General features: G+C 33.7%; 1 non-coding gene across 1 annotated transcript; it reads left to right on the top strand.

Moving 5' to 3' along the window:
• The first annotated feature begins 121,317 nt into the window (after positions 1–121,317).
• LOC117706402 (small nucleolar RNA SNORA17) lies at positions 121,318–121,449 on the top strand. The gene has a single exon (XR_004606510.1). It is a non-coding gene; the product is annotated as a small nucleolar RNA SNORA17 (small nucleolar RNA).
• Positions 121,450–144,179: the final 22,730 nt, after the last annotated feature.

Here is a 144,179-nt window from a genome sequence, read left to right as displayed (position 1 = left end):
AGACCCTGGAGCTCAGGTTGGTTGGTATTGTTGCTCTCCCCATGGTGCTGTCAGCTCCTTCAGCTCTTTCAGTCTTTTCTCTAACTCTTCCATTGGAAACCCCATGATCAGTTCAATGGTTAGCTGCAAGTATCTCCTCATTATATGTACGCCTCGGGTAAAGCCTCTCTGGAAACAGCTATACCAGGTTCCTATCAACATGTACTTCCTGGCATCCACAACAGCATATGCATTTGGTGATTGCACATGGGATATATTCCCCAGGTGGGGCAGTCTCCTAATGGTCCCTCCTTCAGTCTCTGCTCCACAATGTGTCTCCATATTCCTCCTGTGAGTTTTTTTAATTAATTTTTTATTGGAAATGTTATTTACATTTCAGATGTTATCCCCTTTGCGTATTTCCTTCCCAGCAAGAAACACCCTATCCTCTCCCTCCTCCTCCTCTTTCTATGAGGATGTTCCCCACACACCCACCCACCCTCACCTCCCAGGCCTCGAATTCCCCCACAATGGGGCATCCAGCATTCACAGGACCAAGGATCTCCTTTTCCACCTATGCCCAACAAGGCCATCCTCCCCAAAATCTAGAGAAGGATCCCTGGGTCCCTCACTATGTGCTGGTGGTTTAAACCTTGGGATCTCTGGTTGGTTGGTATCATTGCTCTCCCCATGGGGCCGCAAAAACCTTCAGCTCCTTCAGTCTTCTCTCTAACTTCTCCATTATTACTCCTTCTAAGGACTGAAGCACCCACGCTTTGATCTTCCTTCTTGAGCTTCATGTGATCTGTTTGTTGTATCTTGGGTATTGCAAGTTTTGGGGTAATATCCACTTATCAATGAGTGCATATCATATATGTTCTTTTGTTATTCGGTTATCTCACTCAGGATGATATTTTCTAGTTCCATCCATTTGCCTAAGAATTTATGAAGTCATTGATTTTAATAGCTGAGTAGTATACCATTGTGTAAATGCATCAAATTTTTGTATCCATTCCCCTTTTGAGGGACATCTGGGTTCTTTCCAGATCCTGGCTATTATAAATAAGACTGTTATGAACATAGAGGAGCATGTGTCCTTGTTATATATCGGAGGTTTTTTTGGGTATATGCCCAGGAGTGGTATAGCTGGGTCCTCAGATAATGCTATGTCAAATCTTCTGAGGAACCACCAGACTGATTTTCAGAGTGGTAGCACCATCTTTCAGTCCCACCAACAATGGAGTAATGTTCCTCTTTCTCCACATACTCACCAGCATCTACTATCACCTAAGTTTTTGATCTTAGCCATTTTGACTGGTGTGAGGTGATATCTCAGGGTTGTTTTGATTTGCATTTCCCTGATGACTTAGTCTGTTAAACATTTCTTTAGGTGCTGTTTGATCATTCTAGTTTCCACAGTTGAGAATCTTTGTTTACTCTCTACCCCATTTTTAATAAGGTTATTTGTCTTCCTAGAGTTTAATTTCTAGATTTCATTGTATATATTGGATATTGTCCTCTATATGATGTAGGATTGATAAAGATCTTTTCCCAATCTGTTGTGATCTTCTATTTTGTCCTATTGACAGTGTCCTTTGCCTTATAGAAGCTTTGCAATTTTATGAGGTTCCATTTGTAGATTCTTAATCTTAGAGCAAAGGCCATTGGTGTTCTGTTCAGGGACTTTTCCCTTGTGCCCATGTGTTGGAAGCTCTTTCCCACTTTCCCTTCTATTAGTTTCAGTGTATCTGGTTTTATGTGAAGGTTCTAGATCCACATGGACTTGCACTTTATACAAGGAGAAAAAGTAGATTGATTTGCATTGTTCTACATGATGACCTTCAGTTGAGCCAGGACCATTTGTTGAAAATGCTGTCTTGTTTCCACTGGATGGTTTTAGTTCTTTTGTCAAAGATTAAGTGACCATAGGTATGTCGGTTCATTTGTGGGTCTTCAATTCTATTCCACTGATTTTCCTGCCTGTCTCTGTACAAATACCATGAAGTATTTATAACTATTGCTCTGTGGTAAAGGTCTTTCAGGAATGGTGATTCCCACAGAAGATCATTTATTATTGAGAAGAGTTTTCGAGATCCTGTGTTTTTTGTCAATCCAAATAAATTTGCAAATTGTTCTAACTCTATAAAGAATTGAATTGCTTTCTGCAAGATGGACCTTTTTACTATATTAATCCTTTCAATCCATGGGAGATCTTTCCAATTTCTGAGGTATTCTTCAATTTCTTTCTTCAGAGACTTGAAGTTCTTGTCGTAGAGATCTGTAGCTTGCTTGGTTACAGTCACACCAAGTTATTTTTATCTTATTTGTTACTATTGTGATGGGCATTATTTTCTTAATTTCTTTCTCAGTATGTTTTTCTTTGAGTAAAGGAAGGCTACTGATTTGTTTGAGTTAGTTTTATAACTAGCCACTTGGCTGAAGTTGTTTTTCAGGGTTAGGAGTTCTCTGGTAGATGTTGTGGGATCACTGAAGTATACTATCATGTTATCTGCAAATGTTGATCTTTTGACTTCTTCCTTTACAATTTGTATCCCTTTGACCTCCCCTTGTTTTCTAATTGCTCTGGCTAGGATGTTGAGTACTATATTTAATAGGTAGGGAAAGAATGGGCAGCCTTGTCTTGTCCCTGATTTTAGTGGGATTGCTTCAAGTTTTTCTCCATTTAGATTAATGTTGGCTACTGGTTTGCTGCATACTGCATTTACTATGTTTAGTTGTTAGACTTGAATTCCTGTTCTTTTCAAGACTTTTACCATGAAGGAGTGTTGAATTTTTTAAATGCTTTCTCAGCATCTAGTGAGATAATCATGTGGGTCTTTTTTTTTTTTTTTTTTTTTTTGCTTTAAGTTTTTTTATATAGTGGATTATGTTGATGGATTTTCATATAAGGAACCTTCCCTGCATTCCTGGTATAAAACCTACTTGATCATGATAGATGATTGTTTTGATGTGTTCTTGGATTCAGTTTGCAAGACTTTTATTGAGTATTTTTACATCAATATTCATAAGGAAAATCAGTCTGAAGTTCTCTTTCTTTGTTGGGTCTTTGTGTGGTTTATCTATAAGCATTATTGTAGCTTTAAAGAACTATTTGGGTAGTTTTCCTTCTGTTTCTATTTTGTGGAATATTTTGAAAAGAACTGGTATTAGGTCTTCATCAATGTCTGATAGAATTCTGCATGAAAACCATCTGGTACTAGGCTTTTATTTTTTTGGTGGGAAGATTTGAATGACTTCTGCTTCTTCTTTAGGAGTTATGGGACTGTTTAGATGGTTTATCTGCTCCTAATTTAACTTTGATACTTAGTATTTGTGTAGAAAACTGTGCATTTCATCCAGATTTTCCAGTTTTGTTGAGTATATACTTTTGTAATAGAATCTGATGATATTTTGAGTTTTCTCAGTTTCTGTTGTTATGTCTCTCTTTTAAGTTATGATTTTATTAATTTGGACACTGTCTCTGTAGCCTCTATTTAGTCTGATTTAGGATATATCTATCTTGTTGATTTTCTCAAAGAACTAGCACCTGGTTTTGTTGATCCTTTGTATAGATCTTTTTGTTTCTATTTTTTTGATTTCAGCCCTGAGTTTGATTATTTCCTGCCCTCTATTCTGGTGTGTATTTGCTTCTTTTTCTTCTAGAGCTTTCAGATGTGTTGCCCAACTGCTAATGTATGCTCTCTCTAGTTTCTTTTTGTAGGCACTTAGAGCTATGAGTTTTCCTCTTAACACCGCTGTCATTGTTTCCCATAAGTTTTTGGTATGATGTGCCTTAATTTTCATTAAATTCTAAAAAGTCTTTAATTTCTTTCTTTATTTCTTCCTTGACAAAGTTATCATTGAGTAGAGCATTGTTCAGTTTCCATGTGTCTGTGGGCTTTCTACTGTTTTTTTTGTTGTTTTTTTTTTTTGTTTGTTTTTTTTTTTTTTTTTTTTTTTTTTTTTTTGTTACTGAAGCCTTATTCTATGGTGATCTGATAAGATGCATGGGATTATTTCAATATTCTTGTATCTGTTGAGACCTGTTTTTTGGCCAATTATATGGTCTATTTCGGGGAAGATACCATAATGTGCTGAGAAGAAGGTAATTGTTTTGATTAAGATGAAATCTTTTATAGATACTTGTTAAATCCATTTGGTTCATCAGTTTTAGTTTCACTGTGTCTCTGTTTAGTTCCTGTTTTCTTGATCTGTCCATTGCTGATAGGTGTTGAAGTCTCTCACTAATATTGTGTGAGGTGCAATATGTGCTTTGAGCTTTATTAAAGTTTCTTTTATGAATGTGGTGCCCTTGCATTTGGAGCATAGATGTTCATAATTGAGGGTTCATCTTGGCAGACTTTTCCTTTGATAATTATGAAGTGTTCTTCCTTATTTTTTCATAATTGTTGTTCAAAGTTGATTTTATTCCCTATTAAAATGGCTACTCCAGCTTGTTTCTTGGGGCCATATTCTTGGAAAATTGTTTTCCAGATGTTTACTCTGAGGTAGTGTCTGTCTTTGTCACTGAGATGCGTTTCCTATATGCAGCAAAATGCTAGGTCTGGTTTAGGTATCCAGTCCATTAGCCTGTCTTTTTATTGGGGAATTGAGTCTATTGATGTTAAGAGATATTAAGGACTTCCTGTTATTTTGTTATTAGAGGTGAAATTATGTTTGTGTGGCTACCTTCTTTTGGGTTTGTTGGAAAGAGGTTACTTATTTACCTTTTCTTGAGTGTAGTTTCCCTTCTTATGTTGCAATTTTCCATCTATTTTTCTTTGTAGGGCTGATGTGTGCAAAAAAATTGTGTAAATTTGGTTTTATTATGGAATGTCTTGGTTTCTCCATCTACGGTAATCAAAAGTTTTGCTGGGTATAGTAGCCTGGGTTGACATTTGTGTTCTCTTAGGTTCTGTATGTCATTTCTCCAGGATCTTCTGGCTTTTAAGTCTCTGGTGAGAAGTCTGGTGTAATTCTTATAGGTCTGCCTTTATAAATTTCTTGACTTTTTTCCCTTTCTGCTTTTAGTATTCTTTCTTTGCTTTGTGCATTTTGTGTTTTGATTTTTATGTGATGAAGGAAATTTCTTTTCTGGGCTAGTCTACTTGGAGTTCTATAGGCTTCTTGTATGGTCATGGCAATCTCTTGCTTTAGGTTAGGGAAGTTCTCTTCTATTATTTTGTTGAATATATTTACTGGCCCTATAAGTTGGAAATTTTTGCTTGCTTCTATACCTGTTACATTACGTTTGGTCTCCTCATTTTGTCATTGATTTCCTGGATGTTTGGGATAGGGGCTTTTTGCATTTTGCATTTTCTTTGACAGCTTTGTCAATGCTTTCTATGGTATCTTGTGCACTTGAAATTCTCTCTTTTATCTCTTGTATTTGGTTGGTGATGCTCGAATCTATGACTCCTGATCTCTATCATAAGTTTTCTATGTCCAGGGTTGTGTCTCCTTGTGATTTCTTTAATATTTCTACTTCCATTTTTAGATCCTGGATTGTTTTATTCAATTCCTTCACCTGTTTCTTGCAATTCTTTAAGAGATTTTTGTGTTTTCTCTTTTAGGGCTTTTACCTGTGTTCTCCTGTATTTCTTTAAGTTATTTATGTCCTTCTTAAAGTCCTCTATCATCCGCATGAGAAGTGATGTTAAATCTGAATCTTGCATTTCTGGTGTGATGAGGTATCCAGGACTTGCTATGTTGAAAGGACTGGATTCTGATAATGTCAAGTAACCTTGGTTTCTCTAACTTGTTTTTGAGCTTGCCTTTGGCCATCTGATTATCTCTAGTTCTACCTGCCCTCACTGTCTCTGATTGGAGCCTGTCTTTCCTGTTATTTTGGTTGTGTCAGAACTCTTCATATTCCAGCTCTCTAAATTTCTGTGATCCTGAGATCCTGAGTGTAGGAAATACTGGGAGTCAGGCTACATCTGGCATCCTGAGATCCTGTGATCTTGGGCATGTCAGAGCTCCTGGGAGTCCATCTTCCTCTATGATCCTGGGTGTGTTAGAGATCCGGGGATTCCAGCTTCTTCTTGTTGTCCTGGGATTGGTTGCAGAGCTAGTGCCCAAGGTCTGCTCAGGACACCAGCTTAGACAGGAAGGAACCTGTGACAGTTGGTCAGAATAATGTGTCTTCATGTGAGCAGACCATCTGGGAGTCTAGCCCAGCAGAAAGGATCAGGCAGAAGGGACAAGAGAAGTGTGTTTTGGTGGGTGACGGGTCCTGAGTGAGCTGGTCTCCCAGCTGCAGCTCTGGGACTTCAGGTTGTGGGGGAGGATTCTTACTAACTGCCCTGAGTGCAGCGAATCATCCAGGATGAGTCAGAATATGGTGTCTTCATGTGAGCAGACCAGCTAGTAGTCGGCCCCAGCAGAAAGGACCAGGTGGAAATCTAAATTATACATTTTATTAAAACATCATTCTTTAAAATTCAGTTATCTAAGTTTTGTCTTGTGCCCTTACTCAAAATGTACAAATAATTGTTTCTCTCATATGTGTGTGTGTGTGTGTGTGTAATAATTGATTCTTCTGATAGTATCAATAGAAAATATATTTCTGTGAACTTTTTCCATTTATGTATTAAGAAATTTCTGTCAGAGTTCCAGGTAATACAGGTACTACCTCTTTTTTAGGCTTTTCAATCTTAAAATTTGTATTTTCTTTTCTTCCAAGGAATAGCAATAGGCACTTGATGAATTCATTTCAGTAGAGATGCATTTTTTATTGCAATTATCTATGCTAACAATGGTGGTTTGGGGGCAGAAGCTAGGAATGTGATTTTTGGGCAGAAACTAGGAATAAATGCAAAGTTCATGTGGATATTGTGAGTGAGTAGTAAATTTAAAACTTACTATTTTTGGACAAAGAGCATAAACCCTGGAGCTTGTGTTAAAAACAAACAGAGAGAAACAAGCAAACACTCCCAAAACAAACAAACAGAAAAACATTATGTTAAGCCTGCTAAATGCAAAATGGATTTTTACTGTAAAGCTTTAAAGGTTTGCCTCTATAATATTGCAGCCGAACCAGTACACAAAATAGCACAGAATATCACTAGTTTGCAATAAAATTGCCCAGGCTCTTTCTGAAGACAAGTATGACCCACAAATGAATTACATGAGACTTACATTATGAGGCATTGTGGACATTTAAGGAACACATAAAGAAAAACAATGACAAAAACTAAACAGAGCCATGAAAAGTAAGGAAAACAAGAAAGAATAAAAGAAAGTAAGAATAAAAAAGTAAAGAAGTAAAGAAAGAAAAAAGAAAGAAACAAACAAAGAAACAAACAAAGAAGGAAAGAAAGTTAAAACAAGTTCTAAATGGGTGCCTTATGAGTCACAATCAGCTGCAGTTTTGTTCTTTTAGGCCTGAAAAATGTTAAAAATTCAATTAATGTGACTATAACTTTGTTAAGTTAGCCAAACTCTTTGGTTCCACCAATCAATATTTACTTACACCTGGCCTTATTTCGAGTTTTGAAAGAGTTTCTAACCCTGATCTCAGTTGAGTTTTGTGAACTCAGTCTTTAAATGCCCTCATTACCATGTGTTTTCTTGAATTAACACCCACCATCTAAATGCTGCTGCTCTTCTTGGCTTCCTAGAGCTTTGCACCTGCATAGGTCTAGAAGCATCAACACAGATTCTATATTTTTTTCTTTCCCCCTTTTCCAGTTTTACTCAGACCTTCCATTTAGTCCAAATCCTTCAGGGATTTTGTAAGTGCACTATTTCTGTGTGGCTAAACATTCTTGCTCGCTTGCACCAGTGTCAGGGAGTTAGGCAACTTAGCAGCAGGTATTAGCAGAAAGAGACTGAAAGTTTTTTTTTTATCCATGTTTAAGTGCAGGGAGGATTTAGAGTTATGATTTTTCTTTGGACTGGACTTTGGCCAGAAAACTATTATTTTTATGGGTATATTGAGAAATAGCTCAGAACAGCTGTAAGTACTAAAATAGAGACAGGAACTAACTTAATAGCACCTTCCACATCCCAAAAATCTACCAACACAAAGCTGGAACTTTGGAAAAGTATTTACGAGTGAACTTCTCTGAATCACTGATCCCACTTACAGCAGTCAGTGTGTTTCCTTGGAGGTTTCCCATCCACTCAATTCAGTCAGCCTCGTTTATGAGATGTGACAGGTTTGTAGTGCAAAAGAGAAAGTTGCTATTTATATAGTAGAGGGTAAAATTTAACTGTAAACTTAACTAAAGTTTGCAAAGATTCTTTCCATTGCTTGGACTTCCTGTAGTGTTTATATGGGATGTTTATCCAACATATTAATCTGGTATTAAAACTCATTCTCTGTGTAAGGAACAGATATGCAATTAAATAAAATAAGTAATTTCTTATTTTGAAACAGTGTATTCTTTATGGTTACACAAAATGATGTTGTGCCCCTTATAAGAAGTGAAGGTTATAAGCAATGCTTATTAAATTAAGTATGGCATAATAGCTTTTTATATTTTTGTTCAGTGCTCCAGTTACTGCAATAGAAAGTTTCAGTTTGATTGTAGCTATGTATTTTAAATTATACATTACACCATAAAACAAAGGCAAGGCATTTTGATGAAGAAAATGTTGTGAAGTTCATAGTATCTAAAATTAGGTTTAAAAAAAACTTGACCTTTAAGTTATACTGTCTTTTGATAGAGATATTTTATTATTATAGCTCACGCTACAATACTTTTATTAAAGCTATACTTCATTTCTTTTTGCTTAAATTTGTGTGTGTGTGTGTGTGTGTGTGTGTAAGTATACTAATGTGCCAGTTCATGAGTAAGGTTGTGTGCCTATTTGCATATACCTAGGCATATGGACACATATATGTGGTGATTGGTGGTCACTCTCAAGTGCCTTCCTCAATAAATCTCAAAACTACTTTTAGAGAAAGAGTCTATTACTGATCCTTGGGGCCAACAAGTGTGAAGGATACTTCTGTCTCTATGCCCCTCGTTGCTGGGATAACAGGCATGCACTGTTGCTCTTAGCTTTTTATGTTTTGGGCTCAAATTCTAACTCACATTCTCAGTTACATAACTGAGTGATTTTTTTTTTCATTGCTTCTCTTTCAATGAGATTTTATATTGGTTTAAATAGTTTCTTGAAAATGATTAATGGAGTTCTACTAATAACTAAAGTACTATTATCTCTATTTTAGGTCAGTCTTTCTCAATAAATAGATTCATACTGATTTTCTTTAAAAGTATTTTTCTTGATTGGAATTTGGTGTCACACTCATAACTTCATATAGAGGAACATATTAAACCACAACAAATTACATCTACAGCTACAAAAAGCTTGTGTCTCCTAGAAATACTAGAAACTATACCTCTACACCAAACTATACATAAACTAACTACATGACTATCTAAACATGGTCTGAGAAAGAGTGTCAAAAGAAGATATGCAAATGTGAATGGAAAAAGCTATGATGTCTCAATCCTGAATGAAGAAATATACAAAATGAAAGCTGAGAGTGGGAGAAATAATCTTTCACAGGAATATCGCATGGATTGGCTATCCAAAGCCAAAGGGTGAGCCCTCTAACACATGAAATATACATACAGATAATAATATATAAACTTAGCATATTTTATATATGCCTACCTATCTATCATTTATCTATCTCTATCATCTATCTATCTCTTTGTCTCACTCTATAATATGCATACTTAGTTTTTGTATGTAGCAATAATTAAAGAAAATATAGGCCATGGATTTGAAAGAGCAAGAGAATTACATGAGCCAGTTGGTAGGAAGGAAAGGGGAAACAGAAATGATGAAATTTTATATTATAATCTAAAATAAAATATGTTTAGAATATGCCTCTTTGCTTTATCTTACATAATTGGTTTGATCACAAATGACTGACTTGAAATTAAAATCTATATATACTTTTTCTATTAGTCAAAGGATTATTAGGAAGGCTTAGATACTTGGAGAGTTATAGTATATTTGAAGTACAGAATTCTGCACTGAATAAACTTCAGCACTTTGAAAGTATTGATTCAGGACCTCCAAGCATCCCTGGTTCATTACTGGTCCCAGCCATTTTGAATTATTTGATCCTTTATGAAATTATATGCAGTGCTTCCTTCAATTAAATCTCAGAATGTTGCTAAATTGTGTATATTTATTCTTATACATTCTTCATCCTTATTCCTAAATTTTCTGTGACTAACACAGAATCATTGAAACTTTCATTCTTCAAAGATATGGAGAAAATAATTCTCAATTTTATATGGAAAAACTAAAACCCAGGATAGAAAAAAATATGCTCAACAATAAAAGAACTTCTGGGGGAATCACCATCCCTGACCTCAAGCTGTACTACAGAGCAATAGTCATGAAGACCACATGGAATTGATACAGAGATGCAGATAGATTAATGGAATATAATTAAAGACCAAGAAAAGAAACCACACACTTATTGTCACTTGATCTTTGACAAAGGAGCCAAACCATCCAGTGGAAAAAGGCAGCATTTTCAAGAAATAGTGCTATTAGTCAGCATGTAGAATGCAAATTGATCTATTCTTATCTCCTTGTACAAGGCTCAAGTCCAAGTGGATCAAAGATCTCCATATAAAACCCAATATGCTGAATCTAAGAAGAGAAACTGGTGAAGAGTCTTGAACCCATGGGCATAGGACAAAATTTCCTGAACAGAACATTAGTGGCTCATGTTCTAAAATTAAAAATTAACAAATGGAACTTCATAAAATTGCAAAGCTTCTGTAAGCAAAGGACATTGTCAATAAAACAAAATGGCAATCCTCAGATTGCAAAAAGATATTTACAACCCTACATCCAATTGAGGGCCAATATCTAAAATATACAAAGAACTCAAGAAGTTAGACTCCAGAAAACCAAATAACCCATTTTATAAAACTAAACAAAGAAACAAACAGAATAAACAAAGAATTCTCAACTGAGGAATCTCGAATGGCTGGGAGGAACTTAAAGAAATGTTCCACATCTTTAGTCATTTTGATTGGGAAATGCCAATCAAAACAACCCTAAGATTCTCCCTCATACCAATCAGAAATGGCTAAAATAAAAAACACAGGTGACAGTAGATGCTAGCGAGTATGTGAAGAAAGAGGAACACTCCCCCATTGCTTGTGGGACTGCAAGCTGGTTAAAATCCTATGCAAATCAATTTGGAAGTTCCTGAGAAAATGAAATAGACCTACCTGAAGACTCAGCTGTAACAATACTGGGCATAAACCTATTTCTTTTGTAGCAAATTCTAAATACTTTCCCACACTCTTTCTCCTTATCTACATTTGGTACTTCCAATGTAGTTTTGGAACTTTCCTTAACAATATAAAACAGGTTAAGACTCCTTTTAGTGACTTTATAAAGTTCTTTTTAAAACTCCTGACTTTTTATGATGGAATTGATACTTCTCACTGTATAGTTGCTTTCCAGAGATGACTTCATTGTATGTGTTAATAATAATGTTAAGTCATTTTATTTCCTATTTTCCATTAGCAATATTAAGTACAAATATTGATCTTTATATTTTATTATAGAAGTATAAAGTTTCATGCTTATCTAGCACATTATCTGCTTTTGACAACTATTAATGATATTTGCAATTAGACTTCTTTATTTAAGGCACATGTGTTATTTCCATTAGTTTAACTCATTTTAACCATAATGTGTAAGTTCTATGCTCTTAGGGTATTTTGAAGTCTAAAATTTATCAGTATATCACATCTTATGTTAGGTAAAAGGTTCTTGGCTATGTGCCTATTCTTACTGCAACTTGTTATGGCAAGGCTGATTGATATCCATGGGAGGCCTCTTCTTTTCTGATGAGAAGAGAAAGAGTGGTACAAGGAGCAAGAGGAGAGAAGAGGACAAGGAGGGACTAGAAGGAGAGGAGGGGAGTGATGATGAGATCAGAATGTAAAATAAATAAATAACTTAAAGAGTTATTTTTTTTTATTTCCCATCAACTTTCTATAGGATGGGTCTGTAACAGTTACACAATTTTAACAAGTGCAAGGCAACATCTCTTCAATTATGTCCTCAAATGTACCTCAGAGGATAACATTCAACAATCATTCTGCATTGTTTTATTCCTTAAGTTCAACCAGAATAATTTCCCACAGGACTGCATGAATATAGCTCTGCGTTTGGCATAATTTATATCAACTCAGTGCATAATTCTCTTTAAAATCTCCTAAGAATATATGCTTTTCTCTGTGCCTGAATGTCTATTGATAAACTATAAAATATGATGATTAACTGAAATGACGTAGAAATCATAAGACTTGTTCATGAAGTTTCTGCAACATTTTCAAAAGAAAACCTCTTGACTATATCTACTTCCTTGTTTTAATTTACAAACTCACAAATCTAAACTGCCTTTCAATTTGTCCTCACAGAAAAGAAATGTGTGAAGCAAGACTATATTTGTGCTAAAAGTTTATCTTCCAAATAAAACAAGACCTAATAATATTGCAATTAAAAACAAATTGTTAATTTGTATTCAAAGTTGTTTGAAAATGAAGTAATCATCTATAATCTTATATTTTTAACTCTTTCATTATTGTTAACTTAATTGAATTTTTTCAACTTCTCAGATCCTTGAAAGGTTAATCAGAAGCAAAAATTTAAATTACTAGTGGTATTTATAAAATATAAAGGGCGTTTCTCTTTTTTGTGCATTGACATTTTCTTACAGGGTAAATTTACTAATTTCATCAAAATAAATTTAATGTATATAAAATCAAACTGAACCTTAGCTAAAGGCATTCTTCTTTTCAGAAGAAATTAAATCATTATAGAAAAGAAGCATCTAATTGAATACTACTCTATTCTAGCCATTATTTCATGACTTGGAGGAAGCCTGGAGCCTAAGATTTTCTCCATATCGAACTTGCATTCCTCTTGGTGAGTAACGGCATTGTAATTCCATTAACTTCTAAATCAGTCCTTCCTGAATCTTAATCAACATAAAACACTGACATCTTCAATTCACCTTAAATATTTTGTTTTGATTCCTTCTCCTCTAAAATAAATTTAAAACATACAGTTATTTTTTCTTACATTTTTTAAATATTTTGTAGCATGTAGTAAATTAGCACAGAGATCAAAATTAATGTAAAAAGTAAAGATGTGGTAATACAATCTATGAATACCTATTGTATAATTGAATTGCAAGTATGCTACCTTGTAAGAAAGCCCTTGAGGGAGAAATGGACAAGGGTTGATGGAGGTCAGAATTTTATTCAGGCTGTTAACTAATCTAAGACAGATCTTGGTTTATTTACACTTGATGTACTGAGGTAGACAAGCATTAACTTCAAGCACAAAATATGAAGAGACTTTTTAGACTTTGTGTGTGTTTTTCACAGTTTTTACATCAATTTCTGCATAACATGTTTTAAGAATAAAGACTCAGACTCTTTTGAAATATGTCAGTGTGTTGTGGTAACTCCACATTTGTCATATGAAATGACTGTTGGCAGTTAACAAGGAAATAATTTTTTTATACAAGAATCTCTAATTTATGAAAGATTACTGGAGAAAATTAAGACCAATTTTTATAATGCTGTCTCACATACACACTTCTAAATGAAACATATAATAACTACATATACATCATAGTGCTCATTAATATTCATTTTTATGAAATACACAGATTAGGGCAGGGATCTGTTCAGTCACTACATTACCAGCTTTTCATGAAATTTTTTTATGGAATAAAAAGATATACTTTTTTCTAAGTGATAAAATTACAGTTGTTCTTTTTTTATTTCTCAGTCAGAAATTAAATGGTTTACAAATCTCACAGAAAGTTTCTAAACAGAATAGGCTTCTTTTTGATTATTTAGAAACACAGATTGTTTATTCAATTTACGGATGTTTGTAGAAGATAATGCACAATGATCTGATGTCCAAATAATCCACTGATAAAAGATTATTAGCTAGAGTCTTTTCTTTATATAAGAGGAAGAATTTGAAGAAAAACTATCAATATACACTCAAAGAAAAGATGAACAAGTCTATAGATGGGTTTACAAGGACTTAGTTTTCTCGGGCAGTACTCATGTACTGCTACAGTTATATTACTCAGAAACTCACCTGTTATTAATAGAAACTTTATGTTCTTTTATGGAAATTCTATGGGACACACACACACACACACACACACACACACACACACACACAAGAATTCTCTCATTTTCCCAGGGTATAATATTTACAAAAACAGAATGACTGACAAATATATTAATTACCACTCTGCTCTGTTGTATACTGTGTTCTACATCTGTAGTAAATATTTCCTTCACTGCCTATTTCCATTGTGCCATTATGATTTAATAAATATTTCCTGTATGTGAAAGAAATTCCTCCCACTAAAAATCAGCTGATTGTAAAACTCAGTGGTCTTTAAAGAGTTCGTCTCAATTTTGAAATAATTGATTTAACTGTCTAGCCCTTATATTTCTCATGTCATCCAAATAAGATGAGGAAGGGAACTTATTTTGTCCAGTGAAGAACTTATTATTCATACTCATGGGAATAAATGCTTGTTTTGTGGTATGATGGCTCAATGCTTAGCCAGAAGTTGGTTGCAACAATCAGACATTTGTGTAACTTCCCTCAAGTCATAGGGAGCACATTGCTAGGTGAAGTGAAGGAATATTGTGTACCACCTTCCTCTGGATTAAATTACTAACTTCTGCTAGGAGAAGGGGTGCTCAGAAGAATCAGGAAGACCAAAAATCCACAAGACTCAGAGATACTCTCTTTTGGCATGCCAGTTGTAGTTCTGGGTCTTATATGCCAGATGTAATTGTTGTCTCAGTTGCTTACTGCTTAACAACCTCACCCTTTCTATCTATCTCTTTCTAAACTCTTGCTGACTGGTTCAACTTAGCTTCTCTGGACAAAACTTCTCCAAACGTACTGAGTCAAACTGGTTTCTGACAGACTCTGACTGAATATTTCTGCTTGGCCTCAAGCTAACACTGGCAATCTGCACTAATCTTCTGGTTCCTTCTTATTCTCTGGATCACACTGTTTTTATCTACAACCTGTCTCTGTAAAACTGTCCTGCTAAAACTATCTATCTATCTACCTATCTATCTATCTATCTATCTATCTATCTATCTATCTATCTATCTATCTAGATATATATCACCTACCTACCTACCTACACACACACACACACCTGCACTGCTTTATTATTATTATTATTATTATTATTATTATTATTATTTTGGTTTTTCGAGACAGGGTTTCTCTGTATAGCCCTGGCTGTCCTGGAACTCACTCTGTAGACCAGGCTGGCCTCGAACTCAGAAATCTGCCTGCCTCTGCCTCCTAAGTGCTGGGATTAAAGGTGTGCACCACCACCGCCCGGCTCTTTCTTTTCTTACACTCCAGATTTTATCCCCTCCCAGTCCAGCCTCTGATTGTATCACATCCCATACCTCCTTCCTGCCCCCTGTCTCCATGAGGATGTTACCACCTCTCACCACCAACCCTCCAACTGACCTTTAAACTCCCTAGGGCCCTCTCTCTCTCTCTCTCTCTCTCTCTCTCTCTCTCTCTCTCTCTCTCTTGCATTTTTATTGGATATTTTATTTACATTTTATATATAATCCCCTTTCCCTCCACCCAGGAACCCCCATCCCATCCCCCCTCCTCCTGCTTCTATGAGGATATGCCCCCACCAACCCTCTCACTCTCACCTTCCCACTCAAGATTTCCCCCACACTGGAGCATCCATCCTTCACTGGACCAAGGACTTCCTCACCCACCTATGCATGACACTGTCATCCTCCCCTACATATACAGCTGGAGTCATGGGCCTCTCCCTATGTGCTCTCAGGCTAGTGGTTTAGGCCCTGGGAGTTCTGGTTGGTTGGTATTGTTGCTCTCCTCATGGGGCCCAAACCCTTTCCTCTCCTTCTGTTTTCTCTCTCACTCCTCCATTGGGAACCACATGATCAGCTCAATGGCTAGCTGTGAGCTTCTACCTCTATATATTTCAGGCTCTGGCAGACCTCTAAGGAGACAGGTATATCAGGCTCCTGTCAGTATGCACTTCCTGGCATCCACATCAGTGTCTACCTTTGGAGATTGCACAAGGGATAGATACCTAAGGGAGGCAGTCTCTGGGCTTGGCAGCCCCTCTTTCAATTTCTGTTCCACGTTTTGTCTTCATATTTGCCCCCATGAGCATTTTGTTACCCCTTCTAAGAAGGGCCAAAGAACCTACATTTTGCTCTTCCTTGTTTACAAGCTTCATGTGATCTGTGAGTTGTAGCTTGGATACTTCAAGCTTTTGGGCTGATATCCAATTATCAGTGAGTACATACCATGTGTGTTCTTTTGTGATTGGGTTACTTCACTCAGGATGATATTTTCAAGTTCCATCCATTTACCTAATAATTTCTCAAATTTGTTGTTTTTAATAGTGGAGTACTATTCCATTGTATAAATGTACCACATTTTCTGTATCCATTCCTCTGTTGAAGGATATCTGGGTTCTTTGCAGCTTCTGGCTATTATAAATAAGGCTGCTATGAACATAGTGGAGCATGTATCCTTGTTGCAGCATCTTCTGGATATATGCCTAGGAATGGTATAGCTGGGTCCTCAGGTAATGCTATGTCCAGTTTTCTGAGAAACCACCAGACTGATTTCCAGATTGGTTTTACCAGCTTGCTATCCCACCAACAATGAAGGAGTGTTCCTCTTTTTTCAAAACTTCGACAGCATCTACAATCACCTGAATTTTTGATCTTGACCATTCTGACTGGTGTGAAGTGGGATCTCAGGGTTGTTTTGATTTACATTTCCCTGATGACTAAAGATATTGAACATTGGTTAGGTGCATCTTCTCTGACTGAACCCAGAGCTGGCAGGCAGTCCTCTGCTGTATATGTGTTGGGAGCCTCATATCAGCTGGTGTATTCTGCCTGGTTGGTGATCCAGTATCTGAGAGATCTTCTGGGGTCCAAGTTGAGACTGCTGGTCCTCCTACAGGGTTGCCCTCCTCTTCAGCTTGTTTCAGCTTTTCCCTTATTCAATAACAGGGGTCAGGAGCTTCTGTCCATTGGTTGGTGTAAATATCTGCTTCTGACTCTTTCAGCTGCTTGTTGGGTCTATTGGAGAGCAATCATGATAGGTATCTTTTTGTGCACATTCCATAGCTTCAGAAATAGTATCAGGCCTTGGGACCTCCCCTTGAGCTTGATCCCACTTTGGGTCTGTGGCTGGACTTTCTTTTTCTCAGGTTCTTCTCCATTTCCATCCCTGCAGTTCTTTCAGAGAGGTTTTGACTGTAGGATGGCAACCCATCCTTCATCGATGCCCTATCTTTCTGCTGGAGGTGGGGTCTACAAGTTCCCTCTCCCTATTGTAGGACATTTCATCTAGGGTCCCTCATCTTTCTTGTCTGTCTCATGAGAGTTAGACATATCCTCTCTCTGACTCATTCTATCAACTTTTTCTCTGACTTGTCACTTTTTTTCTGCCCTGAAATTAGTTGTCACTTTCCAGCATGGCTACTTCCTCTACAAATTAACTATATCTTCGTTATTGGAGATTTAAATATGTAACTAAGGCTATGTCACTCTTAAAACCAGATCATACACTAACCCAGAGACTGTTTGCATTCTAGCCAGATTATACAGACCTAGAATACCTTTGGATGTGATCACTTTCCAGAGCAGCCATGTTGCTGAATTAAAATTCCTCTACAAAGGAGTGCATGTAGTCCAATTCCAAATATAGGTTTTGTTTATTTATTAGTGAGAATTGTGGGATCCTTTTCTTCTTTCTTTGTAAAATGAATTCCCTCTTGCCTATAAGGCAACAGTACATCCTAGTTCCCTAATGAGGTGTCTAATATTTTGCAATTTCTAGGCAAATAACATGGTGGTATAATTGTGTCACTGTAAAAATAATGAAGCTGGATTAAATATCTCTCCTAGTTGGATTCCTTTATTCTTTTTTTTTTTCACTTTCAATTCCCAACAGCCAGCCTTATTTTAAGGAGCCTTGCTCTTTAATGATATCTGCTCACAAATCTTAACTGTTGGGTCTTAGAGTTTCACTATAAGTTTCTGAGCTGTGCTGAGGCTTAGGGAGTAGTGCGATATAGAAAATAATGAGACAAATTAATTTCCTTCTCCCAGAGGTACTGTACTCCCCATAGCTATCACTCAGAGGACACTCTCTTTTCTGAAAGATTGATATAAAAATAATTTATGTCAGGCTAAGAGGCAGAGCAAATCTATCTGCCTGGAAAAGCACATAAATTCCTTTAAGAGGAGAATAGTAGCTTGTGGAGACAGAGCTTCTTCGTAATTAGGGGTGTTTATTATCCTTGTCAGGCTTTAACAATCAATTCTGGAGTTGTATAATGAAAGGGATTTCAGCATTTAATATATAACTATATCATCCAGGTACCTACATAATTTAGCTGCAGATAATTCAGTGGTCATGTGTTACTAAGCTGAAAGAATTTATTTTAGCTAAAATTCAGTGGAAATAATTAGGAAATATTGGAGATGAACATCTTACTAAGCTGAAAGCCCTGATAGAATCATAGATCTTAAAATGTGCAAGGAATATAGGTTAATTTATTTACTCCAAAGGAATAATGTCATTAGAACAAGTCATGAAAATAATTGTTATAAATACAAATGAACATATTAGAGAATATATTGTATTTTTAAATGATATAATATCAACTGAAAGATTAATGACTCTTTCATTTTAATGCAGTCTTTTACATGGTTTGGAATGTCACCAATATTATATCAGATGACTCCCAATGAGAAAAAGAGAAAATATTAACAAGGACTTTGGCAAAATATCAGATCTTGTATTTCTGTTTTACGTTTTTTTCTCAGTTTGCCATTAATCTTTATGCAAGACACTGGACATTTGTGTTTTTTAAACATGTGTGTGTACATATATCTTATTCTAGAATAGTGTTTTGTGAGTACACTTTTCTTGCTCTTAAACTCTAAGCCAGAGGTGCTTTTGCTCATGTTATTTGTATTTTCTGTGTTTATATTGCAGGACAAATTTTTAGTACCTACATGCAAGTTTACATTAAATATTTATTGAAAGTATCCTCTTTTTTATAGCACAAACATGTGCCTTATCACATAGGTATAAGACCCCAAAGAAGTTATTTTAGATTATTAAAGGATTTGGCAGGTGGAATTCATTTAAAAGCTGTTATATTGCTTGGTGTTAATTATCTAGTTTTTAATTTGTGACAGGTCAAGATCAAATTCTTTAATATCATAATGAATTTGTTTACAATAAAATGTCTCTGTCAATGTCTAAGTTTCCTATTAAACTTATGTTTTAACTTAGGCTCAGCATAGTCTCGTGTCATAATATGCTGTGAATATGAGATGAGATTGAATTTTAATTTTTTGTTACTAAGAGAAAATATAATTCAGTCTACATAACAACTCAGATATTTGCATTTTTAAGAGGCTCAATTTTCCCATTTCTGTCTTAAATAACTGATTGAGTTGTGTAATTATAGGGAAATCCTTAATTACTTGTTAATATTCCTGATTTATACATTTTCAACTATCTATGGGATGTTTGTTCAATGAAGTTGCTCTGTATTATTTGTCACCCAGGGCCATGTGTTGAGGGTTTAACAATATAGAAGTGGTATTTACCCTGTAAAGAGGTAGAGCCTAGAGGAAAGTTGAGATTTCACAAGGGACTACTGTAGTTGGCTGGAAATCTCCCTACTGGCTCGACTATTTGAACACTTGGTCCCCAGTTGGTGCCACTATTTGTGCAGATTATTAGGGTGAACTGCCTTAGTAGATGAAGATTATCACTTGGTACAGGCTGTGAGCATTAAGAGCCTCACCCCACTTCCTGATCTTTCTGCTTCCTCTCTGATGGAATACTATAACTCAATCAAATTCATTTTTGAGCCACCCTAACCTGAGTTTACTCACCATACGGATTCTTCTCTCTGCCTAATGAGCCAAAGCAAACTTTTTCATCCACATCTGGTTTTTGTTCTTGTTTTTTTTTAATTACAGAAAAAAATAGAGAGATATATCTATGGCAAAATGTTAAAGACATAGCCACTCTAGCTTCCTGTTTGTGGGATGTAATTTTTTCCCTCACACCTGCTACCCTCATTTTTGTTTACCATAGTATATAATACAACCAAGGGAAGTTTTGTTAGAATCTATATTATGATCCTGTTAGTTATCAAAACAATAAGCCAAATAAGTCATGAGGAAATGATATGCTTTTTAGTTGGTTAATTGTTTTTTCTATTGGTTAATAAGCCAGATCATTTGAAAGCATGAAAAGACTTTTCTTTGAAAAGAAACAATCATGTTAATGTATAGTTCATAATGATTGGAATTGGCTCACTGTAATGAAGAAGGCAGGAAGATATCAATCATCTGAGAAGTAAATGACTTATGTTAAGTATGTTTTATTTTCCTCTGAGTTGTTGCATAAATCAGTGAATCAATACGTTGATCAAATTAAAACATGTGTGTGGTGTATATGTAAACATGTGTTTTTGTATGAAGTAGTTTCATGATTGTGTAACCATGTGTATGTGCATATGGATGATGTGAGTGTATACCATGTTTCTTCTTTCTTTTTTTTTTTTGTTTTGTTGGAGACATAGTCTTTCACTGAATCTGTTCACTCAGCAAAATTCTCTGTTGAGCATGCCTGTGTGATATTTCTTGTTCCACCCTCAAATATACACAGGAATTACACGTAATGACTCCTTAATACAAAAGTAGTAGGGCTGTGAATTTGAATCCTCAAACTAACGAACAAATATTTTGCCACCTGCCCTGTCATCCAAGTTTCAAATTTATTGTTATTTGTTAATATTCTTGAAAATAAATACTCCTTTTAAAGTTTTCAAGTAAATAATTGATACATATGGAAAATTCTATTTTTTTATATTTTCTTTTTTCTTTTTATTGTTTGAGAATTTCATACAAATATATGTGTTTTGATTAAACCCACTAACCCTCTGATTCATCCCTTCTCCTCTCAACGATTTTACCTCCAACTCAATATGCTGCTTCTTTCCTCTCCAAATCAAAAGTCTAACTCATGCTACCTAGAAGTACATGCGTGAAGACTCATCTAAAGGAGTACTTCAAAGGGGTTACAGGCTACAACAATGAAGACAATACACCAATCACCTGTTGTTTGTTGTTCTTATCCTAGATGTGGAACATCTTGTTACCACCCCCACCCCCCATCTATGATGGAACAGTGTTTGGCATTATCTAGTGCATGTCTTGTTACACCTGCTTTGAGATGTGTGCAGTGTTGCAGTGTGGTCTCCACTGTATATATACCTACAACTACATAACTAAGCTATAAATATGTTTTGCAATTTTATGAAGTCGCTTTAAAAAACTTATAAAACTCTCATTAGTAAGAACCATTAGAAACAGAAATTATGGCCCCAAGAATAGAGTAGATCATTTTTTTTAAAAAACAAAATACTAGGGTAGGCACTAATTTAGATGCTTGTGATAATTATCTGAAATATAAGGTTTAAAATAGTTCAAAAATACTGTTTTTATAGCCAATTTTAACCAATGAAGATTAGGTATTACTTACCATTTTACAATGTAACAAAGAATGATCATGTACAATGTCAGCCAGGTTTCCTTCTCATGTTTGTCACCTGTACTGTGATGAATTTTGTGGCACTGATTGCCATGCACAGGACAGTGATGAAATACAAGAAGAATGAACTAGTTATGAGCATGGATTGTCCTTTGAGGAACAAGTCTATCATCGACCTTCTGGGCTTGTCAATGTTTGTGATGCTACCTTTAATTTTAAAAATTCAACCACAACTTTTGCTCAAGAGGAACTGCAACAACTCACTGTTGCCACTTAAAATGCATCAACTTCTGTCTTCTCCAAATCATGGCAAGAATATTATTATGTTTTAAAAATATATCTCATTTCGTGATTTTAATGTTGAATACAAGATAATGTTGATTAACACGTGCCATTCATTATTTCCTCAGTAAAATCAAGTCATTTCATATCATTATTTTTGCCCATAAAACATATTCAACTTTTATTCATTTTATAAACATACACGAGAAACAGACAGAGAAAACACCCCACCCACATTTTCTGTTTATTCATCAGTTCACACTGTCACACCAGAGCCTCCTGAGCTCTCAATCATAACTGATCAATGCTTGCCAGGGGGAATCTATGTGTCATTTGAATGGAAGGCTCTAACAATATCCCCTTTCTTTGTAACTATGCTCAAATGCAAACTTTCTCATGATGAAGAATAAAACTCCTGTGCTACTGTCTATCTGGAATAAGATTTTGGGCCTTCTGTAAGTCTATATAATTAATGACAGATAATATCGTCTGTGATCTTTCCATAAAAGTATAAAATAAAATGTAAAAAGTCAACTACCTCTATATTCTATAGGACAAAAAGTAAGAGTCTGTTAATGTAGTTTTATTTAAAAATTCCATAAACTGATATATGGATTTTAAATATTCTATGATATACAATTAATATTTTTTTCTGTGAATCAAATTTTTAAAATCCTTTGATACACTGCAGGTTTCCTAGGGCAACATTGGAGATTATCTAGTATGAACATTCTTTCTATTGTCTTTGCCTTGTGCTATGAATTAGTTAGCATAGAGTATGACTGACTAAAAGAAATAGAAATGAACTGCAATTGTTGTTACAAATTGAATCTTACAGTAACTAAAACTTTATAATAGCAAGAAAAAAGTGCTGATTAAGTTTTATGCTTAGGTTGAAGAAAGACAATTATATTAGAATTGTTGGTAAAGAAGAGATTGCTGAATCTATAAATCTAAGGATTCACTAAGATTTCCTTGCATTGTTCATGTAAAAACTGTAGAGTAATGATTGGAGCTTCCCTCATTGATTTAATGATTACATGCAACTTAAAGGCAGAACTCTGGAATTAAGGTCAAGATCAGAATAACAGTATTATTTTCTGAGAATAAAATATAATAGTGTTTTAGTTTTAGTTGCCCAAACTGCAATTGGTCATACACACTATGGTAGAGAAACATAAGTATTTATGCAAGAGCTATTGTCTAAAGGTTTTTTCTTTCTGCTTTGTCTACTTATAGGTCTTTGAATTTATCTAGACTTTATATGTTTATATTTTTGAGTAATTTTAAAGTGTTTTTTACAGAAATAATTCATTTATTGGAATAAAAATTTATGCCATGCTAAGTTAATGGAACTCATACAAAAAACATATTTATTCCAAGGTTTTATTGAAGTGTCACTGAGTAACAAAAGATTCCCTGATGTTAGGCAGGGACATTTATATTTATTTAATAATTCAATGCTTCAATATAAACCTCTGAAACATATCCTGTACACATGTTCCCTCTCTCTTCTCTTCTTTTCTCTTCTCTTCTGTCTGTCTGTCTGTCTCTCTCTCTCTCTCACTTTCACACACACAACATTACAGATATAAAAATTAATATTTGGAAACATTGTTTATTTGTCTCTGTTTTATGCAGTTATGCGTTTCATTTTTGTATATTTTTTAGTTACTTCCATCAGTGTTTAATGCATTCCACAACATTTTAATACTATGTGAATACTATTTTAACATTAAAATATTTTTATCTTGTCAGGTTCTATTGAGAGGGTCACAAAAATTGTATTCATTCTGCTAATGTGCTGAATAATAATATGTTTAACAAAAATTCTGAATCAATAAGTCTATTGAATGGTATGTTGAGTAAAATAATTTCTTACATAAATAATTAAAAATTATAAAAGATGTAAGTAGAAGTTAATTTGCCAACATCTAAAAGTGTAAGCTATTTCTAAAAAGTTTGTGAAATATTTTAGTAATTTCTCTCAAATATTAACTATATCTCCCAAAAATGTGAATCTAGGTCCATCAACCTATCATTTCTGAAACAATCTTAAGTGACCCAGTGTGTGAGAAAGAACATTAGATTTTTCAAAAAGCACTCAAAAGAAAAAAAATCCACCTACATCGTCTTAGTGAAGCTGACTTTTGTTTCAGTATTGTACTAGTAACTTTGCTCTTAAGTGTCTCATACAAAATTCATTGGATATTATGGCAGAATGTATTACTTCTGCATGGTGTGCTAAAGAGGAAGGGGAGTGAAAAAGGAACCTAGAGTTAAAACAAATGGCACACAGTGAGAACCAAACCATCAGATGAACACAGAGGGAAGTTTTTCTGCTTTGTAAATGAGCAATGTTTCAGGAGATGTCATATAAAATTTATGAACATTGATATCATTTAGTTCATTTTTCTGGATGTTCCTTAAAGAGAAACATTTCACAGGGAAACACTTGTTTTCTGATTGTTCTAGGTGGAATACAAGGGGCAGATACCCGTGAAAGTGATAGAATTAATTTTAACAGGCTTCAAGAACACTTTCATGTATGTCAGTTCATATCAAGCTGAATTTAAAATGTTTCTTCTGAAGACCACCAAATATTAGCTATCTGATAACAAGCCAAATAGACACTGGGTGGCACAGATGTATATGGAAATAGTTTACATGTGATGCTGTTTGTAAAAATCATTTTCAAAATTTCAAGTATGATTTATCTGATTAAGAAATTATATTCAAACCAAAACACATTGATAATATAGGAAGACAATAAGGAAACAACAATAAAATACTCTCTATTTTTATGTTTAGATTTTATACCATAAGACGGTATAAATATAGTCTAAGTAACTGTTATACTCTCTCTCTCTCTCAATATATATTATATATAACATATATTATATACATATTTATATATGTATATATATTCAAATTTTAGAAACATTTCTGTTAAACAAAATGAACATATAGAAACAACTGATCTAATTAATTACTCAAAACATCTCAACTAATATGACAGGGAACTTATAAAATTCATATGCTGAAAATTACAATTTCTTTTCTGATTGTTTTGTGTAGCATTACTAAGAAGGCCTTTTACTGATATATTATTTTGACTATAAGAATACTTATAGTTGATAAGACTGGACTATGTTGAAAAAATTAACTGCATATCTCGTTTGAAATACAGGAAATCAGTAATGCTCTTTGACTGAATATATTCTTTAATTAATTCAAGCCATTATGGGTGCTTGTGCCTGTGCACGTGCACACACACACACACACACACACACACACACACACACACACACTTCTAAATACATTTACTCAAAGTGTTTTATGAGAGAGAGATTGAGTTTATGCAAAACAACTTAAGAATTAGTTAAAAAAAAAACCCTTCTTACTAGACATTAACCCTTTTACTTTAATGTTTTTGGAATTTATATTGCTATTTAACAGGGATAAGTAAATACTCTTCAATTTTTTGTTTGTTTGTTTTGTTTTGTGGGATAAAATGGAGAAAATGAGATTAGCAATGAAGACTGGGTAGAAATAAGATGTAACACACCATATATTTACGTGATTAGTTAAAACATCTACACATTAAAATCTCATACACCTTTTAGTTACTCTTAAATTAAATTATACTTAGGTTGACTGATTTTGAATTTCAATTACATAAAGTTCTTTATGTATTTCTTCATTCTTCATGAACTTAGAACATGTTTTATTCACAGATACACTACTTTAATGAGCATTCAATGTTTAGTTTTTCAATTTTCAGTATATTATTACTCTAATTTTGCACAAACTGATAAATTACCCTGTTGTTAGCTGAATTTGTTAGATACATAATATCATAATAACATTAGAATTTTTTCTATATAGTTTTCTGTAAATGCTTCACTAACAAAATAGACTCCAATGGTTATTTTCTTAAGAGGCATATATATGACACAGCTGAGTGGTATCAATCATGGAAGGTAATCTCTAAATAGTAATTAGCATGCTTCCTGTTATTGCCATTTAAATATTCTTATATATCCTGAATTTTCTCTAGCTTTAAAGAACAATACAACTTTGAAAAATTGGTTTGTTTTGAGAATTGTGTATTGCAGAATACACAGCCTTGGTGTATCTACTCATCAAGCAAGCTGATGAGACCTGCTCAAACCTCTGAGGTCCTGGAATTTCATCTGGATGCAGTGAAGACACAGCATCAGAGGCTTATCAATTCACTCTTACCCCCAACCCTTTTCTAATATCTCAACACCCATAATCAGCTTGAAGAAGTTAATGAAGAGTCAGCACCCCTATTCCCTGGGCTTGGAGACTAAGGTGGTAAATATTGGGCTGTCTTTCTAGGGAAAAGTAGTGGTTTTGTGGGAATAGGGAGGATTAGCTAGGATTTATTGCAAAGCCATAACCTATTGGCAGAAATCTGTACAATTATTGTCAAGATGAAGTTACAATTTCTTAAATGGCACAAATTTACTTTGATTTCAAATTTAAGGTTTTCATTGGTATGAGCTTCTTATTGATATAAAAGTGAGATGAATATTGATACTCTCATAGGCATTGTACCTGTATAACACATTTAGGAGCCGGGCGGTGGTGGCACACACCTTTAATCCCAGCACTTGGGAGGCAGAGGCAGGCGGATTTCTGAGTTCGAGGCCAGCCTGGTCTACAGAGTGAGATCCAGGACTACACAGAGAAACCCTGTCTCAAAAAACAAACAAACAAAAAAACAAAAAAAAAACAAAAAAAACCCAAAAAACAAAACAAAACAAAAAGACCAAAAAACAAACAAACAAACAAAAAAAACCCACACATTTAGGAATACAAGGCTTAGACCCAGTCATTCTTTAACTTTTTAAACAGATTTGAGACGGTTAGCCTGTGAGTTAAGGGACTATATCAAATTCATGGCTTGGAGTTTATTGTTAGGATGTTTCCTATGTTTTAGAAATTTAGAAATAGCTGAGTGGAGTTGACAGACAACAATCCAGATTACCTTACATGCATAGTTGGTTTTCAAAACATCAGAAGTCCAAAGAATTGACTTTACAAACATTTCTGTAGTAATGTTCATTTTGATTAGAGACCTGTCTGCTCCTGACAGCTTCCTGTCTTGGATTCTAAGAAGAAATTGAGCATCTTTGGAGTTACTCCAGTTGTGTTGAGACAGCCACTAGGCAAGAATTGTCTCTTTCAATCTACAGACAAAATACTGTGTAGAAAAGGACTCACTTGCAGAATAGTCGACTGATTATATCTTCCTAGAGAGAGTAATCAGCCCTTAATAATTCTGCATCACTAAGGTTTGTCAGATGATTCTGTGTCCAGAAGGCTGAAGATTTGATGCTCCAATGTTCGGTAGTATAGGGGCTTTCCATGTGTTCAGCGGTCTCTATAAATTGGCTAAGTTTTAGAAGCTATGCTTTGTGCTTCTCATAATTTCAGTTAACTCAGCCATTCTGGATTTCTGACTGGGTTGAAAACTTATAGTCTCATAGCCAATCCTGGCGATTTACCTTGAGAGAGAAGATTTGAGTGGATGGTTTTCAGCTGACATTCATTCTAAAGCCAAGGAAAAAGCCAGGTTCAGAACTAAGTGTTCTAGTTAGGAGAGATGACAGAGGTTCTGGTTAGTCAACAAAATGATGGACTGGGTATTAGGACTATCTTGTATCTTACTGTTACAAATTGGTATAATTATGCTCTAATTTTATTTTGAGAGAAAAGTTTTATTTTAACAGGAAGGGTGATATGTAGGAGGAGCTAAGGTGGAAGGAGTACCGAGAGGAAGAGAAGGAGTAAGAAGAGGAGGAGAAGGAGAGGATAAGCTAGGTGATGAGAGAGAGAGAAAGAGGGGAGATATCAAGGCAGATGTTCACGTGTCTCCACCAGTCAAAGATAGATGATATGTTGATACATCTAGGTTGGGTATTGGGTTACACTTCTGATTGAGCATTAACAAACTTATAAAGCCTTTGATTAACATTTTTAAACAGTATATAAAAGCAAAAAGGAAAAGGGGGCGTGGGATAGAGATTTTTCTGGGGGGGGGCAATGGGGAAAGAGGATGGCATCTGAAATGTAAATAAAATATTCAATAAAAAAATAAAGAAAGAAAGAAAAATGGATAGGTAACGTGTACATATGAACACTACATAGTTTCTTTTACTTCTAAGGTAAACTCTGTGGCTTCACAAAATTACTGATAAAGTACATGGAACATTTTTAAATTTTAAATTATACAGCTGTTGAATTTAGAAATTAATCTTTTATCACATTTTGTTTACATAAAAAGCATTATATATTTCCAAAATAAATATGTTAAAAATGTTTAATTACAAAGCACTTATTTTAGCAAACATTCATAATTTTATTAAATTACTCCTCGAATTTAATTTCTCCTTAATTTTGCATTAAACTTTCACACTTTAATTTTAAATGTTGGATATGTATTCAACATATTTATGAATGATTTCACAGTGTTATTTTTAAATTTCAATTAAAATATATCTACATTTGATATGTTTATATATAATAGTATATCATTCTTTGTCTGATTCTAACTCCTAAATATTTTTTTTATATTTAAGTTATAATATGAAGCACAAGTTACACGTAAATATTCTGAAAATCTAATATACAAAATGCTCTAAAACATAAAGGATTTGGATTGCTAAAATGATGCCAGAAATGTGCAATTATATTTGGCCTTTTGTGAATCTTCTGATTTCTAATTCTGGATATATGTAGTAAATACTAATGTAGTGATCATATATTATATTACAAAAGCAGGTTCCAGGCTTGAAATTTGTTCATCCTATGGACGAACTTGTGAGACTTAGAAAAGTACCATAAGCTGATCAATGCATGAAGGTCCAAGTCCTCTATTTCCTAGAGAAATAAAAATATGAATAGGTAAGCAATCATCAACACTGATATCTTTGTTCTCACATTATCTATGTCTTAAGAATGCTTGTATGATTTTATAGTGAAAATTGTGTATTAGAAAATAGAGTTTTCCTAGACATGGTAACTTCAAAGTTATCACTGTTAATCATTTTAGTATTGATACTACAATGAAAATAAAGTCAACAATATACCCTGAATAGAATAGCTGTTTTGGTCCTAGAGATTTTGAATTCTTTTAAAAATTGAAATAGCTCAAGTTTCAGAAGACCTTTCCTGCAAAGCAGAGAGCTCAGAAACCAATATTGCCTATATTTATTTATTATCCTCAGGTTAAAAAAAAACCAAAGTAATAGTTTTAAAAGACAGAAAAAATAAAACTTGGTCATAACAGTGAAAAGTGATATAACAAATATAAAGTTAAAGAAAAGAAAGAATCAAGATGTTATCTCTATATTGGCAGCTTACTGCATGGGTAGGGCTATAATTAATTAGGATAGGAAAGATTGCATGTAAAAAGTGTATGGGAAAATAGGTTGGCTTTTAATAAATAATATTAAAATTCTTATAAATATTTGAAATAGCAAGTTCACTTTCCTCTGAAAATCAACATGTCACAAAAGCATTGTCAGACATAAGAATACCAACTGTGTACCTATAGGTAGGAAATAGATAAGAATCAAAGTACATGCTCTGAATTACTCCAGTTTTGAAGTCGCAGTAATTATATAGAATCTAAAATAGGAAAGTGAGGAGACCCAGCAAGATGGAAATACAAAATAAAAGAAAAAGCTAATAATATAGCATCCTGGAATTCAAGTAAAAAAAATGCATTTCAAGGAGCAAGAATTACTAGTGAAGTTAAATGAAAATGACATGCCAAATAAGAACAGGCATTGAGAACTGGCAATTGTATTTAACAACAGTGGATGTGACTGATACCCTTGATAAAAGCTGTGTCAATGGTGTGGTGACAGGAACCTGTTTGAAGCGGTAAGAGGAAAGACACTTGATGTAGTGATTTTAGGTAACTTTTCTCAGGAGTTAACTATGGGAAAGAAATATAGTTCGTTATAGTGCACAAGTTTTAGATTTCCTAGGGTTTTCAATACAGATATAAATTTCCCTGGTGAGAATTTCAAATACACTTTCATGTACATAGAAATAACATGGTCATGAATATAAATGGCATGTTATTAAATAATACTGAAAGCAGTACTAAAGTACATTTTGACTGTGTTGGTACAGTGAATAGACTGAAAACTTTAACATCATACTATGAAATATGTTGTCATTATGAGTGATAAAATAAAATGAATTTAATTTAAATGCCAACAATTTGTGGTGGTTCACACCCAGGTCTTTGGGACTCAAAAGGCTAAAGAGCAATATTTCCTAGGAGTTTCAGAGGAGTCAGGAGTCAGGAGACAATGAATATTAGTGAAGTGTAGGATATCTAGTAACAATCTATCTTGGTAAATAGTGATGTCAAATTCATTTCTAAATTTAAAGAATTTTTCTTACTTAGATTACTTTAATTGAAATGTTTTTTTGTTTGCTTATTGAGTGAGAACACTGACAATAAGGAATTCTGGGATCTATGTACAATATTTACTCAGATGGTGAAATAATGACATCATCAAAGTACAACCTCGTGAACCAAGCAGTTTTTTGGTATGATTTAAAGGAAAATGGGCAACTGTAAGACAGCTAATATCAAAAGGGCCCCTGAAGCAAAAGTGATAACTTATAAAACTTAGAAGTCTTGAGCTGTTTGCATGACTTACAGGTCGAAGAGTCCTCCTTCACAGAGCTGGATCATAACTTTTCCTTCCTTTCACAAATCTTAACTGTTTCTATTGACTCCTGATTGTGCAGCAGTCTCATAAATCAATAAAACAACAATACTGATGCTTATGGGTATGGTTAAAAGTATAATTGAAGTTTCTTTAAATTCAAAAATTAAGCATCTGAAAAATAATCCATGTTTTTTTATGAAAGGGGACTCCTGTTCTCAGAAGAGAAGGGGAGGGGAGAAAGCAGGGAGGATCTGTGTGATGGGGCACTGGAAAGAGAGGGGTAAAGTGAATAAATAAATTCATAATAATAAAAACTACTTAATAGTTACTGCTTATTTTCATTTACCTCCCTTTGTATTCCTTGAGAAGGGGTGTGTTTTATTATGATTAAATTATTTGCAAGTCCGTTCACAGCTTCATCAGGAAAGTCCCAAAGGCTTCCATGTCTTTCAATACAGTAGATATTTACAAATAAAAAGCAAACTCTGAGTTTCATTTTTGTAATAAAATTAAAATAAAACACATGGTTTATGATTACCAAATTATGGCATTTGTATTATCTGTGTGTGTGTGTGTGTGTGTGTGTGTGTGTGTGTGTGTGTGTGTGTGTGACTGTATGTGTGTGTGTGTCTTTCTCTGGGTTTGCTTTCACAACTCAAAAAGCCCAAAATGTCAAATGTTATCCTTGAAAATTTTTATAATTCACAGATACACAGTCTGTACACAGACTAATAAAAATATATTATATGTCATTATATGTCAAATGCAGTATTATAGTCAGTACACTTTACTACAGTTTCCATAAATTCACTGTGATTTATATAACTAATAAATTAAAATTTGTAAACACTGATCTTTATGATTCTTAATTAATTATAGAGTCCTATCTTAACTTTGATTGTGAGAATTTTTTGTATTACATTCTGGTTTTTTAAATGAGTCTTTAAATGCTTGGATTTTTTAATGTCTAAACTAATAAAGAATGCAACACTATTATTAGAGAGTTTTTTATGACGAGAAATTATTGAACTACTTTTTAAGATTATTAACCTTAGTAAGTGAAGAGTTAAATTTCTACATTTTTACTTGCTTTGAATTTTCATTTTAACTTGTAAGTTTGCAGTTAAAAATAAGACTCAGCATTGCTTCAAATAATCTATGGTAAAGTTGAACAAAAAAACATAATGTGTCTGTTTAAGGCTGGGATTTTGCCAGCTTTTAGTTAAGACACCATTAATGGAAAGCCACATCTACAATGTAGCAACAGGGACAAATAATCCTCTGTGGACTTGGGAACTGAGGACAAATTTGTATGACAATAGATAGAGTGGTTTACAATACAATTATTGTTATTTAAATAATTAATTTATAGGACTCTTGTAATTGTTATTATAATTATAGTATCGGTAAAACAATGGATGATATATATTTTCATTTTTTCTAGTAATTTTCTTTATTTAATTACAGCATATTGAGTTCAAGAATATGTTTAAGATCTAAAATTAACAAGTAGTTTTTAATTCAACTGAGCATTTCGTGTGTTTGGGGCAATCTGTCATAATCCTTGTGCTTCTTATTTTAATTTCATGATTAACATATTTCAGTTATAATGTAAAAATGAACCATCATTTGATTTGTTATTTAAACTTTCTTGTTATTAACTCTCATTGCTATGTAAAATTGTGCAGTAGGTTTCTACACAGACTTGGTTTCTTTTCTGATGTAGTAAGCAATTACTAGTGCACTTGATTTCTTTATTCTTCACTATTGTAGGATAATGATGGATGTTTTTAACGTCTTATACTTACCACTCAAAATGTCTCCCAGGAAAGCTACTTCTTAACTGCTCTATTCAGTGTGTCTTTTCTCTGTTCTTTGTCTTTTCATGATAAATATTTTATTTTATTCCTGTAAAATGTGTTAATTAATGAGCCTGGATACATTTTACTACAAAATAGAAAAAAAAAAGATAAATAAGAACTTTACAGGGTATTTTAGTGAAATATCTTTCGAAGTTAAATAATATATTATTCCATAAAATAACATTAAAAAAATATTCTATCCATTTGAGCTAAGTAATTTACTGATATTTAATTATTTTAATGTATATCTTCCATATTATATACAATACGCTTTGTTTTATTTTTATAGTTGAATAGTATTTGTATTAACTTTAAATGTGATTAAACATATCATAGAATGCTAAAATGTAGTAATTCATACAAAGTAAAGGAAGACATGATATTTCAAGTTATTTGTGTCGTATCTGCAGATGTTGAACTTCCCAGTTTCCAAAATTGTAAGATAAAAACAGTCTCCTATTTCAGTCAAAGCAAATGCTAATAATTCTATCTGAGAAAACTGATACTGTTAGAAAGAACAAAATAAGCACTGTAAGAGGATCTCTTGCTTAAAGTTTTGAACTAAATTTTCCTCATATTAAATAGAAAATTTATATTTTTAATATCCATCCTGTTGTATTCTGACAGCTCAGATGTACTAGGTACATACCTCAACATAAAAACTGTTTGTATTGATACAAAAAAAAAAGAAAGAAAATTATTTCTTACCTAAAATAGCAAAACCCTACTCTGTTTGTTTGCTGTATTTTAAAAATAAACAAACATTATGTGGCTTCAGAAAAAAAAAAAGAATCTGAAAAGGCAAACTGAAACACATATCTGGTTAGAGACATGTTCTCCTGAAGTATCCTGAGGTGACAGTGCACCTGACACCTCTTTCTTTTGTTTTGTTTTTAAATTATCATGGATGATAAAGTGTCTCAGAATGGCATTTTTCCTCACTTTTTTTCTTCATTGGCATTTTACTTTCTTGATGTATGATATCTGTTTTATAACATAAACTAAACAAATGTCAACAGTGCAAATTTTAATAAGTCTTGACACAGGTGTACACACCATCAGAAAAAGCATCATCATGATCACAATAGTGGAAATAACCATTATTTTCACAAATTTTCTTGTGTCTTTTTATAATCCTCCCATCTTTGGCAATCACTCAGCTATTTGCAAAGCATTTAATTCACAACCTTTTTAAGAATAGGTATTTCTAAAAACTATATACATTAATATACTAGCAAGCACTTTCTTCTTTTTTATTGGATATTTTATTTATTTACATTTCAGATATCATCCCCTTTCCCCATTTCCCATCCCTAGAACCTTGTATCCCATTCCCCCTCCACTTTTCTTCCCTCTGTCCAGTGACTGTTACCTCTTTGTGTCCAATATTGCAGCCTTTGCTTTGATGTCACATTTTTTAAATCTCCTTACTTATTTTTAGAGTTTTTCCACTCTCATAATCCCCTATCTTTCCTCATACCCTGTAACGCATACACAAATATACACATTGTTAAATATTAAAATCCATGCTTATTTTTTAGTTTGAACAACATCCATCCCTCTGTTCATTGTCAGCTCCATGACTCAATTTCTGATTATGTTATCATCTCATATTGTTTCTATATTCTTCACATACTACTTTACTCTGTTTTTTTAATTTTTATTAATCATTTCATTTGCTTACATCTCAAATGATATCCCACTTATCCCCCATCAACTCCCCATCCCATGATATTCCATTTTCCAGTTACCCCTCCACCACCCACCATCCCACATCTGCTCTTGCCCCCCACCCCCACTCTCTTTTTAGAATGTTGGTCAGATAAGATTCTGATGACCATATCTATACTGGATGCATTTTACGGTCAACCTAGGGTCATCTGAAAATGTAGGGATTCTGAGGAATAAAATGGCAAGAGGGCATATATCTGTGTGGCTTGTAATTGTAGATGATGTAAAAGAACCCAGTGTACTTAGTTGAAAAGGTTAATGTTCCTGAGCTTTATGAGAAAGCCAGCATGTGCTGTTACTTGAGATTTTGATATTAGGCATTCTGATTGTTGTAAGATGTAACTCAGATTTGTTTATATTTACATATCTCTGGTGAATAATATGTTGAGCATTTCTGTAAGTGCTTTTCACTATTAGATATTGATCTGTTGACAATTCTTTTTAGTTCTGTACCACATTTTAATTGGGTTATTTGGTTTGCTATTGTCTAATTTCTTGAGTTCTGTATATATTTAGAATATTAGTCCTAGGTTGGATGTATAGCTGATGAAAATTTTTGCTAATTCTCTAGTGTGCTTTTTTTTTGTCCTATTGATGGTTTTCTTAGACTTAGAAAAGATTGTCAGTTTCCTGAGGTCCTATTTACTAAACCAGTACCACCTTGGTGACTCTTACACATTACCAAGTCCCACAGCAGCATTAGGTACAATCTTGACTATCTATGAAACACAGCCTCTTTGTGCTCTCAGAAAACACTTCCCAGAAGATTTCACTTCAGTGATGTTGGTCTCTTCTTAATCAGCACTAATTTCTTAGTTCAAGCTAACCAGCATCAATAGTCCCAGTAATTCAAAGGTTTTACTTCAGTAGTTCTGGTATCTTCTTAACCACAGCTGATTCTGCTGCCCCAACTAACCAAAACCACAGATAAGAGTCTTTAATATTTCCTCTGAAATTTCATAAGCCAGGCCTCCATATTCTGCACAGTTCTCAACTTTATCTTCCAGGCTCCTATAGAACATCCCACATTGCTCTTAACACTCAATGGTTTTCCTAGCCTAAGGTTCCAGAGTTCTTCCACAGTCCTCCTCAAAATATGGTCAGGTTATCACAGGGATACCCCACTATGCTGGTAACATTTTTTCTTAGCCAGGGTTTCTACCTTCACAAAACATCATGACCAAGAAGCAAATTGGGGAGGAAAGGATTTATTCACCTTACACTTACACACTGCTGTTCATCACCAAAGAAAGTCAGGACTGGAACTCAAACAGGTCAGGAAGCAAGAGCCGATGTAGAGATCATAGAGGGATGTTTCTTACTGGCTTGCTTCAACTAGATTACACAGCTTGCTTTCTTATAGAACCCAAGACAACCAGTACAAGGATAGCACCATCCACAATGGGCTAGGTCCTCCACCTTTGATCATTAATTAAAGAAATGCCTTACACCTGGATCTCATGGAGGCATGTTCTTAAAAGTCCCTTTCTCTGTTAAGTCTAGATGTGTCAAGTTGACAGAGAAAACCATCCAGTGCAATAATGAAATAAATTAATGATTGAAATAAATTATGAAGAAAAGAAAGTAAATGAAAGCCAGCTATGCATGATCCTGTGAATGAGCCAGCAAACAGCATTACTCTGTGGTTTCTCCTCCAAATACCTTCTTGAGTTTCTGTCCTGGCTTCCTACCTTTTGCTTTGAGAACTGTAAGGTGAAACAAATGCTTTTCTTGCCTAAAATAATAATTTTGTTTTCAGTCAGTATTTTATCTTACAAAGACAAATGATATTAGAACAATATCTAATTAGTTACATTTCCAATAACCTGTGAATGAGATTTTCAAATTACCTAATACTAGAAGTAAAGTTTGGCTACCATATGTGTGTGTGTGTGTGTGTGTGTGTGTGAATTAGATGACTCAATTCAGCTTATAACAGACTTTATGAAAAAAAAACTTTGTTTGTTTTAATAATTATATTATTCCCATTGGTGAATATTTAGCCAAAGTATTACAAAGTACATTCAGACGATTTACAAAAGCTATAAATTTAAAGTAATTTGAACAAAATAATTTGAATGCACTTACTTGTACTCCAAAATTCACTGGTTTAGTCTTTAGCTATGCTTTTCAATTTCAGGATGCACAAAATACATTTTGATATAACTATGAAACAGCTATCTCTTATTTTAATTTTTATCTCTCTCTCTCTAGCCAAACATTTCTATAAACTATAATCATGAGAAACAAGAGATGAAGATTTTAAAGAACATAGTGCTCAATTGAGAATCCTAAGTGGATCTTAATGTTAGGCTTTCACTCCACACTTAAATATGTTCCTGCAAGTTTAAAATAATCATCCTGGAACTAAATACAAAGGAACACACAGCCTGAGGACTTTAAATAATACTATTATGTTTTGTTGATAGCTTGGAAAATGTTCACTGAGCACTGTCTAAAATTTACCTCTCTATGACCTTAGCATCTGTTTTATAATTCCAGTTTATGTATACTAAAGGAAAAGAAGATGGGTTTGCCAGCAGTTTAAAAACATAAAATGACAAATAAAGCTCCATTTCTTTAAAAATGTGTCCTGTATCTCAGTCTATAAAGATGACTCAAATAAGAAAAAAAAATGTCATCTCTAACTTTATGGGAACATCGATGGTCACTGGTATAGGATGATTCCTTCAAAGCTGCCACAAATTTGAATGGAAAAAGTATTAACTGTATAAATAAAAAGGGGAATATTGTTTCCTCTTTTGTGCAGCTAAGGGGATTTAGACAAGATAAATACAAAATGCAAAGTGATGGAGAATAAAACAATATTATAAAACACAGGAAAAGAGTAGGCCCTATGAATATGAAATCAAGGTTTAACTAGAATTATTAAAATTTACAGATAAGTGGGTAAATAATTTAATCTCTCAGAAAAAGTACAAAATGACTCACATGCAAAATTATGCTACAGTATGAGAAGAAAGTTCACAAGAAAATTAATCCAACTAGGAAAAATTTGGGGGGGGGAATACCCAGGAAGCCCTACACCTACCCTCTCAGAGGAGAAGGAAAAGTGGGGTAAGGGAAGGACTGTGTGACCAGGGAGTAGGAGTGGGAGCATATGGGAAGTGAATAAATAAATAAATAAATAAATAAATAAATAAATAAACTGAATTGAGATCAATCCATTAAAATGAATGCTATATTTCATAGAGAAGTAAAGAAGAGCCAAGGGATTAGGGAAGTAAAGGAAGTCTCCATATCAACTTTAAACTGAAAGACCGATTTCAAAATTGTTAAAAGAGGTGAGATTTAGCATTAAAAAGGTTAAGAGGTTGTAAGCATGTGTTTAAAGATGAAGATAAAGATATCACTCACTTCAGAAGCAGTAATTTTTAAGAGTGAATATTAAATCTATCATTTTAATAAGTGTACCGAATCAATTACCCTAGCTTTATTTACTACTACTTTTATTCTTTTTTTATTAATACCATTTTAAGTGTACTATTTTTAATTTGACCAAATATATTTTGATCAGTCAATAACTCACTCCTTTGAGGATAAAAGATATGTTGACTATCTTAGACCATGCTCATATTTGATTAGTGTTGATTCATATATGTGTAATGATATTGAGAGAAGGTAAACTAAGCTTCAACTTCCAATGCATGTATGTCATATATTAAACTTTCTCTGTGGCTTCATCAAAAATGTTCAGGAACAGTTTGTTTCCCAAAATATTTTTATGCTCTTACATGTACTCATAAACAATATTTAGTGTGATAAGTGTGGCTTATCTCTTCAGAAAGTAGAAACAAACTGTATTCATGCATGAGATATATCGTACATTATGACATTTCTATCATCATTATTATCAAAATAGCCATATACAGCAGTTGTATCTACTTTCCAGAATCTGTGTGAGCTGCTATTTCATTACTCTCAACTGTGGGGGTAGAGCTTCATTGAAATTCCAGTGCACTTTAAAAGTCATTTTTCATTGGCAAGGGGTTCAGGATGTTACTCTAGCTCAAGGACAAAACAAATATCCAGTTTTTAAAATTATTTTTAGAAACTAATCCAATGCCATCTCTTTTTGTCTGTCATCAGCACGGTCAAGAATTTATTTCAATGCACACAAGCTACACTGGTTTCATTGGCTATAGTTTTCTAAGTAATCAGTTTCACTTGATAGCGGAACCATTGTCAAAGACAAGTTTTCTAATTCCAATCTGTTCTATTAATGATATCTTTCAGATCAAATGCTCTACATCACACAGAAATTTATGTTAATTTTTTTGTCAAAATTCTTTATGATAATACTCTATTCTTCTGAGTTCAGTGAAAAGATACAACACAGAGAAGTATAAGAAAGAATTTTAGCATCCAGAAGTACTACATGATATGGAAAGCAATCAGAAACTAGATATAGATATCTTTTAGACATATCCTAAACCTGGGAATGGTTTTAGGGAGCCACACTTACATCAGTGTCACACTTAAAGACACTGTTGCAGGTTACAGAATGAGGGATACATTAATTGGTTTGCCTGGCTTAGAATTCATCCACATAGAAAACTAAAATCCAGAGGAGAAAGGACACCAGTGAGCCAGAAGTATGAACGTACAAAAGTGGTGACAGGTGTGGCAGTTGCTAAGTAATGACTGTGTAGTATCTGTTTTGAAGAAGACACTGAGCTCCTATAAAATTGCAGCAGCAGGAGGATCTTGGAAAACCTTAAGACAAGTAAGCAGGAGGACATAGAATGTGAGAAAGTCACAGTGAATCCAATGCTGTGGAAAGATAGCCACAGAATGAAGATCAGCCTGGGCCAAAAGTGCTGGGTACCCAAGAGATATACTAGATATACCTTGGCTAAAGCTGTTGGAATTTTGCTTACTACAGAGGATCTTCAAAAGAATCTTATTAGTTATCACAGAGTATTTACAGCAGAATTAATTTGAGGTTGAAGTAATAAACAAAACAGATGTAGAGGAATATCAACATCCACAATTACCAGTGCTGCTATCCTTTGAGTCTGTAAAATTTGCACTCTGAGTCTTATTTGATTCTGACTAAATAAGTTATCCAAACTTCCTAAATGATTCTGACTTCTGAATTCTTAACATTACTGTCTCGTGTACTTATACAATTTGGAAATACTATCAACTAAATAATCAATCAACTAAAGTAAAAATCTACAGAGTGCATATATGTAATTTATGTTTATAGATACATATTCATAAATATATATATGTAAAATTTAACATTCTGATAAAAATCTTCAAATAATATATGTAAATAATTTTGGCAAATAATTTATTGTATAATCAAAACAAACTTCCTGTATTTTAAAATGCAAAGAAGTTTGCAGATCTAGACATTGTCAGGTTTTGGTTTTAATTCACTTTGTACAGCTGCTCAGTCAGCATGTGGCCACTAACACATCATCTGCCTTGTCACATAATATGGTGTGATTTAGTGTGAAGGAGAAATCATTCCTCCTAGGGAACAAGGGGCCTTGACACCAGTTTTCACTTATTAAAAGTTTAGATTTTAAAACTTCTTTAATAAATGTATGTGTTGACCTGTTCCTCAGTATGATTAATGTTCAAAGAAACGTATTTTCGCTTTATCCAGATGGGATTATTTATGTTAAAGCTCATTTTGAACACTTTCATAACATCAAAAACTGTGTCACTTAATACTTGAATGTACCTGATTCTTCTAAAATTGCTACAGATTTGTGACTGTATACATTTTCATCATGTTTCTTAATCTTGGATGATAAACCACTGAGGTTTTTACAGATTCCACATATTGAGAAAATCTTTAATAACTATTCCTGTGTCTCCAAGCATACATAATTACAGCATATAGGCAATGGGGATAATCTTTATTTTTCTTTAACAATTTACTAAAAAAGTATAGAATTTACTATCTAAATGCAGTTGTTACACACACATACACACACACACATACACACACATATATATACATATATGTCTGTAAGATTTTAAAATTACATCACATATTAAGAGGCAAATAGACAGACCATGGACCTAGGATAAAACCAAACATGACTGGCAAAAAAAAAAAAATATAAGTTAATAAAATGATTCCTATTAATTTTCTAATATACTCATAGAACAGAGACTAGCATAATCATTATCAGGTTCATCAGACTGGCTTCATCCAGAAGCTGATGGGAATAGATGCATAAATCTATACCCAAACATTGGGCTTAGCTCTAGGAATACTGCAGAAGAGGAAGAGAAACAATCGTAGGAGTCAGGGGGTAAGAACAGTGCTCATTATTGATCGATTATAAATTATACACACAGTTTTGTGTTTTATTTCAAAATATGCTGCTACAGTTATGTGTACTTGAGTGAGTTAGGAAACCACCCTATCCCTTAGGAAGTGGAGTCCGAGGATTGGGAGTTCGTGGTGAGTTGGATATCAACCTGGGCTACATGAGTTCCTTTCTCAAAAGAGGAAAGGCACATCTCTGATGAGTTGTTTTCACTAATTGTTCTAGTTTAGTAAACTGACACGTTCATTGTGTCATTTTTAAAGCCCTGTCGTCATCATCAGAACGTTCCACGTTCTTTCCCCATTGACAATTACTTGACTGCCTTGAATCAGCTTCCTCAATTGTCAACTAAGAATTTTCTTTCGATAGTTACAACATTAAGATTAATTATTTCTAACTGTAATGTTTATGAAAGTAGTTTTAGAATTATATTTTACTATATAAATGAGCAAGATGTTTGAGTTTTTTTAATTGCCCATTGATCTTTATGAACTGGATGTATTTATTCTTGAGAATTTCAAAATTGTTAACCCTTATTTGGCCACTTAAAAAATTGTTTTCTGCCCCTGCCGCCGCGCCCCCTCTTCCGGTCTGAGGCCTGGGCCGGACCTCTGCTAGGCCAGCTTGTGAGTACAACCCGGATTCCGCCAGACACATTCTGGGGGATCCATAGAACCCATAGCCAGCGCTAGCACTCCCCTGCCGCCGAGCGCCCCTCTTCCTGTCTGAGGCCTGGGCCGGACCTCTGCCAGACCGGCTTGTGAGTGTACCCCAGATTCCGCCAGACACATTCTGGGGGATCCATAGAACCCATAGCCAGTGCTAGCACTCCCCTGCCACTGCGCGCCCCTCTTCCTGTCTGAGGCCTGTTGGTGAGTGCACCCCAGTTACTGCTGCCAGACACATTCTGGGGGCTCCACAGATCCCACAACCAGCTTTAGGTAGGAAAACCCACATACTACCCTGAACTCATAGCTGGGTGCCCTGAGTGCTGAGAATCCAGCAGATACCCCCCACCCCCGCCCCTGCCGGCTAGCACCCCCCTTCTGCCCATCTCCCGGGTCTGAGGCCTAGACCAGACTCTGCCAGGTCTGCAGTTGTGTGGATCTGGATTAGAAATGTCGCCCCACTTCCTTAAAAATTAACCCACCAAAATGGATAGCTAGTATTTGTTCAGAAAATTAAGTTAACGTCTACATTGTGGTAATCATTATGCCTCAGTACCTCTGGGTTATTAGAAGCATTGTTTGCCTCTGGAGATCTTTTAGTTCTTAGTCTGCCTCACAAAAATTTTAATGAAAATCAAGGACATTTGGTATTAAACTTGAAAGGCCTAACTGCTTATAACACATGTTTTGTTCTTGGTGGAAATAGGTAATTTTTGTCTTAATATCTATGTATGTGTTTACTATATTATCAATCTATATCTATATAATTTTTTAATTATTTTATTTTTAACATTGTAATGTATTTGTATGATTTCACCCCTCCTTTTTCCCCTACTCTTTTTCTTCTAGTAATGTCAGACACATAGCCCATAGAATAACTTGTCCCTCCTGTATTCCTTCTTTTACCACCCTCTTTCATCTCTCTACTCATTAAATCTTCCCACTACAGTCTGTCTTGTGTCTCTCCACAACTATCTATCATCATCACCTTCCTTTGGTGATCCTACCATTCTTTCTATTCCCCTTCTCTTTACCTACCTTATGTGATTATATGAATGACAGCATGCCTATAGAAGGTTTAAAAGCTAATATCCATACATAAGAGAATGCATACCATATTGGTTCTTTTAGACATGTTTAATTTCACTCAAGATGATTTTTTTCTATCTCTATTCACTTACCTGCAAATCTCATAATTTCGTTTTAACCATTGAACAACAGTCCATCATATAATGCATGTTTATGTTATTTGTTCATCAGTTGATTATCTCTAGGCTGGTTCAGTTTTTATGTCTATATATTAAGAATGGAACAACAATGAATACAGGTGAGCTAATGTCTCTGTAGTAAGTAAGGTGTGTACTTTGGGTATAAGTCCAATAGTAGAATACCTGGATCCTGAGCTAGATTTAGTCTATGTTTTCTGTGGAACAACTACACTGATTTCTCTAGTAGCTAGACAAGCTAGCATTCCAACCAACAACAAAATGCTATTTCTCTTCTCCCTCATCCTAGTCCTTATGAAATTCTCAGCGATATGGCTTCTTGAACATGATGTGAATATATATGTTCATATTGAAAGAGAGCCATGAGATACACACATAAGCTCATGCACACACACACACACACACACACACACACACACACACACACTACTGGTAATTAAGGAATGCTGGGAGCAGAAGAACCTTTTGTTACTTGTCTTTGGTGCATTACTGTATTTTCTTCATTACATTTTTAATTTTTCACTCTCTGGCACCAGTGCAAAAACATTTTCCTTATCTTAGATATTAGAATTACTATATGAATCTTTACAATTTTGGTAATTTGGCAGGAAAATGTATCTTTTATAATTTTGTTGAGAGGAAGCCATGGAATATTTGCATATAAGAACTCAAAACATGTTATCTTAGTTCTTATGAGTAGAGTAAACACATTAGATTAATCACAATACCTGCTATTCCTACTGAATTATTTGACATCAAATATTTTACATATTAAAATGTTATAAGGAGTATGGTGGTTTCATACTGAAATAGACATATTGATACTGTCTCATTTTTACAATGCGTGGAGCCTTGTAGTACATCTTATACATATATTTTTATAAATATAAGTGTTTATCTGAAGGTACATCATTGATGCTTTGGTTACAAAGTAGAGCAGATAGGTACTCTATAATGTCTTAACATATTTTATGCACATTGGTGCATGCATTTACTATAATTTTCCTATTTACTTACCAACTTCTAAAAAAGTATAGAGTAACATCTGAGGGGAAAAATCATTTGAACAGGAAATTTGGGTATTTTCAGTTGACATACAATCAGTGAATTTAGATTAAAAGTATAATGTATAGAAATTTTTAAAATAAATTCCGGCTTTCTATGACCATTTTATTGGTATATTGATATTTATGTATTCTAAAACTTGACTGAGAGTTACATTTTGAATTGGCATTAGATTTGACAAAACTGATTAAGTGTGTTTAACATATGTTAATATCATGAAATGATTTTTCTAGAGGTTTATTTTTTAATTATGCCTATGCATCTGGCTGTGTTCACGTAAGTACAGATACCCAAACAGGTTAGAGGTTTCTTCTCCTGAAGCTGAAGCTACAAGCTAATATTGGCTACCCCAAATTGCTTTGGGAAATGAGACTCGGGTCACCTGCAAGACCGACTAACATTCTCGACTGTTAAGACATCCTTTTGCCTTAGGTGAGATAATGTTTAATTTAATGTGTACATTCTGATTTGTAATGATATTTGATTAATCAGTGCTCAGTAACCAATACCTATTAAGCAACCATATAAAGTGAAGAGATTGGATACTTATAGTAAGTGCAATGAAAGAATGGTACTACAAAAACATTTGAAGTGACAATATTTGGAGTATAGAATAAAATACTGGATGAATTTAGAAAGGGGCTTCCAGTTTAATGTGGATTAAGTTATAGCAAATTAGAAGATATGAAAATAAAATAATATCTGAAATTATTATGTAAAATATGAAGATCAATACTGTAGAAAAATAATATCTTCTCTACATAAACAAATGATATGAGATGAAAAAAAACGGGAAAAAAAGAGTTCCTTTCCTGTTTTCTTAGCCTGAAAGAGAGACTTAGAAAATGCAATTTCCTGTATCTTTTTTCTTATACTTGTTTAAATTTTTGACTTCGATGAAAGGGAGAGTTGCTTGTAAATTTAATTCATCATGGTGTAAGTTGAGAGTAGTAAATGTTTTCTAATTTATGTATGTATTTGTGTTTGCCTGCATGCAAGCACATGCTAGCCTTATGACTCGTCCTCTGTGTGACTATTGTCTTAGTTGGTGTTCTACTGCTTTGAATATAATACTATGACCAAAGCAACTCCTATTAAAGAAAGCATTTAAGGAAGCTTGCTTAATGTTTTAAAGTGTTTTAAGGGGCATGTTCTTTATGTTGAGGAGCAGATAGGCATGGCTCAGAAGGAGTAACTGACAGCTTTACATCCTGTTCTACAAACACCAGACTTAGGAAGAGACAGGGCCCTGTTGTGGTTTTTCAAAACTTCAAAGTTCATCCCCAAGGCCACATTTTTGTCAACAAGGCCATGCCTTCTCAACAAGGCCACATCACCTAGTCCTTCCTAAATGTTCCAGTAAGTCTGGAGCAAGTACTGAAACATATATAGTAATGGAGGTTAATTCATTGTAACCTAAACCACAACAAATATACCGTCTACTGTTTGTCATTGACTGTGAGGCTACATGTTGATTCACTTTGCTTGAAGAAAGTCAAATTCTTTCCTTTATCATTTTGAACAATGTTTTCCATAGGAATTGTACACATACAAGTATTGTTCTGTGTGTGCCTGCCTGTTCACATGTAAACATCAGAGAAAATCTTGGGTTTTGTTCTTTGACTTATTTCATTCTTTTATATTGAGACAGTGTTTCTCATTACTCTGGGTTTTCAGCAGAAGACTACCTGGAACACAAACTTTCAGAGTTCTGCCTGTCTCCACCACTCATCTCATAGCTCTGGGATTTCTATTTGATATTTGGTCTTCATTGTTGGTAAGTAACTACTTCAACTAGAAGCTTTTTCTCTACACACAGGGTTCAGAGACTGAACATAGATCTGCATGCTGGTTATTAAACTGACTCACATATTTGAAGGTGTCACTGAAAATTTTAGGCAGAAGATCAAACATCAAAAAGATATAAGAATATAAACCCAGAACTGATATATATTCATATACATATATAATATAGAACGTTAAATATTTTTGAAGCTTTTTCACTAACTGATTTCTACATCAATAAAAGGATGAAACATATATTTATAGCATGTCTGTGAAATTTAACCTATGCTTTTTACAGTGGTAAAAGATATCCAATTGTTCTTGGACATTACTTGAACCATAACCTAGAAAATGCCTCAAAAGCAAAGCCAAGATAATAATAAAAACAGAAATAAAAATTAGAAAACCAACAAGTTATTTCAGATTTTCTTAAAGTTACCTTTTTTTTTTTTTTTCAGGTTTCCTCACCCTACATTACCAGTTAACCAGAAAATTGACACACATTTTCCATGTTTGGCTAAGGTTCTAATTGTAGAAATAAGTATTCAAATAGTTGCTTTTCAGCTGTAGATGATTTTTGATGGGAAACACAAGTTAAATTAAAGCTTAATTAGTTGTCTTGTGTTTTAGCACCTATATTGATGTAAATGTCATTAATTTAGGTAGAAGAATTAAGGCAAGAGAAAGAATTAGAATGGCAATAGTGAAGGTAGATTTTGAATTGTTGATCATAGCCTAACGAAGAGAAATGAAGTGGTCTGGATCTCATGAAGCTGAATATTAGCAGTGATGGCTAAATTGTGATATAAGTCACTAATGAATTATTTACTATTAAATTTACAAGAGGGCAAAAAGCACATTAAGTACAAGAATTTTTTTGGGTTACATATCCTGTCATCTTCATACTAGTAGCACGTTTTGTTTAAAAATGTTGTACAGATATTAGAACTATTTATAAACATTAAACATATGTTGTTTTTGCATTTCTAAAACTAATGCCAGAACACATTGAGTTGAACAAATAATTGATCTATTTTATAGCACATATTTAGTGTCTCTCCTCACTATGGGTAGATAAGAAAGGAGAGAACAATGGAATAGTCAATAGATATAATAAGGCAGGAGGATAAAAATCTCAAGGGGTATGACATAAAGTCATAAGACTACAGTTAACTAAGGATTGCAGAGGAAAAGAGAATTAGGCCATCTCAGTCATGATATCTTCAATTAATTGTTCAAAGTAACTTGCCAGCCCTTAAACAATATAGACACAAACAAAATAAATAACATCAACAGGTTATATACGTATTTGTGCAAAGTTATGTATGTTTATAACAATAACACTCAAAGTAAAAGAGGCTATTAGTTTGAGAGGTAATGGAAGGGGGAGCTGGGTCAGGGAAACTAGGGAGGAATGAAAAGAAAAATTGAAGGGTGAACTAATATAATTATATTATAATAAAAGAGTAAATATTGAGAAGGAGTAATATCATATTTTCTTTCAGCATTAAGAAACAATATATAATTCTTTAAAAGAGGTATAATTCCAACAACTTAATTTAGTTCTATTATTTGTTCTTGTTTATTATGTAAAAGAAATATTTATTGAGAATACATGTTGTTTTCATAATGGTATTAATTAGCTCAATTATGTGAAAGCAATGTTGGAAAGTGTCAGAAAAAATGATAGTTAAAAGCACCTCAACAGCTGGGCGGTGGTGGCGCACTCCTTTAATCCCAGCACTTGGGAGGCAGAGGCAGGCAGATTTCTGAGTTCGAGGCCAGCCTGGTCTACAAAGTGAGTTCCAGGACAGCCAGGACTACACAGAGAAACCCTGTCTCAAAAAACCAAAAAAAAAAAAGCGCCTCAACTACACTGATCATCTTACAATGAAATTAACAATAATAATAGTAATAATAATAATAAATTATAATCATGCATAATAATACACCCCTTTCTTGTAGAAATTAAAAAGTAAAGGACAAGAGGATTAGGAATTCAAGGCAATAATTGGTTACACTGTCTATTTCAATGTAGATGGGTTTACATACTGAGCTATTTTTTCTTAAAAGAACAAAAATATTTAAAAAGAAGAATAAAGTAACAGGTGTGAAGAACATCATGACTATATATAGAGAGTTTACTTCTGGTGGCTTTTATTTCCATGTAAGCTATTAAACTGTATGTTGATTGTAGGAACTGGAAAAACATAAGATGCTTAACTGTAAAGTGATGCAATTATTATTATTATATTATTATTATATTTTCTAAGATGTATTTGTATATTCAAACAATACCAAAGGATAATATTTTAAAAGACAATTTAAAAATGATGTTTATAAAAAAGATATTCTGAAAGACTTTAAAATTATATCATAACTAGAGTACTAATAAACTCAGGAAATTATCTTAGTCACTGTTCTATTGCTGATGAAAAAAAGACTGTCTCCAGGTTCTGGCTATTATAAATAAGGCTGATATGAACGTAGTGGATCACCTGACTTGTGGTCTGGTGGAGCATCTTTTGGATATATTCCCAGGCACAGTTTACATGGGTCTTCTTTCCAATTTTTCTAGGAACCTCCAGATTTATTTACGAGAGTGGTTGTACCAGTTTGCAATCCCACCAACAATGGAGAAGTGTTCCTCTTTATTCATATCCTCAGCAGTATGTGTTGTATGCTTGAGTGAGTTTGTAATCTTAGTCATTCTAACTGTTGTATGGTGGAAAACTCAGGAATATTTTAATTTATATTTCCTTAAACACTTAGGATGTTGAACATTTCTTCTTCTTCTTCTTCTTCTTCTTCTTCTTCTTCTTCTTCTTCTTCTTCTTCTTCTTCTTCTTCTTCTTCTTCTTCTTCTTCTTCCTTCTTCTTCTCTCTCTCTCTCTCTCTCTCTCTCTCTCTCTCTCTCTCTCTCTCTCTCTCCCTCTTTCCCTCCCTCCCTCCCTCCTTCCCTCCCTCTTTTTGGAAATATTCACATTTATTTGGTAGTTACTTTTCAAATGTCTGGAATATTTTTGATGGATATTTTCTTTATTTACATTTCAAATGTTATCCCCCTTTCCAGGTCTCCCCTCCAGAATTCCCCCTATCTCATCCTCCCTTCCCCCGCTTCTATGAGGTTGTTTACCTACCCACCCTCTCCTACCTCCTCATCCTGGCATTACCCTGCACTGGGGCATCGAGCCTTTTCAAGACCCAAGGCCTCTCCTCACATTGATGCCAAACAAGGCCATCCTCTGCTACATATGCAGCTGAAGACATGGGTTCTTCCATGTGTACTATTTGGTTGATGGTTTAGTCCCTGGGAGTTCTGGGAGGTCTGGTTGGTTGATATTGTTGTTCTTCCTATGGGGCTGCAAAACCCTTCTTCTCCTTCAGTCCTTTCTAATTCCACCATTGGGGACCCCATGCTCAGTCTAATGGTTAGCTGCTAGTAACCACCTCTGTATTTGTCAGGCTCTGACAGAGCCTCTCAAGAGACAGCTATATCAGGTTCCTGTCAGCATGCACTTCTTGGCATCTACAATAGTATCTGCATTTGCTGACTGTGTATGTGATGGATCTCCAGATGTGGCAGTCTCTGGATGGCCTTTCCTTCAGTTTTTGCTCCACACTTTGTCTCCTTATTTCCTCACACGAGTATTTTGTTCCCCCTTCTAAGTGAAAGACATTGATTCTTATAGAAGAGAAAGTGGGAAATAGTCTTGAACATATTAGCACTAGGGAAATTTTCGATGGATGAGGCTCTAAGATCAACAAATGAGAGCTCATAACTCAGAAGAGCTTGTTAGGCAAAGGACATTTTCAATAGTACAAAATGGCAACCTACAGATTGACAAAAGATGTTCACTGATCCTACAACTGATAGAGGCTTATTAACCAAAATGTACAAAGAATTCAAGAAGTTAGATGCTAAAATAATCAAATACCCCAATAATAACAAATGGGGTACAGAGCTAAAAAAGGATGGCACAAGCATCTCTTAGGAAAGAGCTACCTTAATGTCATAAATAGCACTGATGGTAATTTAGATGAGCAGAAATAAATCTCATAAATATTGTTGAAAGTGATTTCTATATATCCATTGCTCTGTCTTCTATCAATCTGCATCCATCTGTCCAATCATCATGTGTTTTGGTAACAAACTTCTGTATCACCTACTGGATTCTTATGCATGTGATAGCAATCATCTAATGTCTTTATTTTGAAACAAAAGATATTTCTAATATTTATGACAAACTAATTCACTATAGAAAAAAATATGTGACAGTATACTGTAAGAAGTCATGACTTTCTTTTCTTGCTCTATTTTAGTCTTTTGTTTTACATTTTCAGGTAGAGAAAGCTTATTGAGTTGTACCTCCTTTCTTTTGCAGGAATCTTCACTGTCTTTGTCTTAGTTGTTCATACAAATGAATACAGTGATTCAAACAAGAGATACATTAGATGTCATATGACTATATAGATATAGAAGACATTGAGAATGTTTATTTAGCCTTCTGAAATAAATTAAATAGCTAATCTCAGTTTATTAAAATAGATATAAAGAAATATTCAAGACACAAAATGAGTACAAAACTGACTGGTATATTAAGGTGTACTGCTTAATAGTATGTCTTTTAGACATGTTTCAGTTATTTAAGCTTTCTGATCTAAATATAACAAAACAATAAGTGGATAAATTATGTAACAAATCAAAGGATTAGTGAGTAAATTATATATTAATTATATACGCATATATGCAAGTGTGCATGATAGTGTTCAAATTTATGAGGAACATATTTATATGTAAACCTGAGAATACTTAGAACTGAGAGTAGAAAGCTAAGTATTAATCATATTTTCCTATTTTGATTTAAACACTGAAATGAATAATCTTTATACTACATTGAAAAAATACACTGGTGGATATCTGCTCATACACATGGTTCTTAAATGCAATACAGTGGGAAGCTTTTCTATATGAAATATGAGAGTTATAAAGGAAGACTCAAGGAGAATTAGGTTGAATTAAAATATGAATTAATGTGAAACAGGTTGGTGCAGATCTTCACTCCTTAGTTTATGTGATCTAATAAAACAAAGTTTGACAGGATATAATGTGTGTTTTGAGAATTTAATTTATTTTTTTTTGAGAAAGTTTAAAGCATTATATAAAGTACCTGGATATATTAAAGATGCCCCAGGCAGGAGCCACGCCCAGGATTAGTTGGCCAACCTATGTTGTGAGCAACTTTGTTTACTTTGCTATTTTATGGATGTTTTTCTTTTTTGTTCATTGGGTTATATATTTTTTCTGTTGTTCATTTAGTTTAGTGGGTAGAAGTTAGAGTGAACCTAACAGGAGTGGAGAAAGGTGAAAACATAATCAGAATATACTGTATGAAAAAAAAATTTATCCTCACTTTAAAAACAAAATAAAGAAGGAAGACTTAAAATAGTAATGCATCTATGAATAAAATTTATACATTAGTATATTCTGTTCTTTATGTATTACCAACTGTATTTAAGTTGATAATAATTTAGATATTCAATAATTTTTTTCAGAAAAGACAAAGTGTGCATTCTTATGGCAAAATTTAATTATAGTTATTGCTATATTGATTTCTTTATTCTATATCTTTACTTAAATCAGAACTTTGTTCCATAGGTGATGTTACTGACTTTAAAATCTGTGTGTTTTAAATACTGAAATAATTCTAAACAAATATGAAATGTTGACTGTATACATACTACATTACATTAAATATATAATCACTCGCAATATTTTAAAAACTGGGATAAAATTAATTGGAGGGTGCTTTGAGGAACAAAAAATGCTGGAAAATGTGCATGAAGACAGATGGACAATAAATCCACAAGCCCCTTACACGACCTCTAGGAGGCACAGGTGCTGACCTTTTTGAAGACTAAGAGGGAGATAGCAGTTGGAAAAGTAATTAAAAATATCAGTATTGAAATTTTTACTATTTGTGCTTTTAGAGACTGAACCACAAACCAAAGAGCATACACAGCCTGGACCCAGTCACTTCCAGCCCCTGCACATATGTAGAGGATGTGAAGCTAAGTCTTCACACAGGTCCCAAACTGGGCCAGGAGTTATCCTTAAAGCTATCGCCTGTCTGTGGATGCATTACCCTAAATTGGCTGTCTTGTCTGGCCTCAATGGAAAAAGAAGCGCCTAGCCATGCAGAGATTTGATGTGCCACTATGGGGAAGATATTCAGGAGATACTTCCATTTTCTCAGAGGAGAAGGGGCGGACGGTACTTGTGGAGGGGAGCCCTCGATGGGCAACAGTGATCCAGATGTAAAGTGATTAAATAAAAATAAAGAAAGAAGTTTGATTAAGAATGCATACATGGAAATACACTTTAGATGTACTTATATGTAATTATATACTGCTGTTATGGTATAATACAGGTAAATTGGTAAATATCTTTTTTTTTTTAAATTTCTTAAACATTCTCTTATGTTGTGAGCTATTTTTATTGAATAGTATTTATTTTTTTACTATCTTTGGAAATATTTAGATATATAACTCATTGAAAATCAATTCAATTGGATAGCTATGTGGGATCTTTGATATTTATCTGCATAGGATATATGGAGTGTGTTCACTTAGGTGTGTGGATTCCAGTGTCAATAGCAGGTGTCTTTCCTGTAAGGTTCTTCACAATATATTTAGAGACAAGGTATGTCAATGAGCTTAGAGATTTCCAATTTTAGAGACTTGTTTCACAACACCTTCCTGGTATACATTGGTGTTTACTACACCACCTGACTCAGGGATATGTTGATATAGGTTTAATTGACCAGGATTTAATGTCTATATGATTTGTGATATATGAATTCAACTAATCATGCTGATAGAGTAACTACTTTCCCACCAAGCCATCTCTCAGACTGTATTGAATATGTATATACATATACATACATATATACATATTATTTCATTTTAAACACAGAATAACTGTCAAATGTAACATTAACATTAATTTTAGTGAAATAAAACAAACATGTTATTTTTCTTATTTTTCTACATGGCTTTTGAATTTCATATTCATTTTATTTGGTTTGATGTGCTACTTAGCAAGCATACTTTGTTTTTTTATCATTTGACTCCAAACTATATATTTCATATTTTGTAAAATATTGTTCCTGATGTGCTTTTGAACAGCATAAACGAGGTAGGTAGCATTACAAGAACATATAATAAGAAGCTTACTTTGAAAAAATAATTTGTTTTTGAATGGAATACTTTATGAATTGCATTAAATTTTGGAATAAAGTAAATCATTTATATTTAGGTGTATGTGTGTATGTGTGTGTGTGTACCTGTGAATTGTTTTCTATAATTGTATCATTCAAGGAGATAGGTATGAGAGGGAAGTGATAATGTCAACCAGTAAGAGGAAATTCGTCTCAGATACTGACACTTTAATTTGAAAATTTATAGCTTAATTATTCTAAAATCCTACTCACATTCCTAGGCTAAATTCCTAGCCTAGTGAATCTACTAAGTAATACATACTTTATACCACTAATAATTCCTATGTTGTAAAAAAATCACTAATGATAGAATGTCATTAGTGATTTTCATATAGAGCAAAAAATGAGCAGTTGACATCACTGTATAGAGGCTATTTTCGTTTTTTATTTCTTTATGGAAGTAGATGAAAAATGCAATTAAGCCACTTTATCAGAATAAGACTATTGTAGTGTTAAATCCTTGGACTTGGAGCAAGTCTATCTATAATGAAGTCATTAATCACCTTGATCTTGAATAAGATAAATATTTGTTTCACTTTCTTTATTAATATGTGTATGAAGCCGTGGTCAGCAGTGATACATTCGCCATTCCAAGATGGTGCGGACATCGTGTCCTTCCCACTAGTAAACAATGGACTGCGCAGGTGCAAAGGCAGAAAGCCTGCCAAAGTCACTGGCCAATCCCAAGGCGTAATATTGGGTGATGAGTGAATAGCCAATCAGAAGTGAACACGTCACTCTAGGGTGTATTTAAGCTGTGCCTCTTCCTGTCTTTGGCCCTTCCGTGGTCTTTCCACTTCTGCTGTTACAAGTAAAGCCTCATCTGTGGTAATACCCGAAAACTGCCTCACGTGTCTCTCTTTCGCAGGCGAAGGGGACACGAGAGGTGCGCGTAACAAATATGGTGTGGATATCAACTTTTTTCTACTTTGTTGTAGGGCCGTGAAGAGATGATTTTGTCTCCCTGGTAGGACACTGGGTTTCAGATAGCCAGAGACCCAACAGGTGACTATGGCCTGTGAGAGACATGGCCTGTGAGAGACATGGCCTGTGAGGGATGGCATGTATCTCCCCATTCCCCTGGATCCCAGACTCCTCCATGCTGTCCACATCTTTCATTAACCTGCGCCTTGCAGACCCATTTGACTCAATAGCTTCTCCCAGAGAGGTTACAGCTACAGGTAGAAGGTGTGACTAACAGGCCTCCGCCTTGAGATTTCCATATTCATGAGTTTCCTAAGGACTGGGGGGCGTAGCTAAATTAAGTTATTCCTTACCAGTCCCTCCTCTTTTCCCCTCCCTATTTAAGCCAGCTCCACTCTGGTTTGAAGGGGGTTGGGGGAGAGGTGCACACATCCAGACGCAACTACCACACCATGAACAATAAACTTTTAAACCCTTGGAATCCACGTGTCTTCTGGGCCTGCCACCGCCAAAGTTTCGAGCCTTCAGAACCTTGGACCTTCTAGTGTATGTGGGACCTGCTGGCATGGAACGCCCTGCCTTGAGCCTCTGCTGCTGCAGAGTTTGATCCCACACTTCAGAGACCCAGTATGCAAATTAACACCGTCATGTAAGTCATTTAACATGATGAGACTAGGGTTTGAACCACAAATTACAAACACTAGCTTTTATATTCTGTTTTGTGTGGGATTTCTAAATGCATGTTATTTGAGTTTTTAATCTTTGAATTTTTTGTCTTGATTCAAATATTGTTTTCTCTTAGTAATGTTATCACTAAGAACTCTGGAAAAGCATCTTGCTTCCTGCACTCTATTTCCTTTGTCAATTTAATTTTTCTCCTTAGAATTTAGGGTCTCATATTTCACCAATCTCATAAATACATTCATACTAGAAAAATCAGTGCTTTAAGTTGGTTTTGGTCAATTTGCAAATAATACTGAAAACAATTTTTGGCATACCCTGAGCAAATTAACAATTGAAAAAAATATTAAAATTTAAATGTATTATCTTCTCCTATAAAGACTAAATAGAAGCAAAGGAGTGAAGAAATTGTTACTGATATGGTGGAATTAGTGATAAATTAAAAGCTTTTATTGTTTTGCGTTTAAGTGGGTATGGACTGCACTAGAAACATAAAACAGTAATGCAGAAACTGCATGTCTGTTGGTATATACTGGGAAAATTGATAGTTATTTGATGTAGATTCACAAAATGATCACATTCCATATATTATTTTTATTTTAGTTGTGTTTTATTTTTAAAGATTAATATTTCATAACCACTACATACAGACCTATTATTTAGTATCATTTGTGTCTCATTCTATGTTCTGGAAGGGACTCTTGTTTTTTTAAATCAGTGCAGCATAAGCTGCAGCTGCTGACAGGAAAGGTTTAAGATGGAAAATGGTTCCACCAAGCAGTAAAATAAACTATGATAGACCAGATCAAGGGGCAGTCAGAACAGGTTTTAGAAATGCCTATCTTTGCATTCTTTTCATAGAAAATGAATTTGTGAATAGTAACTTGTTTGTGCTTTGGAGTCTGATGGCTTATATTTTAATCCATTTCGCACCTTGAAAGGAACATCACATCACCTTTAAATGTGGGCCAGCTGCTTTTGATGCCCTGTGCACACCTATGGTGACATTATTACCTTAAGTCTACAGATTTACAAATGATGTATGTATTTTACAAGTCCTTGTGTCTTTTATTCTCTATTTGGATTGCTTATTGTATTTGTTTGATGCATGAATGCATTACTCTCCTTGTTCTATGCAACTACTATGGTATATAGAGTGAGACTTGGATCTCCTCCTGAGTAAAAACATTTACCCTTTCACGAGAGTCTCAAAAGAAGACAATCCAAATGAACGTCATCGGAATTACCAATAAGTGCATCTCGCTGTAGACAGAACCCATCAGAGTGTATAGGTATGAAGTGAGAAGTGCAGGTCAATGAGACTTTTCTTAACCATCATCCATCCCATTTTTCTGAATGAAAACTAAAGTCACCTCCATCCCTTGTGTGACAGATTTCTGTGTCTAAAAAGGATGAAAAACTAAGTTTCCTGTCTTAACATTTGGGCTAATAAATAAAAAGTTTGTAATAGAATAATATTTGGGTACTGATATTATATTAGACCACACAGTATTTTTACTTAAAAGATAAGCATTATTTTTTTCTGTCAATTTAACTGCAAATGATCAGGAAAGCTGTACATCTGAATAAAATGATCATATAGAGAGTTTAAATAATCATATACCAGGAACAAAGATTTGCATTATTATATCATTACATTCATCAAACTCTATGCAAGTAAGTTAGACTCTGCTTTATTACAAGTTATTATTATGCTTTTATCATTTTACTTTCTTTGAAAATTTTAATATACATTGTTTTTTAAATTAATAGGAAAAACAACTAAGACATACATGCTTATATTATAGTATCAAAAAACTGTATCTTGACTGTCAAGACCTTTTATTTATTTTAAATTAATAGCTTTATATTATCTTAATGAATTTTAATAAAAGCCTTCATTAGCTGTGCACTTCATCATTCTTAAAACCTTCTAACATTAAAAACCTAATTTCCTATTATTTTATCTAAATTTATATTTTTGTTGCTTTTTAAAATAGTATAAAATGTTATACAATATTGAATAAAACCTGTTACGGTACTTCTATATGAAATAAATATTTAAATATTATATTATTTATGTGAAAGAAAATAAAAATTCTATGAAAAAATATTTTCACTTTACAAAGTGCTCCATCTTTTTTATTAAGACATCTATGTTACACTATCTTTGTTTTTAAATGTGTTTTATACTGTTTGGGAACTGTATTCCCCAGTGGTTAAATAACATGCCTGAATTGAACACTGTTTTCATACGGTTATGTACTATTGGTAAGGGCTGTAGTGCAAAAAGGCTTTTCTTTTATAATTTGCCAAACATAACTTGATCTGTGCAGACAGACCAAACCCAAGCACATGGGTACCCTCATTTATCTCGCGTCCTGCAAGCAGCAATGTTCTCTGCTCTTTGTACTTCTCCAATAAATCACTGCCCAAAGTTTCCTGGCAGACTTTTCTTAAAAGAAAAAGGCTTCACTTCTACTTAAGACTAATAGAGGTGAAACATCCCAGGTAACTACAGAGAGCCAAATTAGATCTTATAAGTCCACCATCTTCCTCCTTACCCAGACCTTCATCTATAGCTGCACTGGGGAGCAGCTAAACTTGGGCTTTGCAACCTTTACAGGAACTTGTTGCCTAATTATAAATTTGATTTATAAAGTGCCTGCCTGGTTGATTAATTTTATTAATATTCTTGCATTAGCATCAACAGTGTTTTATTTTAAAACTAAATTGATTCCTTGATGCATAGGAAGTTTGAGGCTAGCCTGGCATATTTCAAATATTAACTTTTCTCTAAATACCCAGTATGTGCTGAATATAATGCTATTAGAGACTCTGTCTTTATGAACGATAAAATGATTGTAATTGATTAACCACAATTGACTCTGTTTTGTCAAATATTATTAAGAATGTATTAGCATTTATACCTGCCATGAGGACAGAGGTAGAGAGTGGTCCAGAAGGAAATGAAAATTAATTGCTAGAGGCCAGGAATTCCAGAAGAGTGTATTAGTATTCCTGGTTCCATGTTAACTCCTTTAATTGCTTTGAAACTGTATAGGAAACTGAAAGAGTAGATCTCAATACCTCCTGTTTTAGTGAATTGGACTGAATAATTCATCAGTCTCCGTGTGCCTGAAACAAGTTTCTGCCTTTAGTCCTTTAAATAGTCCTTGGACTACCATCCTGGTGGTGCCCCATTCCTTGGGACCAAATCTTGCTGCACTGGATTTCTTTTTTCTTTCTTTCCCTTAATGTCCCAACAATAAAATACTTATTTCTAACTATCTCCCTTTGAGCGTTTTGAATTTTATCTTTTAAATTCACCAGACAACAAACATAAGCATGCTAAACCAATGGAAGTTTTGAATGACCAGCAGAGTATAATACTCTAAGCCCCAATTTAAAAATTCACCCAAGACATGGGAAAAAAAAAGCATTATTGCTCTCAAAGATAACCCTTAAAAATATTCAAGGTCATATACTTGCACATAGAATCAGACTATTATCTATGATGTATCGCTTCCAAGATCCTCTCATTGATTCAAATCCACATCTGTCAAAATATCTTATATAAATTATTTAAAATTTGTATAAATTATACAAGTTATAAGTATTTGTATATAACTGTCATTCAGTAAATTATATTTAAATATTCTTCAAAATGCTGATATATAATGCAATATGTCCCTCAGAAGACATCTCCATCCTCTGACTTTTATAATCTGTCCACTCTGTTCCCACAATATTTCTTGACCTTTATGTGTATGGTTGTTCTGTAGATGCACCAACTGGAGTTATGGTCACATATTATCACAAGCCTGAGAGGATACAGCAGGAGAAAGAGAAGTGAGGAAATGATATAAGTGCAGTATCCATAAAAGGAACTCTGAAAAACCATAATATTATTATTATTATTTTAATAATAATGGAAATAGTATATTCTCTGTTTGATACACTATTTACTCCTAAACATTTAACACCTGATTAAATGAAAAACCAAACTCTGTAAATAGTATATGTGCATGTATGTGTGTTCCATGTCCCTTTCTTCAAAGTTATATACTGCATTCAGTCTTCTAGGTATCTATGCAATCTAAGTATCTAAATTATTATGTAATTCGATGATCTCATTACTATAACCTATTGTCTCTGACCCCTCTTCTCTCTATGCCTGAAATCTAGTCATTCCTCTTCTGTTAAACTTTTCTCATTATGCTGTGACTCAGTCCTTTCTATGAGAGTAGAGTCTAGTCCTAGTCTGCTCATTTCTGTATATATATATATATATATATATATATATATATATATATATATTCTTTAGACTATTCTGAAACTGAAATTATTCATAGTACTTTTGGCCTCTTGGTCTTTCCTTGTTATTAGATAGTCTGTCAGAAGTAAAAATGCATATACTTCTCTTTTCTTCTGGAAGTGTGAAGATGCATTCCTCTGATTTGTTTATGCTACATTCTTTTTTTAAAAAATAAGTTGAAGTTACATAAAAAACAAAAACATTCAGTTGCAATGAGTTTATTCTCAAAAAAAAATATGTTTTACTGCTAATTTTTGGCTGTTTTATTTTCACTGTTTTTATTCTAGTTAAAGCCCACAAAAACTAACACGATATTTTTAACTAAAATATTTTAACTAGAATATTTAACTATACATCTAGTATTTTTCTTACAGAAGATGTAAGTACTGTAAATTGTATTATAAGTTGTATATGGTTTCCATGGCTTAATCTTCATTAATACATGTCATATATTTTTAAAATATGTATGGTAAATTATCTTCTGAAGTACTCAGTAATAACCTATTAATGGATAAATAAGAATTCAAGTAATTATACTATTTACTTCATAATTTGCGCTAAAATTGTTTTCAAATGAATATAGAAACTTGTCACAACACAAACTGATATTTGAACAATGGAGATCAGGTTTTTGTATGTTCTCTTTATTGGAATCACATTCTCAGCTAATTACTTTTATAACTATCAACATTTATGGAATATTTGAGTTATATAATCAAAGAAGTTAGTATCAAAATTTATAATAAATAATAAGGAATATATGATGCAACAATATAAAACTTTCATTATAACCTTTTTGTAGAGAAAATATATTAGGATCCCAGCTGTGTTTTATAAAACATTTATTTTAATTTATATTGACTTGATTTTCATTTTAATGACACTGCCACTGGATATTTTATAAATAGTAGCTTAGATTAGAATTACAATGTAACATTCCAAAAAGTATTTAATTTTTAAAACTACAACAATAATAATCATCTTGTGTAAGCTGTTGAAAAAAATGAGATATTTTTCTGTATATTCACTGTTGTTGAAGTCTCATTTTTTAGAAGAATTCTGATTAAATAGAAGCCTGGGGAATATATACAGGTTGTTGTAGTTAATGATTTTTTTGTATGCTCATACACTCAAACATCACTGTTAGGATTTTTCAGTATTTTCAAAAATAAAACATCTAGGGGGAAAAGAAATCTGTCTATTCATGTATCTTTGGTAATACTATACACTATTGTTTCTAAAGTTTTCCAAGTATTCTTAAAACTTTTAGTTCTAAGTTAACTTTTAAAGAAGTATAAAAAATGTAATAGAAAGAAGGGCACTTCTACAGGCATTTCATTTAATCATACTAATGAAATATCATATACCATGCCTCTGTGCCAGTATTGTTGGCTTGAAACTCATTATAAAGACAGAAATGAACTTAAATTTTCAGCATTTCTTCAGCCTTTGCCTACAGAATTCAGATATTGTAGGATGATGCCACCACAGCATGGCCAGTTATTACACTCTTATAAGAATATTAATATTTGTTTCACATGTGTAGATCATTGCTAGCCTTCATGTCTATGTACTATGAATGTTTAATACCCAAGGAGGCAAGAAGTATGTCTCAAATTCTCTAGAACTGGAGGTACAAAGGATTTTATAGTCTTCATACATATCCTGGGAACTAATCCTTGGTCCTCCATAAGAACTGTAAGTGTTTTTAGCAGCCCAAGGTGTGTTAACTACACAAAGATTTACAAACAACTAAGGCGTATGGAGAATGGAAAAAAAAAAAAAAATCTTCCCCAGCGGAGAGCAAAGCATTGATTATTTGATACCCAATGATTAGCCTTGACAACATAAAAAATTAACATTATATTACTGAGATTATATTTATTTAGAACACACACACATATTATCACAACAGAACAAATAATCAATCAAGACACTTTTAAAATACACTAGTGGAGATACTAGTTTTTGTGAAAATCAGGAAAAACTCAGGTTTAGATCTCGGTGACTATCTGATTGTCATCTTAGCTATCTCATATGTGGAGGCTGGCACTCTTCTTATATTTTACAAAATGATTTACTTAACAGTCACAAGATGTTATTTCATGTAAAAAGAGGTCAATAAATGATGACAAATAGGGCTAAAGAAAGCCCAAGGTAAGTTGTAATTAGGCGCTGCATTTGTTACATTTAACCTTCTGATAACTATTGGAGTGCTAACTCATTAATCAGTCTTGCAGAATGTACAATGTTAAGTGCAGGTCTTCCCAGAATGTTTTGTTTGCAATTGTTCTTATTTACCTCTTAACAATATAAAGTACTCTTCTGATTGGCAATTAATTTCTTTCATATTGATAATTTATTTATTTTAAGGATATATGATAGGTAATAACACAAGTTGGTTCTTGGGTTTGGATAGGCAAAGAAGCTTTTAAGAACCAATACAGATCCTTTTAGAAAGCACTATCCCTATGTACGTAAGTGATGTTCCTCTAGAAAATAGAGGAGTGTTTCAGCTAGAGGACTAGCATTAAGAACAGAGGTAATTGGTCCATTAGTCAGTTTTTTGTTTTCTTTCATGTATTCACTAGCAATTAGTAGCTATCATAAGTGGTCATAATCTACAATTTGTTGGACAGCATAATTCACCTTCCTACAGATGAGAACGCTACTAATGGCAGTCCTGAAACAGAAACTGTAACACTAAATGACTGGTTAGAAATGATGCAAAGCCAGAAGTAAGGCAAGAATACATGCATTAAGATTGATCCATATAGGTTGTTTGGAGCTAACTCCTAGCAGAAAGCTGCTATCATCTTTGCAGCCATCTTGAGCCAAATACTCTGACAAGAGACTTGCTTTTCAACAGCCCACAACATCTGAGCACACTCTGATAGAACAAGATGAAAAACATCTTGTTTTTCTCATGTATCTTGTTTTATTGTTTAGTCCCCCAGCTGCAAGGTGCACGTGGCAAAGTGTCTTCAGCTGTGTTTCCCCTGCTTGTCTCCAGCTGCAAGGCATGTGGTAATGCATATAAATACCCAGGATTTCCTTTCAATGAAGGGGACTTGATCAGAATCTCTGTCTTGTCTCCATGCCCACTCTCTCTCTTGCTAGACCCTGTTGACTGACCCAAATGGACTGGGTCAATAGGTTAATTCTTAAAAATCATATATACATACATGAATGTATACATATTTATAAACATAGTGAAATGATGCCTAATGGGTGTTAACTAACGTAGAATTTTATTTTCTGTTAGTTATGGAATTAGAATATTAAAGTATTTGGGATATTTCTGCTTGATGTTCTCTGATTGTCACTGCACCATTACTCATACATATAACACAGATATGCTTTCCCATTGTCAATCTTTGTTTTTTACATTTTCCTAAGTTCAAATATATTATTGTTTACAGTAAAATGGTTATGTCTCCAGTTTCTATTTCTGAATGAACACTAATAATAAATGTATAATTTTGCCAGGTTAACAAAGTTAATGCTGAAATAAGACATATATTCAAGCACCTACCAGCCTGAGTAGTAATAGACCTTGTAAATAGGCAGCCTTAGTGGATAGTTCCAACTTAGATAAGGACAAGTGAATCATAGGCAGAGTCATAGTGACTTGTCCCCTGAACCTTCACCCAGCTGATACCCTGTTCTGAAAGATATCTGGACTCCCCGTGAACACCTATGCTCCTGTGTCATCCCCTTCCCCACATCCTGCATTTTTGTGTTTATAACCCCTGTGTTAAAAAGTAAAAATTATGATTTGATAATAAAAAAAGATAGAAAAAAATAAAAAAATAAATCATGAAAAAAATCTTTCTTATAAATAAAAGACTAAGACAAATACAAATATAAGTATAAACGATTCCTTTCTTTAAAGTAGACCATATTACAGATAGATTGGGAATTTTTTATTTTTTAATTTCAGTTAAAAATTCAATGTAACACTTTCCTAAGAATAGAATTCATGTATTCTTTTAAATGTGGTAAATATCAATATTATCCAAAAGTCAATGCTTTTAAGAAAATCAACCTATGTAAGTCATATATAATTTTGCTCAAAATAAAATAATGTGATTTTGAGGGATGTTTCAAAAGATTAACTAAAAAGTTACAAGAGATGCATGCCATAAAAAATGAAGTAAAATCAAGCTACCTTTTTCAGCGTGCTATGGGGCCTGGTCACAACTTTTTTCTCCCTATTATTTGTACAATGCATTATGGAATTTTAAATTTGCCATTAAATGGTAATACTCGTGTATTTCCTCTTTTCTATTATAGATTTACACTTTACACATACAATAGTTTTTGCTGGGCAGCTGCTCTTCCAAAAGTTAGTATTTATACATTTGAAGAGATGTGATCCTTTACTGCTCTGAGGACAAGCACTGCAGTGAGCCCTGGGTCCCTCTGTTGCATGCTGTGCCAAATCACATTGGCGTTTCTGTGTGACAAAACATACAGTGATGGAAGGTGACAGCAGAAATGTAATGCAATATGACACCTCAGAAATTTAAAGGGTAAAGAGATTAGCTATTTGGTGTCAAATTAGATTGGAAATGTCAAATCCAAAATGAGGCTGGCAGTAGCTAATGGAGTGAAAGGTACAGTATTCACCCTGTGTGTGAAACAAGGGAATCTGAACTTCATCACAACACGTTTTGCCATCTCAGAGATACAGGCTGATACAGTAGAAAGTGTGGTGGAGGAGCATGGGCCTCCAGCAAATGGCAAGTTATTTCATAGTGATAGCTTTTGTAATTATGGGCTTGATTCTTGATCTGCATATCCCTTTGTCGTTAGCAGGTGTTGACATTGCAGTGTACTGGGACTTACAGGAACTGTCACAGTTTTGTAGAAAGAAGTAACATAACACCATTGTATTATAATAGCTATGATATATGTATGTCCCACAAACAGGAAAAATAATTTTAAATTATCAGAATGCCAGAAAAACTGATTTCAATATTACAGACTAGAGAATCCATCAACATCTTTTGTTATATAGATCAAGTTATTCAACTATTGTGACATGAAAGAATTTGACTTAGGAAATGATTAAATCCATCAATGTCTTATTCCACTCCTGGTTTGTAATATCAGCTTATAAGCTTCCTGTCTTCCTGGTTTATTTTCACTGAGTACATTAACTTTTATTTTCTAAGTCTATTTAAAATATGTATGTATTTGCTTGTTCTGTAGTAATGTTCTTCTAGCCTTGACATCTCTCCACTGTCACATATGACAAGAGAAAAGAGTGTGAAGAAAAACAATAATCTTCTACAATAAAAGAACAGTATTAATTCAAAACCAGAAGATGAAGTACAATAGCAGCTTATCTCGAGTGCTGCAGTATGTGCCCTTCCATTGTTTTGGCTCCATCTTCCAGAAAAATGCTGAGCCAAAATAAAGGGCCCCTAATTCTGACCCTTGACCCTTTGCAGATAAACACCGCCAGTGTACTGCAAAGTCTTAACTGCCTTTATCTCCCTGCTTGGATTTTCAGTGTATAGATAGCAAGTGTTCAAGAATGAAGGCCAATCTAAATGAAAACACAGACTGATTAACAGAGAGTCAGGTATCTACTTTTCCTCTTCTTTTTCTTCATTTTTTAACACTCAGGGAATTTTCTGAAGGAAAGCTGGGATAAAAACTGTGATGGAATGAATAAGTAGTTGATTGTTTTTCGGGCTCTCTGAGAATAATTGTTTTGAATATTTTAACAATAAATTCCTCAAACTTAGTAAGATTATTAGACTATGCTAACCATCATTTTCACATCAGAATAAAGATATCTTAATAAAAACAGAGGCACGGTATTCTTAAAAGTTCAAATTTCAATGGCTATGTGATTTATAAAGCACTGTACCAAAACTTCCTTTAAAAAGATCAAAATAAAGTAAAATATATTATTCAAATAGAATTAAACGTTTTTATGAAGAATTCAAAGTCCCTTTGCTGTAATTTCACTTACAAAAATATGGAAAAAATATTGAAAATCCAACAAAGTTTATCACCACATTCTGTAATAGATAAACAGCTACTAAATTTTTTGTATCACTAAGGTTTTCTAAAAATTGCTATTTGGTTTAGGAAGGAAGCCAAGTAAACTAACTTCGGAGAAGGGATCGTAGAAATGAAAGCTTTATTTTCTGAATGCTCTGGGATTTCTGAGTCAGCTCCCTGGGATGCAGTCAGCTCAGCTCCGGAAACATATCCCTGAGGGGATATATTGAAAGGGTGAAACTGCAAAACAAAAGGGACATGGAGTGAGCCCCTATGTCATCCAGTCATATGTTGACAGTAAGTGCTAAGCAAGAGTGTATCTGTTAGAGATTGGACCTCTTCCAGGACACTTGGCTTCAAGGCCTTTAATTCATTCCTTTAGATATTTGCTTCAGAATCCAAGGCCCTTAATCCATTCTCCTAGACGTTTGGTCTGGAGCTCAAGGTGATAAACGATCAAAGGAACTGGTCAGCTGCCTGCACTAAATGAGGACTTGGCAGGTATTGGTTTATATATTTGCACAACTCAGTTACCTTGGTTAAGACTAAAGCACGTTTTACATTTTTCTACCAGTTTAACAGACATTTAAGAACCTGAGAATATAAACCTGAATTGACCCTGTAAACAAAATGGAGTGGGGGGCAAATTGGTGGAGTAGCTGTTCAGGTGGCTGTGGACTTATGGCCTGAAGGTACAGGAGGGACTTCCAGGTCCCTGGAGAAAAAGTCAGACTCAAGGAATGAGAGACAGTTCATCATGCTTTAGAAAGAGATACAGGCAACCATGTGAGGTCTTGGGAGGAGCCATTCCTATAGGCATGTGGTCAGAGATATTTAGCAGGTACTAGGTTCAACTGACCGACTAAATTTAGGGCAGGTGTAACCTAGTGTAACCAACTAAAGTTATTGCAGGTGGTAAGAATATTACAAACAACATGCTTTTCCAGGTGGGAGATGGTAGTGAGCAGCAATTGTGCCAAGAAGGCAAGTTGAAAAGGAACAACTGTGTATGTGCCTTTTATCCATGGATTCAATGGATGTAGGACCCGTGCTTGTAGAGTGGCACATTTTCAGAGCAGAGGTGGTATAGGGAAAAGCTACACACAATGCTGTTATTTGTGAACTTATTAATTTCTTAAACATAAAAACTGTGTGGGACTTTTACATATTGGAAGATGCAGTTTGAGGAAACCTAAATCTGTGGTCCTAGGCGATAGTCAATCATATTTGGCTCCAAAATAATCTCTTTTGTTTAATTTTTAATTCCACTTGAAGTGAGAGCTCTGAGTACCTTGTCAAATGTAAATTTAAAACTAAGAAAGAACATTCAAGAGTTTTGTATTATACACAATTAGAAGAAATATCATACAATATGTTTATAAATAAAAACATAAATCTGAACTAAAGGAAACAATATAATTTACACATGAATGATTTGCTGCATCCAAGAGAAAAGCATTGGGATAATTTTTATAAGCTTATCATAAATTCAATTTTTTCATTCAGTACTTGGAATAACAGAAGAAACATTACTAGAATTAAATTTGTAAGGAACTGGGAATATAATTCTAGAGTATAACACTACAATGTACAAGGCCTTGGCTGCTGTCATCAACAGTCAAAAATAGCCACAGAAATATTAATACATTTTGAAAACATTTATAAAGACGCATATTCTTCACTTTAAGCAATTCTAGAGTATAACACTACAATGTACAAGGCCTTGGCTGCTGTCTTCAACAGTCAAAAATAGCCACAGAAATATTAATAATTTTTAAAACATTTATAAAGATGCATATTCTTCACTTTTAGCAATAGATTCATAATTTGAAGGACATGAATATAATTTTATTTTAGTACTCTATACATTTTGATTCGATTGTGATTAGGTGCACTTGAATAGGTTACAAACACATTTAAGAACAGTGTAATAAATGGAGTGGTTGTTGGTGTTTATGTGGTATTAATGATCTCCCTAAAATATTGGCAAGGTTATGTTTACAATAAATATACTGATCCACATTGACTTGAAGTTTTCTTTCAAACAAAACAACTGGAAGTGTGTTTTGTTTTTATCAAATTTACATTTACAGCCTGCATTATTTTTTCATTATCAGGCTATTTCAACTTGCTTCAGAAAGGTTCTTGAACAGCTTTTTATGCCATCTGCCAGCGAGATGGGATGTTTGCCTACACAATTATCATTTTATGCATTCACCACAAAGTACATAATATGTCATCCACATCACTTGCATGAAGACATAAGCAGCTGTTAGACTAGACTAGGTTGCAGATATATGAAATTTACACAACGTGATAAAATATATTTAAGGTACACAAGACTTAAACATGTTTTAAATTACTTTAATTTCCCATTGCTTGGGCCAGTGTCACAATCCTAAAGGGCTTGGGGCTCTTGAAATCGATTTTGATTGTAATCATTATGGTTTTACAATGAAAACTGACTTTGCATAGGCTCACATCATCTCCTCCTTATCACTGTGAATGTAATTTCAGTGGACTAAGGATTTGCATTACTAATCCAATCAATCCTATATTTAAAAAATATACTGCAAAGCGCTCTTCTGCCAACTAAGTATATATTAATAGATTTTCTGTTTCCATGTAATGAATGATTTTCACAAGGCTATGTTGAGCATTTGTGAAAAATTACATTACCAAACCAGAAATCAATTAAACTAGCGGAAACTTTTTTATCTGTTGAAAACCTGCAAGCAAGTTTGACTGTCAAAAAAATTAATAAAATATGTTATATATGAAGATGCCACAGCTCGTCTCAAATATGTAACGTGTCGAAATTGTCCACTGTGTAATGAAAGAGACAAGTGTTCAGCCTAATGTTGGTCAAAAAATATCACTATGAATTTTGTAATTAATCTTATTAAATGGAAAGACTGCAATAATAAATTATTGTGTTTTGTTGTCTCCTGTAAAATTTAACTTTAATATTAGAAGTTATTGTTGAGTTAATGATATTCAAGTTAACTAAAAACAATGAACAAAACCAGATTGCTAATTTTGCTTCCTTTTCTTGTTTGTTAATTTTTATTTATTTTTATTTATTTCTATTTTTTTTTCAAAAGGAATAGGTGATAGTTTATTCCTGAGCCAAACTTATGTACCATTGTCTGGAAAATAGGATGTCGTAGTAACACTCCCTGTTAAAGTCATTGCCATGCCTGCTGGCAGTTCCATTCTCACACCAATAGCTTTGAGAAATTAGTGATCATTAATCATAAGAATCTGAGGAACCCAGATAAAGTACAGGAATATCTGAGGAAAAAAATCTCAGCACACTGATTTAATTTATAAAGACCCAAAGAGTGACATTTTGTTTCTGACATTTATACCAAGCTTTTCTTAAACTTAATGTCTTCCCAGTAACTTTTTAAAACTGTATTTGTTAAGCTATTACTTTTTTTATTTTTATTCATGTTGTATTAGAGTAGCTTCTGGTAGCTATGATGTGTTTAGTGGCTTATTTTCATCTGCAGAAAGAGGTAGTTGGTATGGAATGATAAAATACCCCTCATTAATAATTTCAGGGCACTGTTTTAGAAAGTATAACTATAGAAAACAAATTTGTGATTGACACTTTTATTTCCAAAGCCAATTTAAATTTAAATAAAAAATTGATTATACTATGTATAATTATGGTTTAGAGGGATGGTAATGATGGTTGTAAAATGCTTAGGACCAGAAAGACATTTTCTGATAATTTAAAAATGTTTATTAATAAAAGGAAACATCTGAAAGAATTGCATATCTGGTAAAAACCGTGACCTAGGAAGATTATTTGTTATAAAGTCATAAATGTAAAAGATGCTCATACTAAATTCCCATTGAATACTTTAGGTTCAGGATGTGACTCATTTTAAATATATTTAGGCTTCCTCATATAAGACTCATAATAATACATTGAGTAAGTACACATGTTATTCAAAACAGTAACAGCAGTTATCAATATTATGAAAATTATCAAATAAAGTGAACCATTAAGCTTCCTGCCATAATTGCATGTATAGCATATTATTTACTTCTTTGTTGAAATATCTCTGTGACACTTTTGAGTTGAAATGTTTTAATTACATATTCCACTTTGCTTCTTGTTGAAATACACATATTATATTGCTGTGCTGATATATCCATTGGTTGTTTCTGAAGTTATTTCATAATTGCAAATTCATTTCAAAATTGTGTGCTATCCTGAGTACAGATATGGTGATTAAAAGTATACGAAGGAATAGCTGCACATTTACTTAACATCAGTCTCTGGAGTTGCATTTTTATAATATTGAAAGTTTGTTTCCTTTCAACTGTACCACACTGAGGGTGCTGACCCTGCTGTGAAAAACCTTCTGTTATCAAAAATTGATGCTAAATGCAAGCTGTTAGCAGCAGCTTTCGATGTAAGTGCAGTAGATTGAACAAACAGTTTCTATGCCCCAGAGTCATGGAAAGGTCAGAAACAGCACTGACCATTAAATGATATCTATTAATTTTGCTCTGGAGAACAAGTTACCCAGTTAGGCAGCGATATAGATAATTGCTTTGACTGTGAAGCCATTAAGTAAGTTTTGCAGAATTTGAACAGTCAAAAGTCTGGTAATACTCCTTAATACTTTAAGGTAAACAAAGTTCAAATGTGAACCAAGAAAGAAAAGTACGGCTTACTGCCTTCATCTCTTAATCCATTTTCTGATGCTCTGGTGATTTACTATTATTATGTGATTTATTTAAAAGTGGGGAGGGGCTTATCTTAACTCATGACTGTAAGGACAGGGCAGTCTATTGAGAGTTTACATTGGTAACTGTTCTGTTTCTAGTGAGGCACTGACAATGTATGTATCTTAGGATGGTAGAGAATTAGAACAAAAAGACAAGTGACAGAAGCCAATGCCAAAGCATGGGGGTAGCAGATGTTTTAGGGTTTTCTGCTTTCAAAGAACATGTGTAGAAATTTACTTTACTGATTTAAATGAATGGAATATAGCCTGGCCTTTGTAATCTTGAGAGACAAAGGACCTGGTAGCTGCTCAGTTGTTAGGACAAGGGAGAACAATAGAATATACCAGTCTCATGACCTAGATGCTCTCTCGTTGGTCTCTGAATTAAGCTAATTGTTATTGTCTCATATATTACACCCTGAATACAGTTTTCCCTATCTCTTTTCCTCCCAGTACCCCCCCCCAACTATGTCCACTCCTCCTCCAACCACCATTTCTCTTTCAAAAGGCAGGCCACCTATGGATATCAATCAAACCTGGTCTATCAAGTTAGAGTAAAACTATGCATTCCTCTTTTACTTAACCTGGGCAAGAGATGGCTTCTGCAATAGCAGGGGCCTCAAGCTGTGAGTCAGGGTATGGAGAGGAAAGGAAGGGGTGCTGCTGTGGAAGCTAGAGAGAGAGGGCATCTCTGGAGAATCCATGGATGTCTGTGGGCAGATCAGACTTGGGCCTGCAGGACAGGTGTGGCCTCAATAGAGAACTGGGCTTTTGGACTTGTGGTCCAAGAATCAGGTGACTGAATTCAGAAGTTTTTCTTTCATTGATTTTTCACTGATGTTATGAAAATATGTTCATATGTTTCCTTCTAATAATTTATCTTCTTATAATTAAGTACTCAACTATTTTGGAATTGCTAGGAGTGTGCTATAAATTACAGAACCAATTACAATTTTTATAAGTAGATATCAAGTTCCCTAGAATCATTTATTATAAAATCATGCTTTGTCTATTACGCTTGTCATCTCTGTGGAAAGTAAGTTAACTCAGTATGTGTGAATTAATTTCTTTATTATCAGTCCTATTTCCTTAGCTTACATACAAATAACAACATTATACATTACTACCATTTTACAAGTTAGGCCAAAAGAATGACATCTTTGTCAAATGACTGGGAATGTTTAAGACTGCCCGGAACATTTGGAGATTTGGACCCCATATGCATTTTCAGATATTTTTTTGTTTCCTCTAATTTAATTAATACAGTTTTGTAGAAAATGCAGTTATCTGACTAACATTGATGGTATACACAAAATACGTGTCACTGTAATCTGTGAAATTATCTGTTCCCTTTTTGGGGGCCCTGGCTTTGTTTTTATAGAGTCTCTCCAGGTTGTTTAGGCTAACTTAAAAGGCACTATACATTTTTTTTTTAAATTTTATTTTACTTTTTATTGGATATTTTGTTTTTTACATTTCAGATGTTATCCCCTTTCCCCATTCCCCTCCCCATAAGCCCCTTATCCTGTCCACCCTCCTGTTGCTTCTATGAGGGTGTGCCTCCACTCATCCACCCACTCCCCCCTCCCTGCCCTAGAATTCCCACACACTGGGGCATCCAGCCTTCAGGGGACCAAGGACCTCTTTTCCCACCAATGCCTGGCAAGGCCATCCTCCACTACATATACAGGGGCAGCCGTTAGTTCCTCCATGTGTGTTCTCAGACTGGAGGTTTAGACCCTGGGAGCTCTGGTTGGTTGGTATTTTCACTCTTCCCATGTGGCTGTAAACCATTTCAGCTTCTTCAGTCTTCTCTCTAACTCCTTCATTAGGGACCCTATGATCAGTTCAATGGTCAGCTGTGAGCATTCACCTCTATATATGTCAGGTTCTGGTAGAGCCTCTCAGGAGACAGCTATATCATGCTCCTGTCAGCATGCACTTCCTGGCATCCACAACTGTGTCTTTGTTCAGTGACTGCACATGGGATGGATACCCAGGTAGGGCAGTCCCCAGATGGCCCCTCCTCCACTCTCTGCTCTACACTTTGTCTCTATATTTGTTCTTGTGAGTATTTTTGTTACTTCTAAGAAGGACCAAAGCACCAATACTTTGGTCTTTCTTCTTCTTGAGCTTCATGTGGTCTGTGAGTTGTATCTTGGGTATTCTGAATGACCTAAGACAGGCTCAGTCTTGTTTATGAAATAAAAAAGGGGGAGATATGGAGAGCTTGGCAGGATTCTGACATTGGCCAAGGACAAGGAAGTGGGCTTTAGGCAGGAATCTGACATTAGGCTAGAACAAAGGAGTAATTTCAGACAGGAATCTAAATCTTGTACTGAACAAAGAGGTAATTTCAGGCATTAATCTAAATCTTAGGCTAGAACAAAGATGTAGGCTTCAGACATGAAAATGTCTTTGGGGTAGGTACAGGGAAGTAGGCTCAGATAATTTGGTCATCCTGATAAGTCCTTTAGAAACAGTGATCAGGGCAGGCAGTGATCACTGGACTCTGTTTATTGATTTGTTTGTTCTTTGACTATTTGTGTTTATTGTCTTGCTTATTTCGTGACTATTTGCATCTATTGTATTGCTGGTTCCTCAACCTAGAATTGAACTTAATACTTACATGTAATTAAAATAGCAAAAAAGGAGGAGGGGGCATGGGATGGGGGAATTCTGGGTAGGGAAGTGGAGAAAGGGGATAACATCTGAAATGTAAATAAATAAAATATCCAGTAAAAAATAAAAGCTGCTATCCACCTCCATCAGCATTGCACCTTATTGTCTCTATGAACAGCTTTTTAAAGTTTCTTTAATCCAGGCTGCATCTTTCCTGTTTGCATAATTTTTCACATTTTTGATAATTTTACTAGCAAAAATATAATTTATGTTGATGAAATAATGTTACTGTAAATTAAATTGTTTTCTTAATTCCTTATAGAAATATTACATTTTTAGTGTATAAAATACAAATTATGTATGTTTTTCTTGTATCCTTTCATTTTACTGAAAAATGACTTCCAACATGTTTGGGTCAAGATTTTAGCATCTTCTACATATTCAATCCTGACCTGTTTGCAAGCAGAGATTTTTTTTTTTTTTAACAGTTGGATTATTTTTATTTCTTGTTTTCTTGTATAAAACTTCAGATAGGACCCTTGATGTTATTTTGATTGTAAGATGTGCTTTGCGAATTCTAGCACTCCTACAATCTTAAGAAAAAGTTTTCATATTTGAATCATTAAATATAATATTAGTTGAGGGATTTTCACGTGAAATTTTACTGAGTAAAGTAATCTTTTATAACTAGTTTTTAGTGTCTTTTTATTCCAAAACAGTCAAATATCTTCAAATGCTTTCCATGGTTCTATTGAAGTAATGATGTTTTTAATACTATACTTTGTTAATTGATTATATTTTAATTAATTGATTAAATTTTTTTTATTTAGCCATCATAAGATACTAAGATCCTGTGTAGTCATGTTACAGGATCCATTACTGTGCTATGGTTTTGGTTAGTTTGTAGTTTGTTGAGAAAGTCTGCATCTTATTCACAAAGGTATTAGTCAATATTTTTTTTCAAATTATTTGGTCTACAGTTTTAGTTTCTTGCACGGAATTTTTTTTTCTTGCTTCGACTTTACTGTACATTAGTATTGATTAAATTTGCTGTTGGCATGGTTTGGTTTTTATCTCTAGGTATTTTCTAAGACTTAGCTTTTGTGTGAAGAAGCAGGAACTTTCTGGACTACCCTGAGGACATCTGTGAATGCTAATACAGAAAACCAGTTATATTCTACAAATTCAATTTTTGTGGCTTTTCAGTGTTATAAATTGCAAAGTCCTAGCTCAGGTTGCTGCACAGTTATCTGCATGCTACTCTACACAATTTCCATGAAAACAAATGAGGTTGTTAAGTTTAGCAGAGAAGCAGAAACAGGTCAATGCTCAAATACCAGTCGCCACCCTTGAACTTCTTTTCAGATTACAGCGAAATAAATGACTGTCAGTGTTCTCTATTTTCAGAGTCTTACAAAAAATGAAAGAAGAAAAAAATTCATCCACCTATTTTATTAAAATCTCAACATCTCTCTACCCTTATCCTTTTAGTTTATTTGGAGCATATATAGAATATTATTTTCACAACTTCAATTATTTAAAAATCTTAATTGAATAAGCTCATTTCATAAAAGTAGACCATCATACAGTACATTTTGGCAGTACAGTCTACTTTCAAAAATATATTTTGACTTCTCAATGTGACAGCTGTTCTCTTTGCACTCTGATTTTTAAGCAATACACTTGAGGCAGAATGACATCACTTAAAGAATATTGAAATCAAGGAGAGCACTTTTTTTTTAACTTAGAAATTCAAGGATGCATCATTTAACTTTAGATTATGCATAAAACATGGATTCAAGAAAAATAATAGGTTGTAGGTAAATGGGATACTTTCATTACTGAATTAAAATAATCTTTGTCATAACACTAATTAATTTTCAGAAATTCTGTATAGGTATATATTAATTAAACAATAAATCATATTGTGCTATTATCTTCCAGATTAATTATCACTGATTTATCACTTTTTTCATTGTTTCTTTTTTCATGCTTCCAGTCCATGACTTGTGTCACTATTCAGTTGGCATGTTATTTCTCAAAGACATTATCATATACTTAAATCAAATAGTACATAGGGACAGAACGGATTTATCCAAAGAGTCATCTAGTATTTAAAGTTACCAGTGGCACTACATAGCAGCATACAAATAACTTAGATGATGGAAAATAGCTTCTTTTGTATTTTTATTTTCCAATACAAATAATGATAAATTAATATGTTATTCCACAGTCAAAATCAAATGAAGCAGTTTATATTCATAAATATTTAGAAATAAAGGTAAAGAGCAATTCTTTGTACATAAAACAAACCAGAAAAGCAGCAATTGGTTAGGTTTGTGCTATTCTGCATAACAAACATAGAAAGGGCTTATGTGGGTCTTGCTGTTTCATTTCATCTTCTTTGTGGCTAAAAACAAAAAGAAATGGAAAATAATGGTATAAAATTGGAAAATATTAACATGACATTTACCTTCCACAGGTACAATACAATAAAAACAGAAAACACAATCTGTAAAAAGCAATTGACTATAAACAATGTTTGCAAAATATACTTGGTGTTCACATCGCCTGTCACAAATACACAACTTAGAGATTTATATTTCCTAAATATAATAATAATATAAAAATATAAAAATTATAAAATGATATAAATATAAATAAAAATATAAAAATTCAAATGATATAAGATAAAATCTGACTTAATGGTCAAGGTTTTTCTAAACATCTTGAGCTGCTTTTGCATATTTTAATTGTCCTTAGTCTATTAATTGATACACAATCACATATAAAAAAGCCAGGTATATTGTGAAATTTATTCATATTTTTAACAGAATTTTCGATTTGCCTTCCATTAACTAAAAAGCTATGTAATAGTTACATTACATTATTGTTATGCTAGAGTTAAATGTGTCTTCAAAAGTGCTCCCAAGTGCTTTTGATTTTTTAGTTTTCTGTTTAAATCATCCTCAAACATTAAGTTTCAAGGGTATCTCAAAGATAAAACGTGATCCTTCACTGATGCTGATATTTGAGCAGCCCGGAGGCAATGGGTGACAAGATAGAAGTCTGAGGACAGTAGAGATTTCAAGAAGGCAGTGGTAAAGAATACAGAAGAGTTGCTGAGAAATCAAGTAAAAGGAAGTCTGATGAAGTCCCTCCTAGTTCACATTCAGGTCTGATCAGGCAAACCTTGTTTTCAGGCTCTAGCCTCCTCTAACATGTGTTGAGTTCTTTTCGTTTCCCCTATAAAGGTGCTCAGTTTTGGATAATGCTCCTCGAGTCAATATAGTCATTACCAACTCCAGTGAGAGCACTCAGGTTCTGTAATGGGACTAATAGCCCAATTTGTACAGTTTATCAAGTGAGGAAGATGTAACAGAGATGAGATAAATAGAAAATTAACACTGAAACTCTTTGTGAATGACAGAAAAACTGGAACATTCTCACTGGAAAGTATGCCCATCTGTTCTTTCATCATTTATCTCACCAGGTAAAAGATTTCTGGGATTTAAGTTTCTCAATGGTCAGCTCCATTTCTTCTGGTTTGGGGGCCCTTTCACCTGTGCCCGCTTCCCTCCAAACAAACAACCCTCTTCATGCAATTCGTTTATAAAAGCTGTGTCCATCCCTCCATTGAGAAAAGAAGGAAACTTTTTTTTGGTTGAATTACTTTGTTTGGTTACTTAAATAAATATCTTGAGTGTCAAAAAAGAATTATTTCGTTTCAAAAAAGAATTATATTATTATTTCAAAAAAGAATTATAATCAATGTGTAGCATTGATCATTGTTAAAGTCAATAAAAAATACTTAGTTTCACTTTCAGCTTACATTTTCTTAAGATATTATAAAGAAAAATTAATTTCCTCAAATAAGAATTGACACACACTTTTCATAACTTTCTTATTTCTCAACTTTTATATTTGCTTATAATCAGTTAACAGTACATGTTATTATTGCCATTTAAATATGAAAACCTAGCAGCAGAAACTTCCTGGAACCTCTGAGGTTGACCCTAGCGAGGACTCCTAGTGATGAAAGTAGGATGGAGCCTGAACCAGCTATCTTCCATAAGTGAAGCTTCAGCCATGTAACCTGCAGAGGTCTGCACCAGGCACTCTACACACATGCTGTGGGTTTTTTTTTTTTTTTTCTTTTATTTTTGGACTAGTCGTGGGAGTAGGGGTGTCTCTTCTTCTTCTTCTTTTTTTTTTTTCTGGGTCATGGGACAGTTTTCCTTCAGTTGCATTTTTTCATCTAGTCTTGATATGAGGATTTTGCTCATTACTGCATTTTGTTATGGTCAGTTTTGTTGATAGTCTGCGCTTTTCCGAAGGGAAACAAAGGAGAAGTAGGTCTTAGAGAGAGGAGAGAGATAGTGGGCAGAATGGGAGGGAAAGTTGTATTTGGAATTTATTTTATTAGAAGAATAAATAAATAAAATAAAAAATTAAAATGTATTTATAATAGCAATATACCATTTTTTTTATAATTTGGTAAATTGAATCTTAGACACACAAGCACACACACACACACACGCACACACACAAGTAATACATGTTCTTTACAGGGTGGCTGATACTTTCTGCACACAGAACAATAAATTAAGATTATTTTTTCAAACTCACAATAGAAAAATTATTTCAACTCAGAGTTCAACAGGACAGCCATGACAATATCTTACCCCATATAAAAGTATATTTAAAAAACTCAGCTACTAATGAATTAAGCAGTATCCCAAACACGTTACTGAGAAACAAGTGACTTAATTACTTGTCAACATATTGATAAACCAGTTAATAAAATGTCAAAAGTAACAAAATATCATATAATCTTTTTAAGGGGGCATGAAAATTACTGTGCAGTGTTCTCAGGTCAAAAATAGAAACAAGGTCTTTTCCGTCTTTCTAATGATAGGGCAGTACTAATGATTTGGAAATGTATAGGGTAAACTCAGTTTACCCACTGTGAAAGCAGTTGTAAAGGTATCAAATGTTTTGCCTGCTTTTCAGGTGATAGAATTTTGTTTTGTTTTGTTTTGTTTTCAAAAACATCTACATATTTCTAACCAACATGATGCTAACCTACCTATGAAATACTATTTTTTTCTTCTTCACTCTCAAGGCAGTGGTCATAAATTGTGACAATCTGAAGGTAAGTAATTTATGATTGCAACTTGTTTTCAGGATAGTGTGGCAATGATTGTTAATACAAATTCTCTATTTCCTAACATGTGTAAGAGAAAGAAATAAGTCCCTTTCCACAAAATTCAGTATATTCATTTTAAGAATATAAATTTAAAACATACTTTTCTTATATTTTGACTTATGGTCACCTGATAAATTTTTCTTTGCTATGTATCTTGCATTAAAACACTCTCAGAGAAATGCAAATCTAAAATAAAGATTCAAGTAAATATAAAACCATACAGTGTATATACATAATGAAAAAAGCCTTTATGAAATAAGAACATTCTGTCATACTAAACAAGGTGTATAAAAAGAAAATATTTTATTTGAAGGGAAATTGTAATGTGTATGAAGTCAAATGGCATGTGATCTTGTTCCTTTATGGGATCTTAGAATGCAGTAGAGCTTTCTGGCAACTGTCTTTAGCTAGGAATAGGGAGAATGGAAAAGCTTTCTGGAGATGTACAAATGTCAAGACGTAATTATTTTTGACAATTTGACATGCCAAACTTACTCCGAGCAAGCAATGTAACTGAGTAGCTTTGTCCTCTGATTTTGAAAATAAAGAAACAAAAGCAAGAAATAAGGTCAGGCAATATTCTCCAAGTTCAAGGCTTTCAGACCTGGCTTTCAATTTGAGGAGTGGACTTCACAGCATGCATACTTCCAACTTAGCAACAAAAGCCACGTTTAGCCTTTAGTTAAAGTATTGTTGTATTTATGTTACTTTGTCTGAATCAATATTTAATTTTTATATTTTTAAATATAAAATTTTAATAATTTTATAAAATATTTTGTTTAAAAACACGATTGGACATTTTGCTTATTTGTTCAAGCAATTAAAATTATTGTGTTTTCATTCACTTACTAATACCCTTTTGATATATGTATAAGCATTACTTGAAATAAAGCTTACTATCCTATTTAAAATCATGCTAAATTTTAAAATGTGTATATCCAAAATTGTTCTGCAGACCAAAGCTTTAATTTATTTCTGCATATATACTCTGCTTTTTAATAAAACAAATTATTCATAGATAAACATAATACATTATGGATCATTTTTACTGTTTCCTGCTATATTTACATTTGCAGCAACTATTTTATGATCTCAAAGAAATACATTCAGGAGAGAAGAGAACTGAAATATATTCTCTCCAAATACAAAGAATGCATTGGTGTGCCATTTAAATTCCTCATCTACATTCTATGCATTGGCACCAGGCCAATTTTTGCCTGCCACAAACAGTAAAGTTAGAAAGACGGTGTCAGTTTTCCCTTTTTAGTTTGTTTTTATTTGCTTGTTGTGTGCTGGAATTGAAAAAACATGCTTTCAAGGAATTTGCTAGCTCATTAAACATAGACTATACTTGTAAATCAGAATCAGAAAGCCTTTCTTATAAAATCCTTTGAGCCATAAATATATTACACTCTTAGGACAATTGCTTTGGGCTAATATATTCATTTCTGTTTACAATGAAAATGTACAATGTTACTTTAATGTAAAAACATGATTCTATTCCATTTCAACTGAGAGGTTAGAGGGATATTTATTTTTAAAATTCACAGCAAATAAATCGTGAGTGTAGATATGCCTTTGCTAACTTATCAGTTAATTCAATGCTGTGTAATATGATTGACATATGACTTTCATTATAAACTCTTCTGAAGTCAGTAATGCAGTCCTTCTGAAGATATATTAAACATCCCATGTATCTTTCGAATATCACCATGCTTATTAATTTATCTTTGTAACTTTGTTTCTAGCCAGATTTATTAATGGCAAATTGAAAAAAACTGCTTCCATGAACAATGTAACAAATAAAAAAATTTAAATGACCATAATTATCACATTTGCAATGTTATTAATATATAACTGATATAACAGGAAAAAAATGTTCTCTTCTTCACAATAAGACCATGTTTCATATGCTCAGTAGAAGTGTTAGAGATTAAATAATTTTATGAAATGATAATTTATCAGCAAACTCAGAGCCACGTTGATTCCTGTAGGATACTTTTTTTTTCTGTAGGAGAAACATTGTCAAATATTCTTCCCCTGATCCCATTACTCTCTATCACACGTGAGTCAAGATTTTCCAACACAATGGTTTAAACATATTAAGAATTAACTCAGAATTAGCAAGAACATATTTGTGTAATATTAAAGAAATATATCAAACAATTTCACATAGTAGCATTTAACCAAAAGTGAGACTAGACTTGAAGTATGTACTTTGATGTCCTTTCTTTCAATATTCCTGTCTTCTTTCTGTTGTATGACTGTGGTTTTGTGCTGCCTTCAACGCTGTGATGTGAGTCTGTCTGCCAGGTGTGTGTGTGTGTGTGTGTGTGTGTGTGTGTGTGTGTGTGTATGAGAGAGAGAGAGGGAGAGAGAGAGAGAGAGAGAGAGAGAGAGAGAGAGAGAGAGAGAGAGAGAGAGAGAGAGGAAGGGAGATACTAAAAAGGTCTCTGTTTTCAATTTTAATGGACAGTTCAAAAACATCATGACAAAGAAAGGAGGAATAAGCTCTAGAAATAATTATCAAACATTTCAAGGTATAAATTAGCTGATTCAAACAGTTCCAGAAAATAAACAGTATTATAAATGTTCCACATGTTGTCCTCAATATTTCTTGTGCATTTGTAAAATTTTTCAACCTGTATTTGCTATTTTCAACAATTAACAATTAAACATTCACACACACACACACACACACACTACTCATGATTCTGGGACATGGAAGACAGTACAATTTAATACTGCAATCAGGCATTTGCTACATAAAAGATTTTTACTGGAGAAATGTGAGGCAAATAATATTGAATGCTGCATTGTTCTTTTAAAGGCAGATTAAACATACAGGCTTTATATACTATAAGTCTTAAGCCTCAGGAGATCACATATTTATTCTTAAATTTTACTGTGAGATTCAGCAGAAGTACTAGTCTCTTATAAGTTCAGGTTTTTTTTTTATCATAACATTGCATTACCAAGAACAGGGAAACAAATATCTAGATTTGATTTTTTTCCTTTAGAGAATCCTCCCTAATACATAAACTTACCTAAAGTGCTGATTTCCTTACTGATAACCACCATTTAATTTCTTCTTAGGTACTAAAGAGCCATGTATGGCTTCTGTGAAATGTGTGGTAAAGGCTTTGACTACTTTTTCTGTTGTGGTTGTTTTGATGTCCATTAACCTATTTTTTTTCTTTTGAATTACAAGATGTGAGTGCCTTTGTTTTGTCAAGCACATGTTCAGTGAAAACAACGTATTCCATTTCTTTGCAATTTATTAACTAATGACCAGACGGTTCACTGATGAAAGTTTTTGTGATATTGTCTTTTGGTGCTATTTTCTACCTGACTCTCCCTTTAGTGCAAGATTTGCAAAGAAGATCGCTCGCATGCATTGTAGGAGGAAATAGATTGAAAGCGTACTTTGCTTATAACTCTGTACACTCCATACTATTCCTGTCACTTCTACTACCTCTATTCTCCCTCTAAGTATCCTTTCAATATTCATGACTTTTTAAAAAACTCTGTTTTTGACACAACATTGTAATTTAGATTAATAACTGAAACACATTTTCTTTTCTATTTTTTTTATAAAGCTTTAGTTCTTAAATACCTAAACTATGTGGAAAATTCGCTACTTTTTCGATATCTCAGATATGAATTTTTTGGGTTAAAATTAACATTAATAATGATGAATGTATCTTATATGTGTGAAAACTTTTATATACCTCAGAGTTGAAATGAGATAAATTAATACAATTTTGAATTGAACTCTTATTGTTTTCTAAGGAATTCTCAACTCAAATATCATTTTCTTTATATATGTTTAGTTACTATCTCACTATTACAGATGAGAAAATTATATATATATATATATATATATATATATATATAATATATATATATTCTTTTTAAGCTTCTTTACCTATAAACAAATGTAAAATATTCTCTTAGGGCCTAAGACATAATATTTCATAAAAGAGAAAGTGATCAAGTCACATTGAATTTCTTAAATTTCTTCTATGACTAGAAAGCCATGAAGAATAAAAATTGCAACCTATTTTTTACTGAAAACAATTGTTTTACATACATATTACATCATAGGTTCCTTTCCCTTATATTATCCAAAGTTATATACTATTTCTTTCTCTTTAGGAAAAAAATCAAGCGAAGAAAATACATAATGAAAAGAAAAATTTATAGAAATACACAAATACACAAGCAGAAAATTCATAAATACACAAAATCAAAACTGTCGTATAAAGCAAAAGGCCAATAAGACAAAAGTAAATAAATAAAAAGGCCTAAATAAAGCAAGAGTATACAATACTCTATAAAAATACCATTGAACTTGTTAAAAGTTGGACATTTTCTAAATGTGGTTATTGTACCCAAGAAGACTCCATCAGAAGAAACTATTTTTTTTCTTTCAAATCAGTTGGCAGATGGAAAAAGCTTCTTCTTTAGAGATTTGGACCCATGTCATTTATGCCCTCTCAACACTGGGCCATATCTGGCTTGAATCTAGGCAGCCCCAGTGTAATGATCCAAAGTCTCTTTAACTTTGAGGTCATGTATGCATTTGTACAGGAATTTTAATGCAGCAACATGGCTGCTCTGGCAGAGGATCACATCCAAATACCTAGCTAGGTCTTTGTAATTCAGCAGAAATGCAGACAGGCCACACACCATTAATCCCTCTGGCTGTAATACAGACATTCCCATAGTACACATATTTAAAGTAAAATTAGTTTGTAGAAAGTGGCAGCTCTGTTTAAAAGTAGCATCTTATTGAGAGACAGACAGAATGTCAAATCAGAGAAAGACTTGACAGAATGAGTCAGAGATAGGGTACATCCAAGTCTCTGGAAAACACAGCAGGAGAGAGAAGCTATATGACATCAGTGTAGAGAGAGTTAATCAGGTTTGGGGGAAAGTTCAGTAAGTGCAGAATGGTTGAGTTCAGGCAATGCAGTGGAGTTCTTGCAGTCAGTGCTGTTCAGTTCATGGAATTCAGTGGTAGTTTTTCCAAGCATAGTGATAAGCTGAGAGAAACCAGGTTCAACCAGCAGCTTGAATTGGAGATTTAAGACAGAATAGCTGAGTTGAACCAGCCAGCAAGAGTTCAGAAAGAGAAAGAGTGAGATTACTTCAGCAGTAAGCATCTGAGATTACAATTATATCTGGAGAATTAAAGTTACTTTTACATCTATCAGTCCTGTTGTATCTGGAAGGCACTGTTTGCTTGTACTTTCCATTCTTTTTCCCCCTTATTATCTTCCTGCCTTCTCTACTTGATATCTCCTCAAGACCTAAGGGAAGGAACTTGATGAAGACATCCTATTTAGGACTGAGTGTTTCACAGGACTGAGTATTCCAAAATTTTCTCATTCTCTATGGATTGCAAAATAGTAGATCTCTGTGCTGGTTTCCATTTACTGAGAAATGTCTCTGGTGACAGCTGAGTGAGACAACCTGTGTTAACATTATTATTTACAAATTCATGCTAAACGTTGCAAAGTTATTTGATCTTCTGGTAGCAATATCTTAAATAGAAATGAACACCAAGTGGGGGAAAATTTGAGGGTGGGGAGATGGGAGTGGAGGGTGTAGGTGGGTTCACATCCTCATAGAAGCATGAGGAAGGGGGATGGGATAGGAGGTTCCTGGGTGGTGAGGGAAAGGGGAGTTAGGGGACAAAATCTGAAATGTAAATATAATATCCAAGAAAAATAAATTAAAAAAGAAATCTCAAAAAGAAATAGCATTTTATCAATCCTCATAGATAAATAGCATATTTTATCATAATATATTACATTTCACTCTTCTGTTCTTCTACTTACTGTGCCCTAAGCCTGTAAGCATATTTTTTACTTATTTTAACATCTATTCCTTTGAAAATAAATGTTATCTAAAATGTCTTTCAAATTATCATAGAAATATTTTTTTGATCAATTGTTCCTGTCCTCTTTGTGACTATGTAGACACAGTAAAACACAGAAGAGAATTCAGGGTAGCACAGTCTTCCTGCTAGACAATGGCTTGTATTCTAAAAGGAAGAACTGCATCCCAAATGAGGGCAGAGGTTAAGTTTTCAACAGCTTAACTGCTTCCTATAAGTCCTCACCTTTGAGGACACCATTACTTGGACAGAGTGCCAGCCTAAAGAATTGAAAAAGATTTTCACCAATTACATGCTTCTGATAGAGGGATAATATTTAAATACATAAAGGATTCAATAGGTAGATATCAAGAAAACAAATAACCCTATTTTAAAAATGTGGTAAAGATCTAAAACAAGAAATTCTCAAAAGGGGAAACTCAAATACCTTAGAAAGTCTAAAGAAAATGTTCAATATCCTTAGCCATCAGGGAAATGCAAATCAAGATTACTTTGCGATTTCATTTGACACCTGTCAGAATAGCTAAGAGCAATAAAGCAAAGATAGCTCAGGCTGGCAAGGATATGGAGTATTTTAGACACTCATCCATTGTTTAGGGGACTGCAAATGTTTAAATAAATAAATAAATAAATAAATAAATAAATAAATAAATAAAATTATCAAGTTTTGTCCCAGAGAGGTTCTGCCAGGCATTTGGAAATAAAAACAGGCTGTTGCCAAGGCTCCAGGTTCCTCTCCCCAAATGGAAGGCAAGGCCACATTGATCAAGAGAACACCTATACAACTTGTTGAACAGAAGTGAATCTAGCTAGTGCCTACATAGAACCTTCATGTCTATGTTGTAAAGTCATTGATAAATAAGATACTCTTATTAAGCAATCCAAATGTAATGTAAACTCTAAGCCAACTATAATCCCTTTGATCTCTAATACTGAACTGTCTGCAGTACATGCTAAGGCAGTGGTGCCACAAAGATTGTTGGAGTAATCAACAAATATCCTCTTTGAATTAAAGTCCACACCATGAGAAGGAACACATACCTAACACTGCTTAGATTACCATGATCCAGAAGACATTTGCTGTTTTAATAGATCAGTGCCTTTTTAAGTTATCAGCTGAGAGACTTTCTTCTAAAACAGATAGAAACAAGTACAAAGATCTGCAGTCAGACTTTATGCAGAGTGGTAGACCATGCACAGTCACCAGTAAATGGAATTTTTATATCTAATGCTTTTCTTGAGAGCTCAGTGAACCCCATGGAAAAGGAGGCAGAGAGAGTATACAGGCCAGAGGAAGTAGAAAGGGGGTAAAAGACAGAGGCACAGGAGAGCACTAAGAAAATAACTCTGTAAGTCAACTGAGCAAACCTCATATGAACTCATAAAGAATGAAACAGCATGCACTGGGCCTGCACAGGTCTGCACCAGTTCCTTTAGTTATATTTCATGGCATCCAGTTTCGTGTTTTTATGGGCTTCCTGAGTGTGAGAACAAATAGGTTTCTGATTCTTGTGGCTTCTATTGAGCTCTTTTTCTTTGGCTTGGCTTGTCCATCTCTGATCTGTAAATTTATGTTGCATGTTATTATACTTAGATTATTATTATCCATTAGAAGGAATTTTTTTCCTTTAGAAGGACATAATGGGATTGTGTCCAAATGGGAGGGGATATAGAATGAAACTCAGAGGTGCAAAGGGAATAGGATCTTTAATCAGGAATTATGTATAGGAGAAAAAAATATATATATTTTCAATAAATGCATAAAAATATAAAAGGGAAAATGGTGAGAGTATTATAATGATAATTTCACTAAAAATAGTTTAAAAAACAAGGAAGAGAAAATTAAGTGTTTTAGCATCATTTCCTATTGTAGTATGTGATAAGCACCGAGCTACATAAAACTTCCTTCCATTCTCAGATTAGGGTACATCTAATTGATTATATGTGGCTACAAAATGTAACGAGTCCAAAATGTCATGTTCGCAATCGACTATGATGTGCATACATGCTCACTGACATAAACAGAATTAAAATGGGAACCATTTCCTTTATTTCTTACTTCAGGAACCACTTTGGCTAATACTATCATGTCTAGACGGACAACCAATCTATTCAACATTGCCCAATACCTCCTGTTAAAATTACTGTAAGTAATGCAGTGTATCTCTTTCCCCTAGTCTGACAGTTTGGAAAGGAAGATAACGCATCTTAAACAACAGATCTGAAAATATGTACTGCAGAAAGAGCATAATAGGATTGCAACTCACTGTTCCTTTTACTTATCAGCTTTCTGCATGTGGGAGATTTAAAATCCTTGTTAAAAGAGTCAGTAGATTTATTTATAGTTTCTCATAGTAGAAATGAACACAGTTTGAGTTCTGGCAGGTTTCAATATGAAATATGTTAAAAATATGTCTGCTATTTGATCCGAGATAAAAAAAAATAGACACAAAGTGACAGAATATTTGAACTTAAGAATGTGAGTATATTCAGGAGATAAGACCTGACATTGATAACAAAAATATTTATGTTAGTGGGTAAGGCATCAGTCCCCCATGCTTTTGCTATTTCTTTAGGTATGAGAAAACACACTGAGTTTTACATGCTGACAGATGTTCATGGTGAAAGTTATTTTCGGTTTGTAATTTTTGAGGCTAATAAAAAGCAAACATTTGTAGTTTAATGTTATAATAAATATGTAGATTATAAAAAATTCAGAATATAATTTTTTACACATGATTTAATGTGCACACAGGCTTCTGTAATAAAATTATATGTTTCATATATGTGAAAAAAGAACTGTAATAATTCTGACACAAATAGCATTTGTATTTGAGAAGATTTAATTTCAGTAGACCAATTTCCATAGGCTAGCATAGGACACTTTGAAAATATTTTCCAACTGTCCAAAAGTGAAAGTAAACTAGCTGCCTCATGTTCATTGCATGTAAATGTACCACTGCCACGAATTCTTTCTTAATGGTTGTTCAGTTGTTAACAAATAACATAATGTGTCTATATATATCATCCATTGTTACATAACTGTTACGAATTATTTGCAACACATTCTTGCTGAAGACTAAGTGACATTTGAACATTTCTTTTACTTTAAATTGACAATTTCATACATGAATATAACATATTTGTCCACTAATTTTCCATCCTCTAACTTCTCACACATGGGCTCCCCCAGTATCTGTCTATCTATCTATCTATCTATCTATCTATCTATCTATCTATCTATCTATCATCTATCTATCTATCATCTATGTATCTACCTGTTTATAAGTCAAAGGATACAATTAGTGCCCTCATTATGAGCATGGGTATAAGACTATCTACTGGAGTATGAGGAACATTTCAGAGGCTACATTCTTTATTAAAACTGAATTGACTCTTCTTTCCCAAAGCCATTAATTAACACTAGTGTCTCAACTTTTGGTGGAAATTCATCATTCCATTCATTATTCACCATCCATCCTGATATTTTGAACTTCTACAGGTCTTCATGTAGTCATACCTATGATTTCCTAGGTCCAAAGGCCCTGTATTTGTTGTTTCAGAAGATACACAACATTATTGTAGTACTATTTATAGTTGTATTTGTTTAAACCAATCTAAGAAAAGTAAATTCTAGTGTGTAGCTTATTGCCAGGAGTAGTCACACATGTCTGTAATTCTAGTATATAGGGACTAAGAAAAAGAATCACTAACTAGAGGCTAATCAGTGCTATATAATAGAATCTTTTACTTTTTTTAATTAATAATTTTGTTTACATTTCAAATGATACCTCCCCTCCCAGTAACCCCTCTACAATCCCTTCATTCCATACCCTTCTTCCCCACATTCCCTTTGCCTCTCCGAGGGTTCTCTTTACCCACCAACCCACTCCTGCCTCACTGCTCCAGCATCCCCCTACACTGGGGCATCAAGTCTCCACAGGACCAATGGCCTCCCCTCACATTGATGCCAGATAAGGCCATCCTTTGCTACATATATATCTGGAGCTATGGATCTCTCCATGTATACTCGTTGGTTGGTGTTTTAGTCCCTGGGAGCTCTGGGTGGTCTGGTTAGTAAATATTGTTCTTCCTATGGGGTTGCAATTCCATCAGCTCCTTTAGTCCTTCCCCTAGTTCTTCCATTGGGGTTCCCATGCTCAGTCCAATGGTTGCAGGTGAGTATCTGTATCTGTATTGGTCAGGTGCTGCTAGAACCTCTCAGGGAACAGCCATATTATGCTCCTGTCATCAAGTGTTTCTTGGCATTAGCAATAGTGTTTGGGTTTGGTATTTGCAGATCAGAAATCAGATTGGATCACTAATTGGGGCAGTCTCTGGATGGCCTTTCCTTTATTCTCTGTTTTATCTCCTTTTCTTTTCTTTTCTTTTCTTTTCTTTTCTTTTCTTTTCTTTTCTTTTCTTTTCTTTTTTCCTTTCCTTTCTCTCTCTCTTTCTTTCTCTCTCTTTCTTTCCTTCCTTCCTTCCTTCCTTCCTTCCTTCCTTCCTTCCTTCCTTCCTTCCTTCCTTCCTTCCTTCCCTCCCTCCCTCCCTCCCTCCTTCCTTCCTTCCTTCCTTCTTTCTTTTCTTTTTTCTTTTCTTTCTTTCCTTTCTTTGTTTCCTTTTTCTTTTGCCAGTCTTTTCTTTGGACAGGAACATTTCTGGGTTAAAAACACTGAGATGAGTAGGTGACCCCATCTCAACTTGGAGCTGTGTCTGATCTACTCCCCTTCTTTTTGTGTATTTTGGCTAATGTCATCCATGGCATGATTTACGGTAATTAAAATCTGGAAATAACCTAAACAGATGTCAATAATAATCTGTTTGGATAATCTATAATCCAGTTACATAATCAATTATCCTGTAGTCAAACAGCAGTAAGGACACACTGTGTAGAATTGCCAAGATTTGATTTTTAAATAAAATAAATTAAAAAAATAAGGAATCTAGAAGCTGGCTTTGGCACCACACAAGAATCTTTTTCAAACAAAATCTATCACACACACACACAAAAGCTGGTCCCTGTATTATGTACCTGCACACCCAATGATAGAGACAGGTAGTCCTAGGGATTTGGTTTAGATGGTGATATATATGTAGATGATCTATACAGTCACAGCATGAAAATGGAAATTGACTAATAGACCATTCACAACCTAGAGACGAGGCATTTTTTTTAACTCAGAAAAACTATTAGTGTACATCAATGTCAGCTCTTATCTAAATCCCATCATGTTCTCAAATATTGAAAGAAAAACCAAAAGAACTTCAAATAAACTTATAAAAATCAACTATTTATCATTGAAAAAGTATTTTAAATTGTGAAAATAAAAGATAAAAACAAAGTGGGGGACATATCTAAGTCCATGATATAGAAAACATATATGAATTATAAAATTATAAAATTATAGAGATTTCTCTTGAAAAAATAGGAGTGTATTGAAATGTTACTAAATCATACAGAAAGGGAAATAACAAAACAGAAATTGAATCACAGTATGAAAATAATTCACTCTCACACAAACATTATACCTTATCATAAGACAGATATAAATTTCTAAAGAGATAATAAATATAGCATATTTATGAAACCATGATAGCATTAGTGAGACATAACCTAATGTAAAAAACAATGTATTTAAATTAAGTGTTCATTTAATTACAAAAAATAATATAAAGGATAAATTAACATCAACTAAGCCAGTGCTGAGTCCATATACTGTATAATCCGCAAAAAAATGATTTTCAGTATATTTCAATAATTACAAATATTTAAATATTTTTAAAAGATTGTTATATTATTAAAATTTTATATTTATCTTGTGCATGTAAATGTGTGTATATGAATATTGAGTGATATGTGCCATAGTGTGATTGGGGACATCAGAATAGACCTATTCCAAGTAGGAGTCAGCTCTCTCCTTCCACATTGTGGGTATGGAACACCAAACTCAGGTTATAAGGCTTGGCATTAATTGATTTTAGTTGCTGAGTTTTAATGCTTTTCCTTAGTCAATTATTTTTATTATATTAACAATTATAGGGTTTTATGGGTTCAATAGAAATTTATAGATATATAAGTGTTCTCTTAATTGATCAACTCAGAACAATTAGCTCATTTACCATCAAACACATTATTTTTTGTGATGATGAACTTCAAAGTCTTTTTCTCAAGCCATTTTGACTAAAATTTTAATTTGCCAGCTAAAAATTGTGATTTAAAATGCTATAACGGGGGTTTGGGGATTTAGCTCGGTGGCAGAGCACTTGCCAAGGAAGTGCAAGGCCCTGGATTCAGTCCTCAGTTCTGAACAAAAAAAAAGACAAAACAAAAATGCTAAATCATATTTCTTCAATCTATCTCCAAGTACCAAATCCTACAATTTTTTTGGTCTTTTCAAAAACTAGTCTGCTCTTTGCTGCAATAGTTTTACCGTTTATATTTCTCAAGTGAAAACATTCATCTCTTTTATCCTTAATTTTTCTTTAATAATTTCATATTCAGTCCCACTTAGATTGTGTTAATTGAAAATATTGTGGTTATTTTTTTTTGCATTTTCCATTTCATTCATATATATGTTTTGTTTGTTTACATTCTAAGTGTTACTGTCCTTTCTGGTACAACCTCCAAAAGTTCTGCACCCCATTCCCCCTCCATTTGCCTAGGAGAGAGTGCTCCTCCACCCAATCACCCCCTCTGCAAATGAACCACCCTCATCTCAACCCCTAACCCTACATCCTTCTTCCCTGGAGCATCAAGTCTGTACAGGGGTAGGCACATCCTCTTCCAGTGAGACCACACAAGGTAAATCTCTGTTCCATATATACCCAGGGCCACTGACGAGTCAATGTATGTTCTTTGGCTGGAGGCTTAGTCTCAGGGAGCTCCAAGAGGTCCGGTCCTGGTCAGTTGACACTGTTGGTCTTCCTATGGGATTGCCATCTCATTCAGCTCCTTTGGTCCTTCCCTAACGCTTCCTTAGGGGTCCTCAACCTCAATCCAATGGTTGGCTGTAAGTTTCGGCATCTGTCTCAGTCAGCTGTTGGTAGAGCCTCTCAGAGGGCAGCCATGCCAGGGTCCTGTCTGCAAGTACATCTTGGCAACAGCAAGAGGGTTGTGGTTTGGTGCCTACCCATGAGAAAGAGCTAAAGTTGTGCAGGTCATGTTTCCTTTCCTCTGATTTGCTCTACTTTTGTTCTTGCATTTTCTTAAACAGGAAAAACACTGGGTCAAACATTTTGAGGGTTTGGTTTCAGTTTGGTTTCCTTAAAATATAAATGGTTTTCTTTGATTTGTTTGTTGTTCTTGTTATTGTACTTAATTTCATTTTCATCCTCTTTTTGATGAACAAAACATCTACATTGTAAATGATGCCTTTTATATTTTTATATATATATAATATATAACATATATTATTATATTATATATATAAGATGTTATATTATATATAATAATATATATAATATATAATATATTATATATTATATGCCTTTTATATTATATATATAAATATGTTATGAATGTAAATAATATATTAAACATATTATATATATTGATATAAATACACATTATACATGAATCTTGTAAATAAATTGCATATTATATTAATATATTACTAAATATTAAAAAAATAAATACATAAATGTAAGTATAAATAGTACATATTATTTCCATGCCCATTTCTTGTGTACTATGGAGTGGAATTGCTTTATTGTACAATAATTCTATATTCATTTTTCAAGTAAACCCGATTAAAATGTTTTATTGTAACTATGATTATTTCCCGGAAATAATATGTAAAAAACTCTAGCATACATGACACTCATCTGAATAATTGAGATGCTTAATTTATTTCTATACCCATCTAGTAAAGTTAGCTTTCAGTCAAAATTCAGTACATAGAGGTTTTTAATGAGATCAAATTCCTTGATGACAGACAGATAAAAGAATCAGTGAATTTTTATAAATTTAAATTAATTGTACTTCATTGTGATGTTCAATAATGTTATTTTGTTTCCATTATTTCTCTTTTATTGCCAATGTGTGTGTGTTTTAAAATCTGTAACTATCTATGTTCTCTAGTAGAATTTATTTTTTATCTATGTTTTCTAGTAGAATTCATATTTTATCTTCAAGACATATTCTTAACAGTTACATACATATTAAAATATTTTACCTTTAAATTGGTCAGATTGACTAAATGTCCAATTATAGAAGGTAAGTTTGGAACACTCCATTAAAAATTACCAAATTTTGTTTAGACTCGCTTTTATTTTTATATATTTTCTTTTTGTTTTATTTTTATTATATTTTATAATTCATATTAAATTTTATATAACATTTTAAATTATTTTATTTTATACATGCACTTGATGTGTTTTTATCAAGTCCTTTTCTTATATCCTATAGTCCAATTCCTCATCTATCAACCCACATTATTCATTCTTAGACTCATGTGCATATTCTGAATTCTTCAAGTCCACTATTTGGGTGCAGTATGTGGTGTGTGTGTGTGTGTGTGTTAATGTGTGTGTGTGTGTGGCTGTCTGTCTGTCTGTCTTCTGGATCATCATGATGTCTCTGGGTTCCCAACTTTAATGTAAATTTAGTCCTTCTTTTGAAGTTTCCATCATTTTTTTTAATTTACTCATCTGGTTATTGCACTCACCTTCATACTAAAATAGTCATGCAATTAGCATTTGTTTTTCAATTTAGAAAGTTTTTCGTAAAAAAATACAAAAATGTCCATAAAACTTAAAACAATAAAATATGTAAAATACTTTAAAAACTTAGGAAACCTATGTAATTAAGAATTGCTGTTCTTAATATGCAATATTTAAAAATTCACACAAATAAATATATCAAAATAAGGGGAAAATACAGGAAGCCTATATTGAAATCACTGAATACTTTCAAGTGAATAAAGGGTCAATGAGACTGCTTAGTTGGTAAAGATACCTGCTGCTAAGACCAACTACCCTAATTTCATTCCTAGAGCCCACAGTATTGACCAACAGAAACAACTTACCTATAAATAGTCTTTGATTTCTAAACACAATTTTACAGAAAGAGTGACAAAAACGGAAACACACACATACACAGAGACAGAGAGGGGGGAGAGAGACAGAGATCGAGAGAGAGTAAATACAACCTTAAACCTCTTTAAAATAATCTAATATGTACAGGGTGTTGACACAGTGGTGCAGAATATGCACTGCTCTTGTATTATAATTCTCTTACAGAGGACTCTGGTTGGGTTCCCAGCAGCCACATGGTTGACACAAAACTGTGTATAAATCTAGCTTAAGGAATAGAATTGAAAACCCAGAAACAAAACCATACACATATATACATTTAATCTTTGACAAAGAAGTCAAAATATACAATGAAAAAAAAAAAGCATCTTCAATAAATGGTGCTGATCTAATAGACAGTTAGTATGTAGAAAAATTAAAATAGATGCATTTTTGTCATCTTGCACAAAGCTGAAGTCCAAGTGGATCAAGGACCTCAAAATAAAAGCAGATACACTGAATCTAATAGAAGAGAAAGTACAAAAAAGTCTTGAACACATTGGCACTGGGGGTGGGGTGGAGGGGATTTCCTAAACTGAACTGCAGTGGGAATAATGTAGTGGTTTAACTTAATCCCATCAGCTGCATTAGCAGCTAACCAAAGTGTCAGGCTGTCTGTGAAATTTGTGGAGCCAGGAATTGACTTCTTTCCAGCTGTTAAAGTCTTAGAATAAATTTCTTCAAATATTTGTTAGCACAGGAGCTTTGAAAGATGATCTTAGCTGGATACTCAAACTCCCTCAGCTTCTTCACCTAGCTTTCACCTTGCATTTCTGTTATGGAAGAAGCCAACTTCCCTGAACTTTATATGACAACCTCTTCTGCTTAGCACTTATTCTAAAGCTTTCATGTAATTCTCAAATAAATAGAGCCAGGTCCCTGGTTGGTATCTGACTTTAGGGTAAAGAAATATTGGAGATGCTTTGATCTCCTATCCACACTACTAAAACATACTTCATATCACAAAGTAAAAGATTTTCTTCATGATAGCTGTGCAGCGGCATTTTATTTTCCTTCAGGAATTTTTCTTTTGCATGTGTTTTGACTAAATATTAGCCAATATCAATCTTTCTCATATTTGACATTTCCCTCAATATAATTTTTTACTGCCTCTCCTTTTAAGTGGCAATCACATATATTTCTTTCATTTTAACTTAGGTCATTATACAGTTATACATAGACTTAATTTAAAATTTTTGCTGTTTTATGGAATACAATGACTTGAAGAGAAAGAAAGTATGGGAGCTGCTGACCAGCAAACTGTTAGAACTTGTACATTTATCAGATGACTATGCTATTTTTTTGGATACAAGAGCTCAACGAGTTGTTTCAGTTACATCAGCTATTCTTGACCATAAGGCACTGCAATGTAAAAAAATGCAAAGATCTGACTGAAATCTTGTGAAGATTATGAAAATCTTAGAAACAGTAATAAAGAAATGGCAAGCATATCCTGTAGGAGAATAAAAAAAAAAATAGACACACTGAGCCTAGGTTTGCCTTTAGGAGAAGTCTCATAAAGCTACAGTGGAAAAAAATGAAGCAGAGTAAAACAGTAACTATGGGATGTAAAACACACAAAAATACCATGTCCAGATTCATACAATAAAATAAAAAGTCATCATAAAATCTGGAGAATGAATTATATACATAAGCACTCTAGTGAAGGGTAATAGCATAAGAAATTGTGTAAGGACAAAAGTTTTGAACCCAGATATATTTTAGAATTGATGGGGAGAAATCAGTATGTTTTAATTTAGCAAACTGATTAACATATAATAAGGTTATATTTTTATCTTTTTACATTTCTTTCTAAATATATATTGAAATATTTGCACAAAATACAATTTACTTTTCTATCCCAAAACCATTTATCCAGATAACAAAATGAGTCGCAGGTCACATACTTGTGTTTCTTCATCAGTATCCATATTTATTTTATATTGTTTTACTGCATACTAAAATTATTTTAAATAGTTTATCATAACATACCATCAAAATGACACTTATGAACATTATTAAGAAAACCAAAATGTACAAAAAGGTTATAATATCAAACATACATAAAATATGTCGGGAAAATAGGGCATATGAGTTAAACTTATGGTTGTCCCAATTTCTGTTTCTACTCAAAAGAATTCATAGATGGTTATGGTTTTCATTGCTCTGTCCTTAATCTGTCTGTTAAAAAAAAAAAAACAAAACAACAAAAAAAAAACAACAGGACCTCCGTTGGTCAGTATTCAATTACTAACAATTACATAAACCTTCATTCTTGAGACATTTGACTGGATGTTCATCATGCTTTATGGATTTGTGAGAGTATTTCATTAGTTTTTATAACTGGCTATGACATAATGGAATGCACCATAACCTAAATAATTGTCTTGCATCCCCAATTGTCTCCTAGTTCCATTTTTAGCAGTTATATAAGTACCTCTTTTTAGGAAATTGTTCATGCCAGAAACAGTTAATTTTTATGTGGTTTTCTCAAAGGTAGAATGTATAACATCAGCTTGCTAACTAAAGTGATATCCTGGGAAAATTTTGGCTCTTTAATTGAAATATTTCTTTCAGATCAGCTAAGTCTGACCTGTTGAATGAAAGGAAAGGGAGTATATTTAAATGATAATTAGGATAGCATACTCCAAACCAATTAATGACACATTGTTTTATCTAGTTATTAGAGAAAATTTGTCTGTATGAAAAATTAGAAGAAACATTTTCAAAGCCTACACTCTCATTTAAAGACTTTCTTCCAGCAGACAAATGAGTTTACAAATATTTTCGAAAGCATCTCTCATTTTGAAAATGTTTTTATGTTGAAACATGTAAAATAATTCGTACTTTTAAAATAATAAGTTTTATGGTGATCTGACAAGATATCAATGATATCAAAGCCAAAAGAAAGATGGGGGATGCTAGGGAGGGGACATGGGGAAAGAGGATGACATCTGAAATGTAAATAAATAAATCATCCAATAAAAATAAAAAAGAAAGAAAAGCCATTTGGAAATCTACTACTAAGAAGCTTCCTAATAAGAATTTTTATTTGAAAAAAATTAAATTGAGTCATCATATAATGGAGAAGGCAACATCCCAATCAGACAGACATCTTATGCAACTAAGTAAAACCTCTAATGTTAGAAATGATTACCAACATCTTGAATTGTTGGGGATCGCACTAGCCCCAAGTTGGGGCAGCCAAAATAAATGTTGCAGCCCAGGCAAAATGTTGAGGCCCGGGCCGATCCACGTTTGGGCGCCCACTGTATCCCGGCACAAGCTGCCACTCTGGTCTTCAGGTCGGGGGTTCAGCAAGAGCGAGGGTGAGGCCAGATTTTACCTAATGTCTGATGTGTATGAATCTCTCTCTCTAGTCTCTGATCTCCGTCTATATTCTCTGATCTCTGGTTCTGTCTTTTATAGTCTGTCTGACTTCTAAGCCATGCCTCTAAGTTACACCTTTAATCATGCCCTTAGGTCTTGTCTCTAACTCTGATCTCTATACTTCTAAGTATACTATTAAGTCACACACCTTTAATCTCACACACCTTTAATCTCAAGGTATCTAAACCAAGATTATCAGAGTGTTCTCAGCTGTTGTAGGCTATTGTAATCCAAGTAACATGTCAGGGTATATGGCTCAAGATGGCTGCAAAGCTGATAGCCGCTTTCTGCTAAAAGTCGGCCCCCAACATTGAATCATTGACCAAAGGAGTTCTACAGACCACACCCTCAAATATCACAAAATACTGCTAAAGGTATTGGTTAGTCCATAAAACATGATGAATACATCTATCTATCTATCTATCTATCTATCTATCTATCTATCTATCTATCTATCTATCAATATCTATATCTATATCTATATATCTACACACACACATATGTATATATATATATAATATTCTGAGGATTCTGGGGATAAAGCTTAGGCCATCAGACTAGGCAGCAAGTATCTATTACTGCTAAACAAATTCCCCAACCCTCTTCTGTGTTTTACTATGGGTGTAATTTTTATTTCACTTGGGAAAGTGATAATGAGTTTAGTTAATGGATCAAATGGTAAGAGAACATTTAGCTGTGTATGAAACTTCTTCCAGAGAAGCCATGTTGTTTTGCATCTTGACAGCAATGAGTGAGTGCCTGTTGGACATCAATGTCCCAAATTTTGGCAATTCTAATATATGCATAGTCATGTTATTCATAGTTTTATTTAACATGGAAAACACATGACAGAGCAAGCAGCTGAATGACACATAAGCAGATATAACCAACCATTGGTCTGAAGCTGTAGAGCCCTGTCATTGAATTAGGGAAAGGTTGGAACTAAGTGCTCCGTGTCATTTGTAACAAACAGATGAGCAAACCTAGGGCATGAAATTATGTAAAAATCACATAGACCTATGAATACCAATATTGCTTGCATAGATAATTTTAAAAAGTAAAATTTAAGTTAGATAGAAGTACATGTTCAATACATGTATTGTATAACATTATAGCTAATACCAATGCATTTTATTAATGGAAATCTCCGAGGCATCATTTTTAAATGTCCATGCCACCCAATAGTGTATGTTGATGCATATGCTTATATAAATTAGGTTGATTTAGCTCTTTAATATTTCAAAACATTTTACTGGATAAATATGTAGAGTTTTTAATTGGTCAATCTACTTACACAAACTCTTGCAAATACATTTAATAAATGTCTATGTTCATTTCACACTTATCATCGATGTAGTATTGTTCAGAGTGACAAAATGCTGAAAGCTCTGGATGGATGTTGAGAGATTATGGACAAAGAACATATTATATATTACATATATTTAGTCTACCTTGGAAAAGGAGATGCTGCAACTTGCAGCAAAGCTGATGAAACTGGAAGACCATGTGCAAAATAAAATTAGTTGGATGTAAAAAGACAGATAGGGCATGATCCCAGATTCATGTGGAATCTAATAAGGAAATTGAATTCATGTCACATCAATAAAAGTGACGTTCACTAGCCAGTTGACAGATGATCATGAGAGGACATAAATTTGAATCTGACTGTGGAGGAATACATGGGAACTTAAAAGAGAAAATGGAGAGGATTAATGCCATAATTAAATTATAATCTCAAAAATTCAAAAGAGATGTTCATTAAATGGCATAGTTTTTCTCTTATTGTAGTGAACATGTTTTTTAATATCATATTGCGTACATAGATTTGAAGGAGAAAATTACAAATGTTCCTAGCATACAAATGTAACTAAGAGGTGTAGTGGATATGTTTGTTGAAAAATTGTATTATTTCACAAGATGTGCATTTGTCAACTATAGAGCAAAGATTATTCTCAAATATACTCAATCTAGCCAAAATTCTAGTATAGGACAGGAAGAAGCTTAAAATGTCCACCATTAGCCAAGGAGATACTGAAAGTTGACAGTGACTGAAGAAAAAGTGACCACTATAAGGTATTTTATCCTTCAAGAGATGACCCTATAACTGTACATATACAGGCGGCACTGACAACTATGCAGAACTTGGTAGGCATTGGGGGCATTACAAAAGAGTTGAAGAAAAATGGGGGGAATGTGGGGAGCCGATAGAAGGCGGCTATCATCCTTGCAGCCATTTGAGCCATATACCCTGATAAGAGACTTGATTACATTAGCCTGCAACAGCTGAGCACACTCTGATAACATCTTGCTTTAGATACCCAGGATTTTCTTTTGGGTGTGTGAGACTTAAAGGTGTGTGACTTAAGGGTGTGACTTAGAGATCAGATTTAGAGACAAGACCTAAGGGCATGACTTAGAGGCGTGGCTTAGAAGTGAGACATATAAAAGGCAAGAGGAAGACAGAAGAGTTCAGAAAAATTTGGAGTAACAGAGAATCAGACACTTCAGAGAGTACAACTTGGGACTAGGAATTAGGTTAGAGAGTACAACTTGGAGGAAGAATTTGGAATTAGACATTAGGTACTTAGCACTTGGAAGAAGAAACTCGGAACTTGGAGGTACTAGGGACTAGGAACTAGGGACTAGGAACTCAAGACTTGGGACTTGAAGAGAAGAAGAGAGACTGACGAATAAATGGGATTGAATCACACTCTGTCTGGTCTCCATTCCTCGAGTCCATCCTCACTCTCTCTCTTGCTGAACCTTGACCTGCAGACCGAAGCAGCTTGGGGCAGTGCGGGCTCTAATGATTTAGCCCCCAAGGCTTTTGGCAATGCGGGTTCAAACATTGACAGAAGGTCCGAGACTTTTTGGCCCCCAAACATGGAGTAGTGCAGTTCTCAACATTTCTGGCCCCCAAGTGTGGGGCAGCTTGGGCCGCAACAGGGGAACACATGATCATAATATATTGTATAGAGATATAAAATTAATAACTTTCAAAAGTAACAGTGAAGAACAAAAAGACTAATAATATTCACATGAATCAAAGGCTAATCATTAATAAATTAAAATACACATTAATCATAATCATGGAAAAGATGGTTGAAAAGAAGCCACACATAGGAATTATGAAACACATGAAAAGATCACAAAATATTATAAACATTTACCAACATCAAAAGCTCTATCAAAATTAATGAATATGTGTATATGTTGAGGCCAGTTAGCATGGCTTGCAGCATGTAGGCATTGTCTGAACCTAGATACAGAAGGAGGTTGCTAAAGGATGGATTATATGAGCATTCAATACCCTAACTGTTAAACACTTTACAGTTAATAAACAGGAAAATATTCAAACATAATATAAATAAAATGGAAAATGATGAAAATGTCAAGAAATTGCAAATCATTTAAAATGTGATTTTTCAGTGTATTGTAATTATGTCAAATGTGAAAATTTCAGCAATTTTTGAAAATAAAATACTAAGAAGCATCAGTAAAAAAGAGGGAAAGGTAAACATGAAATATATAAAGTAAATTACTTATTAAGGCTTAGGAGGTGGTCTTGAGAATGACACCTCTTAGAAGGTAAATATGGCTAGTAAAACACAGGAAATCTTCATGTATGTATATTTAGATGGTTTTTGTAAGTTTTTCAAGACAAATAAACCCTGAGATGGTGTACTAAAATAAGGCAAATATGTTTTTAAAAGTTTCAATGTATTTTTTAATAGTGTGGCAATTTCTATTATGAATGCACATATTTTAGAGATATATTCTATTGCATTATTATATTATAATATTTTACATGTGAAATAATATTAAAAAACATAAATATTTTAGACATATGTTCTATTGTATTTTATTATAATCATTTTAAATGTGAGATTATATTTCCACATATTTCTGCTACAAATTAGGAATTTGTCAATATTGTATAGGTCTTTTGATCATAGATATTTTGTCATTGTGGATTGATTCTTGTATCTATGGTATGTTTTCTCAAGCACCAACTTCACTAATATAAGCAGACACTGAAATAAAGGTGTTTTATTTACTAATAAATTATTTTAATTGTGTTCCTACCCATTAAAGCATAAAAGAAAGTAAACTGTACTCCTTTCAAAGGATATTGTATTTGTTGGCGCATCTTTTGCTTATATGTCCAGGAGTGGTATAGCTGGGTAGAAATATTTCCAATTTTCTAAGAAACCACCAAATATATTTGCAAAATGGTTATTTTACACTTCCACTTAAGACCCATCTCTTATAAAAGAGCCAATTGTTACCACTATTAGTGATACTCAGGTATGTGTGCAGATAGGAACCTAGCAAAACTGTCTCCTGAGAAGCTTTATCTAGCAACTGATGGAAAGAGGTACAGCGACTCACAGCCAAACATCATGTGGTGCTTAGGAGTCTTACAGAAGACAGAATTGAGTGAGATTGCCATTGGTTCCCCTTCCTTTAACTGGACTGCCTGGTTGGGCCTCAGTGGGAGAGGAAAGGTTTAGACCTGCTACAATCAGATGTCTCAGAAGTGGGTGGTACCTGATGGGGTCTTCCCATTTTCCTCAGAGAACGAAAGGGTTACGGTGAGGAGAGTAGTGACAGGCCCACGATCAAATCTTAAAGTGAATAACTAAAGAATGATATTTCAAGTTATTGTATTTGGTATAAAATAACATTTATAATTATAATACTAATAATTATAGACATGATGGTATACATTTGAAACTGGTTAAAAATTGAGGAGTAAAACATAAACTTGCTTTGAAGTTCTGATGCTAAATTCACCATATAAGAGCAAAACACAAGTTTCGATTGTAAAACTTGTGAAAAAAAACTTGACCAAGATTTCTCTCTGTTTTAATATTTTTAAATAAATGTTTAAACTTATAATGAGCTTCTTTACAAAGGTATCTTATATAAGTTAGTTTTTATGGCTAAAGATGATTGGCCTCATCTAGAATGATTTGTTTATTAAAAATGCAGATCTGTAATGTCCTGAAACTACTTGGTAATCTCATGTAATCTGCATTTTTACAAGCTCCTATATAATATCTGTATTCAAGTAAGTTTGAATCCCACTAATAAGAACATTCTCTGACATATTCAGAAACATAATTACATAAGAAACTATGAGGATATAGTGAACAGCCTCTTATTTCTCTGAGATATGCTGTCAGCATGAGCACTGGTATTCATGGATAGGGGTAGTTTAAAAATAAAAGTATCATCAGTAAATCATATATATATATATGTGTATGTATATACATACATATACATACCCATATACATAGTGTGTGTGTGTGTGTGTGTGTGTGTGTGTGTATGATATGCTTGTACCTTTCCATTACCGTGAAGCATATGCCAGATGGTTAAAGACTCCAGTTAAAAATTTTGGGGAATTGAATGATTCCCAAGCTAAGATCCCAGGAAAAATAATTTATGTCACTCACAGCACCAAAACATACTGATAAATTGTGCTCAGTCTTCATTAAAATGATGGGATTCAAACTTAGAACATTGAGCATGTGGCATTATGCAACAGACAATATCTCATTTATTCTTATAAAGTATTTTTACAACTGTGTGTTTCCCCAGAAAGCCAAAGGAAAACTATTGAATGAGGACTTTTTCAACAGTTATAACATTTAAATATTTTTTGGATTAGTGTTGGAATCTCTATAATAGAATAACACACACACATATACACAAACACACACAAACAAACAGAGATTGGAGTGCATGGTGAGAGACTAGGTATCATAATTGTATAACTGATGTTAGGATTTAGGAAATATTTTATGCACAAAATATTCTTTTCCATTAATCATTATGGTATAATGGTATAGAAAGTGCACCAAGCTTTCATGCAAACAAAATACTGTGCTTTAATTATTATTATTTTAAAGAAAGATTGATTACTACAGTAATTTTGTTACTCTTTAATAACTGAACTTTCAGATAGTTTAAGTATTAATGTATAAATACTAAATGTGTAAAAATTTTGTACCTTTATTAATTTAAAATAAAATAAAGTGAAATTTTTATAATGTACATTTTCATTTACGTACATGATACAAATTTAATCTTCATAAAGATTGTATTTTTCTTCTTGATTTCAGATTTTTATTGTTCTGCTTGTCTAGGCAGTTAGTCCCAGGAACCACTTGTCTTTGAACTGGGATGACACGGATTAACCTTGATACTTCTTTTCTTTCACATAAGAATATGTTTAAGGATCAAACTATGTATTTGTCCTTGTATGACAACCACTTTACCAATAGTGTTCTCCCTAACCCACGATTGTGCTTTTAGTGTAAGAGTCTAAAAGATACTGACTGGAAAGGGACTTGGGCCATCAAGACTGAGAATTTAAAGTAAACAATTATGCATAATGATTCTTTGGAAAATAAGAAAACACTTAGAGTTAGGTTAAGCTGGTAATCTCTAACCCTCTAACTTCTCTCCTTTTTTTTTTTGGAAGAGAAGAAACAAATATTTTATTAAATCATTTCATGGTTTTAAAGGTAATAAATATTTCACAAATACAATTAAACCATGGAAAATTTTAATTATGTATATTAATATATAAGTTAAGTAACAATATATTTAATATGTCTCTGCCATAACTTTGAAAATAATAAAAAGAATCCAGCAAGCATAGAGAGTATAACAATAGATTTAATAGAATAAATATATATTAATCATTCTGGTCCTCAACTCTGCCTGCTCTCCTGGAGGTACAAGGAATAAACTGATGGCTAAAGGCCACCATGAGAGCACAAGCAAGAAGAATCATGGCAATACAGCAACTCCAGAGTCCAATTATTCCACTGTAGGAAGCGCTGTAGGTTTCATACCACAGCCAAAGAACATGAAAATGACCTTTCATCCAATCTTAAATAGATGATAGAGGCCTTTAAAGAGGAAATGATATGTTCTTGGATTTGGCTTATGTGTATTTTTGCATAAATGTTAATAAGGGAAATTGGTTTGAAATTCTATTTCTTTGTTGAGTCTTTGTATGATTTAGGTGTCAGGAAGACTGTGGCCTCATGGAATGCATTTCGCAAAATTCCTTTCATTTCTATTTTGTGGACTAGTTTGAGAAGTATTGGTATTAACTCTACTCTAAAAGTCTGTTAGAATTCTGCCCTAAAACAATCTAGGCCTGGGATTTTATTTTGGTTGGGGAAATTTTAATGAATGAACTATTTCCTTAGTGGTTATAGAACTATTTGATTTGTTTATCTGGTCTATAACCCTGGTAAGTTGAATCAATCAAGAAAATTGTCCATTTCATTTAGATCTTCCAATTTTGTGGAGTACAGGTTTTGACATAAGAACAATGGTTTCCTTGGTATCTGATGTTATGCCACACTTTTTCATTTTTGATTTTGTTAATTTGGATATTCTCTCACACTTTCAATTATCTTGGATAAGGGTTTGTCTGTTTTGCTGTATTTCCTCAAAGAACTAACTTTTGGTGTCCTTGATTCTTTGTATTGTTCTCTTTGTTTCTAATTGATTGATTTCAGCACAGTGTTTGATCTTATCCTGCTGTATACTACTATTGGGTGTGTTTCCTTTTGTTTGTTCTAGCTTTTAGGTAAGTTGTCAAGTTGTTAGTATGAGACTTCTCTAATTTCTTTATGAAGGCATTTAGTTCTGTGAACTCTCCTCATTGCACTGCTTTCATTGTTTCCCATGGGTGAGTCTTGCCTTCATTTTAATTGAACTCTAGAAAGTTTTGAATTTCTTTCTTTATTTCTTCTTTGTCTCAGTGTTCATTGAATAGAGAATTGTTCAGTTTCCAGGCATTTATAAGCTTTCTGTTGTCTCTGCTGTTGATGAAATCCATTTTTAATCCATATGATCTGATTAGATGCAAGGGGTTATGTTAGTCTTCTTATATATGTTGAGACTTTCTTTATGACGAAGTATATGGCCAGTTTTGGAGAAGGTACATTAAGGGGCTGAGAAAAAACTATATTCTTTTGCATTTGGGTGAAGTGTTCTATTTGGTAGGTTTATTTGATTCATAGCCTTTGTTAGTTTCCTTATTTCTTTGGTTAGCTTTTGTTTTGAGGACCTATCTATCCACTGATGAGAGTGTGTAGGAGAAAGTGTTACTCTTAGTGAAGTAACCCAGATCTAAGAAGGCAATTCAGTTACAAATGAGCTTTAGCTGTAAAGTAAAGAATATCCATAGTACCAGAGAAGCTACCATAGTAACAAGGAGGGCTCAATGGAGCATCATGAATCTCCCTATGAATAGGAGGTAGAGTAGACATTGTGGGTAGGAGAGGGGGAGGGATTTGAATTGTGCGTGAGCATGGGAACAAGAGTGATCACGTTGGAAGAAGGGCAGAGGGAGAGAATACTTCAAGAGACAACTGGAATTCGGAAATATTTCTGGAAAAATCTCAAAATCTAATGCAATGGAGACGTTCAAGAATCTGCAATGGTGGCTCCTAGCATTGAGTGATATAGAGCCTGAGCCAATCAACTTATGTAACTAGACCAGGCTTCCAGTGAAGCAGCTTATAATCAATAAAATCCAACCACAAACACTTCAATCCACAATTTGTCCTGATACAAAATATCTGGGATAAAGTTGGACCAGAATGTATGGGAATTGACAACCACAATAGTGCAGCTTGAGACCAATGCCATAAAAGGGAGCCCACCCCTGAAACTTCCTGAAGGACAGTTACCAGAGGCAAAATAGCCTCTGAAACCTGGGACAGAACAAAATGTAACTTGGCAAAAATAAATAGATCGATAGATAGATAGATAGATAGATAGATAGATAGATAGATAGATAGATAGATAGATGATAGATAGATATAGAGACAGATAGATAGATAGATAGATAGATAGATAGATAGATAGATAGACAGATGGATAGATAATACAACAAAGTAATATAAAATCAATGAAATGATTCCTAATGGTATTCTGCTGTACTCATACATTGATGTCTAGCCCAATTGTCATGAGAGAGACTTCACCCAGCAACTGATGGATACAATTGTAGAGTGTCACAGCCAAACATTAGGCAGAGTTTGGCTAATCCTCTCCTGCTGTTGATGCTTGTGTCTGTAGTCCCTGCTCTCTTTACTATGTTTTTCTATTACCAGGGTTGCCTCCATTTATGTTTTCTTTATTGGTTCTATTTCCATTTTTTAGATCTTGGACTATTTTGTTCTTTTCCTTCACATTTTAATTTTATTTTCCTGTATTTTTTAAGGAATTTGTTTCTTCTTTAAGGGCTTCTACCCATTTGACTGTTTTATTTTTTTCTGTATTTATTTAAGGGATTTATTTATATATTTTTAATGGATAGCCTCTATCATCTTCATCAGATGGCATTTATGGCATCTTGCTCTTTGGGTGTGTTAAGGTATCTAAGGCTTGATGTGGCAGGAGATCTGGGTTCTGATGGTGCCAAACTGCATTGTCTTCTATTGATAATGGTCTGGAGCTTGCCTTTTGCTGTTTTTCTCTGCTTTTAACTGGCATGGATTGGAGCAGGCCTCCCAGAAAACTGGTGAAGCTATGTGTCCAGTGTTAGTGCAGGCCTCCTGGGAAGCAGGCATTGCTGTGTCTCTGGTTAGAGCAGGAATCCTATGTTCCAGTTAGAGTTGGACTTTTGGGAGACAAGCCAAGCTGTAGGATTGTGGGGCAGAGATGCTGATAGAGCAGGTGAAACTAGGGACCAGAAGGGAGACGGGGTCCAACAGATATGGACAGAGCCTGTGTCTGCTGTTCTCTGTGGGTTCCAGCCAACATGAGTTTGGGGTACAGGTTTCACCTGGTTCTCTGTTTAGAGAAATCCTGGTAGAAAGGCAGGGCAGGGCCAGGGGAGTGAAGATGCTCCAATCTACCATGACTGCAGGTAGAGGTTCAGACAGAAAGGAGACATAAATGTAACTTTTATTTGCCTGCTGTTACTGTCATCTTGGAGGCTTACTGCTGAATTATCCACCCTTTGTGCATTTATGAACTCTGCCTGGCTGATTCAACTCAGCTGTTCTGAACCAAACTTCTCTCCAAGCTGGCTGAAACAAACTGGTTTCTCTCAGCTTTGAACAGAATTGATCTCCTTTACTTCCAACTAATTCTCATAATCTGTTGTGATCTTCTGGCTCCTTCTAATTCTCTGGGTTGTTTGTCTTCATGAGTGTCTAGATTATTATCTCTGTAGTCGTTCTCTGTAAAACTGTCCCAGTAAAACTGCCTATACATACCACCTACCACAGGTGACACACTTTTCTTCTCTTTCACTGCTCTTAAGTAGCCTCTCTTCTCTATGTTGGTGTTTTGAGAGTAGGTCATATCCTATTGCTGACTCATACTGTGAAGTCTTTCTTTGAGTCAACATTTTGTCTACCCCACAACTAGTTGTCACTTTGAAACATGGGTTTCTTCTATAAACTAACTTTACTTTAATTGTAAGGGAATAAAGGTATGCATTAAGTGAATGTCTGCATCTAGTCAGATCATGCTTTAATTTGGAGCATGTCTGCATTCCAGAAAAAAACAAAAACCTTAAAAAGGTATTTAAATCTGATCCCCTTTCTGAGTAGCTATGTTGTTGAATTATTCTTCTACTGGAGGCCAGAGTGGTTTTGTTTCTTTTTTCTTTTTTCTTTTTTTTCTGAAAACAAGTGGTGGAAAAGTTGGTCTCAGGGAGAGGCGGGGTATGTGTGTGTGTGTTGTGGGGGGAATGGGAGAAATGAGAGAAGGGAAATGGCAGTGGGAATTTAGTTTATGAGTGAAGAAAAATAAAATTAAATTAAAAAAGAAATATTCTTTACTCAAGTAATGATTGAAGGGATTAGAAAGTTGGCACACTATCCCAAGCATACCTGTTATATTAACATGAATTATTTAGTAGTATAGTGTAAAGTTTTAGGTAATAAAATAATTTGTCTAAAAGTACACAAGTAGGACATAATGAATGAACTAATATGATTCTCAAATTGAATGAGGATAATCAAAGAACAAAATCAAATTGTGTTTTATAGTAGGATTATGAGTATATTCAATTTTACAATATTACAGATGTGATTTTTGCAGAGGATTCTATCAATTATAAATTAGGTCAGTTTCTCACTGCAAATGGTGCTATTTGAAGAAAATTAAAAAAAAATTAATATAGCTTACAAATAACAACTTAAATCTCTATTTTATTCCAAGTTATGCATTTTATTGGGGAAATTAAAATGATAATAATGTTGAGGTTTTGATAAAATATAGTATTGTAGTATGTCTAAGCATTTCCTATGTAGTGTTTTTAACTTATAGTTTTTAGTTTCAGGTGTATTTTTCATTGTCTTATTGTTTTTCAATATTTCTATGTTATTTTGTCCATTTATTTCTTTATAGTTAATTATATGTGCATGTATGTTGCATATAAATGTTGGTAAGACTGTTGACATGTGTTCATGTGATGGTTGAGACCAGAAGTCTTGGTAAGGTATCCTCCATCATCTCTCATATCCTTAGTGTGAAAGAAGCTTGTCTCACTAAGTCTGAAAATAATTGCTTGCATAAGCTGGCCATTCCGAAACCTTCAAGATTCCTTCTGTGTATTCCTACCTACATAGAGACATTAAACTTACATTGCCTTTTTCAGTATTTTTTTTCTTCTTCTAGCTTGTTGGTGATTTAAAATCAGGTCCCCTTTCCTGTTCAGTATGAAAGTTAGGCTTGGTTCTTCCTCCTGGCACCATGCTCTGAAAAATAAGACCCAGACTTAAATTATATTCATAAATACCTTGGCCATAGAGCTATGTTCTTCTCTGGCTAGTTCATAACTTAAATTAACCCATTTATTTTAACCTACATTCTACCATGTGACTTGTTACCTTTGCTTAGGTACCATACATAGATCTCATGTCACACCTTCCTGTGAGAGTTTCCTATGCCTGGCTCTTCCCAAAATAACATCTGCTTTCCAGATGTTCTACCTTTTTCCTGCCTAAGCCATAGGCTATCAGATTTATTATTGATAGGTGCCACATTCATGTAGACATAAGATGTTTTCTCAAATGTTCGGTAAACACATTACCACTGAGCCATCCTCAAAACCCCTCTCCCCTTCATTCTTACTATTTATCTTCCAATTATAAATCATTATACAGACACAATGCTTGATAACTTTCATCAGGATCCTATCTCACACAATTTATATATTGTAGAAGAATTTACACTATTTATATTTATGACATTTGATATTTAGAGTAATAGATTCTTTTTAATTCAAAACACTTTGATGATATTATGGCTATGTTTTCTGGATATTTGTATTAGCTGTATGTATTTATAGCTAATTAATTATTAATTAACATTTTTATTTTTTCTGTATCTGATGAACTGAGATAATACGTGTGAAGTTTATAAGGGTGTGTGATTTGAATGGTAAGTACTCAATGGGAAACCTGCAATTAAGAGTGAAATGTTATTTTAATGGTAGCAAGAGTTTATCTGTTTGGATACTCTGGAATGAGCTTCTCCTTTCTCCAGTAAAAACTAACATTGGCTAAAATCTCTAACAACTGTTGCACTTTGAACTAAAGAATTTCCTTTTGTTTCTGTAAGAATATTGCTTAATATCTTAAATTAAAATCTAGAAATTTTGCTAAGGAATTCCTCAAGAAACTGCAAAGTTTGAGGCTGTCTTTACTTTTTATTTTATCTTCTTGGTTCTTCAAACATGTGTGTTCACAAATAACACATAAATACAGACACACAGACACACACACACACACACACATACACTATATATAATATATATATATCCACATGCATACATATATTATTGGACAGCTCTTTGGAAGGGAATCAGATGAAAGCAGCCAGTTACTCTGTAAACCCTTGTAAAACATTTTTCTCAGTAACCATTGACTAGAGTAGCATGTACATGCACAGACAATTTACTGTATTTAACCTCTGTAAGTATACTCTGACAAAAGATGTGATGATTGTACTCATGCTGAAACAGTTTTGTGGAAACTAACAGGTAAAAATCCTGATTCTGATTTTCTTGATATTATCCACTGTATCTACTTACTCAATGTTATGTATAAAGTGTTTCAAATTTTGTCTCCCCACATGTTTTACCAATATTCCTGCAGTATATCTTAGAGATGTATTGCTGAAAAAGATTGCTGCATGGCTTTCTCCAAAATAGATTTAAAAAGGGGGGGGGTGGTTAAAATGTGCACAGAGTGTGTTTTATGTTAGCCAACTACTGGTATATGGTAGATTTCAATCTTACCTCTCCTTTCATGTCATATAGATCTTTGAGCCTTGAGGGTAGCGGTTGGGTAAGGAATGCTCATCAAGAACTGAGTGCTCAAAAATCTATAGCCCTTGTATAAAAATATATAATTTTAGATATTTTTTTATTAAACCTCCTGAAAGAATAAGATACTTTGTTGCATGTTGAGATAGGTACTGAACTATATGAACAGCAATATGTTATTAGAAGTAATTTCATTAGAAATTTTCCTCATATCTTTTCTTATGTTCTTGGCCTCTTTAGTAGTCTGAGTTATGGGTTCCATTTCAGAGAATTGGCTTTAATTCCAATTAAAGAAACAATTGATTTGCTTCTCCCATTATCTTGTGTCACAATATCTTGCTGGTATTTTATTGCTGTTTGCCACATAGTTCAAAGTTCTGTGATAGGATGTTTGCTTTTGTTCTTCAATATCATGCTAAGTATTCTCCAAAATACTAAATACTAATTAATAAATTTAAAATTTCTAGCTGGAAACAACTTGTATTTTTATCTTCTAAGATAGTTAAAGATATACACAAATAGAGATAGAGGTAGAGATAGATACATAATGTATCTTCACTAATAAGACCTAACTCTCAAATTATGAAAAATAACACATAATTTTTATAATAGTTCATGATTTTTCATTTGACCAGCAACTATGATCAATGACAGTGAAATATAAAGCATTCCTCCCAATGGAGTTTGTAGTTGGTGGTATAACATGTCTAGTTCTGATATGGTGTCCACCAATATAATGTCATTCCACTTAAATTCTTCTGTATATATGTACATATTGCATTAAGCTTTTATAGTGCATTTACATATTGCCTTTCAAAAAGCACTTGGTGTTAGTTTTCCCTCCCCATATTCTTTCCATTATCCTGCCACCTCCTCATCCCCATTAAGTCCTAGTATTCATGTTTAACTGTTTTTTCCTCATGCTACTAAATTCTATTTATTGTTCTTTGGAACATCTCACATATATACATGTTAATATACATGAATATGAATATTTTTGAAGAGGAGGAAATGAATTTGAGAAGGAACAGGCCTGACAGGAAGAGTTCCATGAATGGGAAATGTTATAAACATGGGACTTATATATAAAAATAAAAAATTCTATCAGTTTATCTTCTGCAATTACTGATGAAAGATTAATTAGGTGGTTGGTCATGAAGGATGACTCCAAGTTTAAATTTAAGAGTAAAAGCTACGAAGTAAGGGAAGGGAATGCGAGGGTATAAGGATTTCTATCAGAAGTCAGCAGAAACTGCTTATAAAAGAGAATTATTAAGTCATATCTTCAAATATAGTTAATAGGATATGATGCTTGAAAATTGGCCATCAACTTTAAAATTATGGGAAGAACTGCAGTCTAATATAAATCCATTGGATACATTCAGAGAACATACAGTTTGTAAAGACACAGGGAGTGTCTCTGTGAATTAGCACTTTATTTAAGGCCTTATTCATAAATCTTGGTTGTAACTTTTGATAAGTTGACAACACATACTACAGCTTTCTCTGTCCGTGTAATAGGCTGGAATGTGAATACTGCAATATTAAAATTTTCATGCTTTGGGATATTTCACAGCAAATAAGACTTTCTATGATAAATGAGTTTTATATGGAACACTAAAGGTAGGTAGTTTTAAGTATAAAAGGAAAAAACTCCAATATAAAAGGTACAATACCACTATTCAGAGAGTCCTAAGTTGTCAAACTGCTAACATAAAACTATAAGTACAACCTTAAACATCAGTATCATTACTTGGTATCATTTACATCAGAATCTTTTATATTGTGTTGGCTCTCTTGAAAGTTATTGGTTCTGTAAGAGAAAATTTTATTAATTTGACATGATATATCTACTGTCATCAATGCTTTCTAATTCTGGAAAGTCAGTGACCATAATTTATTTCGCAAATATATCTTATTTATAATTCAAGTTATTAACTGGATAATAAACTAGATACAGGGTGCAACCATTAAAATCATCAACATATTTTTGCTGGTACTGTAAGTAATCAGTTTTAATTTGTAAAATTTGATGCAAAATTTTGTAAAAAAAAATATACAGAAAGCCTTAGCTGTCATTGTAATGGCATAATTTTAAGTGTTAAAATTATATATAATCAAATATGATAGAATATCACTTTGCAAGTAGTAAGATATAAAATTAAAAGCTAATTAAAGATATAATATTTTAGCATATACATCACCTACCAGTTTTAGCTTCTTTTTAAACTAGAATTGTCTAAAATTAAGGTATCTTAAATATTTTAGATGAATGATGTACTTTGCTAGAATTAATATGAAATAAAAATGATTTGCAAAAGAGAAAGGCTTGAAAAGTTTAATAGACTTTATTTAAAATGTAGGAAGATTTTAATACTTTCATCAATTTGGTTATTAACATCCCAGTCATTTCTGAGACCATGATAATGTCTCCTTAAATATGCTTCAACCTTTAAAATGGTGATGATCTCTATAAGTGAATAAATGTCTATTTTACTTTTAACCTTGAAAACTATAATATCAGATTTATACATATATATTCACTTTAAAGTCCAGTTTGATGTCTGAAAATTTGAAGACACGTGGAATATTTCTGGATATTTTTTGAAAATAACTCTGAAATAATATGAATTGGTATAAGCAAACTACAATTACAGAAATACCCTCCATCACTTTATATGGATTTATATCCTAAGTAATTGAGGCCTCCTATAAAACAGAAAGGAAGAGAATGCTGAAATTGCTTTCTTATTTGCAATTGAAAGACATTTTCTCTTTTTGGATTTCAGTCCTCAGATTCTAATGGCTTTAGACTCTGGGACTGATAATCCTAACTCTGGTTTGTATGCCTTTGGTCTTCTATTAACATTTCTACAATATACTTTTCTGATTTGAAAATTAAATTTGATTATACTTCTCACTGTTAGATTTCTAAGTCCTTTAAAACTCATAGTCTTAGTTCAGATGTGATCCAGGAACAATGTGACTGACTCCTCCTCTCTTGCTTCCTCTGTCCTCGGAAGTCATATTGTATTATCCTGCTCCTATTTCTTGATCTAAAAAACAATCTGGTAATATATTTGTTTTTAGCACAGCCTAAGCAACTTCAGTGAAAATACTTGATATAGAAAATAACAAAAGAAATGGCAATGATTAACTTCTTTATTTCTATGAAGAGCACATGGAACTGATTTACTTCTCCAAACTAAAAGGAGATTTCCAAGTGCTGTGGAAATACATAACAATACATAACAGCCTCAATTATTTAGTCAATAACTATAATTTGTAACTTGTCTAAATATCTTTCATTAAAAACAGTATGCTCCTTCTCCATACAAATATTCCTTTAGTTCACTTTATACATTTTGAAGAACATCATAAACAATTCTTAAATAATTTTCAACATTTCAAATGGTGATAATCTCTATAAGTGAATATTTATTTTACCTATATCCTTGAAAACTATAATACCAGGCTTAAATTATTTTAAAGTCTAACTTGGTATCTAAAAATTTTAAGAAACAAGAAATCTATCTCTCTTGCTCCCATTCACTGAATGAGATAAAATCAGAATTGATAAAATCAGAATTCCGGAAATATTCATGAGGAAAATAAAAACACAAAGGCTGAATATTAATAAATCATACATTGTTTGTAAAGAGCAACATACCTTTGACCTACACTTTGTCCAAATATTTGAATCATCTATATGATTTTGATCAAAAGGAGCAAAAATTACAGATTATTTATATGTCTAAGTAAATAAACTATTAATAATTCATGCCACAGCATACATAATGCATTTTATAGACTGCTCACGTTGAAAGTTTAAAATAGTAATATCAGCCGCTTATCACCATGTCCAACAAATCCCACAAATTCTCTCCTAATTCTTATGTTTGAGCCAACAACTCTTGTAGATTTGCTTTGGAATTTTCTAGCCATCCCAAGTAGGAAAGAAGATAAGCAATCTTACTCTCCTTTATCTCCTATAAACCCAGTCCCCCAGTCTCATTCCCAGCTGAAACAGACCATCTCCTCTGGCCTCTTCCTCTCTGTTCCCATACACAGTAAACTTTACAGATCATGGGGACATACCTTAACTCCTCTGCTTATCTCCTATCCCCATTCCTAAGTGTCAGTTGCCAAGGCCTAAAAATACATACTAACTAGAAACCCTAGTAGCTGTATGCTTCCACAAGTTTTTCTACCCATGTCTCAGTCCCTGAGTAGTAAGTCAGAAGCTAATTATTTATTAAAATGTGCCTAGGTCCTAAGCTAGGCTTGTTCCCTAACTAGCACATAACTTAATTATCCTGTTTATTCCATATCTGCCATATCTCTGATTACCTCTGATCATTTTTACATATCCTACATTCTCCAAGTTCAGGTAGAAAAATCACCTTTGATTGACCATTTCCCTGAGTTCTTGGTCTGCCAAGTGTTCTACCTTCTAATCTTGCCTCAGATTATAGTCTGTCAGGTTATTATTGACTTGACAAATGATGCTTCCACACAGTACACAAGAAATTATCTCTACATCTCCCCCTTTCAGTTTAAAATAAGACATTTTTTATTATATATTTTATTTACATTTCAGATGTAATCCCCTTTCCCCATTTCCCCCACACCAGGAATCCCCTATTCCATCCCCCCTCCTCCTGCTTCTATGAAGATGTGCACCCACCCACCCACCCACTCCCATCTCACCACCCTCAAATTCTCCCTCACTGGGGCATCCAACCTTCACAGAACCAAGGACCACCTCTCCTACCTATGTCCAACAAGGCCCTCCTCCCCTACATATACAGCTGGAGCCATAGGTCCTTCCCTATGTGCTCCTAGGTTGGTGGTTTAGACCCTGGAAGCTCTGGTTTGTTGGCATTGTTGCTCTCCCCATGGGGCCACAAACCCTTTCAGATCCTTCAGTCTTCTGTCTTGCTCTTCCATTGGGAACCCCATGATCAGTTCAATGTTTAGCTATGAGCTTCTGCCTTTGTATATGTCAGGCTCTGGCAGACCTCTAAGGAGACAGCTATATCAGGCTCCTGTCAGCATGCACTTCCTGACATCCACATCAGCATCTACCTTTGGTGACTGAACATGGGATGGATATCCAGGTGGAACAGTTTCCCGAGGACCACTCCTTCAGTTTCTGTCCTACGTTTTGTCTCCATATTCACTCCCATGAGTATTTTGTTACTATTTCTAAGAAGGACCAAAGCATTCACACTTTGGTCTTTCTTCTTCATGAACTTCATGTGGTCTTTGACTTGTATCTTGGGTATTGGGAGCTTTTAGACTAATATCTAATTGTCAGTTAGTACATACCATTTGTGGTCTTTTGTGATTGGGTTACCTCACTCAGGATGATATTTTCTAGTTATAACCATTTGCCTATGAATTTCTCAAACTCATTGTTTTTAATAGCTGAGTAATACTCCATTGTGTAAATGTACCACATTTTCTATATCCATTCCTCTGTTGAAGGACATCTGGGTTCTTTCCAGCTTCTGGCTATTATAAATAAGGCTGCCATAAACATAGTGGAGCATATGTCCTTGTTATAAGTTGGAGCATCTTTTGGGTATATGCCCAGGAGTGGTATAGCTGGGTCCTCAAGTAATGCTATGTCCAATTTTCTGACTCTTTCTCCAACATCAATAAACTATATACAATAAGAACAATTATGAAAACCATCAGTTAAGAATTACATTCACAGTGTCTAGTCCATATGTATTTGGCAACCTTAAAGAAAATACTCTATTATCATCAATCCTATCTTGGTGAGTCCAAAGTTTTGTATCTAATTCACTTTCTATCATAACTTGCATTTATCAACCTAAAAATATCTTCTTATACATTAAATTATTATATTACATCCTAAAACTATTAAGCTTAGTTTTGAGACTATAATTATCTAGTCTCCATCCCATTCAGAGATAAGAGAATGAGGTATTAACATCTGTAAATGTCTTAACTCACCAAACTCTTTGAAATTAAACCAATAAACTATTGTATGGTATTGCTGTAAACATAATCTCTACTGTTAATATATTGCATCTCTATTGGTTGCCATCCTAATTGCTCATGACTTTGTGGATTTTTTGTTATTTAACACTACTTTTTTTTTTTGCTTTTGCTTTAGATTTCCAGATTGGATTCTTTGAAGGTACATTACTCAAATTTAGATTCAGATTCTGAATCTTCCATTTCTATTTCTCAGAATTTCTTCTCTCTCTCTCTCTCTCTCTCTCTCTCTCTCTCTCTCTCTCTCTCTCTCTCTCTCTCTCTGCTGGGTTGTCCCACATTCTCACTGTCTCAAATTACTGACCATCAGATTTATATTGACTGGTGAGGTGGTGAGGCTTCTAGACATTACACAAGATAATATCTCTACAAGCAGGATCTAAGAAACATGTTCTACCTGAGAAAACATAGTACTATACTCTCTTAGGAACCAGATAATTTAATAGATACTAAACAAGGGAACACAAAACCAATGAAGACCAGACCATATATTAGAACATAGACATATAATTACCCTAAACCTAAAGCCTAAATGCCAGCCTAAAAACACAATCAATAACAGTGCAGATATGTCTTTACTTAGACTAAGCAGGCTTACTCCAGTAGGTCCTGAGGTGCAGTACAGCAGAAGCAAAATACAACGATGTATGTGTTCCCTGGCCAAAGCAGCCATGTTGTTGCATTAACGTTTCCCTATACTTTAATATGAGAAACATAGTTTGCTATTCTTTCTTCCCCTTGTCCAAATATGAATCCCTAGTTATTCACAATATTTTTATTTCATATAAATATGTGTGATACAATAGGGAGATAAGATTTAATCATAGTCACTAATACAATAAAAGATGGGGGATATAGTAACACAATTAAGTTTAGTATTTGGAAAAAAACAATAAACCTTTCAGGATTGAGCAAATCTAGAGACAATAATGCTTGGAGACCAAAAAAACAAGAGACTTTTTATAAGAACTGCCTGGTTTGTAAACTGTAAGATGTGGTAAATGCAATATCAGCTACGATATTAGCTTTGACAGATTCATTTTTTTTATTCATAAACAGTTATATACATAGCTAAGTACTTTAGTAGATTTAGGCTTAACATCTAAGTTTAAGAAATGTACTTAGTCCAATCTCTATCAAAATATGTGATCACTCAAAAACGTATGCTATCTTCATTAGCATATTTGAGGTCTAATAAAGCCCAACTGTCTACAATTCTGCCACATGAATGATGAAAGTATTTTTATGAAGAAAGTAACTTATGAGCCAATCTGTAGTAAATGTTCAATGGTTGAAAATTCTGCTGCAGACAATAAAACAGAAGTCAAAGCATAAAGGTTAAATTGGGTTACTAAAGATCAGCAAACAGGCTGAGGCATAGAAAATCAATGCAATGTAATGCAGGTATATAAACTTTTAACCATATTTCTTATCTCTTGTATTCCCACTGTATTTTGTTACTGCAGCAGCATTCTATTTAAAATGGTGATATCACACCTAAAGAGATTTTTAATTTTTCTACCATATACATTTTATGTTTTATGTCATTTGACTTGAGACAAAAAATAATCCTCAATAGTTAACACAGGCTGGCCTTGAGCTCATCCTCCTGTCTTTGAGTTCCCAGTGCTGACATCACAAGTGTGAAATGCCATCTTCACCAGTTACATACTGTGAAATATATCATTTTCCTCTATTTTTTGTTTCAAAATGGAAATCAGATAACACAAACTGAATTCAAACTCTCTGAAAATCTTAGAATGGATTTAAACTTCTGATCTTGCCTCTATCTCCCATGTGCTAATATTATAGCCATATGCCACAACGTGAAGCTAAATAATACAATTCACAAACTAAGTACTGCAATCCCCTTGAACATGATTGTTTTTAAAAACAAACAACCAATTTGTGTAGTTATTCTTTAATGTATGTATGTTCAGTACATAGTTATAAAAATATTTTAGAACTTATGATATTTTGTTCTAAATAAATCAACAACTGTAAATCTTCAGAAATAAATAGTATTATAATAATATATAATACAAAGAAAGATATTGAAATAAAGAATGTGATTTCTTGGTTGAAAGGAACACACTTTTTTATTAAATGTACTGCCAGGCAACACGTATAGACAGTTACAGGCTCTTCAGGTTTCAGAGGTCTCAAGGCCAAGTGCATTTCACATTGTCAAGAACAAGAGCTGACCTTAAAACAGATTTACAAAGAAGTCACCTTTTCTTTACAGGATTTGAGTATTTACTTTGTTTCTCAACTTAGCCAACAAAATAGCAAAAGCCAAATTGTCCTTAAAATTTTTTTTAACTATTTCAGCATAGAAAGGTTAGTCACAAAAGTAAATCTATAATTAAAAAGACAAGTATAATATTTTGAAAGTGAGTTGAATACAGTACAACACTCCTTAAAGTGTTGATATATACTAAAGAATATGTAGAGAACATCTCGTCTGAAACTTTTAAAGGTGTTTCATCTAGTTACTAATTATTTGATAAGCATATTTATACTTACATGTTTGAGTCTAAGAAGAGACAAACTAAAATGTTTAATCTTCTAAATAAATATAAGGACATAAAATGTAAAAGATATGCATATACTTCATTAGTAGGGGGAAGGATCGTAGGAGGGAGTGGCTGGGAGGGGGTACTCAGTGGAATGTAAAGTGAATATGTAAAAAAATTATATTAAAAAATACCTGGAAATTGTGTACATATATATGTATAAGTTTTATTTCCAACACGTTCATGAGTGATTGCACCTACAGAGATTAGAAATAGGCATAGGAGTCCCTAGAATCTGAATCACAGGCAGTTGTGAGCTACCATGTGAGAGCTGTGAAATGAATCAGTTAAGTGTTCTTAACTGCTTATCCATATCACTGGCTCTCCGTAGCACCTTTTAAATTTATACATCACTTTAGAGGATTATTCTTTGTTTTTTAGAAAATGTCTTTTTTTTTTTTGCTTTCTATTTCTATTAAATCTACTTGATAGTTTATGTGTATGTGAGATTTTTTTTTTCTTTTTGTGTGCTTGTTGGCCGATACCTATGTTTGGATGGCAAAGGATAACCTGTACCACCACAGTGCACCCTTTAAAATCTCAGTCTTTACACTGGACATCTATTTGTATTATATTCAGTGTACAATTTGTTTTTCCATGAATGAAGTTTAGATAAATGTATTATTTCTTTTCTTATTTTAATTTTCATTGGAATTATCTGCTACTGGTGATCAGAATGTTTAAGTCAATGAGTTTCTCATTAAACAAATGAATACTTCATCTCAACATTTTCAGTATGGTCACATATCCTCAAATTTCTATACATATAAAGCTGTAATGGAGAATTTCTTTGAGTTATTATTTTTCTTTATTTAAAAAATTTACTATTATTTATTTACTTCACATCCCATTTGCAGCTTATCCTTTCTACTCACCCCCTAGTCTTGCTCTCCCATCTCTCTCTTCCCCATCCATCACTACTTCTCTTCTCAGAAAAGGGGAGGCCTCCCATCAATATCAACCAGTCTTGGCATATCAAGTGAAACTAAGACTAGGAATGTTTATCTTTTGAGGAAAAACAAAGAATCCCAATGAGATGAAAGAGATTCTAAGGCAGTCAATGTAATCAGAGACAGCCACTGCTCCTGCTTTTAATGTCCTATATGAGGACCCAACTACACATATGTGCAGAAGGGCTGCTTTCGTCTCATGCATGCTCTCTGGTTGGCAGTTCAGTCTCATCTCTATATGTTCCTATAGGCCTAGGTTAGTTGATTCTGAAGATTTTCTTATGGTGTTCTTGACTCCTCTTTCTCATTCAACTTCCTCCATGGGATTCCCCAAGCTTCACTTAATGTCTGGCTGTGGATTTCTGCATTAGTTTCCATCAATAGCTGGGATAAGCCTCTTTGATGACAGTTATGCTAGACCCCTTTATAGCAGATATTATTAATACTGTCAGGAATGGGATCAAAGAGAGATGCTGAAATCTCACTGAAAAGGGAAAAGGACTACACATCAGAGTGATGGAGGCAAGTGACTGGGTTGGTGAGGCAATGGAGATGGAGACGGGGATAAGGTAGAGAGAAGATGCAAAAAGAGAGTATTGGAAAAGACTATTGGAGTGTGGGGTAAGCAAGAAATCTAGGACAAGGGAAACTTTTAAGAATCTATAAGGTTACCCTGCTAAGAGTCCTGGCAGTGGAGGATATGGTGTGCCATATCCACTGGGATACCAACCCAGCCATAAAACCATAGACCCACAATTTGTCCTGCCTACAAGATGTGCAAGGTATACAGTTGAGCAGAATAAGAAAAGGACTAACCAATGACAGGCCTTGCTTAAGGCCCATGCTATAAAAGAGTTATTATTTCTCATACCCAAACACAATGTTAAATATTCATCAATCTTAAAGGGTTAAATATAGTATATTTATATAAAAAAATACACAAAATTTCAAAATAACTATAGTTTATAGTGATAGAACTTTCAAATATATATATATATATATATGTATTTGAATATATATGTATATGAATAAATATATATAATAATCATCATCATCACCATTGGCCATATCTCCATTAGTATAAATTTGAAAAATTTGGTCATAAAAGTTAGTAAAATGTAATAAAAATAAATCTTCATAAAGTCTCCTTCCAAGAAATTAGTTTATTCATACTAAGATCCAACAAAATTTGTTTCAGACATGTAGAACAATTTTTCTGAACTCATTTTTGCACTTATGTGCACTTATCACACACACTTATACATATGTAAACACACAGACACACACATATATATCACAAAACACACACATATGTAGATATATAACTATATATAACTATATAACTATATAACTATATAACTATATAACTATATAACTATATATATATATATATATATATATATATATATATATATATATATCACTCGCACACACATACACACATATACATCACTCACACATACACACACACATATATGTATGTGTGTATGCTTCTGGGGTTGATTTCTAACTTCTGATCCACTGACTCTCAAAGACTGCAATTACACTCCTAATATATGCAATTATGTAGTATTGGACTTAAATCCAGGACTTTATGCATTTTAAGTAAATTTTGAAAAACTGAGCAATACCTCAACCAACCAATATAGGTAAACAAATGTGCATGATAATAACAAAAATAGAAAATGATGTCAAATTGTTAAAATCACTTTGTAGTGTTTTAAGTTATAAATACTGATTTTCAGTATTTATAATCAGGACCTGGGGTAAAGATATGGAAGTTTTGCCATGATAAAATAATTTATCATACCTTAACACTTTTAAGCAAAGTCCATATTGTCACGAATTTATTTGAAAACATTAATCAATATTTAGAAATGTTCATTTTTTGGCTCACACTTATCATTACTTTCTTATAACTTCTCAGTCAGCTTTGGATATGATAATAGTTGTTTTGCTTTTGTTTTAAAATAAACATTTAATAATATTAACATGAAAGCTGAAAAATAGTCCTGAAGAGTCTCTGTAAGTATTTGAATATTCATAAGTTCTTAAAAATACAGTGTTTACAAGAATTAGTTCTAGAACTGAAAGGAAAATATTTCTCTTGGCATACGGTGCATGCAATTTTAATACGTAGCATTTTAGTTGAAAAATTATGTAGAATAAAGTTTCAGATTATAGGCCAGAACAATCCCCGTGGGAACAGTTAGAATAAACATAATATAACACTACACAGTACTGTTGACAAATTCTATTGTTCACCAAGTAATAATCTAAAATCAAATGCGTCGTTTAACACAGTGTAAAAACAAAGTCACTTAAACATGTCATTTCACCTGGCAGAAAACATCTAATACTATAATGACCTAAAACTGTGTAATTTTATGTTAGAAAGAAATTGTAATGCTTCTAGTTCCTTCAAGTACCAAAAACTATCAGGTTACTTTGAGTCCCTTTATTCAAAAATAAATTTTAGAACAATGTATGGTGAATTACCATCTCAGAATCAGTAATTTCAGAAGCCTTAAATAATTTAATTCTGTAGAATTTATATTAGAATTTGGAAAATAATTGTATCCTTTGGTGACAGTTATTTAATAACAATGTTTAAAAATAATTAATAGTTTCAAGTGAGAGAAATGATAAGTAAGCTGCATCTTCTCAAGATCACCCACACTTGTCCGATGTTTTTATACTTGTTTTTTTGATATTTAGATAGTTAGTGAAACTCTTATCAAGAAGGCTTGGTGTCTTGGGTTAGAGCCCAGTACTGCCTAAATGACATATAATTCCAGCCCTTGATGAGCGGAAGGATCAGAAATTCAAGGTCATCCTCATGTGCATTGTTAAATTAAAAAAAAAAAAAACTGGCAATAAAAGTTCAGTGAAATTATTCTAATTGATGTGTATATCCTCATTTGCTGAATATTAACATATCTGAATAATAAATTTCACTTGCCTCTAAAGGCTTTGCAGGGGTGGCTGCTGTGTCACATGTGCGTCAGTAGGTGGCAGAGAAGAGAGAGGCTATGCATATGTTCAGTGTTCTGACCTATAAACATCCGAATGTTTAGTAATCTAGTACTCCCAGAAAAAGAAAAGAAAAGGAAACAGGAAACAAACAAGTCTGAGTTAAGCTGCTATAGGGGTCTAAGGCAAGATAACAGCAGTCCTGAAGGGCTTCCAAAGCATGAAGTTTCCACACAGGTTCTGACCGGCTCTTAAATCATGGTACAAGTCAGAGGCTAGAAGAACCTCAACTTGGACTTCGGGCCCTGGGTGGACATGAGCCTGAGATAGATGCCTCTGCATGGGGTCATACAGGCAGACCTGGGCAAGGAGCAAAACCAAGAAGACCACCAGTCTGGTGCCATGGCACCCAGACAGAGAGGTAGCCGAATATTACCACCATTCTGGCACTTTGCAGGCTTTGGGTAACAGATTATGCTTGAAATGACCCCTGCTATGTGCCATAATGCACGGATGCAGAGCATCGAATTCCGGAGACAACGCCCGACATAATCTCAGACACTCAGGGACCCTCATCACCACGAAGAGGGGCCTGTAAGTGATGGAGAAAATGGAAAGAAAGAGAAGAAAAATGAAGACAAAACAAAAACAAAAACAAAAACAAAACAAACTGGAGACTCGAGGTGGTGAGAAATAGGCTTATGGGTATAGCAGGTGACATCACTTGAGATCAAGGCAGGAACCTGCATGCCTGCCATGGTACACCTGCCATGCCTGGCCTTGTAGCACCAGGGGTCTGTTAGCCTTAAAGGCCAGATCTATGCCCTTGGTCTGGGTTGCTGCCTGGGGATATGTTGGGTTCTGAGGGGTCTACAGTACTGGCCATAACCCTTGCCTGACCATCATGGGATAGCTGGTCCTGAAGGCATAAAAGGAAAACTAACCCTCACTTACTGCAGCATTTGTGAGAGTGGGCCCTGCACCTTACCTGAGCAGCATGCCTCCAGGGCGTGGAAGTAAGTGAGCAGAGAGCAAGCCTAGCCTCTCGCCTGTTGCAGCCCTCTGGAAATTGGGTCTAATGAGCACAGAAGACTTGGACCTGAAGTCAGAAGCCTCTCTACTAGATTAAGAACACATTCCAATTAACATTTGCAAACAAAGAAGTTTAGAAAACAAAACAAAACAGTATATTGTGGGACACACTGTGACACATCATGCTTCCACAGGTTTCCTCAAGGTTTCTTTTTCTTTGTCAGGGGGAGATTGCAGGGGAGGGAGAGATGAATGGGATTGGGGTTCCTGATATAAAATTCACAAAGATCCAGTGAAAAGTTTAAAAACAATTACATTTAAACCAAAAATAATAAGAAAATAAATGTTCACTAAAGTTTACATTTGTCATTTCATTATTTAATGTAAGTGTGAATCAAAATAAATCCTTTCTTTAAGCTGACTATGTCAGGGTACTTATTACAGTGAGAGAAGGGAATCCTGCAGAGCCTATAGACAATAGAGATGGCTTGTCTGTATTCTATGATGTTGTACATATACAGAGAGAGAGAGAGAGAGAGAGAGAGAGAGAGAGAGAGAGAGAGAGAGAGAGAGAGATATTACAGCCCTCTAAAGTCTAAAGGAAAGGGCAAAAGTTTCACAAATTGGCTCACAGAAAATTGATCTGTTAGTTCTGAAAATGCTGATACACACGTGGATAGCTATAATTCAACGAGGGCCAGAGAAAGTCATACACTAAGGGCATCAGCATCAGCTCCTTTCATAAAATCTTGGAGAACGTGTCTATAAAATAAAACTTAAATTGATAAAGACAAAGCTAAAATCCAGACAGCTGTAAATTCCTGGCTGACTCAACATATGCTATCAGAAGTGTCTCTCTGAAACGTTCATTTAGGATAAATATACATAGCATTTGGAGTTTCACCCAATAAAAAAGTAAAGTAAAGTAAAGGGGAGGGGAGGGGAGGGGAGGGGAGGGGAGGGGAGGGGAGGGGAGGGGAGGGGAGGGGAGGAAAGGGAAGGGAAGGGAAGGGAAGGGAAGGGAAGGGAAGGGAAGGGAAGGGAAGGGAAGGGAAGGGAAGGGAAGGGAAGGGAAGGGATAAAGGAGGAAGAAGAGAAGCAGAGGGAGAAAGAAATAAGAAAGGAAAAAACAAAGGGAGTAAGAAAGCCAATTTTTTAAAATCTCTTCAACACTGTCAAAGATATCAAAATCATGTAAACACTTTCACAGTCATGAGTAATATATGGAGTATAATAAATATCCATACATGTTTTAATAGGACTCTAAAACTGAAAGCAAATTTTGGTAAAACAAAGAAAGCTTGAATAAGGAATGTTTAACTTTGCCATAATAAACATATATTGATTTATAAGTTAAGCAAAATGACTACTGTAGATTTGAAATGCTAATAATAGAGGAACATGGTTCTCAAACAATTAGAACTATGGGTTACATTCACTCCTTTGCAAGGCTAAAGCATAATTTTAAATGTTATTATTAGTAAGCTACAGCATCTTTTTGATGCATTTAAATTATATTTTGTATTTCTACTTTTCACATTTTCCTCAATTGCATAAATTCATCAACATAAGTAGTGCTGGTAAACAGATATCTGACATTTATGTCTTCTTCAAGTATATGGATAAAGGCAATAGCTTAGGTGATTGATGTCTCTGTTGTACTTTAGATGACATTTTCTATAATGAATATAGAGATGCATACAGATATGTATGTATATTTGTTCATTTTTTATTATTGTCATTTTATTTTATCTCTTTATAAATGATGCATATACACATTTAAGTCTGCTCATGTAATGTATATGTAGATAAATATACACTTATATACATTTATTAAAATATGTACATCATCAGGTTTATTAAGCATTAATATTATCATAATAATAAGTTGTGTCAATATTTTATGATAATTAACATTTAATTTTTAATGCTAATAAGTATTTTGTCTTGTTCTTATTGCTGAACTGAGCCATGAAGTGGCTAAGTAATTTGTGTGCAATGCATCATGTATTATACAAGACACATGTGAATTTTTACAATAGTGTCTGGTTAATATAAAAATATAATTTCAGGATTATTTTCTTAACTTCTTTTCCATCATTCCTTCCAGGGTTTCTCTCTCTCTCTTTCTCTCTCTCTCTCTCTCTCTCTCTCTCTCTCTCTCTCTCTCTCTCTCTCTCTGTGTGTGTGTGTGTGTGTGCGTGTTGTGTGTGTGTGTGTGTGTGTGTCTGTGTAAAGGATATATATATAGATAGAGAGAAATAGAGAGAGAGACAGAGACAGAGAGAGAGGTTTAATATGATATCAACTACATTGTTAGTCATATTGAACATGAAACAAAGCTAAATTTTTAGAAATACTCAAATTATTATAGCACAACTTCTATATGGTATGTGAGATATATTTTATAGACGAGGGGGCAGCAAGGCTGTAAGAACTAGAGGACCAGGGATCTTGTGATAATAATATGTCTCCTAGTAATATAAGAAGCTATACAGTAGAAGCTTCATCCACAAAGCCTCACCAACATGACCTCCCAAATGTGAGCTGAACAAGGACAATGGTGAACAAACCAATTTGGATGAGAAAAAGCCTATAAGGCTTCAACCCTATAAAAATAAATACATGCAATTGAGTAATTCTGGGTAGAGGAAAGTTAATCTTTCTTAGGGAAGAGCATAGCAATTGGTTGTTCAGTGCAAAAAAATCAGCTCTGAAACCATAAACAAATAGCATTACATGGGCACAACAGGTCATACTTAGGAATATATGCACATACAAACAAATGTATGTATTCAGTAATGATTATAATAAAAAAGGCTATAAGGAGTATAAAGGGTGATTATAAAAGGATGAAAGGGAAGGGAGAAATGTTGCTTTTCAGAAATCCCAAATAGCACTGGGATAGATAGATAGATAGATAGATAGATAGATAGATAGATAGAGAGAGAGTTGGAATTTCTGTAACATGGTATGTCTTCTGTCATAATTTTGTGAGTATCCGATGTGGTATAGTGACCTAGTGTAGCTCACTGTGTGATAATTTTTTCCCCAGGGATTCATATGTTCTCACCTCTTCTCAAGAGGGGTAGTTATTACTAGTTCTGTCCAGTAGAACAATCTATGTAGAAATTATATTTCCTTTATGATCCACATATTCTCTTGCTCTCTTCTACTGAAACTGTGTTACTGAACCACATGTTGAGGTACAGACGACTGACGAACATCCTTGGCACATCACACATCAAATACATATAGTATATTGAAGCAGAAGATGCATTTAGTCAATAAGTTACTTTTCTTGCATTGAAGAGATTGCTCAGGGGCTTAAAACCTTTTCAGTTCTTGCAGAGGACCAGCATTCAGTTCTTAGCACCTTTGCTGGGGTGCTCCTAGCCACATATAACAATAAAATATTTTATTTTGCTCTGCAAAGAAAGAGAAGTTGCTTTTCCAATGCAAGAAAGTTTGTGATGTCAGCCAACATATATCTATATCCAGCTTCAAAACCCTGAATTCTAAAAGTTTAAATAGGAGGGATATTTTCAGTTGACCCTCTCTTGACCTCATGGAAAATGGGCATTGCAATTGAAAACATTTGTTGTTTTCTCTTTTTATGTTTGTTTGTTTAATTAATTATTACCAGAATTCTCTCTAGTACAGATTTTTTTCTATTTTTATTTGATATTTTCTTTGTTTATATTTCAAAGGTTATACCCTTTCCCTGTTCCCCTCCTTGAAATCCCCTATCCCATGTCCCTTTCCCTGCTTCTATTAGAGTGTTCTCCCACCCACCCATCAACCAACCAAGCACAGGATGTCTTCAAACACTGTAAATAACTCAGGTTGTCCTGAAATTCTTTGTGCTCCTTGAGCGTTATATTCCTAACTCCTTGAATTACAGGTGCATATTGCTACATTGGGTTGATAATTGATAAGTTGAATTTAATTTGTATTATCATCATGTAGTTGGTTTTATTTTGCTTTTGACATGAGGTTTCTCTGTGTAACCCTGACTGTCCTGGAACTTACTTTGTAGACCAGGCTGACATCATAGTTAGAGATTTGCCTGCTGCTGCCTCGCAAGTGCTGATCTGAAGGAGTGTTCTGTCACTGCCTAGCTTCATAGCTGTTTCTTGTGTCTGTTCAATATTCCTGGATTATTTATTCCAACCTGCTCTGATATTACATCTTCTCCATACTATGAGTTGCTCTTTTAAAGAGCTCCATAAAAAAGAAACAATGAATGAAGTAAATATCTAAGACCTCAGAGAAAAAAATCCTACAATGACATACATAGTGAATAATTAAATTAAATGTAAATCTTGGGACATTTATGGCTACTAAAAATCAGAATGTAAAACTTCCACATATTTTCAGTTGAATTTACATTTTTATACACAACATGTCTGTGAATGTTTTTAAAAATTATGTGTATCAGTTCTAACAACGTAAGACCCATTTAATGATATGTGGAGAAATAACATAGGGACTTACCACATCTTTCATTGATTTGATATTTACATTTACCTAGATGCTTGTGAATAATTTAAAAGTAACTTTTGGCTAAATACTATTTTTGGAACATAAACCATTGCTAATTATTTTATGTACTATTTATGCATTCTTAGATTCTAATACTTTGAGGACGTAATTAATTTTTTTCAAAGTTTGATGATTTAGCACTTCAAACATAATACAAATTCTTACTTACTTTTATATTTCTCATTTGACCACAAGGTTTAATTCCAAGATAAATAATTAAATATGAGCTAATATCAGTTATGCACTGTGTAATAAAATAATAATAAATATAATTTGTGTAATAAAATAATAATAAATATAATAAATATACCCATGAAGTTTTTACTGTCAGGTGTATTAAATGATTATTAACTGTTCCTTATAAAGAATATATTTCTCTTTTTTGTGGTAGTTTTATGTAAATATAAATTATTTTATGTAAATATAAATTATTTATTTTTATCTGTATGTAATCACATGTTGACTTCTTTATTGTTTTTATTTTTATTTTATTTATATTTTTAAATTTATATTCATTAGTACACAAACTCACACACACACACAAACACACAGACACACACACACCTTTTAGTTAACTCTAGACCAACATTTGCAGACATGAAAGAATTGTTTTACTCAGAAATTTTACTTTTATGTGAAGCCTTATTGAATATGAAATGAAGTGAAGCCTAAACTAAATAAGTCACTGTCGAGATGCAGATGTTAAAATACAGATTAGTCACAGTATTTGAATACACATATCAGAAAACATGTATATAACACTCTTAGTGATTTAGTGTTTGTATCCTATATTGCTCATGTATTGGTATTTCTCATGCAACATTAAATACATAAACAGAAAGTGAATAAAATGACAAATAAGAGAAGTTTGAAGTCACAGTTTCTAATTTCCCTATTCTGTTCCAGAGTATAAAAACAAACACATTTATTTATTTTCTAGTTTTGAGCACAAGCTGGATACAATATTATTCTCATGCCAGAGCCCACTTTTTGAAGGCAACGAGATGACTATAGAACTTATCATTGACTTTGAATTTTATCTAGATTGTTCAGCATCTAGTCATTATTTGGAACCAGACACTTTCCCAAGGTAAGCGGTCAGTGAAGTCACTAGCACTCTAACTTTACATTAGCAGAGTAGCTATACAAATGCAAATTAATGAGAGTCCAAGAAGCTGAGAGAAATGCACAGAGAAATGTTTCTCCAGATAATTCAATTGTATACTCTTTGTATCCTCATGTATACACAGCATTGCTTTCTAACTAAATTACTCAAAGACACAAAGAGCAAAATCAAAATAAAGCATAGTAAGAATCACTCTACTTCTCCATTTAAACTGTGTATAATTGATAGCTTAATTAATTTTCATCACCCCAACTGCTGATGAGTTCATACTTATAGTTTAGAAAATATTTACATTCCCACATTTACAGGAATGGATATGAGAAAATAATGTTCTCCTAGATTTATCATTAACATGAATGTTCATCTTTTCTGCCCGTGAGTTTCTTTTTCCTGTGTGCAATATTATTTCATGTTAGTTGAAGCATGAATAATATAGTACAATCTCATTGTTTGATTGTACATTATTTCTCAAATAGATTTCATCAGAAGTTATAATTTTGACTTGGAATATAGTCATTTCCTTACTGAAATGAGATATGTTTTGTGATACGTATAGAGGAAGGGCCCCTCAAGTTGATTACAAACTGTTAAATCTAAAATACCTTGAATCAGAGCTGACAACCAGGCAATACTTCCTAACCCTGCTTATTGTGGTATTTGTGGGTTTTTTTTTTTTTTTCTTCATAAGCATGCCCTGAGAACAGACTGGTACCATAATAGGTTATTCCTTTTTGTGGTACTGATCAATCAATATCAGGGTGTGCGTTCAATAAAAGATCCCTGTCTGACTGAGATTGGTGCTTGTATGGTTTGTGGAATGACTCGTAGACCACAGCCAGAAAGCTTCCAACACTCAAGTTCCCGTCAATTATTGACAATCAAAACCACCAAGCCAGGTGAGCCCTCTGTAAGGAGGTGCAATTTTTTTCTGTACTTGCACAGTTCTTTCTCTTTGTTTGGTTTTTGTGGTACTTTTACAAGACACACTAATGTGTAATACCTGTCACACTGTTTCATTAGATATGATGACAGGGAACACTGGACTCACCTTGGCTAAGTGGGTGGAATACAAGCCACACTTTTTGGATTTTGACTTGGTTGTGACTCTCTTCTGAGAGCCCATGCAGCAATGTTTCTGTCTTGTAAACTCAGATTTTTGTTTTCTGGTTTTTTTTTTTTTTTTTTTTTTTTTTTTTTTTTTTTTTTTTTGGTTTTTTTGTTGTGTTTTTTTACTGTCTTCCACTTTCATTTTGTTTGTGGGTGCCTCTATCGTTTTTCTTCACTAAGGGACATCTGGATCTCTTTGATGGGCTATTAGGGTATGTTTTCTCTCCTCCACCTGCCTATATTGATTCTCCTTGAAATGCAGATCTGTCCATAACTATTAGTTTAGGTTGATAGATTTATTTCACTTCTTGAGTGTTGCTCTGTGTTTCATAATCAAAAGAAAAATTGCTACAACTTCATCTGCTAGCCCTTTACCCTTTGGCTTAATTTTTTACTCATTTCAAGAACTTTTATAAAAAATAGAAGTTTCAACTGAAATAAGAACAACTCAGAAACTGCCCTTGGAGCCCTGTACCAGCAGCTAGCAGTCTAGCACTGCTTGGGAAGCCAGGGGCTTCTTGTCTGTATGAACTACTCTTAAAGGAGCCAGCATCTTCTTGACTTCTCAGCCTCTTTGGTAAGGAAGCTGATGTCTAGTCAAATTACTTTCTGTGACTGTGATTTTTAATTCTGCAGGTGGCAACGTGTTCTTCCCTTGAAGCGAGAGCAAGAAAACGAAAGAAAAAATTTGTCTGTCTATTCTAAATATGTAAGTGTACATGGCCACTCCATATTTGTTTCTGTTTGGTCTTATGTTCTGCATGACTTTATTATATATTATTGGCTTATAAGTTCTGGGATATGGCTGAAAATTTGTCAAATCTGTCACATCTGTAAGAAAAAGTTAGCTTAAAACAATTAACTTGAAGTTGAAGTCATTCTGGGCAACAACAGGCGGTATAAGCCTACCTAGAGAAAAAGGTCCTAAACATAGTTTTAAATTGGGATAATATTTTATATAATTCCTGTCCTAAAAATCAGACTTATAAAAGATAGGATTTAAACCAATGTTTCTTTAATGAGGCATTAAAGCTGCACCTTCATATATTCATATGTAAGAAATTCTCTTGCTGGCAGTCAAACTCTGTAACAACAACAAAAAAATGCACTTGATATTGATTTTAGAAAGACTGGAATGTTTAAACTGTTAAAAAATGGTTTTGTCTTCCAAAAATTATGGTTATTTTATATGACTTCACTTTCAAAAAGATATTTTATTTGATATTGCAAAACCAAATTAAAAAACATTTACATATATAAACCTATGAGGCATTTTAAAATTTATTAAATGTACTATAATGTCTTTCTTAATATATGATGGTTACAATAAAGGAAGAAATTTTAATGAAAATAACTATAATGTTAATGAAAACTATAACGACTTTAGAAAGTATAATGGACAACATCAATCAAACTTTTGACCCATGAAATGGAGACAATTACGAAGAAATAAAGCTAAGACAATCCCGATTCTGGCTATGGATCTGGTGGATGCAGTAGCAGAAGGGTTTAAAATCATACAGAAGTGGGCTACAGGTCTTAGCGGGAGAGAAAGAGGAGTTGTCAGGAAAGTTGAAGGTTACTTTAAGAGAGTAGTCCCAACTGTATTAGAGGAACTGTAAAAATCTGTCACGGAAGTAACAATGATTCATAGTCATAAAAGTAACTGCAGTTTAAACAGGAAACACTTATTGTTCAAGACTGGTATAGCCACAGCTTCCAAAAAAAATAATAATAATACAGCTTAATAATACAGCTATTGACTAATGCAACATGATGTCATTTAGACATGGATTTCTGAGTTTCATAATCTGTTATAGATTTTTCTTTTTCTTTTCATTATGTCCCAGTCTATTACTCTGTAAACTATGGTAATGACACCAGAAGTTAAAAGTTAAGGAATTTGTTGGTTTGAAATTTTTAGAAATTTGCGATATTAAAAAATTAACAATCACTAGCTCTTGAAATCCACCCCCACCTCAATTCCTTTCAGTTAGCCTTTGCTCTGGCAAGTAAGTCTCCAGTAGCCCAAGGAGCAGATACAAGCTGCCACAGCCAAGTTTTGTTTTTTTCTAGTATCTTTACTATATATGTTTAATGGTTAATTTTTAAAGTTTTTGATAATAGAAGAATTTCAATTAAAATTCGTAACTCTTGAAGCTGAAATCTAACAGGGGTTGATAGTCTTAGAGGTGATCAAATCCCTTAATGTGTTCAGAAATACAAGGTCATGCTAAGTACTAATGCAGTTAATTACAAGGTTAAGCTTCATTTAGTCTCCTGTTTTATGTTTGTAAGGTACAACTTAGAGCAAAAAATTAGAAACAGACAGTCTATTTAACTCATACACACTAGGTAGGTATTTCCACTCAAACTAGTCAGAAATGTGGAGTATGGCCTTTAATGTGTTTTAAACTTACCATTACAGACAGAAAATCCCAAAACCTAATAGTGACCTGTAGGTCCGTGAAAGGGGTCTTGGTTTTGGTTGAAGTGCTGGCTGGAAAGCCCAGAGACCCAACAGGTGTCCATTGCCTGTGAGGGACGAGCGAGCATTCCGCTGGGCTCCCAGAATCCAGGCACCTAACACATGGAGTGCGTTCAGGGCAGTGCAGCCCAGTCCAAAGAGCTCAGGTAGAGGGTGTGACTACAGGTCTTGGCCCTAGAGAGATTTACATACTAATGAGAGTCTTGAAGGCCAGAGGCCAGAGCCAATTAAGCATTTTTCCCCAGCCCCTCCCCCCTCTCTCCCTCCCTATTTAACTCAGGTCTGCCCTGAGTTTCAAGGGGGTCCACATCCTGATTCAACCATCATCCTTTATGCCAATAAAGCCATTTTGGAAACTCAAGGACTTTCTTGTGTCATTGGGGCCCGCGTTGTGAACTGGTCATTGGAGTTCCATGCCATAGTGTTAGGTGCTTGGATTCTGGGAGCACGGTGGAATAGATGCCCATCCATTATAGGCAATGAACACCTGTTGGGTCTCCGGGATTTCCAGCCAGCACTTCGACCAAAAACAAGACCCCTTTCAAGGCCCTACAGTGACCCTCTAATGTCTCCAACAAGATACTGGAACAAAGACAAAAAACACCACCAGGATTATGGTGCAATATCCAATGGGCATCACTGCCCCAATGCCTTACCTGCTGCAAGGGCCTAGCCAGAATTGTGGACAAAAGGAAGAAATCTGAAGAACTGATTGTCTCACATTGCTTTAGACAGGGTGAGTTCAGTCTGATCTCTGTTCCTTCACTACAGGAAAAAGCCTCTTCATCTTACGGGCCTGATGGCCAAACACTAATTCTGCCCTTGGTACCATAGAGACACAAAAGCCTGGGTTTAGCTCTCTAGATAATAAAATATGGACTAATATCTGTCATTTTAATTGATATATAGGCCATTTAGATTACAATTTATCTTTCTTCAAGTCTCTGGTCACATTAAGGCTAAATTGCTTGTAGCTTAAGAGCTAAAAGGAAAACAATAGACAACTAGGTTCTTACCTCAAGATAATCCATAATTATGTTAGTTCATTAGTCAATTCATTAATTAATTAAAACTATTAGGTCTCTTATTAGAAAGGGCAAACAGGTTTTATATTGACTGTTCTCAATCATCAACTGTATGTGACTTACAGTAAATAACTGGATAAAAACTACAAAGTTTAATTTTTTTTTAAGATCTGAGTATCTGAAATATTTATGGTCCTAGAAAAATGTTAAAATTGATAAATATAAGGGAGTAAGATTAGAGAATATAAAAATTTTGGATGATGATAAAAATGATTTAGAAATAAAACTCTTTCAGATGAAAGATATATAAAATTGATAAATACAAGTTATTAATGATAGAGAGTCTAAAATGTTAAAAATTGGAGGATCCAAGAAATGATTTAAGATTTACATAAAACAGAGAGTGTTTCATATTTTTCTCCTGCATGCTATTGTTATTTCAGTGTTCAGATTTCTAACATTGATAAGCTAAGGGAGCACTGGATGCTCACAATTCATTCACAAGTTCAAGATTTTAAATTCCTTTTAGTGGTCCTCATTAAAATATGAATTTCAATACAATGGTAAATACTAATGTATATCCTTTGTAATCTAAAGTTCACATAAGCTTCAGGGAATATAAATAAATAAATAAATAAATAAATAAATAAATAAATAGTAAGATTCATATCCCCCTGCCACAAATCAAATGGACTCCTGCCTGTTGTTGAAAATGGGAATTTCACCTTGCTCTTGGGATTTCTGGCCTTCCCCAATTACTAGAGAATTTGTCTCACCAGATTGCCCCTAGGCTGATAGACTTCATCTAGGGATCATCTTTGGAGTTGCTGAACTTTGGACTTGCTGAAAGCTGATGTTAACTGGTCCAGCTGATGTGATTGTTTCATGTCTTTCAGCTGGTTCACCTAATCAAAAGTTTTCTGATAAATGCCCCATTGCCAAGCCTTTGACTAGCATGTCAACCTTCTTAAGACTCTTTAACAGCATCCTAATGTAAGCAGGAAACAGTTACAGAAGAAAGACACAGTGTTGGTTGTCCCACCTTACAGGCTGAATGCTAACTAAGTCAAGTAACCTTGCCTTCGCACACTCTTAAAAGGATCCCTTTTTTTGTTCTGGCCATTCTGGTGGACATGAAAATAGATGGAATTTAATTCTGGATTCATGACACTCATCTGAAGTTTGCCCTCTGGAAACAGCAGGACTTGGAACAGTGATAGACCATCAGACAACACCCACAGGACACATTAAAAAAGACTCTGGTGGCACTACCAGCAGCTGAGTGAGAGAGTAGATAATTCCACCCAGTCATTGACCTAAAATCAGGAATTCTGATGGTTGAATTAGGGGAAGGATTTAGAATGCTGAAAGAGAGAGTAACACCTTAGAAAGACGAACAGTCTTTATCAAACATAGTGTGCACCTGTGATTTCATCTTTGAATCTGACCTAGAATGAATGTTTTCCTTGACCAAAAATTTATGCCAAGTCTTTTTCTGTTTTGAGTGTAATTATGAAAGCTCATTTTATTCCTTATCATTGAGCCTTTACTTATTACTCTATGAGGATTGGGCACAATTTATTCTTGATTCTAACTTTATAATGTATTTCTGGCAAAACAACTAAAACCATCCCTAAAACTTCTTCCTAAAATTATTTGAATCAAATCAAAAGTTCTATAAAATCCTTATTCCATCTAAACAGCATTAAATTATGAAAGTTTGTCTTTATATTGATCTGCAGAAAATCTGCCCAATAGGGTGGGTAATACTCAGGAATCATTAGACTATGTAATAGTGGTAGGAAAAGACATATCAGCCTCAAGAAGCAATCCTGAGATGAAGTCTCTTGGGACCTCATCTCTCAGAGCTCACCCATCATAAGCCATGCAAAAATGGCAGACCACTTCCTAAATGGCTTCTGATATTCTTCCAACAGTTAGACCTGTCACAGAAATACCCTAGTCCCTGGTATGAACTTCTGTTTTAGTCACTGTTCTATTGTTGTGAAGAGACTATGATCATGGAAACTTTTATAAATAAAAACAGGCTTTTAGGAGATTGCTTATAGATTTAGAAGGTAAGTGCATTTACCATCATTGCAGAGAGCAAGTAGACACTGCAGTAGTAGCTAAGAAGTATATCATGATCAGTAGGCAGAAAGAGTAGGGCTGGGGTTTCTGAAACCCATGAAACATTTTCTTCAACAAAGCTTTATATCCTGACTCTTCTAATCCTATTAAAGACTTGCAATCTCTGTTGACTCAAATGCATGAACCTATGGGAGGTGTTCTTATTTAAACCACCACACCAGTCATGAATTTCAAAGACAGTAGTCATTCTAGATATACTTAATTTTGTTTTGTACTTTATTTTACATCACATTTAGTAACAACTGAAACTGTATATTTTTGAACTTATGGGAATTATAACTTTTATATACAACAGACTATTTTAATTGACTGAGTTTAATTCATATATAACACTCACATTTCGATATTAATCACTCTTTTAAAAATATAATGCTTAATTGTACCTGAGACAGGTGACGAGATCAGATACAATATATACAATCTTTGGCAAATATTATGAAATAGCTTGAACACTGAATTCTGCCATTAGAGATGTGAATGATGTTACACAGACATCAACATTTGCCCCCTATAATATGTTCAGAATGAATGCTCTTTAAGGTTTTATTCTTTTGTTTCTCCCTTTCAAAGCTGCCTGTGCAGTTGTATTCAACCCATAGGCAAGCACTAAATATTTCTTCCTAACTCATGTTAGCCATTTTTACTCAGTTGAAACCATGTGTTTATCTGAAAGACAACATTGTACATCAAGGCTCTGTAAGGCCATTTGTGATCCAGACTACTACTTGAGCACACAACTTGAGTTTTCTCCTCATTGGTCAGAAGTTTTTGTAGATGATGAGGATGAGTCAACACTAAAATGTTCGGATCAGTATTATGATTGATTTATTCTTTGTACATCATTCCACTCTGGGAACTATGCATATCATATATTTAGTTACTCATATTAAACTGATTTCTAACAAAAACATATTTAGAAAAGCTGACTTTAATTTATTAAGACATGTGTCTTGAATGAACAAATAATTCTACTTTATTTTCGGTCTTCTAATAATTTTTTATATTTCTCCAGCATTGATACAAAAATAACACAATGATGAACTTCAAAATTCTATGTCATTGTGTAGTATAATGAATAAAAGCATATTTTCAAAAGGAATTTCTTTTATATTTAAAAGACTCACTAGCATTGAATGTTACAGCTTATGTGAATAGAGGTTTTAATTTACAAGGAGTAATTTGATTCATCTACCAAGGCACTAAAATTTTTAATAGAAGTTACTCTGTCATTATTACTCATTATTCACAGAGTGATATAAATGGAATTATTACCACAGAAAGGTTAGCATACATATAAATCCATCCACTAAAAATCTTGTAATTTTAAAACTTTTTTTCAACACTCTTTCTGCCACCCATCCCCTAGGCATGTATTAGAAAAAGACAGCATGTGATCACTATTTCACTTAGCATTAACTATTTAAGAAAGGCCGAAGTGAATAGAAGTTACAATTCAAGTTAACAAATTCCCATTAGAAAACAATTTACTACTCTCTTAAGAATTTATATTATCTTCTTAAATTAAAAGTGTATTATGACTCTAAATGGGATCATTTGTTATATAGCATATCTTTTCTTAATTATATATATATATATATATATATATATATATATATATATGCGTGAAGTAGAACTGGAGCTTATTCTCTGGAACTCAAACCACTAGGCTTTCTTAGATGTTATTACTAAGCATATTTCTAAACATTTTTCCATTACCTCAGATACAGACATTTTGTTACTTCATGTTTTGTTAGAAGCAAAGATGGTAAATCTGAGTAAATAGAAATTTCACAGATATTAGGTAACTTAATGGGTAAAGAAATTCTCCCTATAACTTCAATAAAATTTTACCTTTCAGAGTTGTGTGGGTTAACAAAATTATAACTTAGCAATTAGCAACATTGAAAATTCATTTCTCTTTTTATTCTCTGAAATAGATGATGTGCTAGTTTGAATGAGAAGATCCTCCATAGGTTTAAATATTTGAATAATTGGTCCCCAGTTGATGGCACTGTTTGGGTAGATTTTGGTGGGGTGGCCTTCCTAGCAGTTGTGTCACTAAGCCCAAAATTTGAGAGTAAACTGCCTTAGGTACTGACGTTTTACTAGATCTCTTTGCTTCCAGCTTGTAGGTAAAGGTATGAACTCTTAACTTCCTGTTCCTGCCATAATACTTTTGATCTACCAGGATTCTCTCAAGAATCATACATTCTTTCTCTATCCTTAGCTGAGTAGATATTTAGCCCCTTATAAAAGACCCCTCCTTCTTCATAGCTGCATACATTGGGTCCCATCTCTAGGCAGACAGTAGAATTTAAATAAATACACATCCACCACCTGAGGACTACACTCCTCCAGGGAGGGGGTCACCATACATACAAAAGAAATTTCATGCATTGCTGCCTCTCATCTGAGAATCCATGTCCAAATTATACCTCTGCCTCAGCCTACTTTTTTTTTTAACCTAACTTTCAAAGCAATGCATCTCTCAATCCCCATCTGAGAAACTTTTATTTGCAGTAGATTATGATTGGCACAGTAACTGACAACTGGCCAGAAAATTAGATTGCATAATCACCATTTTAAAAGGGAACACATATTCCTACCAACAAATTTTCTGCTCCTTGTTACTCAATCTGGAATATAGTGAAGAAACAGCCATAGGTGGTAGAAAAAGATAAAGAAACATTATCTTCTGGTCCTAGCCAAGTAGCTGCATTATTAATTCACAGTAGTTGTTATAGAATGTATGAAAACAGCAGAAGCCAAGGAGACCAAATTCTAGCATTTAGAGAGGAGTTGGATGAAGAGTATTCTTTCTGTAAAAGTGTATGCCCCGTAGTGTTTCACCAAACTCCAGTGAAACACTACACCCAAAAATATTTGGGCAGCACAAATTGATCTTGAACATTTTAAGGCTAAAACGTTGACACAAAGTTGGTTGGTGTCCTGACTAGATTTTATGTTAACTTGACACAAACTAGAGTCATCTAAGGGGGAAACCACAGTTGAGAAAATGCTTCCATAAGACTGGGTTACAGGCAGGCCTAAATGCCATTTTCTAAATTAGTGATTGATGTGGGAAGGCCTAGCTTATTGTGTGTGTGGCTTCCCTTAAGCTGGGAGTCTGAATTCTGAAAGAATGCAGACTGAGCAAACCACAAGAAGCACACTAGTTGGCAGGAGGCCTCTATAACTTCTGTCTCAACTCATACATCCAGGTTCTTTCTCTGTTTGATTACCTACACTGATTTCCTTCTTGTTGTTATTGTTAAATTTTGTGGCTGTCATTGTTTCTGTACTGTAGATGAAAACGCAATAGGCCCATATTGGAAGCTAAGCTGGATGGAGACTTGATTTGAGGTAACTACTTCCTCTGTTTCAGTGCAGATAATGACTATGTTTAATTGCACCAATTTCCTCAATAATTAGCCTATTTTCTAGCGCTTGCGTCATCTGTGGTATTAAACTTCCTGGTTATCTTTTCCCTCTCTCAACTGACCACTTGCTTTTTTTTCAATGTAGGCCTTGCATAAACATGAAGAGGAACATTTCTGCCACAGATTCACCTTGCTGCATGTATTGATATGCGATATTAATCATTTTTAAAAGAAAAAACAACATTTTAAAATGTGGTGAGGAGTGTGGCTGATAACAACATTGGAAACAACAGTATTACATTCAAAATAGAATTATCAGATAGTTCTGTTGATAACAATAATACCCATTGAAATGATAAGATATGCATTTTGCCATTTCACTGTACAAACTACAGTGAGAAATTATAGTAAAGGGAAAAAAACAGTCTGATATATCTGTAACAGTTGTCACATTTTTTTCTTAGGTTTTAGTGTTGGTCACTCACACTTATAATTTGGAAACCATGGAAAAAATTTTAGTTTAAATGAGGTGTCACAATTTTTAGAATTCAAAAAAAGGAACAGCCTAACATGTGATTAACCTTAAGGAATTATGAAAATTATAACATTTTGTACAACTTTCTAAAAAGTATTTTAAACTCAGTCAAAATTAGCAGGTAATCTTTAATTAGAAATTAGTACTTAACTCATTGATAAACTTTACAAAGCTAATAGCTTTGTCTTAACATGCATTAAGACATCCACTTTCTCTACATTGGTTTTGTAATTTTAATTCTGTTTGTGAGAATAGAAATCAATTCATCAACAATACCACAATATTTAATTTTCAATATAACAATTTTTTTTACTACCTTGTATTATATAAGTTTTTATAAGCCAAATTTTTAAATTAATCAGAGAATGAAAAATAACTTAGGACAAGAAAATATTTATATATCATTAATTCCTATATTTATTAATGTCTTATTTATCAATATTTTGCTTATAGATTTTATTTTTAGGAATTTTCATTAAATGCATTAAATTCTAACAATCTTAATTTAAAATATTTTCTATATCAAATAACTGTTAATTTAAAATCATTTAGGTTGCTAATGGTAAAGATAGCTAGAAAACATAAATTAGGGACCTCAAAAAAGTATAGTATGCTTCAAAACAAGAGACAAAGTTCAACAAGAGAAGAAAATTTGAGTCAAATGAGTCTAAGATGTGGTATATTTGAATATCGTAAATTAGAATAATATTGTTTTAAAACACTCATGTTGAAACAAAACTAGCCCTCTTTTTTCAAAGTATTTGCATTTGAGTTTAATTATATAAGAAAACTTTAAATAAAGAAAATCAACAAATTAAGAGACTTTAATTTTACTAAGTGCAAATATAAATGTTCTGACTTGCATTATAAGCAGATAACCTTTAGTCACTCTTAAACAGAAGCTTTTCTTCTTTTGCAGACTCATATATGAAAACCCATGCCTTTTTGTTGACTTTATTCACTGTTCAAATTTTCAATTTCATTCTGTACACAAAGAACACAGATGGCAAGGAATTTGCTTGACTGCCTCTATGTAATTTTTATGTGGACATATTTTTCTGAAAATAGCATATCATCTCTATAGTAAATTATTTACAAAAGAAATTTAAAGATATATGTGTATGCCTACATATGAATGTACATGTGTCTACAAGGTTTGCATTACACAAAAAGAACATAGCTCATGGTTAAAGTAACTTGATATTTTAAGGCTTTGATTAAGTATACAAGAGTTGAAATATCTTCAACATTTATTTGTAGTTTTAACATAAGGAATAATGACCTATGGATGTTTTCTTAGGGTTTCTATTGTTGTGATTAAACCTCATGACAAGAAGCAATTTAATGGGTTTATTTCAACTTACCACAGCACATGACAGTTCACTATCGAAGGAAATTAGGACAGAAAGTCAGGGCACAGATATGGAGGCAGTAACTGAAGCAGAAGTCTGGAAGAATAACAATTAATGGCTTATTGCCATGTCTTGTTCTCTCTGCTTCCTTATACCTTCCAGTACAGCTTGCTCAAGGGTCTTCAGTTCTGTTGATCTGGGCCTACACACATTAATTATTACTCCTTTTTGAAAATGCATTTCTAATCCTCTATAAGATAATCTTATGGAGGCATTTTATCAATTGTGAATTCATCTTCTCAAATGACTCTAGTTTATGTCAAGTTAACATAAAAATAACCAGCAAGCATGTCAACATTGATTTACAGTGGTAGCACAAGGGACAATGACAGACACACTCTCTACATGTTATTCTAAGCATAAACACAAATAACACCGCAGAAGACCTTTTCAGAACCTGAAATGTTTTAAGTTCCATGTGTGTTATAAGACTTTATCATAGTACAATTTGGTTTTAAAAATATAGGCTGACATTTTATGGTGCATGTTTTATTTAATTTCTTGTCTGTATGTTTTTTAATGAGTCTTCTTTGCACACAGTGGTGGCTGCATAGTAATCATTAATGGTTTGGTTTTAAACTAAGAACTACTCAAATGAAAATAAAGTTGATCTGAATTATTTTATTTATGACCAGATCCAATTATTTTTTAATAAGAAGAGTTTTATTACATAGTTAAAACAAAGTAATACTAAATAACACTAAAAAGAAAAATTTTAAGATGAGGAAATATCAGTGTATTATTCTATATAAAATAGTAAAAATGTCTATAATTAAAAATACATAAGAATTCACTTCAAATGTAATGAAGCATATTAAAAATGTCACCTTTGAAGAAAAACTACATTTTCTTTTGTAACGATACTTCAATATGTACATTAAAATTACTTTAGCAATGGTGGCGCATGCCTTTAATCCCAGCACTTGGCAAAAAGTGGCAGAGGCAGGCAGATTTCTGAGTTCAAGGCCAGCCTGTTCTACAGAGTGAGTTCCCGGACAGGCAGGGCTACACAGAGAAACTCTGTCTCGAAAAACCAAAAAAAAAAAGAAAAGAAGAAATGTAATGTAACAGTGTACTACCTATGAAAAAATGTTTACTTTCATTCCTTTAAAAAATAAAAATCTACAATTTTTGAGGGTGTCCCATGTATCCTGTATGTGTACTCATTTTATCCTTTTTCTAAAACTTAAGGAAGATAAATCGGCGGCCGGTGTGACTTTGAAGATCTTATTCGAAGTGTCCTGCTTTTGAAAAATTAATCATTCCATGTAATGAGTACCAAAGTTTGTCAGGAACAGCTTTGCACCAGCATTTCGTCATTTCACAATGCTTGCAACCAAGGGATGGTTTTTAATTATTTGTGTTATATAACTTCATTTTTCTCCTTGCTTTGTACTGAAAAAGAGCAAATTAATAATAAGCTTAGACATCACCGTAGATGTTGCTAGGGAATTGAAGTGATTTATGTCATTGTGAAAAAAATGCACATTAAGTGAATAAATAAAGGATCTAAATTATCTTTTATATCTAAAATCAATGCAATCTTCAGCTAAAACAATAATCTTTGAACAGAGTTTAGCAATAACACAATTGGGTGTGAGCGCTGGGGAATAGCAGATGAAGACAGAGTGTCTTTCTGGTCTCTTTTCTGTTTTCTCACATGTTTATAAAGAGCAGCAGGTAATGGATTCCAACAAGGAACTAATAATGAAAAGTAATGCAGACAGAAATAGCTTGCCTCTAGCTATACTAATGGCAAGGTCAGATTACATCAATTAAATGAGAAAATCTTCATGGTTACGTTCACTAATACACTAGGGGATTTTATTTTCTCAAAAATAAATGTCTACTGTTATAAGGGGAGAAGTTTTACACTAGCTTAATATACAAAAATGTAATAAATACTTTTAAGGAAAAAGAGGCAATATATGTATGCACAGTTGCCATATACACTAACACATGTCTAAACAATATTTATACTAGCACACTTACATTTATGAATTTATTTTATTTAAATTCTGATATCCTTTAGTCATGTTTCCTTCTTTTGCCACTCTCCTCACCCCACCATTAACATTTATTTTGAAAGTAATGTTAGCGAGTTTTTTTACAACAAAATAATTACTCATAAATTTATGGATAACACCCCTAAATATCATAATAAATAACATTCTGTTAGACCATTTTCTAGTTTGTGTGCTCTCCAAATTTGTGTGTGTGTGTGTGTGTATTATGAAATCAAAGCTTATCTTTAAACTGGTGTCACTTAATCAGAGTAAATGTTACCTCTTGTTTCAGTTTGTGATTTTCCCTTTGAGTAGGTAAAATTAAAATTAAGACAGTTCAATAAGTCTTAATGTGGCATTGTGTTACTAGCACAGATTATTCATGAGTTAGCTTTCTTTAGTGAAATCATTTTTTTGGACCATAGACTTATAGACTAATAAGGCAACATCTTTTCTCTAGGTTTAGTTTCATGTTTATCATTATTCTAGACACATAGTAGGCATTAAATAATTTTTATAAGAAATTAAGTAGTAGTTTTGGGAATAATTAGTAGGTATTTTAAATTTCTCTCCATTTCATTTAGAATTTTATTGTCAATATTGTTTCAAATTATACATTATTCTCTTGAGTCAGAACTAGGTTGATCTAAATGAGATTCGTGTGTGTATATTCCTACATCTCTCTTTTATTTTTCCCATTGTGTTTCTTTGTTCTGCAATTTCTTTTCTAGTTGTGATATGCTTACATTGACTGAAGCTGGTCTTCAGTGATGAATATCTAAGCAATTGTGTTCAGCTGTGGAATCTGGGCCTTACGTCTTTGTGTTTGCACTCTCTTATACATGTGGGACATCATTGGAACATTTAAAAATGGTTAAATCCAAGTGAAATATCAAGAGAGTCATCTGAAGTACAGAAATGCAGGCCAGAGCTGTCATGCAATGTTTAAATGAATGTACTACTATAATGCTATTTAGGACATTCAGGCAAAAGCAAAAAATGCCATTATCAGATAAACTAAATATGAGAAATTCAAAGAAATAGTTGTGTTTTTATAAATATTTTAAAATATATCCAAACATGTTACCAAAATAGGAGAGTCATGAGATTGTTTTTCATCTGTATTACTTGCTTAATAGATAATATATAATAAAAATTTGCTCTATTTTTCTAGTAATAGAAAAACATCTTCAAAGGGATTTCAAATAAATTTCCAAGGCTTACTAACTAAAACGTTCATAAATGTTCACAACATTAAAATAAAATTAAGAATACTGGGATGAAAGAGGCTGTGTAAGTGAAGGACATGCCCAACAATCATGGAGAGCTGAACTCAGATCGTCAGCACCTATATGCTGTTCTTAGCTTGAAATTCTGAGGTTGTCACTCCAATACTAGGAATAATAGACCAGAATATCTATGAATCTTGCTATCCATCTGTAATAGTTTCAATTTTTTCTGACATTTTAATGTTTAATACCTACAGTTATTGTTTGGAAACCATTGGTCAAATTTTGTGTTAACTGTTATAATTTTAAAATTAAATGATGGGGAAAGTTGTTTACTTTGTTGACAGAGGAATTGCTGTAATAATTTAAAATGTTAACAGATATAATATTGTCTCTATTGAAATCAAGAGACTTAGGCAAAAACACTTTAAAATATTGCTTTCTTTTGTTCTTACTTATGATATTGTAGTGGCTTCTAAAATTAAAGTTGATTGAAATGTCTAAAGTTAAACAAATATATCAGAAGTGTCTTTAATTTTTAGTTGAACAAAATTGATTATTAATAATATTATGTTCAATAATAACTATAGCTTAATTCAAATTCATAATGTCATTGAAAACAAACTTAAAATTTTACCTTTTATCTGAATATTCTTTTATAAATGTTCTGTGATATGCTCTGTTTGCATGGAGCTGATAAAATTTTAATAGAAAATAATTAGGAATGTTTTTCTATAAAGATACCATGCTATAGATGCATACAATTTTTGTTAAAAATTCAGTTGCAAGTTGAAATTAGAATACTCATAC

Source organism: Arvicanthis niloticus, chromosome 3 (genome assembly GCF_011762505.2).
Source record: "Arvicanthis niloticus isolate mArvNil1 chromosome 3, mArvNil1.pat.X, whole genome shotgun sequence".
Classification (NCBI taxonomy): domain Eukaryota; kingdom Metazoa; phylum Chordata; class Mammalia; order Rodentia; family Muridae; genus Arvicanthis; species Arvicanthis niloticus.
This window is presented reverse-complemented; position numbering and strand designations above follow the sequence as displayed.